The sequence below is a fragment of the Heterocephalus glaber genome, unplaced genomic scaffold (genome assembly GCF_053883595.1).
Source record: "Heterocephalus glaber isolate CG9 unplaced genomic scaffold, H.glaber_assembly_v1.0 deba00001457, whole genome shotgun sequence".
In the NCBI taxonomy this organism is placed as follows: domain Eukaryota; kingdom Metazoa; phylum Chordata; class Mammalia; order Rodentia; family Bathyergidae; genus Heterocephalus; species Heterocephalus glaber.
Genome location: NW_028258305.1, coordinates 29963947 through 30108125, shown reverse-complemented (window position 1 = coordinate 30108125; position 144179 = coordinate 29963947). Strand labels below are relative to the sequence as shown.

Sequence of the window (144179 nt, the reverse complement as noted above, 5' to 3'; positions counted from 1 at the left end):
GTGACTCTGTCTCTCACTGAGCCATGGAGCAAGTACTTGAGGACTGAGGAGAGTATATAGTATCAGGGAGCTGGTGGAAAGACTAGAATTCAAAGCATCACCAGACTGGAGGTGAATTTGCTATTATTTGTTTCCCTGATATCTCCTTGCCTAAAGTCGGTATATAGGCACAGACTGAGAGAGCTCCAGGGAAAATTTCCAGTTCTGACCCCAAGAGTAGAAAAGGCGACTCCTAGCACTCAGGCTAATGTTCTAACATAAGGGACACCTTCCATTGTACTTTTGTTCTGTTTATTCCCCCTGAATTTTCTCATGCTGCTGGCCCCTAGTAACCCCACAACTACACTGCCTGGTATACATACCAAGCACTGTGAGCACCAGCCATCCATACTGAAGAAGGAATGATATTTTTTGAGCACTTGGCTCAGGACAGGTAGTCTCAGGTAAAGGCGAATAGTGTGGGAGCTGGAAGAAGGAATTTGGAAAGGAAAGTTGGACTTCCTTTGAGAGTTTTGGTTTCTACCTCCCACTGGACAGCATACCACCTTAAATTTCTTCCTTCTTTCCTTTCTCTTCTTTTCCTCCCTCAATCAAAAGAAGAGACGAGAAGACTGTATCTGGAGGCACATTATGCAGCACAGAGAAAGAGAAGGGTTGAAGAAGAGCAGGACCCACTTCCTGCCTCAAACTCCCGCTGAGAACAGCAAATATGTCACAGGGGAACAATTTTTAAAAGCTAAGTTTTAATAGAAAGAGCGCTGGACCTGTGTGGGAAATGGTAGAATTCAGCTATCTAGTTGTAAGAATAGATCACAAGAAGTTTGTTAACTAAGAGAATGAAGTCGTTTCTGGGAAATTCCACAAGTCTGTTTGTTAAAAGAATGCCAGAAAACTTTGAGACCTTGTAAAAGTCTCACAGGAGAAAAACACGTTTTCCTAGTTTTCTTATTTACCATTTTCTGGGATCAGAGGACCGCAACCCAATGACTCTATGGGTGGTAAAAGAGATAGGACTCTCTATGCACATCTGTGATGTTTGTGGTGGCCTGGTGGGCTTGATTTTTGGCTAAAGTCATCCTGCTCTCTTGATACTATCTGATAAGAAGAGGGCTGCGGTGTGCTCCTTGATGCACAAGATTGGTGAATGGAAACAGGGGACTTGTGAATTCGCCTGTAGCTTTTGTGAGTCACTTAAAGTCACTGGTTATCATCAGAGGTGAAAATCAGAAAGACGATAGCCAGAATAACTAAGCTGCTTTCCCACATGTATAAAAGCCTTGCTTCTTCCCTTTGTGATGGTCGAATAGTGGCAGAGGAATTAAACTGCTGTTCGTCCCCCAAGCTGTCTCCTTTTCTTTCTTTAAAAGTCGGTGCTTTTCAGGGTCTCCGGTTTCCCTCTAGAGAAACCAACGACAGACCTGGAGTCTGAAGACCTGGATTCAAGACTGGGTTGCTTCCCCACTGGTGAACTGCAGTTGGCCTGTTTGGGGTGTGAGAGACTGGTGCTCCCATCTCAGCAGGAGGAAGGTCCCAGACTTACCTTCTAGAAGGAGACTTAGAGGTAGAAAAAACACTGAGAATTAAGTGTTGGAGGACGCAGAGCCTACTCCCAGTTTTGTACAAATGAGCTATCTTAGATAAATTATTGTATTCTCAGATCTCAGTCTTCTCTTCGCAGAAGCAGAAGGTCTAACCAACTCCAAGGCTGAAATCTATTTTTGATATTTTCTGAGTTCTCTTCATTAGTATCTAATGCAAAAGTTAAAGTACCTAGAAAATAAAAGTCAATGCCAAGACCCACCATATTTACCCCTGGTAAGCACCAGGTATCTGCACAGATGTCACCAAAGGAATTCACAGGCAGGTTTACAAGGAATCCCCAACTTAACCTTCACCTAAAGTTCTTATCTTAAAAACTTATCTTTGTAGACTGTAAGATATTTGCCCACAGTCATTCAATTGAATAATTGTGACTCTCATTAATTTGTGTGTTTATTTTTTACTTCATATTTTTGTTTATTTTAATTGACAAAAGTATCTATTTATCATGTGCAATATATTGCTTTGAGATATGTGTACCTGTGGAATGGCTCAGTTAAGCTAATTAATATATACATTGCCTCACATGTCATTTTGTGTGTGTGTGTGTGTGTGTTGTGATCACTTAAAATCTATTCTCTTAGCAATTTTCAAGAATACAATGCATTGCTATTAACAATGGTAATAACCAATGTTATAGGTGTTATTAACTATAGTCACCGTATTGTACGATAGATCTCTTGATTTTATTCCTCCTGATTAAATGAACCCTTGTATCCTTTGACCAATATCTCCTGTGCTTCTCACCCCCAACCCCAGGTAACCACCATTCTGTCTCTGTGCTTCTATGAAATCAGCTTTTTTAGATTTCCCTGTATAAAAGAGAATCATGTACTATTTGTCTTTCCATACCTGGCTTATTTTACTTAACATAATTCCTCCAAGTTCATCCATGGTGCTGCAGATGACAGGATCTCCTTCATTTTAAGGCTGAAAGATGTTCCATTTTATATATGCGCCGCATTTTCTATATCCATTCATCTTTTTTTTTTTTAAGTATATGTGCTTCCGAAGAGAGCATAATCTTTGTTTTTTTTAAGTTTACATAGCTGAGGCCAGGTGGAAACTCTTTGTCCTGATGAGACAAAAAGCTTGGCGTGCATCCTCAGCACCTTTACTTATAGTGTAGATAAGGAAACCGGAAGGGGATGCTGGATTGGAGCAGGGAGAAGGGCCAGGCTCTGCCTCCATTCACCTATTGGTGAACATTTGTATTGATTGTACATCTTGGCTATTGTGAATAGTAGTACAGACAGACATGTCTTCCACATACTGATTTAACTTTCTTAGGATATATGCCCAGTCATGGAATTATTGGATCAGAATAAATGTAATTTATGGGGCTTTTTTAGGAAAATCTAGAGTTCTATACCACTCATCTCCTCTTATGTTACCAATTGAAAAGGAATGAATCGATATGGATCATTTTAATTTGACTCAGCAGAAGTTCTGACAGCTCCCCAAGAAGACAGCTTTCTGTGACCGAAGATTTTGACCCTAACAGGGTGGAGATTCCAAAAAGTCTCTATCAAAACTCTGTTCCTGTCTTCTTGAGCACAAAAATCGAGGCACAAAAGACTGTGCCCACAAGGAGGCCGGGGGCTCTGATATGCCAATCTGTAAACCATCTGCTCAGTTTCTCTCAGCCACACCCTAGGTTTAAAGAATCCCAAAATTTTTTCTTTGTAAAAGAATAATACCCTAGATGCTCTTCTTCATTTACTTTTTTCAAGAAAGGATAAATTGGGTTGTAAGAATATCAAGGCACTTTTCACAATCTAAAGAAGAAAGGGAAGGAAAGAGGGAGAGAAGGAAAGAAATCTAAAATGTAACAGGGTATGGAGAATTTAGCATGATGAGAAAATGGACTTCATAAGAAGGCTAATAGGGCTTTGGAGTGCAGCTTGGAGATAGAGCTTGTGCTTAGAGCACTGCAGGCTCTGGGTTCAGTCTCCAGCACCAAAACAGAAACAAACAAACAAACAAACAAACAAGACCAACCTTAACTTGATGTGCAATAAAATGTCACATACTATCTCCTCAAACCTTTCTCAAGTCATCCAGCTTCATCTTTAATAAATAAACCTTTCATTTATTTCAAGTACACTTAAAATCCTCCCTAAGATCTAAAAGGCTGTTGTTAATAATTCATTTTATTTATATCATACTTCAGACTCTTCTACATGTTTGTTTCATTGCTTCCAGTTTTCACAGCCCCCTGTGGGGCAGGCAGGGCAGGCCTTCTCATGCTGGAAGGTAGCTAAGGCTCAGAAAAGTTAAGTGAATTATCCAAGGTCACACAGCCAGAACAGAGCCCAGACTAAATATCAGAAATTCTGATGCTCAGCTTAGCGTTCTTTCCCTTCCACTGTGCTGCTTACGTTGCTTCCCAATAATGTCAAAGACATGGCAAAGGGTATGAATTAGAGTGTAAAAGCAATAAAGTCACCACAGTGTGCTCAGGGTCAGTAGTGGGGGACAGTAGAAGACAGAATGACTGCTTTGGACATCTTGGGCATTGTACTGCCGGCAGAGCTTCACATGGCAATGTCAGGCCATGCTTTCCACTGTGGATCATTAAATCAACTAGCAGGCTGAATGATATTCCTAACCAGAAAATATCACACTGCATTGTACGGCAAAGTTAAGGATTATTTCCCAAAATCTTTGTTACCATGTGCATATGTGTGTGATGCAAAAAGCTCACTTTTTAAAAACTAAGAATCATTGTTAATACTGTTTTGGAGGTTTCTTTGTTTTGTTTTGTTTTGGGGCAGGGTGCGGGTTGGTACCAGGAATCAAACTCAGGGCCTCGAGCTTCCCAGGTAGGTGCTGTGCCACTGAGCTACATCCTCGACCCTGTTTTGGAATTTCTATTTTAAGGAACATCTTTTAGCCAGACTTCTACCTGTTGCAGTTAAATACTTTTATACTCCCTATAGATGTATATTAATGCAAAAAAACCACCCTTTTAATGTAGTAAACAAAATTTGAGGGGCTATTTTAGGGAGGATCCAATTATCCAGAACACTCAGGGAATTTAATGTCCTAGATAATTGAATCTCTTCACTAGGAGGACGAAGTGAAACCCCTCATCTGGACACATGGTCACAGGACAACAGGGGTGGATGAGACCTTGGAAATCAATTTCACCACCTCCCTCACTGTTCTGTGGGCAGAAGCCAAGGCCACGAGGAAGAGGTTTGCCCTGGGCTCTGGGGTCAGCTGTGGGTTCATGCCAAGTCCCAGGCCCACAAATTGCCTGCTTGAATCTCCTGTGCCACTGGGCTGAATCTCAGGAAATCATTTATAACCCTTGGGGTTGCTTCTTAAAATAAATGTCCAATTTTCAGCTTGTCTCTAGCCATTTGCTTTTTCTCATAGCTCAGTGCAGTTGGTTTTTGAATTTAGAGCAAACATCAAAGGTAGGGTAGCACCAAAAAGGTTGGAATGAATAATTGTGCCTCTCTCTCTTTCTCTGTCTCTGTCTCTCTCTCTCTCTCTGATTTATTAGAGTTCATTTTTCTTGTTTGCTCTGATCTTGTTTCTTCACATATAGGATTGAAATTTCAGGCACAGGCTGAGAAACTTTGTTGATACATTTTTCATATTGCTTGAGGCCGGGAGAGGCTGTTTTCATGCTTAGAACTCTAAACCATCCCTGTTGCCTCAGTGTGCTACAGTTCCTGCCTCTAAGCTATTACAAGTTCTATCATGTTGAGAGCAAACACTGGGAAAGCAAAAGACACAGTAGTGGCCTACAGGAGCACGTGCTGTACATTCACTCATTCACTCATTCAGCACACGCACGACACAAGCACCCACTATGTCCCCTGCTCTGTACCAGGCATTAGGGTACTAGAGTACTAGGGATGCAGAGAGAACAGAACAGAAAAATCCCTGACCTCACATAGCTTGCAATGTAATAGTAACAAACAAGCACACAGCATACAGATAGACAAGCGAGTTTCTGGAATGTCAGATGGCAGTAAAGCCAAAGGAGGGGGAATCAGGTTAGAGGAGAGCAGGGGACGCTGAATTAGGTGGCTACTGTTTCAATGCAGTGGTCAGGGAAGGCTTTGCTGGCCACAAGAGAAACTTGAAGAAAGTGAAAGAGTGAGGATGACAGTGGGAGAAGAGGTGAGCGCATTTTTTCGGGTTACATATACCTCCCATCGGGTTCCAATGACTTCCAGCCCATTAAACCCTCCTCACCAGTGGTGCAGTCTTAGAGGTTATTAGATGCTGATTTACAGATAAGACAAACTGCTTTGATCCATCCCATCAGCAAGTATGTGTGCCAATGCCCGGGGTTCTGTGACAAAAGACACAGATGATTCCCGCCCTCCGGAACATGGCTGTCCACGCTGGTCAGGGCTGTGGGTGAGACACATGCTGCAAAGGAGGGAAGTAGCAACATGCAAATCTTCCTGGAATAAGAAGAGGGGGATTTCAGGCTAGGGATGTAGCTCAGTGGTTCCGGCGCCTGCCTCGTAAGCACAAGGTCCCGAGTTTGATCCCTGGTACCAAAAAAAAGAAGAGGGGGATTTCAAGCACAGAAAAGAACAAGCAGGAAAGCACAGATCCAGGAGAGAGAAGGTACATCCATGGCCCTCAAGTTTATGATCTGGTTGGAAAGTGACTGTCTAGAAGTGAGGATAGGATTGGGCAGAAATGTGGGCCCTGCTGCATTGTCCACAACACTACTAAAATGCTTCCTTGCTGCAACAAACAACAGTGGGGTGAGGTGGGGCCTGCTATGTGGGGAGAGGCTCTGCAGAGCTGGACAAGAGTACATCATAAAGTCACACATTTTCATATTTGCAGCAGAGAAATGATAGAATCAGGTTTGCCTTTCATAAAGTGTCCACTGATGAAAAGAGAGTTGCAGATTTCGCCATCTGGAAATGTACTTTTGCCTTTGCTTAGCTCATCCGGATGAAGGGCTGGATAAGAGCAAGCATCACCGCTTCCACTGACTGAAGCATGGGTTTCAGAGGCCCAGAGCCAGTTGCACAGGGCTGCAATCCCACAAAGGTTTCTTTCCCCTCCCTCTCCCCCTCCAAAAATATTGTCCCGTGACCAGTTTGCAAATGTCTGGCAGTCTAGCATAAGAGGATTCCTTCCTCCTTCCTTTTGGGTTAAACATTCCTTTCTCCCAGAATCCCCTCTAAGAATAGGAACTTGGAGGGCAGGCCTAGGTGGGGTGCCAAAGGAGAGAGACTGGAGGTGCCCAGGAGGCAACGTGAGGACCCTGATGTCAAAGGGTCAGGATCTCATCGAAAGGAAGAGAGCACAGGGTGGGGAGACAGAGGGCCACACAGGCCTAAACTACAGCTCTTTCCCCATTTTTATCCATTTGTTTACCCAATCAAAAAACATTGATTCAATCAAAAAGCATCAAAATGCACATCGTAATTCTAATCCTGGGCTTAGCATACCCATACGAAACAGGGAGTTTGGCAGAGTTCATCAGCAAGCCACAAGGGCACTCAAAGTATATCAACACCAAGAGGGTTGCTGCGAGTCAGCATTTGGTCCCACAGCCATTCAGAGGACGGGTGACACATCCACATCACACCTTGAACAGCAGCTCAGAGTTAAAGGAAACAGAATATTGATAAATGGCATGTTTGGAGGAGCATTAAAATACAAATGCAAAGTGGGTGGGTATACTATTAAAATAGTTCATCTAAAAATAGTGTAATTCCACCTCCTGCCCAAACCCTATTAGGTTTCGCATTCATTTGAGTTCACAGTGTGAGTGTAGCCTCCTTTGACTTTGTGGGGACAACATTGTGAGGGAAGAGGATTTCCTCTACCGTCTTTATAGTGGACCCTGCACTGGCCCCTCCTCCCAGCTGAGCCAAAGAACTTTAGAGTATCAAGGATCAGGAGGAAAATGTTGACCCTGGAACTACTGAGAGCTGAAAAGGCTTTGGGAGTGATTTAGAAGGGAAGTTGGTAAGTCTTTTAAATCCCACTTTTGATTTATCTCCCTTCAAACAAAGTTAGAACCACAGTGGGTCATGCATAGAATTTCCAGCATTTCCTTAGCATCTCCTGTGGGCCAGGTTTTTGGATAGCCAGGGACAAGGGACATGGTCCCAGATGTGGACAAGCTCACGTCACACTCTGCTGTAACCCAGGCCAATGGACCTGAGGAGCCAACTCTACTTCCAAGCTCATCCTTGAGCCTGGCAAAGACACAGCTGCCATGGGGAGAGATGGGAATCAGGGCCCAGGCAGCAGATTGTGCTGGACCGGTTTTGTGGCTGCGCCCACTTCAGCCCTTTCTACAGTCCTGGGCCCAGGATCCCCTGTGACCCTGCACTCTTGCCTTCCCATCCATCTCTACAACGGAGGAGTGGCGACATCAGCCTGGCCAGTGACACAGGCCCTCGGGTCCTGTGTGACACAGAGGACAACCTCTCTTCCAAGGCAATGAGGACAGTTTGTGAATCTTCTCACAGTATCGTGTTTCACCCGGCCAGGCCCGGTGCCACCACAGCCCGGGGAGGAGCCTGGAAGGAAGGTTGCTGAGACCTCCCCAGGTCCCCAAAGCCAGACAGGCCCCCTCCTCTGTGAGACCAGATTCCACCTGGCTCCTGTCATGTGGACCTGTGAGATGTTCCACATTGCTCCACAGGGAATCTTTCCAGACTTAGGGAAAAAAAATCCCCTTTTAAAAAAATTTAAAAGGGCCCAGGGATTTAGCTCAGTGGTTCCACCACCTGCCTCAAAAGCGCAAGGTCCCGAGTTTGATCTCCAGAACCAAAAAATAAATAAATAAATTTGAAAGAGTCAAAGGGCAGCTTTGGGAGGGCCTCTGCTGAGCACAGACTGCCCCAGGCACAGCTGAGTCCCAAGGAGGCCAGTGAGCTCTCCCTGTGGGGACCTGACTTCCCAGGGAGGGAGCTCCTAACTCCGTTTCCCTGCAAAGCTCTTAGTCTTTGTCTTTGCTTGCTTGCTTGCTTGCTTGCTTTCTTAACAAATCAATTTTCCAAACTTAAGAGCCAACAATGTGGTACAGAAGAAATTAAACTAGAGCAGGGTCACACAACTTGAACCTCCTTAATTAGCTGTGCAAGATTAGCCAAGTAATTGAAGTCTGTGGCCTAGTTTTCTCATCAGAAATACAGGACAAATGATCGTCACCCTATCCACCTCGAAGACTGTGTGCGAGGACCAGATGGGGAAGTGGGCACAAGAAGCCTGGGAAAGGCTAGAGCCATACACTCTACTGAACGGTGAATGAGAGTGGGAGATGAGAGGACGCCATCGTCCCTGTTGACCAGCAGAAACATCCTGTCATCCCTCTGCCAGGCTCGATGCCCTCAGTCCTAAAGAAGCCAACAGATAAATCTCTGAATCTCCCCCTAGTCATCAAAAAAAAAAAAAAGCATGTGGATTTTTGTGGAATCCTGGCCACACTAAATTTGCTATTAATTCTTTGTTTTGGTTTGGTTTGGTTTTTTTGTTTTTTTGTTTTTGAGACAGGGTCTCACCTTGTAGTTCAGGCTGGCCCTGAACTCATTATGTAGCTCAGGCTGGCCTCGAACTCGAGGTAATCCTCCTGCCTCTGCCTCACGAATGCTGGGACTACAGGTGTGAGCCACTACGCCTGGCCCTAATTTGGTGTTAATTCTGCATGAGACATTAGCAAGAATTGCAGTTTGTCCACTCTTTTCCCCCCTGCCCCCACCCCAGCTCCACTCTCTAGAGATAAGAGAGATAAATAGGTAGAGATATAAATATAGATATAGACATCAGGACACTTCCAGCTGCAGGTAGCCACATAAACCACCTGAAAGAGCCTTAAACAATAGAAAAACTCTAGTACAGGCTCCTGTTAAAAAGTTTGCCTGGGCCGGGGATTTAGCTCGGTGGTTTCGCCACCTGCTCTGCAAGGGCAAGGACCCAAGTTCAATCCCCGGTACCAAAAACAACAACAACAACAAAAAGTTTGCCAATGTAGTGACCCATCAGTGTCCTGAAGGACTCAGGACTTCAGGTTCCTGCTCTGCCATCTTCCTGGGCCAGCTGAGTCCTCCGGCCCACGCCACACAGGAGCTGCTTCGGTACCACACAGCACCTTCTCCCCCAGTCCATGCAGCAGCAGGAGGGAAGCTTTTCCTCCACTGCCTCTTTTTTAAGTGCAGCAAATGTCTAATGCCACACACATGCGCTCCACACAGATCCAGGAGGGTGAGAGACTCGGAAAGAGTTTGTGCCTCTCTGGGGACCGTGACTGCCAGCAAGGAAGAGGGACAGGAAAGGGGCTGGTCTGGAAGAGACACAGTGGGGCTGGAGACAGCGTTTGGGTGCTGAGAGTGATTAGGAGGCAAGGATAGAATTCATGCTTGGAAAATAAAGAAAGGATTTGTTTCAGAGCATTAATTGGCCTCCAAGATCACTGTGGGGCTAAGGAAAGTCTAAAGTCACCCTGCAGAACTGGGTCACCAAATAAGCGACTGTTTGGTCGGTGCTCTGAAAGCCAAAGGGCCCAGAACCACATGCCTTGGCCTCAAGCAGGACAAACGGTTCCGTGACTCCACGGGGTCTCCTGCAGTCCACACTAGCTCAACAGGTGGCCCGCCCTGGCACCCAGCAGGGCCTGGACCCAGGCTGCCCCTCCTGTTCCTGCAGAAAAGTCAAAAATCTCCTCCACCAAATTCAGCAGGACAGTCTTGATCCCACCTCAGTTCAGTGGTCTGAGCCCACAGATGGGCATTTAATGGGCAGAACCAAAACACAGCAGTAATCATGGCTGCAAGGAAGTCTGGGAAATTCAGCCATTCCTGAAGACCTCTGAGATTTTTACGTACTTGAGCTAGAATCTTTATGTTCAAGGCAATTTGAAAGACCCATTTTGGTCATTTCCCTGAACGTGCAAGAGATGATGAGATCAGTCTCCCAGGTCTCAGAGTTAACTACTCACAATGAAGTGACAAAGTCCAGAGAGCATGGGAAAACGTGTGCTGCTGGAGCTCAGACATCTGCAGACTTTACTTTTCTCTGTTGATAAATAATTTTTTAAAGTTGGGTGTGGTGGTGCCTGCCTATAATCCCAGCACTTGGGAGGCTGAGGCAGGAGGATCACTGCAAGTTCAAGGCCAACCTGGGCTACACAGTGTGTTCAAGTCCAGTCCAAACTACATAGTGAGACCTTGTCTCAAAAAAAATTTTTTTTTATTTAAAACCACTCCTGGGCTGGGGATTTAGCTCAGTGGTTCCGGCACCTGCCTTGCAAGCACAAGGTCTCAAGTTCGATCCCCGGTACCAAAAAAAAAAAAAAAGAAAGAAACAGGAAGTAAAAGACACAGGGTAGAAATATGCATGTGTCCACTGCTCAGCACTAAAACCACTCCTGTCTCTAAATTGCTGGTAGGCTGTGGATTTGTTAAACTTGCTCTGAACGTTACAGGGATCTTAATATTTCCTTTGGGGGATCCCACTGAAAAGTAATAATAATATCAGAATTTATTTTTTCAGATGTATTTGAAAGCGTGTATTTAAAATTTTGCATTTTGGATTAATAAACATAGTTATGGGGCGGGGCATGGAACCCAGGGCCTCATGCATGCTAGGCAAGTGCACTACCATGAGCTATGTCTCCAGCCCAAACATTCTTTTTGGTACCAGTGATCGTACTCTTCCTGTCTAATATGAAAGGTATTAACATAAATTACTCAACACACTGAAGTGGATTTTTTTAAGCCGTAGTCTGGGTAAGGGGAGACAAGCGTCCCAAGGAGTCAGATGTGCTCGGCCTGGAGGGCACAGCAGCTCAGTGACCCTGATGAGTTGTGCTCAGTGAATCCTGCAACCCACTGCTCAGATTCGCCTTTGGAATTGGAGAGCTGATCACTCCAGATGCGGAGGAGGTTGTCAGATGCTAATGCTCAGCTGTTACCCTCTTTGGGGATTATTGCAGCTGAACTTAACCACCTGCCCCGTGATGATGACTCTTGCCACTGGCACCCCATACCCAGGGACTGACCAGTGCAGGGAGAAGGCCAGCCCTCACCCCAGTGGGACAAGTGAAGGGTTCACACAGAACCAGGGCTTCCCATGGGCAGGTCAAGGCCTTTGTGAGGTGAACACTGCATCCCTTCCGCTTCCATCCACACACCTTGATCCTGAAGGTAGTCCCTAGTGACACCCTGCTTTCCAGTCTCCATTGGAGTGCCTATTTCCCAGGAATCTTCACACCAGTGGCATACAAGATAGCAGTTCCTGGGCTTCAGGATCTAACCAGGTATAACAGATAAGGATGCCAAAGCAATTTACAGATTGTTAATTCTGTCTGTTCCTGCTGCCTTACACATATGCCACCTTGTTGAAAAAATAAAATTATTCTATATGATTAGTGCAGAAGTTAGGGTGAAATGTTAACTTGATTGGCACTGGGATCCACTGAGGGGATTGGTGAAGCGCACTTCCGGGTATGTCTGAGTGGGTCATGCAGGCATGGCCTTGGTTCCTATATCTGGCCCCTCAACTGTACCTCTTTGGGCTAAGAGACAGTCTACAATATGGGAAGAAATCTTTAGCAGCTGTACCTCAGACAAAGGTCCACTATCTAGAATATATAAAGAATTGAAAAAAATCAGACCCCCCAAATTCAAAGACCCAATTCAAAAATGGGCATCTGAAATGAACAGACATTTCTCAGACAAAGAAGTAAAAAGAAGCAACTAAATATATGAAAAAATGTTCAACATCACTGGTCATTCGAGAGATGCAGATGAAAACAACACTGAGATTCCACCTCACCCCACAAAGAATGGCTGCTATCAAGAAATCAACCAATAACAATGCTGGCTGGGGTGTGGGGAGAAAGGAACCCTTCTCCATTGTTGGTGGGAGTGCAGACTGGTGCAACCACTGTGGAAATCAGTATGAAGATACCTCAAAGAACCAGGACTAGAGGTCCCATTTGACCCAGCTCTTCCCCTGCTGGGTATCTTCCCCAAAGAATTAAAAGAATCTTACCAGAGCGATATATGTGCACCTATGTTTATAGCAGCACAGTTTGTAATAGCTAAAGCTTGGAAACAGCCCAAGTGCCCATCAACTGGAAACTGGATAAAGAAGATGTGGGTTTTTTACAAAATACAGTACTACTCAGCCATAAAGAATGAGAAACTAGAGTCATTTATAGCTAAATGGATGCATATTGAGGCCATCCTCTTAAGTGAAATAAATAGGACACACATGTGTAAATACCGAATAGTTTCTGCAGTGTGAGAAACTAAAAGTGTAAATAAGGATAAAAATGATTAAAATGAATAATTAATAATTTGAAATAGGAAAAGGTCCAAAGGTGTAGGGGTGGTGGGAGGGGAAGGGGAAAGGGAAGCAGGGAAAGGAAAAATTATGAGAAAGAAAAAAAAATGGAATCAAAGTCTATGTAAATAGGGAAGGGTGGAGGGGGTGAAGGGCGCACAGGTAATGGGGAAAAAATACGAACTAAGATACATCATGTTCAGGTACAAGCACCCAATGATAAATGTAAATGTATTGTGTACCTAAAATGTACCAATTAATATATAAACTTTAAAAATCTTTTTTAAAAACAACTGTGCCTCTTTGGCACTGTTTCCTCGCTCTTCTTCCTGGCCACCACAAATTGAGCAGCTTTGCTCCACTGCATCCTTCCATCCTGGAACCATCTGACCATGGACTAAAGACCCTGAAATCATGAGCTCAATTAAACCTCTTCTTTAAGCTGTGTCTGTCAGGTATGATGTCCAAGCAGGAGGAGAGAAACTAACACAACCAACTACATGGTCCACTTTTCCCAAACAAAACCTCTCCTTACTCCTCAAGGAGTGGGGGTTTCTTCTTTTTCTGAACGCCCACATTTTGGGTGCCCTTTTTTCAGCAGGCATCACGCACTGGTGTTTTCTCATTTTTGCATTTTCAGTTTCTGCCATTGAGCCCTTAAGTCAATGAGGTACCTGCTCAGAGCTGGTTCCCTGAGCTACGCAGTGGGAATGATGATACTCCTATTTGTTAAAAGAGCAAACAGATAGAGAATCCACCCCAGGAAAAGCTGCCTCTCTCCAGCCTCCCCAAGCATCATTCTGCTCAAGAACAATGGGATGAGTGCCCTTTCTCTGCTCTTTTGGGGAGGAGGGCAATAGCAAGAGCTAGAGGTGGACATCTGTGCCTTTTGGTGTCTGACTTCACACACTGCCCTCTGTGGGCCTTGGCTGTTTGCAAAGAGGAGCCACATTGTTTGTGGCTTTGAAGAGAGGAAAGACTCACACAGGTACGCCTTAGTGGGCGCACTGCAGTCAGCTTGCCCTAGAACATTGAAATCTCTGCCTATTTTTAGGATCAGAGTTAATTTTCTGGCTTGATGTGAGCAGTCAGCAGGGGGGAGGTAGTTAAAAGTAGATAGTGTTTCGCTCTAAGTAGAAACCCAAAAGAATTGAAAAGAGGGAGTAGAACAGGTATCTCCACACCCATGTTGGTTGCAGCACTATTCACCATAGAGGAAAGGTGGAAGCAACGCATGTCCAACAGCAGATGAATAGGTAAACAAAAGGTCACCTGTACTTGTGACAGAATATCATCCAGCCCTTCAAGAAAGGAAGTTCTGACACAGGCTACACAACATGGCTGAATCTCACAGGTGTTATGCTAAGTGAAATAAGATACGAAATGACAAATGTTGTACGGTTTCACTTATGCGAAATATCTAAAATAGTCACATTCGTGGAGACAAACAGTGGGTTAGAGATAACTGGAGCTGGAGGAGAGTGGAAATGAGGGATTACTCCTTAATGGTTACAGAGTTTCCCTTTGGGGAGATGAAAAACCTGCAGGATTAGATAGTGGTGACGGTCGTACAGCATGGTTCCTATAACTGGTGCCACTAAATTGTACACTTAAAAATCATTATAATGACAATTTTGTTATATGTATGTTCCCACAATTTTTTAAAGTTACTGTTTCAGTATATCAAAAATTGTTTTACTCTAATCTGAGTGAGTTGTTTGATGTGTGAATTATATCTCAATAAAGCTCTTTTTTAAAAATAGATATTCACCGTAATTATTTATTCTGGGTCAACTTCAAAAGAGCTGTATAAGGTTGAAACATAAAAGAAGCAATCGTATTTGGACAGGAGATGTGACAAGGTCAGCCACGGTTTCCCTGCGGACTCTCTTCTCCTGGGACCTGAGCCAGCTGTCAGGGCTGCACAGGCACAAGGAAAGTCCCCAGCAAAGCTTGCAGGGGAAATCCAGGTTGGTTTGAGACAAATACAATCTCCCAGGACTGTGGTCACTTCACATGGCAGCTAAAGATCCCGGCTAGGGCAAGCCTTGAGCAGACCCCTTTGGAGCAGAGAGGAGTGAGCCCCGGAAAGGTTGGGGATGGGGAAGGGGATGGGTTGGTGGAGAAGGGACCTCAGGAAGCCACGAAGAGCCCCCTTCTGACAGAACTCAGAGCCCACTGGGCTGGCTGCAGAGCACGAGGATGCAAGAACCTGCCGTTGTGTGCGTCCACAGCCTCTCTTCGCTCGTAGGTCAGTGTCCCTTCTGGCACCACACACGCGGCCTCAGAGTCCAGGTCCTGGGGGGGCACTTCTCCAGTGACACAGTGTTCATAGCTCTAACTCAGTTTAACACGAGTCCATAATTCGAATCACATAGGTGGCAGGCACTCAGAGCCCCAGGAGGGCAGGTGGGGCACCTGGGCAATGAAGCCAGCCCGGGAGAGTTGGCAGGTCACCGCAGCTGCCACAAGGATCCAGCCACTTGCTGCCATCTGGGAAAGGGGCCTTGGGTTGTCAGAACTTCTGAATTTGACAGAGAACCCAGAATAAGATTTCTTAGGTAAATATTTTAATATTTAGTTTATCATTGGCAAGTCTCTCAATTTAAAAATAAAGAAAAAATTAAAGCCACTTTTCAGGCCTAGAAACACAGGCCTGCAGGTTGGCTTCAGCCTGTGACCTGCTGGGTTCTGACATGTGTTTAAAGGTAATCATTGATATCAGAAACTGGCAAAGTGCTAATAGTGAGGAGACCGAAACCCAAACGTGGGCCCAACAGCACCAGGCTCGCTCAAGGGCTGCCTGCTTTAATACACTCCTGCTCAATAGAAATTGTGCTGCCATTTATTTTGATTTAATGAAGATTTTTTTTTAACCCATCTTATTTCAACCTCATATTGATTATCTCAGCCATGACTCTACTGAGGGTGGTCCAAGAGCTCACTGGTTCGGGTGCAAAAGCACAAAGGCAAGTCACCCCCTTTGAATCACACCAGGACCACTTCCTAAGTCCCTGGGCATCCCAGGAATGCAGCTTAGGGGCAGGCTAAGGGCTTCAGTGTGAGACAGAAAGTCACTAACCTCAGAGCTGCAGTTTCCTGGATTGCAAAATGGGAACACTAATGCCTCACGGGATCCTGGAGAGTTATGGATGTCCCTACGTGTACACAAGATCTCTTCCCAGCAACTCCGAACCTGTTCCTGCCTGCCCTGTACATCTTCTCCTTGCTTCCTACTCACTTAGCAGGTCCGGCTTTTTAAAAAGTCATCTCCATTAGAGGCAGATTTGTGAGAGAAAAAACTCGGGTCCATATTCAACTCAGTTGATTCTCTTCTTCTTAAGAACAGACTCTTCTTTAGATTTATGTTATCAGGCTCCCAAATAATAATGGTTATTGGTATTCTTTCTCTTTTAACAAGGAGGCCAGGGGTGTATGTAGGAACTCAGTAGGTTCAGGTATGGGGAGGTGGGGTGGGTTCTCACGCCAGGGAAGGGGTTCAAGAGTAGCATCCACCACCAAGGAGGGAGGCCTCCATCTTGCTTTCTCAAAAGCACTCAGCCTTTTCCCCCAGGGGCCTCTCTGACCCATGGGGACCTCAGTTCCCTGAAGGGGAAGAAAGCAAAAGAAGTGATGTCTAACTGAGCACGCTTTGTTTTTACGCTTTCCACTTCTTCCTCAAATGCCACCCTCCCCACCGGGTTGTGACCCCAGAATCCTGTTGGTTCTTCTCTGAGAGACCCTTACCTTCATCTTTACCTTCAGGGCTCCACTGGGGCCCTCATCAGTTCGCCTTCACTCCTGATAGCCATTCCCACTCCCCAGCCCATCTCCACGCTCCCCACCAGAACTGTTTTCCAGGCAGACAGAGGTGGACTGGAGGATGACTAAAGTCAAGACGCCTCGCCTCACCTATAGTCCCAGCCGCTCAGGAGAATGAGGCAAGAGGACTGCAAGCTTGGGCAACTTAGCAAGATCCTCTCGAAGAATAAAATTAAGAAGGGCCAGGCCGGGGATTTAGCTCAGTGGTTCCGACGGCTGCCTCGCAAGCACAAGGACCGAGTTCAATCCCTGGTACCAAAAAAACAAAATAAAACTCCCCTAAGAAGGGCTGGGGAGATAGCTCAGTGCCTCTGAATTTGATCCCCCAGTACAGAAAAGAAGAAGAAGGAAGTGAAGGAAAAAAGGGGGGAGGAGAAGGAAGAGGAAGAGAAGGAGGAGGAAGAGGCTACTTCCTTGAGATGACCAATAATACAAGTTCATTTTTTATCGTCTTATTGCCTAAGATCTCTAGATGGCAGGGTGACTTTTTCTTTTTAACTTTGATTTCTCACTTTCAAATGTCAGAGGCAAATCTTGAGGAAAAATATATACTTACTAAAGTATGTACAGGTGTTGTAACTACCTGTTCTCTTTTTTTCTAGGACAGCAGAAACATTGGCTCAACACAGGCAATAGTAAAGTGCTGTGGTAGAGTGTGTGTGTGTGTGTGTGTGTGTGTGTGTGTGTGTGTGTGTGTAGAGAGAGGAAGAGAGAGCAAGAGAGATCCTTATGCGAAAGAGTTCTAGGTTGAAAAATTAAATAAATATTGTCCTAACCTTTCATGGGGCTCTGTGCAGTTTGGTTATAGCCAACCCACATGGGTCAAACACTACCATATCTGTATACCTGTAATAGAAGGCAAATGAAATAGAGCAGTTTATACCCCAGCTTGCTCTGTATTCCACTGGTGTCATTTCAAAGTCTCAGGTAACTTAATGTATTAAATAAAAAAGTAGTTTACACACACACACACCCCAGGATATGGGGTGAAATCTGTCTTCTCCGGGCCTGGCTGAAGATGTTTCAGATGTGTTTATACCCTTCACCTTTTCTTCTCCCCTGTCCTTGGCAGCCTTTTACTGACCCATCTGGCCATAGTTCCGGCCTTGTCCCTTCTCAGAGACCTCTGAGCCTTGTCCCTAAGGATTTGCAGGTCCTGCTGACCTCCAGAAAGGAAGCACTCTGGGTTCTGTCCTTTGCTGGAATCGTTTTCCCGTGCCTGAGGAGCTGTTGAACTGACAGCTCTGTGTGTCTGCCCGCTCTCTCTCCTCAGCACAGCCTTGGCGATGTGGGCACCTAACATAGACGCAGAGAATGTGATGGCAGATATTGCTGGTTGGGGACAAGAGGCTGTGAGGTGAGGATGACATCCCAAATAGCACAGAAGGGGTTTGGAGATTCAGCCCCAGAGATTCTGGAGGATGTGCAGATTGCTGCCAGCTACTGCACCTAAGGGGCGACGTGGACAGATGGCCTGAGAGGGGGCAGATGGCTTTGGAGTCAAACGTGAGCCCTGCCCCACCCAGGAAGAAGTGAGCCCAAGGAGGGTCCCATGGGATCCAAGAGGGTTCTGTGGTCCTCAATGTTATTGCCTTGATAATGAGTGGAAAAGTCAAACCATTTATAAAAGCGATTCTTCTCCAGCATGTTTGTCTTACTCAATTTTGGAGTCCAGCGACAAGGCCCTGGAATGTCGGAGAGCTGAGATTTCATTCTTTAATCATCCTTATTTTTAGTTGTGGGAACAAGGGAGTTGAATTACTATGCTATCATCCCCTTGGGCTGAAATCCATTTGCTCCTAAGAATCTTCATGGAAAAGTTAGACCTGCTTTTTGCTTCCCTAACCTCTGTCTCTGAGGAATAGGTATGCTCCCAGAACTACTTCTAAATAATCCGGGTTTGCTAACCCGGTAATGACCTTGTGATTTTTCCCTCTTTAGCTTCGTCTTCTCCGTCATTAGCATTGCTCCCCAGATCACTTCAGCTCCCCCCACCTGCACACCGACTACCTAGGGAATGTTGTTTTTAAAAGTCATCTTTCCTTTAATAGAAAACTGTGCAGAACGGCAGTGAGGCAGTGGGGGGAGGGGAGTATTATGCTCGTCATGGGATTTGGAGAGCAAGTTTGTGTTTGGGAATTCAGCAGTCAGCAAAGGTGCCGGGCCTTTTTTTGGAGACATGTCACCCTTCAGCCGAATGTCACAGTACGCTCCTGATCTGCCCGCAGGTTCGCGTGGCGGTTTTGACCTTTCCAGCAGGGCGTGTCAGGGTGGCAGGCTTCCCATTGGCTCGCTGAGTCTCATTGGAATCAGATGAGTAATTACGGCTTTTCTGGCTTCCCACCCCAATCTGATTAACCTACTTACCTAACCAGAGCCAGCAGGAGCTGCCTGAAACCCTCCGCAGCCCTTGTTACTCAGTCTAAGAAGCTTGTTGGCTTAGGCAGTAGATATTAATTGCTAAAAGTAGCTCTCAAAATGTTTACGGACTCAGAGTTCTTCCTGCCCTTTGAGTCCTCCCCTCTTGTCCTACCTTTGTTCTTCCTTGTCAATGTATGTAATAATAACGACTTGATCTCTAACCGTTCGTTTTTCTTGACCCCCAGCATCACACACTGCGATGGACTCACGTGAGAAAGGACTTCCAGGGTGGGGGTGTAGAGCTGGGTGGGGTTCATGGGGAACAAGCTGCAGCGCAGCCTGAGAGCCATGTAGATGAGGATGTTGCCCAGGAAAGGTGGCCTGCCGGTGTGGCTGCCCTGATGCCCTGACAGCGAGGAAAGAGAGGTCAGAGCCCAGGCGAAGCTGGGCTGAAACTGGGAACAGCGGACAGGACCCAGGCCAGCTCTCAGGAGAGGCAGCCCTCGTGAATGAAGGTCACCCAGACGCCAGTTGCAGGTGTTAGCTGAACACCTTGCTCACTGCTGTCTTATGTCTGCTCTCTAGATCAGGGCTTCTCAAAAAGTTTTAGCCACAGAGTCTGCACCTGAAATGAAACGTAGGTAGAAGTCCATGTTCTGCAGCCAATAACGACTGATAAGCTGGGGCAAGGGGATGTGGAGGTGTAGAAAACAGGTTTCCTCCTTAGTCTCCCTGCCTCCCTCTCTGTCCCTGCAGTGTCTGCCCCAAACATCCTGATAACCTCTGCTCCTCTAGAGCACATCCCCTCCTTTGAGCAGAAGGATGCTGTAATCTTAGCTTTCCCCAACCCAACCCCCTTCCCCAGGCCAGAGAACAGGACAGATGCTCCCAAGTAAGTGAGCTGAAATTCAAATCCAACATTCCTTGGGGCTGTTTACTTGGTGTCCCATGCTTAACAGGTTCTGGTGAGCCCTCTGGCTGAATCCTGCCTCTGATGGGCCAGAAAGGGGGGCTGGCATCGATGGCAGAGGACACATGGTATCTGATGCCCATCCATCTGCCCAGTGCTTCTCCTGGCTCCATCTTACAGACAGATTCCTGGCTTTGTCATCTGGGATTTCCTCATGCATCTCATCCTTTCCATTCTGAGTCTGCATCAGAGAAGCTTCTCAAATTTCACAGGAGGGATTTGGGGGAGCGGGGGAAAGATGTGGAAATGTTGGCGGCCAAGAAAATCCTGCTTTTTTGTAAAAAAAAAAAATACTGGGCAGCACTTAGCAAGTATCCAGCTGAGCTGGTAGTAGCTGCTGTATCTCTTTCAGTTAATCCAAGAAGCTTGTTTGATTGTGGAGCGGACTCCTTATCATCCTGGAATCTGGACGGCTGCTGGGTCAGTGGAAGTCCAGAACCTGGTTCTGCTTCCAGCTTGCCTGCAAGTGGTTCCAGTGACCTGACTTGACTCTCTAAAGTTGGCTCATATTTTCAATAAAATAAAAAGGTGGTCTCTAAGTTCTCCCCTGGCTCTACCTCTGTATTTAACAGGTTACTGCCTGGCAAGCCCTCAGCCCCCATCTTGAGGCCCAAGAGACCCTTGAGGTGAAGTCACCCCAGCTAATGTTGTGTGTGTTAAATTAAATCCATCTGAAACCCTGAACAGAACCTCCTGGAATGGAGAAGTCCCTTAGGTCAAAAGCAACCCATATGCAGAACCAAAGGAAGCTGGGCCCTGGAAGTGACTGGTAGCCAGGCTGTCCAAAGGGTGCCTTCCATAGTGATGGCTGCCAGATCCCAAGATCCTCTTACGCTGGGAGGATGAATATGAGATTTTCAGAGAGAAACTGCCAGAGCAATCCGGGAAAACAGGGAACCCTGAGCAAAGACTGCTTCTGTTCCATTTCTTCAGGGCACTGTCACAGGCCAGTACCAGGTGCACTGGCGTCCAGCCCAGCTGTGACACTGTTGTCCTCATTCTTTCGTGTGTCTTTAAGTCAATACCCATCACCTGAGGAGAGCTAGGCCTGTCTTGTGCTTGGCACCCAAATGTCTGTTATTATGACAAGCACCACACTCCTGTGGGCAAAGCTCTTGTGGTGAGCTCCCAGAGCCCTCCTCAAACATGAGTGAGCACTTGCCCTGTGCCCTGTGGTATTTTTGGAGTGCAGCAAGGTGGGTCCGCATCCCTTCTCCATTCAGCCAAGCCCCCCATTCATCCCCAGTTAGTTGCAAAACCTCATGCAAGTCCCTGATCCTTCCCCTGAACACCCAGAATAAAGACGATCATAGTGATGTGCCCCACAATCACTTGGGGTGCTTCTGTTGTGATATCCAGGAAGCAGCCCTTCCTCCATCATTTCCTTCAGGTACACCCTACTCCAGAGGGAGCATCCGCACATGCGTACACACACACACACACACACACACACACACACACACACCACAATATCCAAAAGAGAAGTCCCGGAAACAACTCAGGGTCTGAAGGGAGCTCACTTGAAAAGGGAGATGCCAGATATTGCCTCAAATAACTTTAAAGAACTTGGCCTTTGCCTTTAATTTCCTTGGTTGGGAACCCAGAAACCCCCCTCCTTGAGTCTGGGATGAAGTGGGCACTTTTAAAGGACTTTGATTTCCAGGATACAGCCTGTTTTGTTTAGCAAAGCCCTCAGCCAGGAGCAGTTGTCATTGACCCCATTGGTTGGCCCCGGGGGAGGGCATGCACCCAGCCTGCAGTGACCTGGCTCTGCCACTGCCTCGGGAGCCACCTGAGCAGATGAGCTCAAGAGGCCGAGGGCCGCCCTGGGCTGAGCTGTCTGCTCGGCAAGGGGCTGGGGCAGAGAGGTGACCTGTTTCAACCATGCATTCACTCAGCTGCTTCTGCAGTGGCTCCAATTCAAACTGACCTGAGATGACCCTCTGAATGTCCCTGAGAGAGGTCCTCTCCAGAGCAGGAGGACCAGATAAGGTGGCCTCGGATTCTTAGTGCCTTGCCTGACCAGCTGTGGCATCTCGCCCGGGATGTGTTCGTGTCCAGCCAGAATGCCACCCTCAGCGCCAAGTCTGCATTTCCTAACACCAGATGTGGGCCGTACGTGGCGTGCAGTGGGGACCAGTCCCCACTGCTCCGATAGTTCAGAGGCCTTTATCCTTGAATCCCATCCAAGCCAAATCTTGGCCTCCAACACCCAGTTTCCATGGTTGCTCCACCAGTAAGTTCTAAAGTGAGCACTAGCAAAGTCCAACCTTAAGTCTGACCAAGGACATTAGTGGCCAATGGGCCTCTTGTGTGGAGTTACCTGGATCACACAGGCCTCGTCATATGATTTATGTATCATTCCCTCAAGAAGAGAATTACTGTTTTCATATTCACCTGAAGGGAGCAGGCACTGAAGTTTTCTCCATGGAGATCAAAAATGTTCTGTAGGGCCGGGGATTTAGCTCAGTGGTTCTGGTGCCTGCCTTGCAAGTGCAAGGTCTCAAGTTCAATCCCTGGTACCAAAATAAAAAAGTTTTGTAGGTGAGCATAATGGTGCATGCTTATAACCCTAGTACTCTGGGAGGCTGAAGCAAGAGGATTGCGAGTTGGAGTCCAGCCTGGGCAATTTAGCAACTTATTTAGACCCTGTCTCAAAATAAAAAATAAAAATGAAAGGCTAGCCAGGTGTGGTGCCACACGCTTATAATCCCAGCACTCAGGAGTTCAAGGCCAGCCTGGGCTACCTAGTGAGTTCAAAGCCAGCCTGAACTCCAAAGCAAGACCCTGTCTCAAAAAATCAAAAAAAAACAAAAAACAAGAAAAACGAAGGGCTGGTGATGTTGCTCAGTGGGAAGGCCCTGGGTTCAATCCTCAGTATCATAAATAAATAAGGAAGGAAGGAAGGAAGGAAGGAAGGGAGGAAGAAGGATTTTTCTAGATTTTACTTTTTCTAACCTCAAAAGATTTTTGTTTTTTGTTTTTTAATTTAAGATGTTTTCTGAGGTGAAATCTGCCTGAAGTAAGATACTGTTACACTGAATCCCATCACACAGCTAGGCTAAGGCCCACAGAGTCACATGAGCCAATTCACTCTTTCTCCAATAAATATTTGAACAGCATAAAACTAAAACAGCCTGCCAAGCAAAGCACAAGGCCCACCATTAAACACAGCTGCAGTCACAACACTTGATCCCCGGTGTCTGGGCTATGGGGAGCAGAGCATGGTTCAGACCCTCAGAGACAGAATACAGAACTGGTTGTAGAACTCACCCCAGATGAAAACAATGCCAAACTGCATTTTTTTTTTAAAAAAAAGCATAGGGAAAGGAAATGAAGGATCCAACTTTTCCCATGACAAATATTTCGATGATCTCCATGCCTCCCACCGTCCATCCCCTGTTCTCTCCCCTCTGCTCTCGGTCCATCAAATAGCCCATCTGCCCTGGAGGAGTCAGCAGCACTTGAGAGACAGCTGTGAGGTTATCATCAAGAAGTGAGAACCATCGGGGGAGGGAGGCCTCCTTCCCCCACTGCAGAGTGGTCTGAGGTCGCCCCTGGCAGCTGGGGCAGCTGGGGAGAGGCAGGGAGAATTCTCTAGAGAGGAGCTGAGCCAGATGATAGCATCCCAGAGTGGGCAGAAGGCCCTGTCCTACTGGGGCTGTTGAGTAAGTAAAGCTGGAGTGAAATCCAAGGGAAGACCCGGAGCCTGTAGAGAACATTGTTTGATCCATTCGGGAAATTAAGGGCAAAAACAGTAACTCCATTTCCACAGAGAAAGGTGTGTTCTTAGGGGAGAGAGGGGAATAATTTTGTTCAAGAAGAAATATTGGTTTTAATATTGGATTTTATAGTCTGCTTTAAAGGACAGTGGACTCAAAGTAGGGGGTGGGCTATGGAGAAGGGAGCAGGAAGCTAGAAACTCTTAGAAATAACTCAGGAATTTTAAAAAAGCAAAACTCAGGAATAGTTGACGCTGATACAGGATGAGCCTTCTGCATTCTGAACCTGAGTCGCAAGTGGACTGCACACTGAGATTGCCCTTCACTTCGCTGAGAATCAAGTGGTGGTGTGGTACATACCACGCACAAGGGACCGGGGCGGGCGCGGTGAGCTCCCTTGGCAACAGGGCCAAAGGCATTCTCCTCACCTTGGATGGCTCAGGAAGAGGGTGAACTACCATACAAGGGGCAAGAAAAGTGTTTGGAGTTCTGTTTGTGACAGTCCTGTGGCCAGGTTTTCACTCTGTACCTTTTTGTGTTTGATTGACTGATTGATTTTCTGTTTCTCTAGCTGTAGAAGAAAAGAGAGAAAAAGAGAGGGAGAGAAGAGAGGAAGGAAGGGAGGGAGGGAGGGAGGGAAGGAAGGAAGGAAGGAAGGAAGGAAGGAAGGAAGGAAGGAAGGAAGGATGGAAGAAAAAGATTTTCAAAGCAGGCTCCTGACCCAGCAGCAGCACCTGGAAACTTATCCAAAAAACAAATGCTCTCTCAGTCTGACCCCAAACGTACAAAAGCAGAAACTAGAGGTGGGGCCCCCAATTTGTGTTTTATCAAGTCCCAGGGAGATGGTGATTTGAGTTTGTTTGAGAACCACTGCTTTAGCAAAATGGCAGGCCACTGAGCTATGAAGGTCTTAAATATGTCACCCTTTTGCTCTTTATTGGTCTATTTTTGGCTTTTATATTTAAACTTCCTTTGCAGAAATAGACAAGGTTTCTGTGCGGTGTATCTTAATGCCTCCAGTGTTACAATGCATATTATCAAATCAACACTTTTAACCTTGGGGCAGGGAAGAGGAGGCACAGCAGGGGACAGAGTGTAACTTGATCAACTCAATCTGCTCTTTTTCTAGGTTGGGGGAAGTGCAAAAACAAAAGTAAACAGACGGGGAGAAGTGGAATTCTTCCCGCTCCCCAGCAGCATTTTGCTGCCTCTGAGAGAAAGGCTGGGATGGAGCAGCAACGGAGCGGAGCGGAGCGTCCCTAACACCTGCAGAAGCAGTTTCTTGCTGCTGGAACGAGCCCAGAGGATTACACGTGACAGGCCAGCACAGCTAAGGGGCTCACCTGCTTCCTTCTTTCTTTTGCATCTTCAAATTCAGTTCTTCCAACACTTTCCAGAGGCTCAGTTACACCCTCGCTCTTTAGCCCCTTTGCCACCCTCTCCCCAGCCACGCATTCCAACCGGCTCGTGCTGGCTGGGATCCAAGATATTCCGGGACAGACGTGATTCCTTCCTGAAGCCGCCTGGCTCAAATTGTCAAACAAAATATGTGCGCCCAGACAGGTATCTGTTAGGGAAGCCAACAGATGTGTGATCCTGACAACTGCTGGCACATGGAGGGGAGGAAGGAGACAGCTCCTCCAGCAGGAAGAGGACGGGTTATGTAAGGGAAGCACGTGGGTTTGTTCACAGCCTTGCTCCGGTTGCCGATTAGTCACTGCCTGTCAGGAACCCACCCAGGAAAAAAACCTCCCTGCTCTCGCAAGCTCACCTAGCAATGGGAGTGAAGACGCCGATGCAGCCCAGAAGGGTTCAGTGCAACAAAAAAGTGTACTGGACCACGTGGTGTTAGGACCTGGGGATACTGAATGAGCAGACCAGGGTCCCTGCTTACCAGGAGCTCATGGTCAAGGAGAAGGACACCAACGAGTGCCTACAGTGAAGGACACATACAACGAAACTGCCTCCAGTGTGCAGAAGTCCTGCAGAAGCCAGCACAGTGATGCACACCTGTAATCCCAGCTGCTCAGGGGAGGTGGAGGCAGGAGAATCACAAGTTTGAGGCCAACCCAGGCAACTTGCTGAGACCCCATCTCAAAAAGAAATGCTCTGCAGGAATGCTTTGCAAGTTAGTCAGAGAGACCCAGTGGCTCCTTCCAAGCAGAGAACAATAAGTACAAAAGCCAGAGAGTGAGGCTGGGGTTCTTGAATCCTGACACAGTGAAATTAAACCAGGATTTCACTGGCAGGTGCAGTCGGAAGGCAGCCTCGTGGGACGGGGCAGGCACCACGGCTCCAAATCTGAAAAATGGGGGGCCAGGAGGGGAGAAGGGGGCTCCCGGAGACTGTGCAGCCCCCAGATGTGCCTCTGTGAGCCAGGGGCCACTCAGCTCAGGCGGCAGTGCGGGCCGCAGGCTGTGTGCATCAAGAGCAGGTCTGCCTTGCTTGAAGACCACATGGCCTCCTGCGTCTTGATCTCCGCCCACCCTTCTTCCCAGCAGCCAAGTGCCGACTGACACCTTCCCCTTGAACCCCCATAGACACTTCAACCCACCACTGCAAAACCGGGTCTGGTGCCCAGGCCCCTCCACTGTGCTGAGCTCCGGATGCGTCCTCAGCTCACCTTGGGGCCTGACTCAATGCCTAAATTCCAGCGAAGCCTTTCTCTAATCACCTCCTCCTTCTAATCAAATTATTTTCTAACTCACTCTTGAACCTATTCACTTTGTACTCATTTATTATAGCTGTTATAACAAATTGCCACAGACTCAGTGACTAGAAGCAACACGAATTTATTACTTTACAGTTCTGAAGATCGGAAAGCCTAAAATCAAAGTGTTCCTCCTGGCAGCCCCTGTCATTTCCAGCTCCTAGAGGCTACCTGCATTCTCTGGCCTTCTCCTCTGTCTTCAAGGTCAGCAGCCCACCGTCATAAATCTCTCCTTGACTCTGAATTTCTGCCTTCTTGGGGCCACCCAGATAAACTAGGAAAATGTCCCCACCTCCAGATCCTTAACTGAATCACATTTGCTAAGCCTCTTCTGCCTTCTAAGGCACCATATCCGAAGGTCCTAGGACTTAGGAAATTGACCCGATGGAGGCCGCTGTTCTCCCTAGCACACACATCATCGAAGCAGTACTGTCACCGAGATTTCTCATCTGCAGTCAGTAGCACCTTCCCAACTGCATAGGAGAATCGAGGTGCACAAAGAGGGAGGATAAGAAAAGAGAGAGAAGGGGAGCGAAGGAGGGAGACTCTTCCAGTAGATCCCGCAGGGAAAGGACACTTCATTCCCTGTCTCTCACTAAGCTTTCTGTCCCAGTCGCTCCCCCAAACCACTCTCTGCCTTGCTATTTCCTTCTTTCCTTATTCTCAGCCTCCAAGCCTTTGGTCTTGCCGGCCCTCTGTCTGGAAGATTCTCTCTGCTTCCTAACAGTGGCCTCCACTCTTCCCCAAGCCCTATGTGGAGGCGGCCCTTGGTCTTCAGGCTCAGTTCAGACGGCACCTGTACAGGAAGCCTTCTTGGGCTTCCAGGTTTAGGTCTCCGGTGGCCTCAGAGGGGACCATCACACCCTGCCTGCTCTCACCTGGCTGAGCCCTTGTCTGATCCTTCTGTGACTGCCTCTCCCCTGACTGTCTTCTCAGAGCTGTCAGCACCTGGAGAATAAGATCCAAATCTTCCTCGTCCCCAAGAACATTGTAAAGCTCAACAGTTCCTGAGGAGGATATTAAAGAATAAAATAACACTCCTTCTTATTGAAAACTTAAGAGTCCCAAACCTGAACATGTTGCCTTTTTCCAGCCCTAGCCCCAGATCCTACTTTTTTTTTTTCCTTTGCTTCATACCTATCGTTGGCTTAACTGGAGGATATGGTGACAAAGTCAGTGGATGCCTTCCTATGGGAAGGAAGGGGACAGTACACAGTTTGGTGTTTGTCAGCTGGTGCCAGATCAGGAAGGCAACTGGGGACAAAGCCCTGGCAGAGAGGGCTGGGAGGTTTTCCAAAGCAGGGATCCAGAAGAGAGGTTTCCCCCACTCAGGTCACGTGGGCGAGGCTGCACCTGCCGTCCATGATGTCATCGGTGGCCAGGGCCAGACTCCTGAGGTGCAGTGGGAATTTCAGGACTGCCACGTGTGGCAGCCGCTGGACATCAATCATCCTAATGACCCATGAGGACAGGGACCCAGGTGGCCAATCCCAGCCGGGGAGTGCACCCCTCCCACACACCCCCAGACCCCTCCTCCTCGCTCACCCTCAATGAGTCTTTCCAAATGCCAGGCCCAGGAGGGAGAGGACTTAAGAGAGCACCACCCTTCAATGCGTGTCAGGGTTGATGAGGAGAAATCGCTAACAAATGACTCGTTGCCATCTGGGTTTGGGCAGGGAGGGGTTGTGGGGTTTTTTGGTACCAGGGATCGAACTCAGCTCCTTGCGCTTGTGCAGCAGGCAGCAAAACCACTGAGTTAAATCCCCGGCCCTGCTATCTGTTTTTAATAGATGAAAGAGTTCCAGAATCACAGTCTGTCTCCAGGAGTTAGTGTGGCCAAAACAAATCTTGTCAAAAGCACTTATCAACTTAGCTCCTGTAGCCTAGAAGGTAAACAAGCGTCTCTTTCTTCTTCCCTCTCACTTTTTACTTTTTTTTTTTTGGTACCGGGGATCGAACTCCGGTCCTTGTGCTTTCGAGGCAGGTGGCAGAACCAGTGAGCTAAATCCCCGGCCCTTTACTTTTTTTTTTTTTAAGCAAAAATATTGCCATAGCCAGAAGTCAGTTGGTCACTTCCCTTCTATGTGGAAATTTTTGCTTTGATTTGTTTATTTTCACAGCTTATGCTATTCTGTCACATGTCTATTCCACAATGCATCCAATTTTTCTCTTGGTAGACAGGTTGTTTGGGATTCTTTTCTTCTTTCGAACAATTCCCCCATATATTCTTCAACATACCCTTAGGCACACATAAGAGAATCTGTTAAGTGGAATTGATGGGTAAGTACTTCCACATCTTTGCTAAGTAATTACTACATTATGCAAAACATCTGCACCAATTTGCACTTTTACTGACAGCATGTGTGTTCCCATTATTCTAGATCTTCCCCAATTCTTTGGCAAATGTTTCTGGTTTTATTACTCTTACAGCTCTGTAATGGTATCTCACTTGGCTTTAATTTACATTTCTCTGGCTACTAGTAAAATTGTACACCATTTTGTGTATTTGTTGATCTTTTAGGTTTTTCCGTCTACAAGTTGCCTGTTCATATCTTTTACCTAATTGCATTGGTTGTTTGTCTTTCTTATCAATCTTTGGTTAGTTTTTGTATATATTTAATCAGATTTGTTTCCGGTGCCTTATAGCTTTTCCTTGTAGACATTAGCTTTAATTTTGTTGTTGTTTTCTAACTGTGGTTGGTACATAAAAATGCAAAACAATTTTTGTATAAGGGTCTTCTATTAATAACTTTGCTGCATTCTCCTATAAATTATATGAGGCTTTTTTCACACATATCTAGAAAATTCTGATACTTCTATGCCCAAGGAAAATCAACCAGCAAGCATTCGTCCTTGGTTACCCAAGCAGGCAAGCAGGGGTGATGCTACTTGCTAACTCCCTGGGTAAAAGCATCTGCTTCTTCCTAGACCTCTTACTGCCAAGATGACGCACACAGCAGCAACGCCCCCTTCTGGAGACCTGTCACCAAGACAGAACTCTCCTGGGAGATCACTATTGTGCAGATCAAAGATCCGGAATGAGTGGCCTCGCTTGAGGTCAGCTGTACTGTTACAAAACAGAAAGGTCCCCAGGCAAAAGCTCAGAGCCACCTAGGTTAGCCTGGGTGACCTGATTAGAGGATGGCATTTCTTGATTGGCCACAGACACCCTGTCCTTCCACTCCCCCTACCTGAAAAGGCCTTAGGGACATTAGAAAGCAGGCCAAAAGGAGGAGGCAGCAGTGCATGGAGAGAGTTAGAAAGGAAGTTAGAGTGCAGCCTGCCCCTCGACCACTTAACGCAAGCTATCCCACAGCTAGGTGTCCCTGGAAGTGTCCATCTGGCCTGACTGCCAGAGGGCAGTTGGACAGCTTCAAGAGCCCCTCGAGAGGCTGTGGACTTTTGGATGTGGAGTCATCCTAAGTGGTACAGGAGAAAGAAACAGGAAGAATGAGGAGCTAATACCCATTTATTGGGCATAGGCCTCTCTTGGACCCCAGATATTTCCACAGAAGAGCCCTGAGGAAGGGCTTCACCTCTTCTCTCATTTCTCCAAGGGCATGTGGGGCCCTGATGGCTTGACGTGACAGCGTAGGCCCTAGGGTTTGTTTCCACATCCATCTAGCTGAACACCAAATAGGGCAAAGTGAACAAGTGGACAAATGAACGGACCTTGCCTCAGACAGATCTCAGCTGAACTCAGTCAGGTGCAGTGCTGTCACCAAACTTTGGTCTCTTCCTCTGTCTAAGGGAGATGAAAATCTCTTCATTGTGAAGTTGTTGAGATGATTGAATTAGCATTCTATTATGTACCTCACACCAGAGTGATTCCCTGATAAAGCCATTTTGAGTCCTTGGAAGGATAGTGAGGAAATTGCTGAGTCACTTCTGTAGCTCATCAGGCCATTGGATACTTTCCAACCTCACTTCTCCAATGATCCAAGAAATGTGGGTTCCCTGAAAGGAGAGGCAGCCACTAAGAACTAGGCTGTGTGGTTGGGGGTGAGGGGATAGAATTTACGTGAGTGCCTTAACCCATTTTATGCTTAGGAAAACCGTGTGAGTTGGATAGAATGGATAGTAAAGCCATGCTTCAGATGAAGAAACTGAGGTTCAGGGAAGCACTGTGGTTTCCTAAAGTCGGGTGCTGGATTTGGAAGCACACGTAAGAAGCTGTGGGTATCCTGTCTGCACCTCAGGTCAGTTTTCCTTGTCCCATCCTGACAGCCTTGCCCCAGACCTTAGTCACCCCAGTTACTAAGTTTTCACAGTTTTTCAGCCAGCTCCTTGCAACCCTGATATCTCTGGGCTCTCTCTCTCTCTCTCTCTCTCTCTCTCTCATGCCCAGGGCACACAACCACTGAGCTATAACTCCAGTCCTTTTTGATTTTTCTCTCTTGAGACAGGATCTTACTGTGTTGCCCAGGCTGGCCTCAAACATGCAATCCTCCTGCCTCAGTTCCCAAGTAGCTAGAATTACAGGTGTGTGCCACTGTGACTGGCCTGACTTCCTTTTTTTTTTTTTTTTGAAGATAAATTAATTTTTTAATTGTCAGGAGCAAACAGTCCTCTGACTCACATGACCCTTCCAGTCTCTAGTGTTTTCCTGCTAACAAGGCCCTAGTGGAAAGCTATTGCTTTTATTGTTCTTGCTTTTCACAGGAGCTGTCATTCTGTGTAAAGCCTGTGAGCTGGAGAGTGTAGTCAGCTAATGGTAGAGAGGAAACAAAGGTTAATGGACAGAAAGGGGCAAAGGAAGTGTTTTAGAGGAATCCACAGATCAGTGTTTAAACAGGAACTCATTGTTCTTATTACACACTGGCTTTATTATAGTGACCTATGGATTTGTATTACTCCCTCCATTGGTTTGTAAGGTTCTGGAGGGGAAAGTGTCTCTGTCTCTGTCTCTGTGATCTGTCGCCTACACCACCTGGCCTGGCACGTGGCACATAAACAACTGACCCACACAAGGAGGGAACTAATGGCCCATCTTCCCACAAATGCCATCTCCTCTGGGGTTTCGCCGTGTCTGCCACGAAAATCTCCATCCCTTGGAGGCTGGGACTTTCCACCAGGCTAACCAAGTCCTGCCCACTGCCTCCCAGCAACGGCATACCATGGGAAGAGGCCTCTGAAGAAGAAAATCAAGGGAGGAGCTGACACATGGATAATTACCAGACCTGTTATTATAGACAGCTAGGTTAGGTAGAAATATTATAGGCAGTCAGGGCTGGGCCCTTGAGAGGGTCAGTGCAGAAGATGAGTTGAATTTTTTTTTTTTTTTTTTTTTTTGGTACCAGGGATCGAATTTGGGACCTTGTGCTTGCAAGGCAGGCGGTGGAACCACTGAGCTAAATCCCCGGCCCAAAGATGAGAACACATCACAACCGCGGCTGGAGGCACCTCTGAAAAAGATTAAAGCCACAATGGCCAGATTTACATACTTCCCTAAGGAAGTTTGGGATTATCGGTACCACCCTTTTGAGATTTCCTTTATAAATAAACCATCATCTCATTAGGGGATGGCCATCTTCTCCCACCCACTAAGACTAAGACTAAAGTTTATCGACCAAGGTTACTGATGCCATCCATATGCCCTTGCTACTTACTATTGGATCAATATTAGCCAAATGGCTATACTTGTACTCTTATTGGTTGGTTGATTATAGTTTTTTGTTTGGGGGTTGTTTTTTTTTGGTACCGGGGATTGAACTCGGGACCTTATGCTTGCAAGGCAGGCAGCAGAACCACTGAGCTAAATCCCCGGGCCGGTTGATTACAGTTTTGATCCATGTTGTACCCACCTCATGATTTTGCTCTCTATAAGACTTTCTCAGAGAAGTGGGCTCACTGACACCCACTTTTGTGTTCCACCCTGTCTCTCAGGGGCTCTCTCTCTATATATAAATTTTCCTACTCGTAACCTCCATTGTTCCTTAGAATTCATTCTTCGATTTTAAGGAACATGAACTTGGCGTATCTGACATCTAGCAGGTTGGGAGTTACGTTTATTTCCCCTGTATCACTGTGAAGAGTACAAATGAGACAGGAAGCATAGCTGTGGCCCTTCCTCATACAAAGGGAGGCAGGATAGATGAAATAAAGATAGGTAGACAGGAAACAAGGACAATCAGAATTTTAAAATTCTACTTTAAAGAAAAACTGCAGCTTCAGGACACAGAAGTAACTGAAGCCTTTTTCCCTTCCAGAAAACTCATTCAAAATAATTCCCAAGGGTCTTAAACAAGCCATAAGCCCGGTCAGCTGGAAGGTCAATTCCCAGCACTCCCCAAAAATAAGAAAAGATAGGGCCAGGGATTTAGCTCAGTGGTACCGCACTGCCTCGCTGGCACAAGGTCCTGAGTTGGATCCCCAATACCAAAAAAAGAAAGAAGAAGAAAAGATGAGAATGAGTATTAAGTCAATCCACAGACATTTTTAATGCAATTTGCTAGCTATAAGCAAGCATGAACAAGCAGCAAAATTTGTAGAGATTTCACTCCAGTCTAGTTCTCTTTAGCTTATATCACCCAGCTTACTTCAGAACTCAATTTAACAGACTTGTACTGAGGACTGACTAGGAGCCAGGAGGTCTGTGCGCCTCAGAACCTCTGTGGCACTAGGCCTTCCCTTGGCCAGGACCTTCTGTGCCTGGCTCCAGGGGAGCCCCTTGTCCCACCTGGCCCCACCCTGAGTGAAAGTTGGGGTTTCCCCCTTCACTGAGGAGATGCTAGTCCTTCTCTCAGGTTACAAAGATTGAGACCTGGTTGTCTTGACCTTCCCAGCTGCATAAAAGAGCAAGGGACTCACACATAACCGTCCTGCCCAGAGGACTATGGGAAATTCTTGTGAGCATTCAGAGCCAGAGTTTCCTTCCTGGGGAAACAGGGATTCTACTAGCAGCCCTGCCTCACTCTCCAGCAGCTCTGGGTAAGACAGGGAGGGATTCCAATTCATTCATCTTCTGCTGAGATGCCTGGTTCCCTTCGCCCTGTGTTCACCTACGTCCCTGCCGCAAACGGCATGATTCCAACGAGATGACACACTGGAAAAGACAAAACTATGGAGACAGCAAAATACAGCGTGGTTATCAGGGGCTGGGAGAGAGGGAGGGATGCACAGGCAGAGTAGGGGATTTTTAGGACAGTGAAAATATTCCGTATAACGTTGTAACAGTAGATACATGCCGTTTTAAGTTTGTCCAAACCAAAAGAATGTGAACACCAAGAGTGAGCCTAGTGTAAACTATGGACTTTGAATGATGGTGATATGTCCAAGGAAGTTCATCAAACCTGGCATCAACTTACACCTTGGTGGGGTGTTGATGATGGGAGAAGTTATGCATGTGTGGAGGCAAGAAGCAGCCGAGAAATCTTGGCACCTTCTACTCAGTTTGGCTGTGGACTTAAAACTGCTCTAAGAAATATGAAGTGAAAAAAGTGAAGTAATTTTTTTTTGAATATGCAAAGGAGAAAGCACCACCACCTGGAGCAGTGATCTCCAAACTACAGTACTGCAGCCACACAGCCCATTAGTAACATAAGTGTGCACACAAAGCTCTAAAGAATGTATATCTATACAGTTTTTGAAATAGTGGTACGATTCTGGGTCAACCATTTTTTTCAACCATTTTATATACAGAATACTTCTCGTACTGAGCAGGTTGGCTCTCCCCACCCCCCTTGGTCCTGGGGATTGAATTTAGGACCTTTTGCTTACAAGGCAGGCGCAATACCACTGAGCTAAATACCCAAAGGCTTTCTTTTCCCAGATAAAACTGACCTGAGTTGGGCCAAGTAAGCAATTTTGTTTAGTTTTATCTTTGTTTTCTGAGACAGGGACTCAAGAAGTAGTTCAGACTGGCCTTGAGCTCACTACAAAGCCCAGGCTGGTCTTCAACTCACAGGAACCTCCTTCCACAGCCTTCCAAGAGCTAAGATTACAGGGGTGGGCCACCACTCCCAGCAGCAATTTGATCTTTTCCCCTGTTACAGAATGATTTTGCACAGGCACAGTGATCTCTTCTCTGAAAGGCTTCAGAGAGCACATTCCTAAGCAAGAGTGATCCGTAGCTCATGCTCTGCTTTTTGTTTCTATTTGGCCTTGTTTTGTGCTAAATGACCCTCACACTTTTCCTCCCCATTTGTTCCAAGCAACGTAAGTATGTTAAATGAAATATCAGAGCCCCAAACCTAGATTATAATCTGAAGAGTTGAAACGGACATAAACTGATGTAAGAATGAAGCCAATCTGGGGCCTGGGAATTTAGCTCAGTGGCACCTCGACTGCCTGGAAAGCACAAGGTCTTGAGTTTGATCCCCTGTACCCCAAAACAGAATGAAGCCAACCTCAGGTACCCTGGTTGGGACAGAGATCCACACTCTTCCAAGATAAGTGACATTCGTGACCACCCGGGCCAAAACCTGTGTTTTATAGATGGGCCGGGAACCACATTCCTCGTCGCCCTGGAGACTAAGAGTGATCGCAGGCATCAGAACCTGGGACTCTAAACTTGCTCAGAATGTGTCTCCATTTATTCTCTTTCTCCTCAAGATGTCACATTAGGCAAATGAGGGGGAAAGCAGGCCGAGGAGGAAATGACTTTCCTGTGGTTGTTCACAAAGTTAGCTTCTCAGCTGTAGCCAAATCCCAGGACCTAAGTTTCCCCGCACCTAGTTTTAACAGTAAATAGAACACTTCCCATACTTTGTAAAATCGGCCCTGTACTAATTAAGGAGGCTGGTGATTTATGTAGAAGTGTGCCGGGTGTTACTGTTGTGCACCTCATAGCTGGAAGAGCAGAAGGGTCTCTAGTCCGAGCCAAGAACCAATCTACTCTTTTTTTTTTTTTCAATCCCTGGTACAAAACAAAAAACAAACCAGACCATATTCCATCAGAAGAATGAGGAGAGAGAAGGCAACAGCAGGGCCCAGCAGCCCTCAGGGGCACAGTGGGTACGCACACTTTCTGTTTGGCACACTTTAAAGGCGCCAAGGTTTAATCCCTGGTGCCCTCTGCTTGCAGCTGGCCAGCAGGGGTTCTGCCAACTCACTACTCCAGGAAAAAAACAAACACCATCAGTTACTTATTTACTTATTTTTCTAATCATTGAGGCTCAGTATTCAGCCCATTGCTTCAGAGCATGGTGGTCATCAAATACTGTTTTTAACTTATGGAGAACTTTGATGTCCACTATAATATGAGACACTTGAATGACCCATTGGACCAGAACCATCTCCCCCTATGAGAAATTTCCAACATCAGAATCCAAAGTCAAAGATAACGTGCCTAGAGCGACATCCGGAGTTCAACAGGAAAGGGGGCTGGTACATTTCTGGTCTTCTCTCATTTAGTCTGAAAATAACTTAATTAGTTCATTAACATTTTGTTGCTGAGATATCAAGATGCAAGGAAGCACTACAGGTAGGTCCACAGCTAAGATCAGCCCCAGGTGAACACAAGATGAGGTGGGAACCTCAAGATTTGGGTCAAGGAGTAGCTTCCTAAGGACAAAGGAGGGAGAGTGACCCTAGAATAAGGTCATAGGTGGTATCGGGATGCCTGCTTATATGTACCACCACCTTGATTGTCAAAAGTTGCACATGGGAGGACTAAAGGTGAGTGAAAAATAGTTCCTGGCTGTGCCAAGGGAGAGATCAGCACAGACACTAACAACCTGGCTGCTGAGCAGCCTGTGTGTCCTGTTTAATTCGCAGGAGCTTCCTCTCTCCCTCATGTGCTGCCCCAGGCCCAGGAAGGTGGGTGTCCTGTGTAGGTCATTCCACAAGGAGCCAGATCACTTGTTTCTGAGAGGATGTGGTGCAGATCCGTGGAGGGAAAAGATAGCTCAGTCTCAGGCAGAAACACTTCACCTGAAACCTGAGATGCCTCCTGCTAATTTCCATGGAGACTGGTGTCAGGTAGCTGAGGATAGGATTGTAAACAGGGTCGCATCTCTCCAGGCCTTTCCGAGATACATCCCTAGGGCAGCCTCCTTGGGCCCAGAAGCCAGTTTCTGGTATAGAAACCTTGCTGGAGAGGGCTGTTCCCACTTTGAAGGCTCAGGAGAGGCTTCTAAGTGAGCTCAGGCCTTGGTGGACAAGGATGCACTCAGAAAGGGGAACGGATTAAAATGGTGGGTCATGCAAGGAGGCTCAAAACACAGACAGTGATGTAACAAACAGCGGAGGAATGAGAGCGGGCTGGTGAAAGGAAAGAGATACAGATTTTATTCACCTGGGCAGAGGTGGACTGACGGCAAGCAAGAGGCCATCAGCCCTGAACAAAGAAAAGGCAGGAAGCTTTAGAGGGCACTGGAAGCTTTACAGGGCACTGGATGCGAGGTCTGTCTCGCACATCCATCACGTGTACGGGGCTCAGCAAATACGTGTGGTCAGGGTCCGTGCAGCAATCAAGGCAGATGTGTGGATATTTTCAGGTGACTTGGCATTGAAAAGATGCTCCACTTTGTAGTTGTTATCTCTATGTTGGGAACATCCATCCTGTGTTCTGTGTTCTATCTACTCTGAGATAGCACAGCTTTTGTGGGATGGAGAGAGCACCTGCATCAGCTACCCGTTTTGTTGTGGGTTTTTGTATTTTGTCAAACTGTAGCTTGGAATTAAAGGGCACATTCATTAACTGTCTCATGATCACGTCAAGTCTGACAGGTGACACCTACAGCAACAGAGGCTCGAGGAAACTAACTTTTGTAGCGTTCTGCCCACAAGCCCAGCACCTGTTTCAGCCTCACTAGGATCAGCTGAAGGTGCAATCACTTACCCCAGCCACGATGCAGTGGTGACACAGCCAGGGCTCCCCCTGACTCAAGAGCCCCTGTGCCCACTAAGGGAGAACACAGAGTCTGTAGTTAGGAGGGGAAAGGTGACATTCAGCCATGCTCTTTCTGCAGCAGGAAAGCTTTGGGTTAGACACAAGTGGAAGTTGTTAAAAACAGAAATTAGTTATCCTAGAGAGTGAAAGAAATCCCTCTGGGGGATGAATGGGCAGCATTAACTGCCCTGAAGGGAAAGAACGCAAAGTGAAGAGGGACCCTATGCAGTCCCTGGGTGCCCTGAGGAAGAGGGGAGGGTTGACGGGAGTCACAGAGAGGGGGCTCCACAAAGCTGCCCATGCTCACCAGACACAACACACAGAATAACTGAAGGAGGCAGTGTGTGTGAAGCACTGGATTCCTTCCCCAGCAACACACACACACACACACACACACACACACACACACACACACACAACTGAACTGAAGGTTGGGGGTCCTTTTTTTAAACTTTAACACCTCCCCCCCCAAAAATTGAGGCTGTAATCATCAGATTAAGCAAGATAAACCAGAGGCAGAAAGAAGTATCACGTTTTCTTTCATATGTGGAATAAATTTTTAAAAACCCAGGGAAAGAGAAACATAAAAGTAGAAGGGGGGACTATTAAAAAAGAGGAAAAGGGAGTGGGGGAAAGGGAAAGCGGGTAATGGAGGGAAAGATCAAAATATGCCATGTGCAGGTACGAATCTGCCAGAGTTAAACCCATTAACTTGTATAACTGATGTGCACTAATAATTTCTTTTAAAGAAACAATTCTCTATTCTTGATGCTTTTAAATGAGGCTCTCATGTGCCTCAGGGGCTGGTTTGGGCCACTGCTTGGCCTGTCCCTGCCATGTCCCCCATGGACTCCGAGCTCGTTCAGCCCGCTTGCGGGGGAGGGAGGAGGTTTGAACCCCGCAGACGTCAGAGCCAAGCCCCTCAAGCCTCCTGCCCAGGGCCTGCTAGGCGGGGCAGGAGGCAGCTTTTGAGTGGCCAGCTGTGAGGGGCTGCTGCTGTGTCCCATCGCAGACTCTTGGGCCTCAGACCAGGGCACCAGCCACACACGAGATGATGAAGAGCAACAGCAATCCCAACTTTCACATTCTCTCTGTCTCCAGACCTCAGAACCCACCAGCTTCGGCAGCCCCGCAGGCTTCACCCGCAGGAATGCGCTCCTCTGAGAGGCTCCTGCCTCGAGCCGCTGAACACAGCCTCTCCACTCCGGAGCAGATGGCTTCACTCCGAGGGCTCCGCGAACCGGGTCTCTGCTCCGGTGGATCCTCCTCGACCGACCGACAGACCGCAGGCCCCACACGCGTTCGGGGCACCCACTCAGCTCTGCTCGAAGCCCTGTGCTGCCTGAATGTGCTCCGCTTCCTCTGCCCTTCAAATCCCGTTCACTCCTCTAGGACTGACCGGAAGACCCTTCCGGAAACCACCTGGGTTACCACTCACAAAACGCCCTCCTGTGGATCCTTCACCGCTCTGTATGCACCCTTCCGCTGCCTTGCTCTGTGACCTCCAGGCCCCTCGCAGTTGGCAACTTTCAAGATAGATCATGCTTTTCTTTTTTTTAAATGCCCCCTGCACATAGCACAGTTCAGCGAGCACAGCTTGTACTCAAACAAATTTGACGTCCAGTATAAGTTATGGACAAAGTTCTTTTAAAAAATGTTAGTGTGGGCCGGGGATTTAGCTCAGTGGTTCCGGCGCCTGCCTCGAAAGCACAAGGTCCTGAGTTCGTTTCCTGGTACCAAAAAAACCACAAAAAAACCCAAAATGAAACAACTCCAAAAAAAAGAAGGAACTCAAAAAAAGAAGAAAAAAAAAATCCAAAACAAAAAAAAGGAAAAACCTCCCAATAATCTGATAGAAAAAAATATATAAACTGGGCTGGAAAAAATATATATGAACAAAAAAATAGAAACAGAAAAAGTAAAGCAAATGAAGATACATTTCTCCTAAAAAAAAAAAAAATGTAAAGTATACTGCAAATTTAAGGGATATTGATAAACAATTTCTTTCAGATAGGCAAAACCAAAAGTCTGATCATGTTGGTAAGGCTCTGGGAAACAGTCATTCTCTCAAGCTGCTGATGAAAATACACAAGTTAGCCAGTCATGGTGGCTTCACATCTATAATCCCAGCACTCAAGAGGCTGATGCAGGAGACTCACAGCCAGTTCCAGGCCAGCCTGGGATACATAGCGAGCTCAATGCCAGACTGAACTACATAGTGAGACCTTGTCTCAAAAAGAAAAAAACAAAAATAAATCAAAACGTTGCAACCTCTGTGGAGGAGAATTTTATAATGTCTAGCAGAATTACTTGTGCCTTTTCCCTTTGACCCAGCAGCCACAGTCATAGGAGTCTACCCCAAATATCGCTGCCAGAATTGTGGAATAACATGTCCAAGGTTATCATTGCACCACTCTTTGTAGTAGCAAAGGTTGTGGGGCCAGGGATTTAGCCCAGTGGCACTCAACCTGTCTGGCAAGCACAAGGCCCTGAGTTCGATTCCTGGTACTAGAAAAAAAATAGCGAAGGCTGAAACAACTCAATGTCCATCAGTAGGGGACTGGTTAAATAAATGATGGAGAATGCACACAATGAATTGCAGTGCAGCTGTTAAAAGGAGTAAGCGTGGCTCCTCAGTGAGAAATCTATTTAGAGATTAAATATAGTACATTATTTTTTTTTTTAAGAGTAGGAAAATGTATTAAAGAAAGATAGCTTCTGTCTAAGAGAGACAGAAGGGGGACCAGAAAGTGGGTTGCTCGCTCACCCAACTTCTCAAAGGTGTTTTATGGGACAAAGCCACGAGGTGAGGCGGGTTCAAGGTGGAACAAGACTATAGTCAACTAGTGAAATTGCAAGTACAGCCACTTACGTAATAGCGATTAAATGGAGATCCAATGGGGAAACAAGTCACGTAGCAACTGTACAAGGAATGAGCAAGGATTTTTGGTGGTAAGAAGGGCTGGGTCAGGGATCTTTCTTGGAAGATCTTGGTCCCCCACCCAGGAGACTGATACCTATTTAGAATATCAATCACTGCTTTTTATCCTACACATGTGTGTGTGTTGGGGGGGGGTGGTTTCTCTCCTTTTACAATGCTGGCCTTCAGTGAATGTGCCTTGACTGTCCTCCAAGTTGGCTCCTTGTGAGCTGGCCCTGTCTAACTGCCTACAAGACATCTAATTAACTTACCTATCTGCAATATTCCCCCTTCTGAAGAAGTACCCCTAAGTGCTGTGAGTGGGCAAAGGGCAAAGACCATTCTGGCTACTTCTGACTGAAAAGGGTCGTAGTTGTGATCAGCAGTCAGTTACTCTACAGAGTCTATTTAAAGGCCCTCAATAGGTGCCAGGTATTGTCATCTCGGGTAGATGTATATCTTTGAGTCTGAAGTAGACAAAGCCAAAGAAACAGTTAAGAATACATTGGGCTGGGGATTTAGCTCAGTGGTTTTGCCGCTTGCTCTGCAAGCGCAAGGACCCGAGTTTGATCTCCAGCACCAAAAAAAAAAAAAAAAAAAGAATACATGGGCCAGGGCCGAGGATTTAGCTCAGTGGTTTCGCCGCCTGCTGTGCAAGCTCAAGGACCCAAGTTTGATCCCCGGTACCAAAAAAATAAAAAAGAATACATGGGCCAAATAATGTCAGCAGGATTGCTATGAATATAGCCAACAAGTGTTTCCACCAGGAGGGTTAGAGAACATCCAAGAGACTTCAGAAGCTGACATAGAAGTTGTATTGAAGTTCAGCAGTTATGAGCTGTTCACAAGGTCGATGTGGTGGATCCCGATAGAAGAAGTCTAGCATATTTGTCATTGGTTCCATTTGTATGACTGAAATGGCAAGGTTTTTGTTTTGTTGATAAAGCTCACTACCACTAGTCCTAGAGGATTGAAGGCACACCAGAAGCCTTGGAGACAAAGTAAAGCTTTATTTACACCAGCAGGCCAGCCTGTGTTTACACTCTGGAGACTGGCTCCGTCCAATAAGTAGATGTATTCTTTGGCAGGGGCGTTACATGTGAGGTACTCTCAGGTACATTCATTGGTTACAGAATTTGATTATGCATTAACAGGCAGAATCAAACCTGGCATTGGCTCACATATAATACTGGCAGCAAGTTTATTGGGTAATTTAAAATATGGGGGTTAATACCTCATTTCCATCTAGGCAGAAAGACAAAACTACTTTAGAGACAAAGACATTCCTGAGATGCGGAAGTTGGCTCGGGCATGCCCAGGCATGTGAGGTGGGACAGGCCTGGACATTTTGAACAAAGAAAATTCTAAGTAGGGAATTTCCTGTTATAAGTCCTGCTTAAACTATGAAGGCAAAATTCCCCTTTCATGACCAGTAATCTAGGTGGAAGACCTCCAAAATGATATAGGAAGAAGAGATATAACTCTCAAACCTGCTAGGTATCCAAAACGCGAGTTCATGTTCTCTAAAATCAAAGAATGAATTCTAGGAACAACAGAGACTAAGAGTTGGAAATTTATTGAGAGAAAGATAGCTTCTGTCTAAGAGACAGAAGAGGGACCAGAGAGTGGGTTGCCCCTAGTATGTTACCTTTTTATTACAAAGGGAGGAGAAACATGAGTATATGTACATATAAACAACAAGAAAATAGAAAGAAAACTAATTTTTTTTTTACTTTAGCAATTGTATATTCACCAATATTTCTTTTTGGGGGGGGATAATTTTATTTTAAATTATTGAGCCAGGGATTTAGCTCAGTGGTGCTGTGCCTGCCTCACAAGCACAAGGTCCTGAGTTCAATCCCAAGTACCAAAAAAAATTATTATCTCCAAAATGAGGAAGAGGATGACAATTGAATGGGGAGACTTGGAAATTAAACTTCTATTTATGTATCTTTTTTATAATTTTTTACTTCGGCCATGTAAATATTTTAGAATATCAAAAAACAAGTCATTTAGAAAAGGCAGCTCTCCAATTAAAATCAAGCAGAGACAGATGAAGCCAACAGTGTACAGAGTTGATCTGATGATCACTTAGAGATGAGCTATTTCGAATGACTTTAAAATGCAACCTTCTGACTGAACAGCCCTCATGGCCTAGGGCCTAGGGACAAGGAAAACTGCATAGAAATCTTAAACCATTCCTTTCACTCTTCTGGTTATTCTGGAGGACAAATGACCCAGTTTCTTCAACAGATAAAATGTAAAAAATTAAAAGGAAGACTTTTTATGGCTTAGAAGAGACTTAAGGAACCTAAAGCCAAACACAACTATAAAAACAGTGAAACAATCAGAAAATTGGACTTTAGTATTAGGTGATATTAAGGAATCATTATTAATCTTGAGTATGATTTTTTTTTTTCTTTTTGCAGTTCTGGAGATTGAACCTAGGGACTAAACTACATCCCCAGCCATTGTGTATGAGTTTTTTGAGTCATATGGCTCAGTAATATATTCGTATTAACACATAATATTTTATCATTTATTTTGTATTATGATTATGGTATATTATTTTGGTTTATTTTATTGAGTATTGTAGTTACATTTTGTTTTGTTTTAATCCTTTCTCAGAAGAGGGTTTTCCTCCTTATGTCTATTGTTTCCTGATTGATTTTAGAATTTCCTGTGAGTTTTTTAAGCCTGTCTTTACATGAGGCTTCCAGGCATCCCGCAACAGCAGCTAAGCGTTCACTCTGAGAGCCCTGCAGAAGTTCCTGAGGCCCCAGAACTAAGCCTGCGCCACACAGTTAAGTGAACAGTGAATTTCTCAGGAAATGAGAGTGGGGAACTGAAGCCTAAAGGACATGACCCTGCAACAAATATATTTGACCATACTGATGGACATGGAACAACTCTCTTGGCATGGAAAAAACCATCAGAGGTCAGGGGCGCGGGCTGTGGAGACAAGCAAGTGCTTTAATTCCAGCTCTGTTGCTTCCCACTCTGGCCCTGGGCCAGCTACTTAGTCTCCCTGGGCCTAGGTTTCTCTCTCTGTGAAAGAGGCTGAGGAGAACCTCCCCGAAAGGCTATTAAGAGGATGCGTTAATGGGCCAGGGATCTAGCTCAGTGGTTCTTCAGCCTGCCTTGCAAGCACAAGGTCCCAAGGTCGATCCCCATACCAAAAAAAAAAAAAAAAAGAGGATGGGTTAAAGATGAGGAAAGTGCTGAGAACAGTGACTGGCATCTATGAACCACAACAGGTTATTAAATACAATTCATCTGGGGGGTTTTTTAAGCAGTGACCAAGTTTTGTTTTTGTTTTTTTTTGAAAGCAAAGGTGAAGAGTGGAAGAGAAACTAGCTCTGCAGAGTGAGCTTGGGCAGAGTAAAGAGAGAAAGAGGGAGCAAGCAAAGATAAAGTACATGCTGTGTCCGGGACACACAGCCTGGCTATCGTGGAAAGTTAGGATGCAAATTCTTCCTATGTCCTTTAAACTGTCCAAATCTCAAGGACTAATCTGAGTTTTTAGCAATTAGTTTTAGAATAAATTGATGAACCATGTATATTGTTTCTTTTAGTTTTCCAAAAGAAATTAAGTTTTTTGGGAGTTTCTGATAAGCCATCTACAATTACCTGTGTACCTTCTTATGGTCAATATTGCCTTCAAGAACACAAAGCAATAGATGGTCACATGTCCCCTCTGCTTCTGCTTCTGCAAGGCCGGGCCCTGCTGGGGAAAGTAGGCTGCCCTGAAGGGTGACAAATGACCTCAGGATACCTCCAGGAAGCCCTCCAACCTCCCTTGTCCAAGCTAGGTGCCCTTGTGTGCCTTGTGGGTATCCCACTGCGGGTAACCATTGCTGGAGGGTGCCCATCAAGCTGAGATCCACCACTGCTAGGTCCCCCTGCAGGATGGCACATGTCAAGGCAGGGACTTGGCTTTGCTCCCTTTCTCAAGCCCAGCACAGCACCTGGCCCTCAGCAGTGTTGGATAACTGATCACCCAGTGGAAGGCCTTATGAGAACCACGAAGGGGATCCAGAGCTGAACAGAGAGGCACAGATGGAAGGAGGGGGCGGGAAGGGAGAAGCAAGTCACAGGCAAGCTCCAAGTCCGCATTCCTACCTGTGGTCTGCCCTGCCCATCCAAATTTAAATCTCACCTCATCTTGAATGTGCTTGTAGGCAGAATATATAGCTCAGTGGTACTGCACCTGCCAGTATGTGAGAGGCCCTGGGTTTGATCTCCAGCACCATACATATGGTATCTGAAATATATGATTAATGTTTACTTTTTTTTGGTACTGGGGATCGAACTCAGGACCTTGCACCTACAAGGAAGGCAGCAGCACCACTGAGCTAAATCCCTGGCCCTAATGTTTACATTTTTAAAATTTATTACTGTAAAAGATACATTGCCATTAATCCCCCTCAAGTACTTCCCCTCACTTCAAATACATAGCCCATCATTCTTGCCATTTTCTGAAGCAGTTCTGCAAGTCCTCTTTTGTTTTTGGTACCGGGGATCGAACTTGGGTCCTTGTGCCTGCGCAGCAGGCGGTGAAACCACTGAGCTGAATGCCTGGCCTGCAAGTCCTCTTTCATAAATGAGTGTCTTTCCAAGGTGTGATCAGAAACACAGTAAATGTTGCTGCTGAGTGCCATCCAGCAGAAAGGCAGGCTCACACACACACACACACAAAATCACACTGTGTCCTCTTCCATCTTATTCACTGAATCTGGTACTGTGCAGTTCCGGCTCTTCCCCAAAGTCAAAATGGTTTTTAGGGGGTTTGGGGCGGTTTTTTTATGCTAAGAGAATTTTATTTTTGATAAAAATGTCTTTTTATGTAGGCCCCTCCTCCCACCACTAAAGAGCATCTTCAGAGGTTAAAAGTAATGCATTTATTTAAATGTACTCTTCTTAGGCAACTTTAACTTCTTCCACCTTCGTAGCACCACTCAGTAATTGTCACTTTGCGTCTTCTCTTCAAACATCTTTTTCAGACAAATCCACATTACTGCCTCTGTTTCTGCCTCTCTGTCCTCTCCAATGACAAGGTCCAGTGTATCTCCTACTTTTACCATTCTGCCTTTCTTCCATAATTTTTCCCCATTCAGTCTGAGATCACCTTTGTAGAATGCATCTTCCACTTGGTTCCTCCCAATATCGAGGCCTGACTTCAGGATAACATCGAACTGAAAAGACTGAATAAAATGTTTTGAATCAATTCCAGACATCAAGGCAGGCGTGCGAGCTCAACCAAAGACACTCAGGAAAGAGGACTCCAGAACTGCCTCAGAAAGTGACAAGAACAATGGGATCAGCGTGAAGTGGGGGGAGGATTTCAAGGGGCATTCACAACAATGAATCTTTTACCATAATAACTTTTTAAAAATGTAAACATTCACCATATTTTTGTTTTGTTTTGTTTTGTTTTGTTTTGTTGGTACCGGGATCAAACTCGGCCCTTGTGCTTGCGCAGCAGGCAGCAGAACAACTGAGCGAACTCCCTGGCCCTTCACCATGTTTTTTGATCACTCCTCACACTTGGCTGATCATCCTCAGCATGTTTCTGGCTTCAGTCTGTAATCACTTACTGAGAATCCCCCTCAAATATAATCCTGCCCCCTAAAACACTCCAGACTGGTAAAAGAGATGAATCTCATCACAGGACACAATCCATAAAGTGAAAAGGCAACCTATGGAATAGAAAATATTTGGAAATTATGTATCTTATATAGATTAATAGCCATAATATATAAAGAATTGGGCCGGGGTTTAGCTCAGTGGTTCTGCCTCCTGCCTCGCAAGTGCAAGGTCCTGAGTTCAATCCCTGGTACCAAAAAAAAAAAAAAAACCAACACATAATATATAAAGAATTTCTATAATTCAACAATAAAAGAAAAAAACAAATAATTTTTAAAATGGGCGAGGGGCCAGGAATTTAGCTCAATGGTGCCACTGCCTGCCTTGCAAGCAAAAGGTCCCAAGTTAGATCCTTGGTACCAAAAAATAATAATAACGGGCAAAGGACTTGAATAGATCTTTCTCCAAGAGGATATACAGATGGCCACAAATGTGCAAAAAGATGCTCAACATCGCAAGCATAGAGAAACATAAACAAAACCACACCGAAATATCACCTTATACCCATCAAGGTGGCTACTACAAGACAATGGAAAAGAATTCGTGTTGGCAAAAGTGTGGAGGAATATGAATGCTTGTGCACTTTTGGTGCAAATGTAAAATGGTGAACCTGCTATAGGAAACAATATGGAAGGTTCTCAAATTGCTACATGATCCAGCAATTGAACTTAGGGTTATATATCTAAAAGAAGTGAAAGCAGAATTTTGAAGAGATTTGCACACTCCTATTCAGAGCAGCACTAGGCACAATAACCAAGAGATAGAAAAACCCAATCGTCCATTGACAGGCGAATGGATAAACAAGATGTGATATATTCATATAGTGGAATATCATACAGCCATAAAAAATAAGGAAATTCTGGCACATGCTACTATATGGCTGAACCTTGAGGACATTTTGCCAAGTGATATAAGCCAGTCACAAAAGGACAAATACTATGTGATTCCACTTATATGAAGTATCTTACGCTAGTTAAATTTATAAAAACTGAAAGTAGAATGGCGGTTGCTGGGGGCTGGAAGGAGGAGAAATGAGGACTTGTTGCATGGATCCATCTTCCACACCCCTCAGGAGCCCAGGTCTCAGGCAGCAATCTGGCAGTGTAACCCTTCTCCACTATTTCCCTCCCATCACCTTGTACCTGTCTCACACCTCAAGGGCAGATCAGCATATCCCTGGGCCAAGCAAACAACCTTTTGGGAATACAATCTGCCTTGTTACAAACACCTATGGTTTCTTCCCGTGGTTCCCTGGGACTGCCACTCCCTTCCTGGGCTTAAAGGGGGAGAGTACATTACCCCTCTCCCCAAATCCAGTCCACCCTTCTTTGTCAGTCCTCTCGAATTGCCGATGGGGTGGGAGGTGGCTTACATTGGTGGTCATGGGCCAGTTCCAATTCCCTCCATACGGGGCGGCAAGTCCGGCTGATCCCAACTTCTGGGAACGTAGTGATGGCTCTGAGTGTAGGGACCTGTAGACCCTCACTCAAACTATGGTGTCACAGGCATCAGAAGAGGAAGCTATCACTTTCAATAACAGGAAATTGGGGAAAGTTTGGGAGGGAAACATTTGAAAGTTTGGGAAGGATGGGTCAACTTTGGTGGGGGAAAGATAAACGGGAGTTGGAAAAGTGGTGCAGGTGAGAGAGGAGACTGCAGGACCTATAGGTTGGCCTCTCACTACACCCTGACAGGTATGAGGGGTCCTAGCAGTGAGCGGGTGTGGGACTGCATAACTCTGTAATCATAAAACTCCCCTAGCCCCAACTGTGAATGTGAGTAAATAGATAAAGATGCTTCTTAGTTCCGGGACACTAGATAAGATCTGTATCAGCCATAAGGTCCCAAAGTAAATTACTCAACTCTTTGTTCGAAACTGATGTTCCGGACACCGCCATCTATAGAACAATCTACAAACATCTGCTGACCATCAGTACGTGTCAGCTGACCACTAACCTTTGTTCCTCTTCTGTAAATTTCACCTGTTAACTTCCCCTGCAACCCCCTATAAAAGAGCCTCAGACTCTGGGCTAGTCGCCTCTCTAAACTACTTTGCTTTGGGAGTGCCGTCTGGCCAGATTAAGGTCTGTTTTATTTTCCAACTTGTCTGGTGTGTTCCTTCCCGGGTTTTCTGGGTTTTCTTCGCTGCAGTCAGCTCCTCGGAGCATTTGGTAAGGCCCTCGGTCTTACACTGGGAACGCGATGGAATCCTCCAGGTTCTACTTCCTGTTGCCTTCGCTCCATTTGAGCTCAGTCTGGCCCGGGATGCTTTGCGAGGATGAAGACAGCAGCCCAGCCATTCTCAGGACTGGTGTCTGTGTGCGCACAGGCAGACAGAGCCAGGCCCTAAAGTTCACCGGAATGGCTGTCATCCGAGGAAGTGGAGTGCATTTATGGCTTGTGTTTTCCTTCGTCCTGACATAAAATTTGTAAAATTCTTCTGCAACAGACCTCATTTTCCTGCAGGCTCCCTGCAGACATGCCGGTTTCTCCAGGCTGTCACAGCTCGCCCTGACCTGAAAGGCACTGCCCCACATGTCATGTGAATGTGTCCGGCGGGATTCCCATTACTGTACAGCCTGGTCACAGCGCACTGAGGCCTTGCACTCAAGGAGCAGAAGCAGCAGTTTAGCTGCAGCCATGCACTGGCCGTGGGATTTTAGACAAGGCCCTTCGTCTCTGAATCTCAGATTCGTCAACTGGAGACATTTCTAGCTAAATGGATGCGCCTTGAGACCATACCGTTAAGTGAAATGAATCAGACACACGTGTAAACACCGGATTGTTTCTCTGGTGTGAGAAACTGAAAGTGTAAATAAGGAGCAAAAGGTATAATAGATTTTGGGAAATGGGAAGAGAGTGTTCAAATGGGAAGGGGAACAGAAGAGGGGAGAGGAGCAAAGAAAGAAGGTACAAGAAGAAAAAGAGAATAGAAGGAAAAAATGGAAACAAAGCTTTTGTAAATAAGGAGGGGAAGAGGGGCTGAGGAAAGGGAGGGGTATGGGGAAAAAAAGAAGCAGCAAGATGCATCATGTCCAGGTCCAAATTCCCTATGATGAGTGTCATCATTGTGTATATGTAAAATGTACAGATAAAATAAAAAAGAACACCACCAGTTTAAATAAACATTGCTGTAAAAAAAAAAAATTGCTGCTTCCAGATCCCAGGGTTGTTTTTCGGTTTTGTTTTGTTTAAAATAGGGTCTCACTAAGTTGCTCAGGCTGGGTTCGAACCTGTGAGCCCCTCCCCTCCCATAGTGCTGGGATCACAGGTGTGTGTCACCATGCCCAGCCGATCCTAGATGTTTTGGGTCCACCTTTTCTCTTTTCCACTTCACCACTCTTTATACCTATGGCTTCACCATGGCATCTAGGTGCTCAAACGCTTCCAACTCATTAGGTTTCCAATAGCCCTGTGGGAATACAGTTTCCTCCCGGAAGCCTTAGCTCTGAAGGCTCCCTGGAGGATGGAATCTTCAGATGTATCCGGAAGAAGAGAAGCAAGCACCAAATCTGTATCAAATGCCCACAAGTAAAATACCTTATTATCTGTCTGGAGATTCAGCTAATCCTTTCCCCCAAGGACTTGGAGCCTCAAAGGCAGCAATGGCAAACCTTTTAGAGCTTTCAATGATAACAAACAGCCTGCCATGGCACACGTGCCGTAGGTTCACCATCGTTACTCTAAGGCAACAGCAGTCTACACCTACATGACTGGCACTGGGACATTTGATGGTACCAGACAAGATCTGTCCTCCCCAATGGCGACAGCTCTGTCCAGAAAAATACTAGATCACCCCAGGAGTGAACCCAGACTCATTTCATACTGTCCCAGGGGCAAACCAGAGGCATAGATGGAAGTTAGTGCTATGGAGATGTGTTAAAGGAAGGAAGCAGGAATCTTATTCTAAACCAAGAGACAAGTCTTATGTCTCACAGCACCCAGCCCAGTGGGTCAGGACTCACAAAAGAATCAAGGGACATCCCGAGAGCTCAGATACTCAGTTCTACTTCCCGTTCTGCCACCACTCTGATAGGCAATATAAAATAACTACTTAATCTCATCTGAAAACAGCGTTGATCTTCAGAGTTGGCTTTGTGAGCCGCAAATCTGATATGATTAGACAAAATATCTTAATGCGGGCCAGGGATGTAGCTCAGTGGCACAGCACTTGCCAGGCAAGCTTGAGGCCCTGAGTTCAATTTCCAGTACCCCCCCAAAATTTTTAATGCTATTTACAGAAACAAAGGGCCTTCTAGGAAGTGTGGAGTGGCCATTGGCCTACTGGAGCTTCGTGTAATTGTTTACAGACACAGTCACTGGTAAAATATTCCAAACAGGAATGTTCCCAAAGGCCTGTGGCAGGGACTGCAGGAACAGGCAGCCTTGTATCCGAAACCTTCCTTCTCGAGCCACATGGTCAGAGCTCCTTCTTAAACATCTCCAGGGAGCTAGTTTTGTTGTTGTTGCTGTTGTTTTTGGTTTTTTGTTTTGTTTGGGGGTTTTTTGTTTTGGTTTGGTTTGGTTTTTTGAGACAGGGTCTCACTATGTAGTTCAGACTAGCATTGAACTCACTATGTAGCCTGGGCTGCCCTCGAACTTGCAGCAATTCTCCTGCCTCTACCTCCTGAGGGCTGGGATTACAGACATGCCCCACCATGCCCGGCAGGGAGCTAGTTTTAACACTGTGGAAATGACCTGCTTCCCAAAAATTTTTTTCTTAGTGTCAATTTCACTCCTTAATCCCACATAAAACACGTATCTTCTCTATCACTAAAATTCTAAATATTTAAGAAGAGATTGGTCCTTAAAAATCTTATTCTAAGCCAGATAACCGTGGCTCCTTCCAACATTTCTTTGGTCCCAGGCCAGCAAGCGGGGTGCCCTTTAGTATGCTGAGAGGACAGGTCTTTATGGACAGCTGGTCCCTCTAGTGTCATAGCATGCATCAGCCACTAGGGGAGGCTCAAGGATCCCTTAACCCACCCTCTCCTAGGAGGCAGCTGGAGATCATTAACACCGGAGCTGGGCCGGGCATGGTGGTGCACCATGGGATCCCCGAACTCAGGAGGCATTAGCCAGAGGATCACTGTGACTCCGAGCCCAGCCCGGACTACACAGTGAGTTCAAGGCAGGCCTGAACTATATGCCCTGTCCCCCAAAAAACAAAAGACTGGAGTTATGCAGCTGGGCACATGTTTTCTTGGCCCCTTCCATTCTCCCTCTTGTTCAGCCCTTGGAAGCACCTGTCTCTGGTTTTGTCAAAAAAGCTGAAGCTGCCTCCTGAGTGGGCAGGACCAAGGTGAGACTGGGCAGGAAATACTGAGTGGTTGGTTGGCCTAGGGCTCTTCTCCAGGCCTAGAAAGAATATCCAGACCTTTTCATCAATCAAATAAACAGGCACACAAGGGAGGCCTAAAGGCCCCTTTATCTGCCTTTGACTTTTTTTTTTTTTTTTTGGTAGCAGGGATCGAACTTGGGTCCTTGCGCTTGCAAGGCAGGTGGCAGAACCACTGAGCTAAATCCCCGGCCCTGCCTTTGACTTTTGACTTGAACTTAAATTTAAAGGGAAAAAAATGCATGAAGTTCACCCAGACCCAAGGGCTGGCCAACACCCAGTCACCACCATTTCCTTCCAACAAGCTGACAGCCAACAGCCAACAAAGGGTAAACACAGTACAAGGAGATCACAGCGTTATGCCCATTGGCTTGGGTGCTATGCTGCTACTAATGTACGTACAACATTGCATTTACCTTTTCAACTAGTTTTTCTATTGGTTCATGTCAAAACTATGAATCATGGCGGGGGGGTATTTTCTAAATAAAAATAAACCTAGATCCGGCAAGGTTTAGCAATAAGAAGTCAAAAGGGAATGGATGATTATTCAAGGAACCCTTGGTTCAAAGCTTTGGATTCTCTCACTTTGGTTACCACATCCACACCATACCAGTATGCAGAGCCTACAGTAACTGTATCGTTACAGTAGCACTCAATCTTTTTTTTTTTTTTGGTACCAGGGATCAAACTCAGGTCCTTGCACTTGCGCAGCAGGCGGCGAAAACACTGAGCTAAATCCCTGGCCCAGTAGTACTCAATCTTAGTCCATGAGGCTGCTATAACAAAATACTATAGACTGGGAGGCTTATAAACAACAGAAGGTGATCCTGTGCTCACAGTTCCGGGGGATGAGGAGTACTGTACAAGACCAAGGCACTAGCAGTTGCTAGCTCTGAGGCAGGCCTCACAGACGACTTCTCACTATAACCACATATGGTAGAAGGAGGTAAGCGAGCTCTTGCAGGTCTCTTTTATAATGATCCATCAGTGAAGGTTCTATCCTCGTGACCAATCAGTTCTCCTAGGTTCCCTCTCCCACTGCTATGACCTTAGGAGTTAGAATTTCAAAATATGATTTGGGGCAGGGAGGCACAGACAGCCAGACCCTAGGACAGCCTAGGTGTGGACATCACCCTTTTCCACATCCATTGGCTTGACGCCAACAGAACTAATTTAGGCCCAGAATTCACAGCCCTCACCCAGCTCACTCACCAGCTGAAAAACCTACCCTAAACTTACCCAAGGACGTGGCACACTGTTCAGTGCCCTCCTCAGGTTCCTCATTTCTACCTGGAGGGTAAGACCTTCCACCCCAACCCTCCACAGGCCCCTCACTAGCACTCTTGACAGCCCCAGCATCCAAACAAAGTGAGGCCGCCCAGTCTGTGGCCACCTGAGTTTTCCCACTCAGATCTCAGATGTAAATTTGAGGAATGTTCATCCTCCTTCACAGAGTGCTGCCCATCGCGCGAGACTTTAGTGCTCAGACACGACCTGGCTTCACCTCCGTGTGCCCTTCAGCACAGTAAGGCAGGGTTCACAGAGTAAATTAAACAGCCATTCTAGCGCGAACTCGAGCCTTCATTACCATATCTTCCTCCGTCAGGTCTGGATGGAGGATGAGGCCTTGGCCTCTGAAGTGCTGCCCTCCCTGTGCGACATTCAGAGCCTGCCACACGTGACAGGAAGCACCAAGCAGCACGCGCCCTGTGACTGCGTGCTGAGAGGCCCCACAAAGAACTTCCGTCGGGATCTGCTCTGCCCCGCAGCAAAGCTGAGGTGGGAAGGCAGAATGTGCCACGGAGAGCCAGGTAAGGCCCGCGCCTGGCCTTGCACAGGTTCAATTGCACGGGCCCTACTAGTGTTCTTGGCACGTTTGGGGGAGACCCGGACCTTCCTAGTCCCTGGCTCTGGTGGAGCTGCCTCTCCCAGAGCACCGTGAACAGGGCACCCCAATACCCCGTGTCCTCTTCCTCCAGCACTGGCGAGGAAGGCTCGTCTGGCGGCTTCAGGTACCTCAGGCCTTGTGGAGCGGGGCCCCGCAGGCTCAGAGGGAGGCGCCCTTGGTGTCTGGGCCTGAGCCTCGTCCACTCCTGAGCCAGGCCGTACTCCGACCGTTTTGCCAGAGGCCGGTGCGGCTGTGCAGGCTCCGGCTGGGGCTGGGGCTGGGCTTGGGCTCTGGCCGCTGGGTGGCGCTCAAGGCCGCCAGTTGGGTCGTAGGCGGTCGGGGCTCCGTGGGTCCCAGCACCCGGTCCCGGGACCGGCCACAAACCCGCGCTCTGTAGGGAGCCGGGGCTCGGAGGCACGGTGCCAAGGTGCCCGGCAGCTGCAGCCAAGTTGCTGGACAAAATAAATACCTACATAAATAATCCACCCCACTCGCACTCCTGGATTAATTAAAAAACTAAAAATAAATTGACAGGGCCGGGGATTTAGCTCAGTGGTGCCCCCACCTGCCTCGCAAGCGCAAGGTTCCGAGTACGATCCCCGGTACCCAAAATAAATAAATAAACAAATAAATAAATAAATAAATAGGGAAATTTGTTGGCGACCATAGCCCAGAACCACAGGGACACAGGAGGCAATAGAGGGAGCTGAATTCAAATCCTGCTTAATCTGTGTCTTTGTTTAACCTCTGTATAACCTCATTGCCTCATCTCCAAACCCAGTGAGTGTACTTAGTTTATATTTGCTCCATAGGGTGGTAGATGGAAATAAAGTGAGTTGATACCCTTATTATACTTAGTGTGTGTTAAACACATATTTAATATATGTACATATGAAATTATAAATTGCCTATAAATATGTATATAAATCTTTAGTTATATGTATTTATTTAATAAAATATTTGTGTGAATGCTTAACACATAGTAAATGCAATGTTACCTCTTTTTTTTTTTTTTTTTTGGTACCAGGGATTGAACTTGGGTCCTCGTGCTTGTGAGGCAGGCGGAGGAACCACTGAGCTAAATCCCCGGCCCATGTTACCTCTTTTTTTTGAGACAGGGTCTCTCTATGTAACCCAGAGTGGCCTCGAACTCAGGGAGATCATCCTGCCTCTGCCTCCCATGTGCTGAGATTACAGGTATGCACCACCATGCCTTGCTTATATTTTATATTTTATTATACAATGTCCATGAGTTATTAATTTTTTAAAAACATTTTATTCATACAAAAATACACACTGTTTTGGGGGTTAACTTTTTATATGGAAATTTTTAAGCATTTATAAAAATGGAGGAACTAGTACAACAAACTCTCCAGGTCCATCATCCAGATTCAATAATTATAAACACCTGGCCAATTCTGCTTCAGCTGTACCCCATAGCCCTCCTTCAATCAACAGTTATTTTTTTAACTGAGTTTTTTTAACGCAAATCCCAAATCTCATATAATTTCACTCGTGAATATTTGACTATTATAACAGTATTTTTTCTTTTTTTAATAAATTTTATTGTATCCTATTGCCCCCAAGCCCTCTCCCCACCCTATGTACAAAAGCTTTGTTTCCATTTTTTCTTCTTTATTTTCACTTTTTTTTCTTGTCCTTCTTTCCTTTCTCCCTCAAGAACCAACTTTTTTGGGGGGGGGGGGACCGGGAATCGAACTCGGGACCTTCAGCTTGCAAGCCAGGCGGCAGAACCACTGAGCTAAATCCCCGGGCCTAAGAACCAACTTTTTGGCTCACTGATCCTTTGGGGGGTTTTTGAAACAGGGTCTCGCTATGTAGTTCAGGCTGGCCTTGAACTCACTGTGTAGTCCAGGCTGGCCTTGAACTGGAAGCAATCTATTAGAGTATTTTTTACCTCAGGGTTTATATATATATAATATTGCCTCCATACACAATCTGTTCTATTTATCAGTCCATAAATTCCCCATGGAATTGAAAATCTTGTCCACACAAGCATTTGATACAGAAATTGAAACTGAATATTGGATAGGTTATGAAATATTTGGAGCAGAGTTTCCTTGCTGGAAAAGTATTTCCACCTCTCAAGGAATGTGTTCTCTCCAAGGAAAGGGAATGTTACACTCGGCCACTGGCTCCCTCACAGTGAGAATCTAGACGGGCCTCTGGTCCATGGTGACATTGGAGGCTGAAGGCCTGCACTCCAGGAAGAGATTTCCCTCATTACTCATGCGCCTGTGCTCCAAAGCCACATCTGCAGACACTTGAGTATTCAGGGACAATCAACTGTCTGGTAAAGCATTACTTACATGGTGCCAATGTTGCCTACGCACTGAAAATTCAATCAAATGTTTTTCCTCAAGGAATTATGGAACCATGTTATCATCTTACATTACTGCTTTAAGATTCCCCCCCCCCAAATTTTCTAATATTCGGGCCTTGAGACAAGGACCCTTCTGCTCTCCTGCACACCACCTGACTGACACACAGGGCCAATACAATGAGAGGCAGGATCAGCCTTGGGATATTTTTTAGTTTCTTCTTTTTTTTTTGTATAATCAAAACTGTAACAGATAATATTCATATTGCTGTTCATAGCACACGTTCACAAAAAAAGACTTACATTGCCGGGTGTGGTGGTGCACACCTGTGATCCCAACACTCGGGAGGCTGAGGCAGGAGGATCACTCCAAGTTTGAGGCCAGCCTGGGCTACATAGTGAGTTCAAGGACAGTCTGAACTACATATTGAGACCTTGCCTCAAAATACAAAAACAAACAAACAAGACATACAGTATTTAATCCTCACAACCCTGTGAAGGTGGCATTTTACCCATTTTACAAAGGAGGACATGAAAACTAAAATGCAAGGGAGTCCAGAAATACACACACACACAAACACATTTTAGCTTAATTTGTAGTTTTGTAGACTTGTTCAGCAGCTTAATGAGTTATCCAGCATAAGTATAGGTGTGACACCAGGGACCCCTTCTTCTGGCCTCAGCCTGCCACATCTGGGCGGGGTCCCGACAGGTCTCCAGTTCTTGTGGCCTTGGTCCTTGGAGATGAGAATCCTTGGGACCAACAGAGTGAGCACTTGATGTATGTCCAGAGCTCTCCCTTCAGTCAGGCCACAGGCACGCAAGCCAGGGACGTGAAGGCCCAGGAAAAGGTGAGTCTTTCAGAGACCGGGCCCTGGCTCCGCTCCACGAGAAGGCAAGCGAGTGCCTCTTGTCTGTGGCTGCTGGCCACTGCTCTGGAACCTGGGTCAAGAATGCCTCCAAATCCCTTTCTTCCTTGCAAACCTCAATCCGTCCAGGAAGATAAAATCACCCTCTTCTGCACTTTGCTGTGACACTTGGGACACATTTCCTATGTTCTTGCATCAGAGTTGTTTACATACTCAGCAGCCTGCCCGGACCTTCCGGGCGGAGTATCACCCTGCCTACTAGAAATAGCCCTCCTCTGTATGACAGCAAAGTCTGGCAACAATTCACCACTGGAAGACATGGCAGCCCACAGAGCCGCTGGTTGGAAATGTCTTTCAGGACCTCTGTTTCTCTCGCTGCCCAAACCAGCCCAGACTCTTTGGCTCCCTTTCTAGAAGTTTCCCGAACACTAGCATTTCTTTATGCATTGTCCCACTAGGGCTTACAGTCTAGGACATGCTGGGGGCTCGTCTCCAGCATCTGTTGTTGCCCATATCCAGGCGGGCTCCACACAAGCTGTAGTGTCCCAGCACTGCCAGGTCTGCCCGTCTTCCTCTCACTTAGGTCCTCTTGCACACCACCACCCAATCTTGGCTAAAGGCCCCCGTCCCTGTGCTGCTTCTCACTCAGGGCTGCCCATTGCTTATGTTAGATGGCTGACTGCACATAACTTGTTGGTGTCAACTCCCTGTGTACCGGGCAGTGCTGGGTGGTTTTTTGTTTGTTTTTTTTTGGTACCGGGGATTGAACTCGGGTCCTTGCGCTTGCACAGCAGGCAACGAAACCACTGAGCTAAATCCCCGACCCAATGCTGGGTGGTTTTACATACACTGTTCAAGCCTGTGATGTATGTGATAAAAGTTTTTTATTCCTTGGATGCAGGTCCTGCAGCTCTGAGCTTAAGAAAATTGCTACAGGTCATACACATGGTAAGCAGAAGAGCAAGGACTGATCCTTAAGGTCCACATTGTGTGCAGGGCCGAAGATGATTGGTAAGGCATCCTGGAATGCAGCATTTCCTTTTCCGCCTCCACCTCCCTAACTTGGCATTGCCTTCCAATACTTTCCGAAGACAAACTCTGCCACAACAGATCATTTTCTGAAAGGTCCTTGTATACCTTGCTCATTCAGGCAACAAAATAATCCTTGTTTACCATCAAGTTCAAAAGATGCCAATATGTAAAAGACTTTCTCACACAACTGGGAAGCAAGTGGCAAGGTGAAGACTCCTCCACCCTCAGCCCCACTCCCTCCATCCACCTCAGTGCCTGCCTTTTGTCGGTACCCTCAGACGAAACCCACCAGGAGCTCACCTGCAGGCCAGCAAAGCTGGGGTCAGTGACCTGCTGCCATGAGGAAGCTTCAGCTCTTGGTAGAGGGTGTTGAAAGGGCTTAATGTATAGTTTATTTTAGATCCTGATCCCATGGAAGGTTTGAGGAAGTGGGGCTTTGCTCTGGATTGGAAGTTTTCAGAAAGCAAAGATGATTCTATGATTTGTACCTTACCTCTTCTTTTTTTTTTTGTACCGGGGATCAAACTCAGGACCTTGTGCTTACAAGGGAATTCCCTGGCCCTGGAAACTTACCTCTTATCTAGAAAGCAAGAGGACAGAAGCAAGCCTCCAGCTCTAACTGCAAAAAGGGCAGGAATCACTCCTATTCCCCATGATAGGGAATTCTGGGTGGTCACTCTTGTGCTTAGGACAATTCTTTACTTTTGACTGTGGTCTTACATGATTGCAAGGAAGTCTTGTGTCTCAATCCATCAGTCACTGGTATTGATGTGCTGTGAAACTATGTTTAACAAGAGAATACCAAAACCATGACCACACTCTTCAGATTTTTGTTTATTTCCACTTAGCAATATGTCTTCTATAACTTTCCAAGTTAATAAATATAAATGTGGGGCCGGGGATTTAGCTCAGTGGTTCTGCCGCCTGCCTCGCAAGCACAAGGACCCGGGTTCGATACCTGGTACCAAAAATAAATAAATAAATAAACAAACAAATAAATAAATAAAAATGTGGTTCATTCTATTTGGTTACAAAGTATTCTATAAAATAGATTTACTTTAATAAATCAGCCCAGCCTCAGTCATGAGTTATGGTTCTGTCTTACCGGCTTTGTTTTGCCCATTGTTTCAACTAGGCTACTGTTTGAGTCATAATCTTCGCAATAACAAAAACCATGTCTCACATACAATTTCCCTTCCTAGAAGCTAACACATCACTGCCTACTCTTGTCACAAATTTGACATGACATGAATATTCTTTTAATTTTGGAACTGTTCATAATGTCTTCTCATTTGCTAAAAGGAAGACACTTGTTAGGGTGAGAGGCTCAGACTTGGCACATGTACTGAACTGAAGAAGATAATTTTTAAAATTTCCTAATCCCATATGGTCCAATTTTTCTCCATATGTCAATCCCCCACCCAAAATGGGCCTCATATTTTCCCAGTGTTCCCTTATATGCTACAGAAATCATGTAAATTCTAACTCTGTACCATAAAATTATTTGTAATCCAAGAACCTCATTTTAAAGATGAAAAACATGAGATTCAGAGGGGTTAATAACGTGGCCAAAGTCACATGGCTACTTAGCTAAGGCGCCTGAATTAGCACCTCGTCACGACGAAGCTACTCTGAGGACTGAGTGGCTGGGGCACAGCAAACCGGAAATGGCACTTTCATTTGAGAATTGATTGATTTGATTGATTGGAAGTGCTGGAGTCAAACCAAGGCCTTGAACACACTAAGCAAGTGCTCTGCCACTGAGCTACATCCCAGCCCAGGGCTTAATTTTTCTCAAAATCTGAGCCAGATGTGGTTGTGTGTGCCTATATCCTACCTTCCTGGGAGGCAGGAATTTGAGACCAATGGGGCAACAGAGCGAGATCCTGTAGCCCCCAAAAAGGGGAAAGATTTTGAAGTGGGCAACTGATTAGTAGCACTTGCTACTCACCTCTCTGAAGAAGGAACCCTGCCAAAAGCCGAGTCCAGAGCCTTTTCTCCTCAGAGGCCTGCTCTCGCCCCAGCTTGCAGTTCTCTGTGCACCTGCACTACCTGAGCTGCGGGCTGTCTCAGTTAACTTTTCTTGTTGCAGAGACAAAATACCTGACACCCAACGTTAAAAGAGGAGAGGCTTATTTGCTGAGTTTGTAGAGGTTTCAGTCCATAGTCAGCTGGCTCCAAGGCAGAGAGCCATGGCAGAGGAGAAGCACTCCATGGCAAGCAGACAAGCAAAAGCAAGCAAGGTGCCTTCCGGAATTAGGGTGGGTGTCAAACCAATCAGTGGACTGATTTAGTAATCGCCCACACTTAATTCTAGCACCCTTAATCCTAGCATTGCACCATGATTGTCACACACTCTAGATCCAGCCCCCTCTGAAAAAGCCCCACCTATGGCTGCATGAGGCTTTGCGGGGGGGACACCCAAACACAAGCAGTAACACAGGTGCTCCCTGTGCACACGCAGTTCTTGGCATTCCAGCGTGTTCTGGAGTGGAGCTGGGACTGCCGTGTTATAAAGCGACATTCATCAGGCATGGCCAGATGGAAGCCCTTGTCAGAAGAGGGCTCAGATCTTAGGGCCCAAAACCTACAAAATTTCTGAGACCATTCTTTAATGGGAAATAATACAAAAACATCTTAGTTTTGTCATTTATACAAAAGGATACACACACATTGCTCAGTCCCCTCCCCATGTTTTAGCAAGAGCCAGGCACTGACAAGTGAAGGGGCCGAAGCATAACTCCTTAGCTTCAGAGTACAATTGCCATGGCCTCATGAGGAGTAAAGTAGAACATGCTTGGCCCACACTTCCTAACTCCTCCGTGAGACAGCTGCTCAGATTCCCCCAAAAGTCCCTGAGTTTTCAGGACAGTTGTTGTTTGGGTATTTTATCCTGTATTTAATCATGCTTCTTGACTTTTCAGACAATTAGCTAATAGTGTTAAAATACTGAGACAGTTAAGTTAGCTAGAAATATTATAGGCACTCAGCCAGGGCTGGACCCTCCAACAAGTAAAGGCAGAAGACAACTGTGCCTGGAGGCCCATTCACTGAAGGCCAGGCTTCAAAACAGAGAACTGATAACACCTACACACTTCCTCTAGGGAGGAACAACAGTGATTGATATTCTAAATAGGCATCAATCACTTTGGGTGAGGGACCAAGACCTCCTTAGCCCATTCCTTCCCAGAAAAGTCCTGGTTCGCTCCATGGGCCCTTGCTACATGACTCGCCTCCCCATTGGAGCGCCATTTAATCAATATTATCTAAGTGACTATACTTGTAATCTTATTGGTTGACCATAGTTTTGTCCCGCCTCACCTTATACTTGCCCCACCTTGTGGTTTTGCTCTATAAAACTCCCTTGAGAAGTGGGGTGGGAGGGGCAACCCACTTTCCAGTCCCCTCTGTCTCTCTTACATAGAAGCTATCTTTCTCTCCATGAATTCTTCCTACTCTTAACCTCCATTGTTCCCAGAATTCATTTTTTAACTTTTATTTTAAAGACCAGGAACTCGCCATATTGGACATCTAGCAGGTTGAGAGTTATAATATTTCTCTTTTATTACTTATATTATTTGGAGGTCCATATATCATCCCTGTATCCTACACCCTATATCACATATATCATCCATATATCATACGCCCTATATCAAAAAGACTTGAAGTATAAACAAAGAAAGAAAATAAAACAGGGTTGGGGATTTAGCTCAGTGGTTCTGGCGCCTGCCTTGCAAGCGCAAGGTCCCAAGTTCGATCCCCAGTACCAAAAAAAACAAAACAAAACAAAACAAAAAATAATATGAAACCAGTCCTTCAAAATTAGTACAACTATCTAGAATCTATAAAGAATTGAAAAAAATGAAACTCCCCAAATTCAAAGACCCAATTCAAAAATGGGCATCTGAAATGAACAGACATTTCTCAGACAAAGAAGTAAAAGCACCAAATAAATATATGAAAAAATGTTCAACATCACTGGTCATTTGAGAGATGCAGATGAAAACAACACTGCGATTCCACCTCATCCCAGAAAGAATGGCTGCTATCAAGAAATCAACCAATAACAATGCTGGCTGGGGTGTGGGGAGAAAGGAACCCTTCTCCATTGTTGGTGGGAGTGCAGACTGGTGCAACCACTGGGGAAATCAGTATGGAGATACCTCAAAGAACCAGGACTAGAGGTCCCATTTGACCCAGCTCTTGCCCTGCTGGGTATCTTCCCAAAAGAATTAAAAGAATCACACCACAGTGATATATGTCCACCCATGTTTACAGCAGCACAGTTTGTAATAGCTAAAGCTTGGAAACAGCCCAAGTGCCCATCAACTGGAGACTGGATAAAGAAGATGTGGTTTTTCTATAAAATGGAGTACTACTCAACCATAAAGAACGAGAAACTAGAGACATTTATAGCTAAATGGATGCATATTGAGGCCATCCTCTTAAGTGAAATAAATAGGACACACATGTGTAAATACCGAAGTTTCTCTAGTGTGAGAAACTGAAAGTGTAAATAAGGATGAAAATGATTAAAATGAATAATTGATAATTTGAAATAGGAAAAGGTCCAAAGGTGTAGGGGTGGTGGGAGGGGAAGGGGAAGAGGAAGAAGGGAAAGGAAAAATTATGAGAAAAGAAAAAAAAAGGAAACAAAGTCTATGTAAATAGGGAAGGGTGGAGGGGGTGAAGGGCGCACAGGTAATGGTGAAAAAATAAGAACAAAGATACATCATGTACAGGTATGAGCGCCCAATGATAAATGTAAACGTATTGTGTACCTAAAATGTACCAATAGAAGAATTTAAGGGAAAAAATTAGTACAAATAGGGATGGAACTAATTGTTCCCTCTGGAAGTTTTTTGTTGTTGTTTTGTTTTTCTCAATACCGGGGATCGAACTCCGGACCTTGCGCTTTTGAGGCAGGCAGCGGCCCCACCGACCTAAATTCCTGGCCCTTGGATGTTTTGTTTTCTATCTCAGAATGAAAAGGACAATAACAGCACCCAGCAGCTGAAGAGCGCAAAAGTTTCTACCTGCTAACAAAACAGCAGAAATCTTCAGAAGGAAATTATCTTCCTTAACTGGGTAGCAATAATTATGCTGCCAAGCAAATCTTAGCTTCTAAGGCTTTACATTGGATAAGAAATAAAATTAAGTTGGCAATTCTGTCAAAATCTGAAATGTGAATTTTTTTTCAGACAGGGTCTCACTATGTAGTTCAGGCTGTGTCCTTGTGATACAGGGCACCAAGTAATCTAAATAAGGGAAATATTATAACTCCCAACCTGCTAGATACCCAAAATGCGAGTTCATGTTCTCTAAAATCAAAGATTGAATTCTAGCAACAACAGAGGTTAAAAGTAGGAAGAATTTATTGAGAGAAAGATAGCTTCTGTCTAAGAGACAGAAGGGGGACCAGAAAGTGGGTTGCCCACCCACCCCACTTCTCAAAGGTGCTTTATGGAGCTAAGCCATGAGATGAGGCAGGTATAAAGTGGGACAAAACTATAAGATCCAGTGGAAGATCATGAAGTGGGACAAAATCATGATTAACCGATAAGATTCTAAGTATAGCCCAGGTAATATTGATTAAATGGAGATCAAATGGGGAAGCTAGTCACGTACTGAGTGTACATGGATTTCCCAGAAGGAATGGGTTAGCTAGGGATGGTATGGTCCCTAATTAAGGTGATTAAGGTCTATTTAGACTATCAATCACTGCTATTCATCCCCAGGGGAAGTAGGTGAGTGTAGTAGTTTCTCTCTTTTTATAATGTTAGCCTTCAGTGAAAGTGCCTCAGTTGTTTTTCTATGCTAAAAGCCCAGCCTTGACCAACTGCCTTATAATAATTTCTAACTAACTTAGCTATCTTGAATTTAGCAATACTTGAACTCACTATGTAGCCCAGACTGGCCTCGAACTCACAGGGATCCTCCTGCCTCAGCTTCCTGGGTGCTGAGATTACAGGCGTGCACCACTATGCTCAGCAAATGTGAGTACTTTTTGATTGAGAAACTCCAGTTCAGGAATATTGTGAACATAACAGAGACGTGAGAAGCTATGTGCAAAAGCCCACCAGCATGGGATTAAGTTACCATTCCATCTCGATGGGACACTCTAGATCCATGAAGAATGACAGTGAGGATGGTTTTCCTTTTATTTTACCTATTTACTTTGAATGGATCTTTTGTAATGAGCATGTCTTTTACAATCAGAAAAATCAAGGAAGCCATTTCTATTTTATTCCTTTAGAAACAATTTAGAATCATAGTTGAAAGCATGACCTTGGGAATCCAACTGCCTAGGTTCAAGTCCCAGCACTGCTCCGTGGTTTGACCTTCAGTAAACTGCTTGATGTCTTTTCTCGTTTCCTCATCATTAAAAAGAATATAAAAACTATACCTGCCTCATGAGGCTCATGTAAGGATTAAGTAAAGTAATATTTGTCAAGTGTTTAGAATCAAGATAACAATAATAGCAGTTGATAGGTATTAGCTATTAGTACTTCATTTTGGAAACAAAGATTTCTTAGTGTTTTGTGTGTAGGCTGTGTCAAAATGTTTGATGTCAAAATGTCTCTGATGTCAAAACAGCTGCTTCAACTGTCAATAGTCCATGGGAAAAGACGAAAACAGAGTGATAGGTTTAAATACAGGAAAGCAAGAGACAGCATGCAGTTATCTGCAGTAATGTAACTGCCTATCTAAGAAAACCCCAAACAATCAACTGTTGAGTTAGTCCTGAAAAATTATTGGAACTAATAAAATTCAGTAGAATGGAAGAATAAAGGGTAAATATTTTCAATTCAATAATCTCATACAAAACTAGCTATACCAAGTTAGAAAGTATGAAAAAATTCAATTTATAATAACAAAAAAACCCCATAAAATATTCAGGAATAAGTTTTACAAGAAATATATAAACTCTACATGAAGAAAATCATAAAAATATGCTGCAAGACTTAAAAGGAGATCTGACTCTCCTGTATAAGATAATTAAAACTGTAAAATACATATTAATTTCCTGTAATCCTAGAGCTCTGGGAGGCTGAGACAGGAGGATCACAAGTTTGAGCCCAGCCTGGGCAATTTAGCAACACCTTATGTCAAAATAAAAAAAATTTTTAAAGGTTGGGGATGTAGCTCAGTGCAAAAGCCCTGACTTCAATACCCAGTACCAGAAAAAATAATATATAAAATCTCATATTAACCTAATATAATTGTAATGAAAATTCTAATAGGGCTTCTTTTTACATACAGTTGATAAGCTGATCCTAATTAGAAGAATAAGCACTTGAGAATAGGCCAAAAAAATGTGAAAAAATGGCCAGGGATTTAGCTCAGTGGTTCTGGCACCTGCCTTGCAAGCACAACGTCCCAAGTTCGATCCCCGGTACCAAAAAAAAAAAGTGAAAAAATAAGATGAATGAGAGTGGCTTACTCTGCCAGATATCAAATTAAAGGTGTAGAATTTGCTCACAAATTGATGATCAGGGGCACAGATTAGAGAACACAAATCTGGACCCAAGCATTATGACGATGTAGTACAAAGTACTGGGTAGGGTTATTCAGGAAACTGTTTTAAGACAGTTAAACATATATACAAAATTTAATTGAGATCTTTATGTTACACAGTAAATAAAAATAAATTCCTGGGCCAGGGATTTAGCTCAGTGGCACTGTGCTTGCCTTGTAAGCACAAGGTCCTGAGTTCAATCCCTAGTACCAAATAAATAAAGAAATAAATAAATCCCCACTGAGCCAGTATAAGAAAATATTTATAAAATCTTGGAATAAGTTTTATCTTTCAAGATTCATTATAAGCCTTATGATTTGTTTTTTATTCAAAAACACGTATATACCCACATAAATAAATGTATATACAAACAAATACTTTGGAGGAGGATCCTGCAGACCATGTTAGTAGTTAGGGTTAGGATTACAGTGGACTTTCATCATTTATTTTGTATTTTGGAGATTTAAAATTTTTGTCTGATTAGTTTTTGGTTTTTTGGGGGGGCTTGGTACCGGAGATCGAACTCAGGACCTTGTGCTTGTGAGGCAGGCAGCACCACTGAGCTAAATCCCGGGCTCTGGCTGATTAATTTTGAAATAGTTTGGATCTGAACTGTCCACCCATATGTTAAAGGCTTAATCCCAGGGCAGTGCTACCGGGAGAGGAGGGAAACTTTAAGAGGTGGAACTTAGTGGGCAATTTGCTGCCTACTGGGGGGTGTGCCTTCAAAGGGGACACTGGGACCCCCGCGCCTTTTCCTTCCCCCCTTTTGCTTACCAGCCCTGAGGCAGGCTCTCTGCTCTGCCACACACACCCCACCATGATGTGCTGCCTCCCCATGGCCCAACAACATGGGCCAAAACCTCCATAAATGTGAACCACAGTAAACTTTTCTCTTTACAAGATAATACTCCAGATATCGCTGATAGTGGCATAAAGCTGACTAATGCAAATAGCAAGCAAAGCATCTGTATCATATAGCCTGATGGACCATATCAATATTCGCAGAAGACACTGGGATAGGGCAGGCTAAGTACACACAAAATGGATCAATTTCTGAAGTGTTAACATTTTGTGAGTCTTGAGGCTGTGAGGAAAAAGGAACCCTTCTCCACTGTTGGTGGGAGTGTAGACTGCTGCAATCACTGTAGAAATCAGTGTGGAGGTTTCTCAAAAAACTAGGATTAGGGCCGAGGATTTAACTCAGTGGTTTCACCGCCTGCCTCAAAAGCGCAAGGACCTGAGTTCGATCCCCAGTACCAAAAAAAAAAAAAACAACAACAACCAACCTAGGATTAGAGGTCCCATTTGATCCAGCTATTCCCCTTCTGGGTATCTTCCCAAAAGAATTAAAAGCATCATACCACAGTGATATATGTGCCCCCATGTTTATAGCAGCACGGTTTGTAATAGCTAAAGCTTGGAAACAGCCCAATTGTCCATCAGCTGGTGACTGGATGAAGAAGAGGTGGGGTTTTTTATAAAATGGAGTACTACTCAGTCATAAAGAAAGATAGAGACATTTATGGCTAAATGGATGCACATTGAGGCCATCTCTTAAATGAAATAATTAGGACACACATGTGTGAATACCACAGTTTCTCTAGTGTGACAAACTGAGAGTGTAAATGAGGATCAAAATGGATGCAATGGATAATGTGAAATAGGAAGAAAAGGTCCAAAGGGGAAGGGGAAGTGAGAAGGTTAGGGGAAAGGAAAGAAGGGAAAGGGAAAAATATGAGAAAAGAAAAAAAATGGAACCAAATAAGGAGGGGTAGAGGGGTTGAAGGGAGGGAAGGGGAATGGGAGAAAATAAGAACCAACATATATCATGCACAGGTACAAATTTCCAATGATGAATGTGATCATAATGGCCAAAGTAATTTTGTTTTGGTTTTTTCCCCTGGTACGGGGGATCGAGCTCAGGACCTTGTGCTTGCAAGGCAGGCATGGCGCCACTGAGCTAAATCCTGGGCCCAGAATTAGATCATAATGTATACCTAAAATGTACCAATTAACTTGGTGAATTGTTTGTTTGTTGCCGGGGATCGAACTTGGGTCCTTGTGCTTGCTAGGCAGGCAGCGGAACCACTGAGCTAAATCCCTGGCCCAACTTGGTGAATTTTTTAAAAAAGAAAAAACATTGTGTGAATCTTCAACTTGTTACTACATTGATCTAATATTTGATGTACTAATTGCTGGTCTCAAAAACAGCATTCAGAATTGACCCAAAAAAGTCTGACTACTGTACAGGAAGTTATGATCTGTAAGTAATGTTTCCCTGTCCTTATTTTGATTCGTTTCAGCCTCATTACAATGTGGTTTACATATTTGGGCTGTGGTCAATAAAAGCCATCAACTAACTGCCCAATGAGGAAAATGAAGCTATTGTATTAGTTTTCTATTTCTGTCATAACAAATTACCAGAAATGTAATAGCTTAACATAAATTTATGACCATTTATGACCATATTTCAATAGATCAGAAGTCTAATCTTGGTCTCATTTGGCTAAAATCAAGGTGTATCGGCTCCTCTGGGAGAGAATCCATTTCCTTGCTCCTCCAGGTTGACAGAATCTAGTTCCTTGCAGTTGCAGGACTGTGATCCCTTTTTCTAGCTGAGGCTGTTGCTGGCTTCTACAAGTTCTCCATATCCTCTGGCTTATGAACCTCTTCCTCTATCTCCAAAGTGAGCAGCTAGGGGTCAAGTTCTCACACTTCAAGATCTTTCCATCTGCTTTCTTCTGTCCACTTTCTTCTCTCACCAAAGATAGAAACAAATCTCACATCTAGGACTCCTGTGATTAGACTGGGCCCTCCTACATAATCCAGGATACTCTCATCTAAAGCCTTACATCTGCAAAGTCCCTTTTGCCACAGGAGGTAACATATTCACAGGTTCCAAGTATTGAGATAAGCTCATCTTTGGGGTTTGAGGAGACCTTATTCTTGGGGTCATAGTAGAGTGTGTGCTTTGGAACCCAACCTCAGGAGTTGGAATGCTGCTCCTATCACTTAATGGCAGAGTAATCTTGAATAAGTTTAATTTCCCAGTCTTTATAATAATGTACTCTATCTCATCTGTCAGCGTTCCATTGGTATGACAAAAATAACCAAGACAATCAATTTATCAGGAGGGAAGGTTTCTTCTGGCTCATGGTTCCAGGTTTCAGTCCAGAGTCAGTTGGCTTGTTGCTTTTGATCTTGTGATGAGGCAGGACACCATGGCAGGCAGCACATGTTGAAGCAAAGTCACTCACTTCATGGTAGCCAGGAAGCATAGAGAGGAATTCAGGGAGGGCCTGGGGTCCCAGTATCTCCTTCAAGGACACAACCCCAATAATCTGACTTCTTTTCCCACATTTAAAAAGTTCCACCACCTTCCAAATCTCCTGAATGCTCTCTTCTCTCACCAAACATCAGAATGAATCTGACTTCTAAGGATTTATATGATTTGAATGGTCCTGCCTACCACAGACTGGGGACCAGGCCTTCTACAGGCTTTAAGATGGCCCTTTGGGGTATATTCAAGATCCCTGCTAGAGCTGGTGTTGTAGTTCAGGGATAAGAGTGCTTGCCTATGCCCAACGTGGTGGCACACACCTGTAGTCTCAGCACTCAGAGATGGAGGCCAGAGGATTGTTGTGAGTCCAAGGCCCCTCTGGGCTACATAGTGAGTACAAAGCTAACCTGGACTATATAGTGAAATCCTGTCTCAAAACAACAACAAAAGAGTGCTTGCCTAACATGCAAGAAGCCCTGTTTTATTTTGGTCCCAGGGATTGAATTCTGGACCTTGCACTTTTGAGGCAGGAGCGGTACCACTGAGCTAAATCCCTGGCCCTTCCCTGGGTTTAATCCTCAATGCTGCAAAAGGAAATAAAAAAAAGATCCAAACTATAGCATCATCCAACTAGCTAAGAATTATATATAACATGTATGTTTATCAGGATGACCAACATATATAATTACTCAATAAATTAGTAATCCGTATTAATATTAAATTTAAATGAGGAACTTTTTGTTATCTCAGATTTCATCTATTTTCTACCCAGGGCTGCAGCCTATCAAGATAGTTTTTAATCTTGATTCTGTGGTCTTCAGTCTTACAACTTCCTTTAGATTTGTGCTATCTTCCCCTTGATAAGCCTGTTTGCTCTTTCCTCTCACAATTAGCCAAAGTCAACCTGTGGCTTGGGACATCAATGGAGATAGTTCTCATCTGTGAAAACAACAGCCTCAGGCAACCCTGACATATATGCATAAGTACTATGAGGAGGGAAAAAGAAAAGAAATACAAAATTCCCTGCCATTATGGAGTTCACAATCTAAAGGCCATTTTCACAACCGAAGGGGAAAAAAAAAAAGACCTGTTGCAACAATCCCCAAGGCCTACAGTAGGCCACTAAATTTGGGTTTAAATAGATAAAACAGAGGTGGGCGTGGTGGTGCATGTCTGTAATCCCTGCATGTGGGAGCCTCAGGCAGAAGGACTGTTATGAATTCAAGGCAGCCTGAGCTACATAGCAAGACCCTGCCTCCATAAAAAGGATAATCTAGATAAATAAGGGAGACATTGGGCCAGAGATGTAGCTCAGTGGCACCATGCCTGCCTGAGTGCAAGTGTAAGGTCCTGAGTTCAATTCCTGTCACTTAAAAAAAACAAAGAGAGATTAACAAACAACTGATGCTCAGACCATTTTAAAGGGCTTGCTGAGGGTCATACAGTTAATAAGGAGCAGAGCAAGTACACACTTGAATTCAGGATTTCTGACTCCAAGTCCTATATTCCTCCCCCCTTAGCACTCTTTCTTCTGAGAATATGGAAACCAGCTTCCTGTACTTATCTAAAACTGGGGTGGGATTTTCCAGTGGCTTACAGTTCTTGACACATCTCAGAACCTGAAAAGGCCCAGAAAGCAGGCAATTAAATGGAACTTTGATGATAAAGGAGCTAGTACTTAATTAGAATAAGCAAAGGGTCCAGGAGAGAGAGGAGGGAGGGAGAAAGGGAGTGAATATAGAATTGGGACTCTTCAGCCTAGAAAGATTACAGCTGGGGTGGAAAAATCAAATTCAGACTGACAGATTAACAGGGACCATTTTTTGTTTGGAGATAGTGTCTCACTATTGTAGATAGCTAATTTAGGACTGGGGATTTAGCTTAGTGGTTCTGCTGCCTGCCTCACAACCGCAAGGTCCAGAGTTCAATCCCTGGTACCAAAAAAAAAAAATTAGATAACTTAGTTAGAAATTATTATAAGGCAGTTAGACAAAGCTTGGCCCTCAGCATGGAAAAATATTGGGGACTCATTCACTGGTTAGCATTATAAAAAGAGGTTCTACTTCCCCTAGAGAGGAACAGCAGGGATTGATATTCTACATAGACATCAATCTCCCTAGCCCATTTCCTTTCCAGAAATTCCTTGTATGTGACTTGTTTTCCCATTTGATCCCCATTTAATCAATATTACCTGGGTGACTGTACTTATAATCTTATTGATCATGGTTTTGTCCCACCTAGTAATTTTACATTGGGTCTTATAGTTTTGTTTCACCTTGAACCGACCTCAGCTTGTGGCTTTGCTCAATAAAATCCCTTTAAAAAGCCTGGTGGGTGGGCAACCCACTTTCCGGTCCCCCTTCTGTCTCTCTTAGAAAGAAGCTATCTTTCTCTCAATAAATTTTTCCTACTCATTTTGTTTGTTTTGAGACAAGGTCTGGCTGTATAGTTCAGACTGGCCTTGAATTCACTATGTAGCCTAGGCTGGCCTTGAACCCATGGTGATCCTCCTGCCTCAGCCTCCCAAGTGCTGGGATCACAACCCTGTGCCACCACTCCTGGCTTATCAAGAACTATTTACCAAAATCTTGTTGGCACCTTTTAAACTCCTGTTAAAGTACTTCTTCACAGAGCAAGAAGCACATTTATCAGATTATACTCCCACAAAATAGTGTTGGCCAGAAATATTTAGCTGGGCAGTCTTATGCCTGTTAGTTCTTAGAAAAAAAATCATAAACTGAGTCATCAGGAGCAGCAGTATGACAAACGATTTGAACAAGTATCATGTCAAACAAGATGTGGCCCACATAATAGAATCTCCATTTACTATAAGCTGTGTATACAAATAATTTATACATTTATAGTAAAGTTCTACCATAAATGTCCCTTAAAACCTAAGTTGAAATGAATATTAACTTTTCCTGCCTTTATAATTTAGAACATGTATTATGTAAATGAGGCTTAAAAAATTGTCCAGGTAGGTTGGAATAATTTGAATTGGTAACTTATTTTCTAGTCCCTGAGCTATGCTTCTTTCACCTGTAAAACCAATTTGTATTGCTGAAAAAAAAAAAATCTCAAAGGAGCCAGCTGATCACGGATTCACAATGGCAATAACTGTGTTGTCTCAGCTGGGATTCTCTTTCCAAATGCCAGTCCCATGGAAGTGCGGAGGCTCTCTGGAAGTTCCCTTCTCTCACCTGCACATTTGTATTGAGTATCACCAAAAATACTTTTCAGTATACTTTCTTAAGTGTGATAGCCAACCTGACTCCATTTGTGTAGTGGAGTGACTCCGTGTGGTCGCCTCCCCCTTACCCACTTGGGAGTCCCCTCAGTTAATGCATGATAGACTGCTCTGCAACTGTTATCTTTATACCTTCCCATTTGGTAGAGCAGTCTTAAAACTATATATTGTCTTTACAACCTTGTAAACAGCATACTCCATACCCGTGTGATATTTTTTCAACTAAACTGTGTGAAACTTCCCCTGACCCCCACTGACTTAGCAAAGTTCTGCTCCTGTGAAATTCCCTTCCACTTCCCCTCTCCCTGAGCCTTCCCCAATTGAAGAGCCCCTTAAAAGAAACCTGCAAGACGCTTTTGCTTTTCCTGCTCCAGAGTTTTCCAAGCTCTACCTTGCTCTGGACCACCAGCTGACAATAAAAAGGACTCAAAATTTGGCTGTGTGGTCATTCTCTATAATCTCTAGCGATTAAGTATAACAGTAAGTAGGTCAGGTATTACTTTTGCTCCATTTCACATAGAAAGGACCTAAGGCTTAAAGTAACTTTCAGGTCCAGGGATTTAGCTCAGTGGTGCCACTGCCTGCCCCACAAGAGAAGGGACCCAAGTTTGATCCCTGGTATCAACCCCCCACCCCCAGCCCCACCCCATCCCCCGCCAAAAAAAAAGTAACTTTCAATGACTTGCTTCAAGTCCCACAGCGCATTAGTGGCAGGGCTTGGATAAGAAGCCAGTCCTACAGAGTCCTAACCAGTTCATTACACAGTGCTATCTCAAAGTCATTAGGAATTATTTTAGACTCATCCAAAACAACCACAGTGAGTTGTTTCTGTCCCTTCCTCAGATATATTATCTTGGTACTTCCTGTAGTACATCCAGTGACCTGTCTGCCAACACAAATACGTTTCTCCCAAGAATCTTTGGGAGCTGGCAAGATGTACACATGATCAAAGTAGTTTTGGTTGACACAGCATCACTGTTGTCCAGACAGACTATACTCCAGCTCTTCCTGGCAAGATTTTTCTTGTTTAAAGAAGCCATTTTCTAAATTCCCAATAGTCACTCGCTCTCACCACTAGATGGCTAATGTCAGTAAACTTTTTCTGGTAACAAGTGTCCAGTTTTCTCAAAACTTATGGGGGGTGGGGGCAGCAGAGTGAGAGTATTACTGGGTTTTGGGATGCTGAAGTCTCCTTCTTGTGGTGATTTCTAAGTTCTTCTGTCCTGAGAAAGAATTGGTCAAGACAAACACACACAGTAGCAAAGTTTTATTAAAGGTAAAAATGCTCTGCAGAGCAAGTTCGGGCCATGTAAAAGTAGGAAAAGTACACTGACAGTGTGAGGATGGGCCATCATGGAAGAGAACGCAGTGGCAAATCTCAGTGTGACCTGTCCTTTTTGCACCACCCATTCCTCAGGCTGACATCAGGTCTAAGCCATCCTATGGAAAACCTGCTTGTAAAGTCCATGTGCAGGGCTTTGAGAACTGTTCTATACATGTGACCTAGGATTTTGTAATTAACAGGTCACACTTACTTCCCCATCCAGCTTTGCCACACCCTAGTCTCCTGTCTCAAGTAGGGGGATCAAAATTCTAACTATAGTACTAAGATTTTTTTCCCAAGTCTGTCAGGATCTCGTACACCCCAAGACATTTCTTCAAGTTCAGAAAAGCTAATCCTCAAAAAACAGTTTTCAAGATATCCAAATCCAATGTCTAGGTGTGCCAACACTATTATTTCTCTTCCCTTTCACAGCAACCTAACTCATGTCCTTTCCCCGTGCACCTTACCCTTATAAAATTCTCCTCCACAGAAATCGTAATGTTTAAATTTTCCCCCCCCAGTACTGGGGATCAAACTCAGGACCTTGAGCTTGAGAGGCAGGCACAGTGCTACTGAGTTACATCCTCTGGCTTTTTTTTTTTTTTTTTGAGACAAAGTCTTGCTATGCAGTTCAGGCTGGCCTTCAACTCACTATGTAGCCCAGGCTGGCCTTGAACTGGCTGGCAGTCCTCCCGCACCAGTCTGTCAATGCTGGGATTACAGGCACATACCACCATGCCCAGGAAAAAACAACAGGTATAACTAATCCTGAGACTAGCACTGAAGTAGAAACGGTAGAGGGCCAAGAGTTATTTACACATCAGAAGGAACGATGCACTGTGGAACAATTTTAGTCTTTTTGGTCAAGTTGTAGAAATTTTGGCTGAAATCAATTAGCGCTTCACAGGAAAAGCTGAGTTAGGACTTGTAATGACAAAGGTACTGTAAATGTTACTTATCCACCCAACAGTCTAGCAACAAAAGCTGTACCATGCTTGAGACTTGACATGGTCACCGGTCCTCTCAATTTCCTATTAGGCAGAAAAATCTCTGGTTTTATCACGTTATACAGCTGCACAGAACAAAATGTATCAGATATCTCATTTTCAATTTTAAAAAGGCTTTTAAGGGCCGGGGATTTAGCTCAGTGGTTCTGGTGCCTGCCTTGCAAGCGCAAGGTCCTGAGTTCAATCGCCAGTACCAAAAACAAAACAAAAGGCTCTTAAAGCCTTCTGAAGGATTTATAAATACTATACACATAAACTTTTGTTTTTCTGCATTGGTGTCACCAGTCTCTTATTTCAAGACCTTGAAGTACCTATGTATGTAACTTATGGGTTAAAGTCCAAATGAAACTACATTGACTGGATAAAATAGCCACTTAATTTTTCAAAAAAAATTTGAGTACATTCATGAATACATTCTCCTGCAGGCCGAGGCTCAGTCAGTATAGCCCAATACCAGTCAGGGTACAGTCCCAGCAAAACCTAAACTGAGCAACCAGGGCATTACTGTGGTTTAAGAATGCAGAGGGCTGGGGATTTAGCTCAGTGGTTTGACCGCCTGCCTCACAAGTGCAAGGACCCAAGTTCAATCCCCAGAACCAAAAAAAAAAAAAAAAAGAATGCAGAGAAATTCCGGTTTGTACTCTAGAATCATCCCTCCCTCCCCCCTCAAATCCTCCTTCATTATTCATTGTGCACAAGTTTCGACTTGGCTCTCTCCCTGCCTTCAATTCTGTTGTCCCATAGCCCAGAGTGACAGAAAGTAAAAGCCTGCCAGCCATTACAGTAATACAACCACTATGACCTGGAATCATGTCTACTGCTGGAATGTAGGCATACTTTCCTTGACATTGTAAATCAACCATGAAAAGTCCTGAATCACTGTGCTGGCCCTTGTTTAAACTGAAAGATTGCTGGGCTACAGTTACTTTTTTAAAAAATTATTATTATTGTTTTCTTTTGGAGACAGTTTCCCTACGAAGTTCAGGCTAGCCTTGAACTCACTGTGTAACCCAGGCTGGCCTTTAACTCATGGTGATCCTCCGGCCTCAGTCTGAATGCTGGGATTACAGGTATCACCACCATGCCAAGTTCCAAATTATCAAGTTAAAGTGCACAATTCAGTACCAATGTGTACCAAACACCATCATCACTATCTAGTTCCTGAACCTTTTCCTTATCCCAAAAAAGCTTGTACTCCCATTAGTAGACATACCTCATTTTCCCTATCCTCTCTACCCTGGCAACCACGATTATGCTTTATTTAACCATTTACCAAAGCAATTGAAATAGTTTGAATACATCTGTTTGATACTTTCAGATACTGAGAAAAGCCAATTATTCCAATAAATCACAAGGGCTCTTTGTATAAGAATTTATTTTCTTGGTACTGGGGATTGAACTCGGGATCTTGCACTTGCAAGGCAGGTGCTGGAACCACTGGGCTAAATCCCCAGCCCTGTATAAGAATTTTAAGGGTGAAGGGAGGACAGGGAACGGAGAAGAAAAAAAAAAAACCCGAAACAAAACCAAGAAACATCATGTAAAGGTACAAGGACTGAATGATAAATGTAAATGTGTTATATACCGAAAATGTACCAATAAAATAATTTAAGGAAAAAAAAAATTTAAGAACTGGTCTGGTGATGTAGCTGAGTGGTAGGGCTATGGGTTCCATTCTCACTACTGAAAAAAAAAAAAAGATTAATATCTGAATTTTAAGTTAAATTTAACTTTATTATATCCTGTAGATGTGTTAAACTTGAGGTCACACAGCTGGGGATTTAGCTCAGAGGTTCCGCCACCTGCCTCATAAGTGCAAGGACCTGAATTCGATCCCCGGTATAAAAAAACAAAAAAGCAAACTTGGTCACAAAATCTGGATCTCTTGTCCCTAATTTGTGAAATACGTTTACTGTACTCACTCCCCCAATTTCACATTGTGATCACTTCCAGAATGCATTTTTCCATTTTACAGTGGATTTGTGAAAAGCAAAACAGATTTAGGTTATATTATTATTATTTTTGGTACCGAGAATCAAACTCAGGTCCTTGTACTTGTGCAGCAGGCGGCAAAACCACTGAGCTAAATCCCTGGCCCCTAGGTTATATTATTAAGACTAAAGATTCACTAATTTTTAGTTCTTCCCAAATAGGAAATAAGAGTTTTGTCTCTCATCTTTCTTCTGCTTTCCTTCTAGCTCATATTAACCTATTGGCTTTTTATTTAAAGCTGTCAACCTAAATTTATAATGTCTGGTACACTGTGTGCACTTGATTTTCAGTAAGTTAAGTGTCCAAGAAGCCAAATGGTTGTAACACTTCTAGGATGACTATTGTAGAAACCAAGACTTTTTGGTTCAAATTGCCATTTTTGTCTTTGTATCTCTTAAGTTATTACAAAAATAATCTTTCATTCATACTTCCTGTTATGGCTTGTACATGTGCCCTTAAAAGCCTCATGCAGTCATAGGTGGGGCTTTTTCAGAGGTGGCTGGATCTACAGTGTGTGATGCTGGGATCAAGGGTATGTGATTACTATTATTTGTCCACTGATTGGTTCAGCAATTCTGGGTAGGATAAAGGGTCCTCTACCCTGTGAGTGCTACTCACCCAGCAGGTATCCTGGATAACACATAAGGGGTAGAAAGAGTTGCTGTGTGGCTTATAGTTTGCTGCCCTTTGCCTTCTACCTGCCATGGACTGGTTCTCCTCTGCAATGCCACTCTGCCATGCTGCCCTGCCTGGAGCCAGCCAACCATGAACTGAAACCTCTACAAACTGTGAGCCAAACAAACCTTTCCTCCTTTAACTTTGGATGTTGGGTATTTTGTCTCAGCAACAAGAAAAGTTAAGATACTTGCTGACATCATAAAATCAAAAGGATAAACTTTATATGGACATTAATGGATAATACAATTTGGTTTGAACACACACATGGTCTAACTCAGAATCTGCAGGATCTCAGTATTTTTAAAAAGTTTTCCATGATTTTAGTTTCTACTCATGAAATATTTCCCCCACCCAAAAAATCTGTTTCTAAACCGAGAACCATTGGTATAAAACATTATTGTAATGCAATATAGGCATTATCTTTATTCTTCCCCTACTATCCTAACAAAAAGGTGTTTCAAATAAACAAAATCATATCCTAAAGTAATTTTAATAAGTTTCACAATCATATATTGTAATCAATTTTCACAGCCCCAAAACAAACTCACTAATATTGTTATCTAATAAGCTCCAATAAAATTATGGCTCTTGCAAGCCTTTTACTGGCTTATTTTCAGGCTCTCAGTAAACCCAGACTACTCCCACAAAGTATTAATATTGCCTCTAATTTTTCTTTGTATTACTGAGAAAAAACAAAAAACCAGAAATAAGTGGATTATCACACTGACTCAAAGCAGCCATTTCAAGAATGTTCAACAGCTTAACTGTTGCATTGTCATGACATAAAAGAGCAATATAAATTTTTGACTCAGAGGGGCCAGGGATTTAGCTCAGTGATTCCGTGGCCTGCCTCATGAGTACAAGTTCGATCCCTGGTACTCCCCCTCAAAAAATTTTTTTGACTCAGAAATTTCCATTAATTCAGTGCTTTTACGTAATAGTTCTGTATGACTTACAGAAAAAGGATTTAAGGTACACAGAATTTCTAAGTTGCATGTATATATGGTTTTTGAAAATATTAGTACATGTTTGCAGTACACATAGTTTAAAATCATCTTGGAGAATGGGTACAGGTACTACAGCTTGCTTTTGTTTTTGGTACCAGGGATCAAACTCAGGACCTTGCGCTTGGGAGGCAGGTAGCGGAACCACTGAGCTAAATCCCCAGCCTGGTTTTTTGCTTTTTTAAAAATAGAACAACTTTACAGATTTTAAATGTTCAGGCCAGGGATTTAGCTCAGTGGTTCCGGTGCCTGCCTCGCAAGCACAAGGTCTCAAGTTCGATCCCCAGTACCAAAAAAACAAAAAAACAGATTTTAAATGTTCACATCACAAAAGAAAAAAGTATAAAAAGAGATAGTGAATGTGTTGATTTGGCCACTCCACAATATGTAAAATACCCTTTAAAATGTCCATTAACAAATCTACAGAAAATACTTTCAGAAAGTATGTTTTAAACGTTGTGATTGTATTTATGACAAAAAATTAAAAAAATTACTAGCAAAAAGACAAGATTTCAAGTTCAAAATAGCGCAAAAAATTGAGTGCTTTCATTTGATTGTTACTTAGATAAAGGTGAGATTTAGACAACTGAAGTTCCTTAAAATATAGATTAAATTAGCCTTTGCTCAAGATAGTTTCTACATCCTTAAACTTCATTTAAGGTCCCTTTAATTCTCCCCTGTACAGATAGATAGCAAAAAGGCTCTAGCAGTCTATGATCTTACCTTACTACTGATCACATCCCTTCCAAGAGCATAGCATTTCATCTTTTTTCTTCTTCTGGTGATGCTGGGGATTTAACCCAAGGGTGTTACAAATGTTAGGTAAGTACTCTACTGTGATAGCCAACCCAACTCCATCTTGAGCTTTAACACCATTTTGTACCTGTGCTTGAACAAAGTGCTTGTGTTTGGACAAAGCTCCCCTAACCCCTGCATCCTGTTTGGCAGTAAACTTGCTGCAGTTGCAGGATGTTTTGTAGCTCACCTAAGTACGTGAAACTTCCTTGTGGCACCCTACTAACTTGGGATGGCTCTGCTTCTGTAAGATTTTGCTTGCTCTCAACTGAAAGTATGATTTAAAAGGAGAAATCGAACCACTTCCTGTTGCTGAGAGAACTTTCCAAGCACTACCCCCCCCCCACCTCGGCCGCCAGCTTTAATAAACAGACCCAAATCTGGCAGAGTGTATGGTGCATCTCCATTGTTCTAACTCGCTTGTCCATAACACTACCACTAAGCTACTCTCCAGCCCCTCCATCACTCTAACAAATCTTCAGTACTATTCTCCTTCATCAGCCTAGGTTACCTGTTCAGCACAGAGACAGATCACTTTGTTTTAAGGGATGTTTCAAAATCTGATACTTTTCTATTATGCTTAAGAAAAAATCCTAGATAACTACTTACACAATTTGAAGAAAACATATCTTAATTGTAATATAAAGAAATAAAGGGGGCTGGGGATTTAGCTCAGTGGTTCCAGTGCCTGCCTTGCAAGAGCAAGGTCCCAAGTTCGATCCCTGGTTCCAAAAAAAAAAAAAAAGAAAGAAAATTTACAATAAAATGTATGCTATGATATACAGCATGGCTATAATAGCAAATATAAAGACGAATGCATAGTAATTACAAATGAAAACTGACCCTGGTGTGTTTTAAGGGTATCCCACTTTGATGACATAGGTTTCCAAAATGGTGAACTCTTGGAAATGTTCCAAACAAAAGTTCTTTTTCCTTGATTTATACAGTAGTTATGTTGCTAGAAAACTCAGTATGCTGCATATTAAAACCATAAAAAGGAGTGGGGATATAGCTCAGTGGCAGAAAGCTTGCCTAGCATGCTTGAGGCCCTGGGTTCAATTCCTAATACTACACACAAAAATATTTTATTTATATTTACAAAAGTGCTAGTTTCTAGAACAGATCATTCTGGATAAGTTCTTTACCTGTATGAATTATCTGATGGGATACTAGAAGGTCATGTAGGATACAGGATAGCTCTTCCTGGTCTCTGCTCATCAAATATTAGTAGTATCGGGCTGGCAATTTAGTTCAGTGGTTCCAGCGCCTGCCTTGCAAGCACAAGGTCCCGAGTTCAATCCCCAGTACCAAAAAAAAAAAAAAATTAGTAGTATCCTCCTAACATTAAAAAACTACCCCTACCAGGCTGGGTATTTAGCTCAGTGGTTCTGCCGCCTGCCTCGCAAGCACAAGGTCCCAAGTTCAATGCCTGGTACCAAAAAAAAAAAACTAGCCCTACCTACTATTAAAATGCCTCCCCTATGAGTAGTACCTCCCTTAAGAGCCACTGGTTGCTGGACTTGGTGGCACAACTGTAATCGCAAATAATTTGGAGGTCTGAGGTAGGAAGATCACAAGTTCAAGGCCAGCCTGGACAACTTACCAAGACTGTCTCAAAAGGAAAACTTAAAAGGGCTGAGGGTGTAACTATGTGATAGAATACAAGCATAGGCCCTAGGATGCATGCATAGGTCCTGGGACCAATCTTCAGCACCCCTCCCCAAAACAAAACACCACTGGGCTAGAGGCAATAGGACTAAGCCCATTGGGCTCACTCAAACCTTGTTTCTGTCACAAAACCAGGGGTGGGTGTGGGTGGATGGACTACAGATAGAAAGCTAACAGTATCTATCAACACTAATTTCCTCACTCATAAATTAAGAGAACTTCAAGTTTGCTACAGATAAAGGGCTTTGTATTAAGGCAATTCCTCTGTATTTACTCAAGTTCAACTCATGTTCACACGTTCAAATTCACATAATTTACACCTTTCAAGGTGATTTACAAAATATATTAGGTTTCAGACAACATTCAAATCCATTTAGTTGAAATGTTAAGTTTCAGGAGAAAACAATGATATCATCAACTCAATATCCACTAAAGTTTAAGTCCCAAATACTTCTTGGCTTTAATAGAAATGTTTGTACATTCACTTACTTCATGGTTGATATTGGAAATCACTGCAGAAAAAAAGTCTATGAATCTTAAATTTTTGTTTCATCTAACATCATACTTGGTTATTATTATTATTATTTTTTTGGTACCAAGGATTGAACTCAGGACCTTGTGCTTTCAAGGCAGGCGGCGGCACTACTGAGCTAAATCCCTGGCCCGCATCCTTGCTTATTAAGGCTTATCCACAGTACTATGAATTAAAAAGCTTGCTATCATTCTTGTGGCCCCTCAATGGACTAAAAGCCTCTTGAGCCAAACACCCGTATGGAAATAGGAAAGGTTATCTTTCTCACAAGGAACTTTGTCATCTAAGAAAGTTTAAATAAAGCAAAGGTCCTTGGCTTTTTAGATTATCATGGAAGAATGTTCTACACTCAAAATTTCTTTATTCCAGCTACTAAAAAGCAGTTATCCAGCAACTTAACCTGTCCCTGCAGTTAGCAACATAAAGAAAACATGAGAGAAAATTGACCTTGTTTAGTCACTTTTTCCTGTCCTCTAGCAATGTTCTGGAAAATATGTAGTTCACATGACCAAATTATACTAGGATGCTGCAGAGTCCCATGGCAGCTGTAGTTGTACTTTCTTTTTTTTTTTTTGGTGGAATAATACCCATCAGCAAGAGAGTGGAACTTTTAAAAGGCAGCTGCAGCTGGTATTCCTAATTCAGTTTCCCAGATTTATCAAATATGTCATGGCACTGGGATATGGAATTTCAGTATTTAAAAAAATTCAAAGCCAGGTTTTTAAAAAACTCTGAAATCTGCTCTTTCATGTTCTCCTAAAAAGCAGAAAGAGTGCTGTTGTCAAGGCCAAGAAAAAAGGGAGAATTTATAAGCAAACTTAATACACAGCAAGGATGCCCAAGTAAACTGTCAAAGACATTAGTGACAGTAGTAGTACAGGGCTTACACACCAATGCATCAGAGCAAGGCCCAGCCTTCTAATTTACTTCTAAAGAATTCATCTTGGTAGGGAGAGAGTCATAAAGATAGAGATTACATCTAAAAATCAATACCATTTAAAGCAAATCTATTTTTTCTTTTGGTATCAAGGATCGAACTCGGGTCCTTGCGCTTGCGCAGCAGGTGGTGAAACCACTGAGCTAAATTCCCGGCCCAGGGAGGGGATTGGGTTTTTTTGAGACTATGTAGTCCAGGCTGGACTACCTCCTGCCTGGGATTACAGGTGTGTACCACCATGCCTAGCTTCCCTTCTTTCAAAGATGAAAACAAAATGGATACATCAGGTTTCTATTATTAAAAAGCAGGCTGGGTGTGTAGGTGCATGCCTGTAATCCCCGCACTTGGGAGACTGAGGCAGGAGGATTGCTGTGAGTTTGAGGCCAGCCTGAACTACGTAGTGAGACCCTGTCTCAAAAAACAAAGCAAAACAAAAAAGCTGTAAACTTAAGAACCATGCCAATAGTCTCTTACTATATTTAGTCCTTAAACCTTGCCAATATATAAAATTATCTAAAATAAGAAAAAAAAAAGAGAAACATCCAATGAGAGAATGTTTAATAAATGGTATTGAGACAAACAGGTATCTGTTTCAATCAAAAATAAAATTAGATCCTTAAATATTGCACCATATAGAAAAATACATATATGATGAAGAGTAAAAAATTTTAAAAAAGCAAATAACCAAACTTCTACATATAATTTTAGGGGGCTCATAGGCTCTCTAAAACCCATCCACAGATTCCAGATTATTACACAGAAAATTGTTAATTATAACTTCTACCAAAACCTCAATGCCAAAGAAACCCTCCATGCCAAATACTAGATATATTTTCAAGATCAAGTCACACGAAACAAATGAAGATGAACACATTAACTCATTGTTATAACTTTATAAAACCTCCAAACTGGAACTAGAAACAAAAGCATGTCAATACAAATGGACAACATCTTAAAAAAAAATACACCGGTTTAAATAAGTTTGAGTGCATACTATACAAGTGTACCCATGTCTCTTAACTTTTCCAAAATATAAAATCAGCTAAATCTGTAGTACTTAAAAGTCAACATGTACAATGTTATTCTCAAACTTCATTAAATAAATACAAGTTATGTTTGAGTAACCGCAACATACTTAAACATCTAAACTTATAGGAATTCTATTTTAAAATGTAATACTTTCACCTGCATTAATTTCGTACACATGGAAAAATACTTAGATAATAATTAGCATTAAGAATGTAAATATATTTTTACTGTGGAAGAAAAATTATAGTAATAAGTTTAGAAATCATATATTTGCATAATCTACAACAAAGCTGTAGACAGTCTACATTATGATATTCTATCTGAAAATGAAAATAATACTTACGTTTACAATAAATTTATTCAAGGCAAAATATGTTTATTACAGAACAAGATCTTAAAGTAAGCAAAGCAACATTAGATGAACCATTTTAGATGATTTTTTTAATGAACTGTGGCTTTAAAACTGTAATAAAGATGAACATAAATTCTAACATGCTCTTATAAATGGGAGGATGTAGAAAAGCAAAGCTTCAAAGTGTAGGGATTGGAACCATCTGTAAAAAAAAAAAAGTTTTAGAAACCAAGTTAATAAATAGTTCACCTCATCAAACTTTCCCCTAGACTTAACAGTAAATTTTTTCATCTGCTTATATTATCAGCATCAGGAATATACAGGAAAACTTGTTAAGGGGAAGATTACTTTGCTCCTATTTTACTGGATGGTAAGCTCCATAAAGGGCAGTCACTTTTGTTCACTGCTAGATTCCTATTCTTTTTTTTTTTTTTTTTTTCGGTACCTGGGATCAAACTCAGGTCCTTGCGCTTGGAAGGCAGGCTGCAGAACCACTGCACTAAATCCCTGGCCCATAGATTCCTATTCTTTTGTGGAATCACTTGGTGTTCAAGAAATCTAGTATTAAATCTCTGATTATCAATGGTGCACTAAGTTCTGACTAAAACATTTTGGGGAATAACTGACAAAAATATTCCCATTTAAAAATTTTCTTTGATTGTTTATGTATTAAATCATAGCAAAGCAATAATTCTGGTACCTTAATGTACCAGAATTTTAGTACTAAAGGCTACAGTTCCTGCAGAGCAAGGTGGCACATGCTTATAATCCCAGCACTCAGGAGGCAGGAGGATCACTCAAGAACAGCCTGAACTACATAGCGAGACTTGGTCTCAAAAAAAGAGAAAACACACAAGCATAAGGTCCTGAGTTCAATCCCATATACCAAAACAAACAAACAAACAAAAAATTAAAATAAAAGGTACACCTCCTTAAGGAGAAAAAAATCCTTTAAAGTTAAAAACAAGGGGCCGGGGATGTAGCTCAGTGGCACCATGCCTACCAGGCAAGTGCAAGGTCCTGAGTTCAATTCCTGATACTAGGAAAAAAAACGCTAAAAACAAGTATTTACAAGACATTGCAAAGGATAAAAAGATAAATAACTGTCACTGTCTCCAGAGAGTTGACAATCCATAAAATATATTGAATGTATTTCAAATAAGGTCAAAATATTTTCAAACGTTTTATTCAAAATAAGTTAAGGAAATTTTCAAAGACATGCAAAACTTTTTCTCATATATATATATATATATATATATATTTTTTTTTTTGGTACCAGGGATCGAACTCGGGTCCTCGCACTTGCGAGGCAGGCGGCGGAATCACTGAGCTAAATCCCCAGCCCTTTCCCCTATATTTTTAAAAAATGAAAATTTAAAGCTGGGCATAGTGGCACATGACTGTAATTCTGGTACTCGGGAGGGAAAGGCAGTAGGATCACTGTGAGGTCAAGGCCAGCCTGAACTGCAGAGTGAGACCTTGTCTCAAAAAAATAGTAATACCCTTAACATTTGGGATCTAAGTAAATTACCCAGCACAGTTTCTTAAACTTGAATGTTCTTTGCATAGTTAAAAAAAAAAGAGGTCTTTTACCATTTTAGAGACAACAAAGACGAAGACAGTTTCACTTAGTATAAAACAATGGAATATCATTTTTGTTCTCACTGGTATACCAAAACTGAAGTTCTGACTGTTGGTAAAAGTGGGCCATTTTCATATATGGCAGAGGGAAATATACACTAGTGCAACTTTTCAAAACGGCAATCCAGCAACATTCTACCAAAATGTAAACCTTAGTGCCTTCCACTATTAGAAAGCTGACCTATAAATACACACTATAAAGTGCCAGCTAACGGGCCGGGGATTTAGCTCAGTGGTTTCGCTGCCTGCTGCACAAGCGCAAGGACCCAAGTTTGATCTCCGGTACCAAAAAAAAAAAACAACAACAAAAAAATAAAGTGCCAGCTATAAACACACTTACTGCAACGGAAATAACAAATGGAAACAACCGTAGTGTCCAAATAAACTGTGGCACATTTCTACTATGAATAGTTACCCTGAAGATGCACTAAAAATTTTTAAAAAGCAGCTCTGCATGTGTCAATATAGAAATAGTTTCAAGATATATTAAGTACAAAGAGCAAAGAATAGAAGAATATGTATGAAGTGTTTTGTGTACATTTCGGGGGGGGTTACTGGGGATCGAACTCAGGTCCGTTAGCTTGTGCAGCAGGCGGCGAAACCACTGAGCTAAATCCCTGGCCCGTTTTGTGTACATTTTAAAAATGTAGATGTATTATATGGGGAGGAAGAAAAGGATGGAGAGGTTGTAGAAAGCTTTAACTTTTTATACTGTTCCTTTATACGCTGTCTTAACTATATCATGTATTGCTTTCCTTTGAAATGGTCAACAGATGTGGAAGCCAGCCCAAATGATCCCTTCTCTCCTGATATTCACAAAACTATACCATGTCCTGTATGACCAAAAGAATACAATGTTAAGTGATGGTAGGTTGCTTCCAATATTAAATTATGAAAAACACTTAGATCACTCATTCTGCAGGAAAGCCAGCTACGACGAAAAGGCCAATGTGGCTTCACTGGGCCTGATGACAATCACAGGAGTGAGCTTAGAAGCAGATTTTCAGCCCCACTCAAACCTTTAACTGCAAATTCACCATACAACTATGCAGTGGAACTGCACCCAGATTAATGACCCTCAGGAACAGTGAAATAATAAATGTTTGTTGTTTTAAGCTGCTAAATGTTAGGACAATTTGTTATATAGCAATAGGTAATTAATACAGGGATTACTTGGGTGTGGGATTCTATGCCCTTTTTTCCCTGTACTTCTCTAAAAACCAACAAAAAAGCTGGGGAGGGGACTTAGCTTAGTGGGAGAAAGAGAGGGATAGAGAGAAAGAAAGAAATTCTGCTAAGCATTTTTAAAAATCATTGTCAATGGTTCTGAAGGTTAATTCCTATTGAATAATTGACACACAAAAACACATTTTACTTACTTGGGACTCTGATCTGGTAGTGATTAAGTGCAGTAAGAGCTTCCACTGCATCAGTTTTGCATTCCCATTCTAACAGCCCAGAAAGCGTTTTGGCGGAAGCTAAAACAAAACAAAGACATAAAAACAAACAAACACACATAAATCCAGTTGTTACTTGCTTATTGTCAGTTTTGTCCAGAATAGTTTAGAAGAGGGAATGTTACTTACGTTTCGCATCAAACACTTTATATTTGATGAATGTAAGAACTTCATGGTCATTACACAACTGCCAAAAAAAGGTGAAACTTAATAAAAAATATTGCCAAAATAATATTGTCACTTTTTGGGGGTTGAAAATAAGTTTTATAGAGCAGTATTTAAGGCTTGAGTGTAATATGAATTAAAACAAATATATTTTCAGGTTAATATCAAGTTCTATGAGAAAAATATTTTAAAATAGTGAAATCCGATATAGTAACTTTTGCTATTAGTATCAAAAGCAGAACAAAAGACATTTAAAGTGAGGCTAAGACACTATATAAATCTGCTCCATCTTTTTTTTTTTGGTACCGGGGATCAAACTCGGGACCTTGCACTTGCGAGGCAGGCGGCAGCACCACTGAGCTAAATCCCCAGCCCAATATTAATAAATCTTAAAACAGGACATATGTCAACATTCTACACACATTTGTATTTTAGTGCCTACCTTTGTGAAGGTCTCTTCAGTAACACACAATGGAACATTATAATAATGCAGCACACACGAGGGTGGTTGGATTATATTCTTAGATGCTTGGCCAGCACTTGTAAAACGATTATTTTTGCTCATTGCAAAATCTTTGTAGCTACTTGTACCATCTTCCAGCTCAAATATTTGACTTGGAACAACTGAATGTTGTTTAGACACACTGAAGACAGGAAAAGAAAAACACACACCAACAGGTAGTCAGTCTCAAAATGTTTCCATGAATTTCAACAAGAGAGGTTACGTGTGGCTATTTAAACATAGTGTAGTCATCCCTTGGTATCCACAGAGATTGGTTCCAGGACTCTATAGATAACAAAACCCAAGGATACTCAAGTCTCTTATATAAAATGGTGCAGTGTTTGCATATATCCTATGTATATCCTCCCATATACTTTAAGCCATCTCTAAATTATTTATAATATTTAATACCAGGGAAAAAAATCTGTACAATTTCAGTATAGATAGAATTTTTCCCCCTAAGTATTTCTGGTCCATGGTTGGTTGAATCCATATGTACCGAATCTGCAGACACAGAAGACCAACTGTATTTAGTATGGGCTAAAATCAATCCTTTACTGTTTAAGAATTGGAAAGAAAACCTATTAAATATATTCTCATATTGAAAACCTTTAACATAAGCCAGGCATGGTGGCACAAGCCTGTAATCCCAGGACTTGGGAGGCTGAAACAGGAGGACTGAAGCAAGTTCAAAGACAGCCTGGGTTACACAGTTAGTTGAAGGCCAGCCTGAACCACACAGTGAAACCCAAACCATTAACATAAAAAAGTTGCCCATTTTAACATGCTGTTTCATGATCCTAAAACTATTAACTAGGTATGGCTAAATAAAATATAAATTATATAACCCTAAAACTTGTCTAAAATGACAATACTACTGCCTGCTAGTTTTGGATGCGCTCAGTTATAAGTATTCTATTCTATTCTTATCTATTTATCTATCTAACTATTTTTTTTTTTTTCCACCGGGGATCGAACTCGGGACCTTGTACTTGCAAGGCAGGTGCCAGAACCACTGAGCTAAATCCCCGGCCCCTACTGTAAGTATTCTAAAGTTGAAATCAATGTTTCTAATAAAAAAGAACAAGAATTTTAAAAAATATCACTTAAGATAAGTAATTACCAAACATTAAGTCTTTTCCCAAACAATTTGACATTGTTAAGGTGTGTAACAGCTCTTTCTACAGCGTACTCATCACCCATTTCTACCAGTGCTGTGCCAGGAATAGTCTTCATAAATTTTACCTGTAAATAAAAAAATACCCAAAAAAGTGACTATATAATTACTTTTTACAATAACAGAATTTTTTAAAGTGTGATTTGAATGGTTAAAGTCAAATACGGAATATCACTTAGAATCTTAAATATATTCTGCCATGTATGAGACATCTTAGCAAAATCCAATCATGTTAAAAAAGAATGTAATTGTAATTCTATTGTATAGCACACAGAAGAGCACAGGCTTATCTTGGCTGTTCTTTAACTGTGTGATATGGAGGGAATTTACCTAATTTCTCCAAGTCTCAGACTGTTTCTGCAAAAAACAGAGATACTGCTAAATATCTAGGATTCATCCTTGACTCATCAATATTCCTTCATTCAACAAGTTTTGATAAGCAGTGTACCAGGTACAAAGGATGACTATGATCTTCAACCTTATATTCTAGTAGGCTGCTCAAAATTTTAAAGTAAGCCAAGTGTGGCTTACTTAGGTGGTACATGCCCATAATCCCAGCACTTGGGAAGCTGGGCAGGAGGATCACTGTGAGTTCAATGCCAGCCTGGGGTACATAGTGAGTTCAAGGCAGCCTGAACTACACAGCAAAGAACTTGTCCTTAAAAAAAATTTTTTTTAAGTAAATAATAAAACTATGCAGTTCTGTTAAGGCAATAAATAAAATGCTATATAATAAATAATACAAGCTGGGTGTGGTGGTGCACCCCTGTAATCCCAGCACTGGAGAGGCTGAGGCAGGAAGATCACTGCAAGTTTGAGGCCAGCCTCAGCTACATAGTGAATTCAAAATCAGCCTGAATGGGCCAGGGATTTAGCTCAGTGGTTTTGCCGCCTGCTGTGCAAGCGCAAGGACCAGAGTTCGATCCCTGGTACCAAAAACAAACAAACAAACAAACAAACAAATAAATAAATAAATGTGCATTACATACCTAACAATTCGGGCCGGGGATTTAGCTCAGTGGTTCCGCCACCTGCCTTGCAAGTGCAAGGACCCGAGTTCAATCCCCGGTACAAAAAAAAAAAAAAAAAAATTCAGCCTGAACTGCATAGTGAGACCCTATCTCAAAAAAAAAAGCATTGAGATAACATAGTAAATGTAATACAGGGCAGTTTTCAAATGAACCAGTAACTCGTAACTTTTCATGACATCTTGGGCAGAGACCATATTTATCCTCTTATACTATTTCAATTTTAGTACATAATGCTTTAAGATCTGCATGGGATAAAGTGTGATTAAATCATTCAGGGGCCGGGGATTTAGCTTAGTGGTTCCACCGCCTGCCTCAAAAGCACAAGGACATGAGTTCAATCCCCAGTACCATAAAAAAAAAAAAAAAAAAAAAAAAATTATTCGGCATAGGCCCTAGGTAACAAAGTTCCTAAGTAACTACTATTAAGTACCACTAACATACATGATACCTTGAACACACTTCATTCTTACCTGTCAACCTCAAGGGAGGATATTTACATGACAAATTCAACAAATTCAACATGGTATTTATTCTCATCACTTCAGTTACTAATTTTTTTTTTTTTGGTACTGGGGATGGAACTCAGGACCTTGCACTTACAAGGCAGGCATGGTGCCACTAAGGTAAATACCCGGCCCCCTTCAGTTACTAATTTTAAATGGATATCTTAGCATTTTTACACTATATTGATATTTGAACAAAACTTAGTAGTAGCAGGACTTTGGAGCTTTATTTGAAATCATTTGTTTTCTTGTGGGGAAATTCTTATTCCTTGATTTAATCTAGTAATATCCTACAAATTGAATAGTAACTAAATATATGTTATATAGTGGGGTTTTTTTGGTACCAGGGACCCAACTCAGGACCTTGTGCTTGCGAGGCAGGTGGAGGCACCACTGAGCTAAATCCCTGGCCCTGTATGCAGTTTTTTGTTTTTTTTTTAAATTTTTTTTATTTTTCAATTTTATTGATTTATGCAATAATTTTTATTGTTTTTTTTCTTTTGTTTGCATTAATTTTATTTATTTATTTATTTTGGTACCGGGGATCGAACTTGGGACCTTGCACTTGTGAGGCAGGTGGCGGAACCACTGAGCTAAATCCCCGGCCCTCCTGTATGCAGTTTTTATATTGTTAAATCTCCCTCCCCAAATTGGGAAAAATTAACTATGTATACATCTTTAAAGGATTATGATGATTTAATTTTATTAGAAAAAGTTACTTGGGTTTCTAAATCATATGAGATGATTTGTAACACAAAAGACAGAGATGTACTGTAGCCAGGAATTATGATGCATGGCTGTAATCCCAGCACTTGGGAAGCTGAGGCAGGAGGACTGCTACAATTGTGAGGCCAGTCTGGCCTCACAGTGACTTTAAGGACAAAATGAACTACATACCAAGACTCTTGTCTCAAAAAAAAAAAAAAGATGTACTGTATATTGAACTGCCTGAGGTTGGTTGTCTATATATGTAAAACGCACAAACAGCAAAGTAATACTATGTAACGCAATGAATGAAATGAATACACATGAAAATCTATTCAGCTAAAATGAAGTTCATACATTTTAAAGTCCTAGGCTTAAGATAAATCAGGATTTAGCTCAGTGGTCCCATCCCCGGTACCAAAAAAAAAAAGAGAGAAATCTGCATGAAAAAATCTAGTCTTTCACCAATGTTGCTAAAACTACCCTATATTTTATTGGCCAATTATATAAGTAGAAATCCCACTGGGGTTGTAGTTCAGTGGCATTGTGCCTGCCTGCCAAGAACAAGTTCCTGAGTTCAATCCTCAGTACTGGAAAAAAAAAAAAAAAAGAATGAGGCCCTAAGAAATATCTCATGTCATCCCTCACATCAAATATGGAGATTTCTTTCTTCTTTCTTTCAGTATAACTAAATAGAGAAAATTCTTATTTCTGAATCCAGAAAAGCTGCTTCCAGATGAGAAACTTTAAAATTAATGGGCCAAGACTGCAAGCACAAGGACCCGAGTTCAATCCTCGGTACCAAAAAATAAAAATTAAAAATAAATAAATACATAAATAAATAAATACATAAAATTAATGGGCCAAGAACTAAGAGCACCAACTTTTCAAGCCATGCTTTCTCATATACTTGTGACTCAATGCTTGTATCTTCTCATCATTGTGAAAAAAATTAAAACCACTTAAAATGGGAAAATAGCATTTCTATGGGATTTAAACGTTGTCAGTTTCAAATATAAATGCTAAAATAAAAGCATTGCTCCTCAGAAGATACTCATACCATAGCATTTAGGAGGCAAGTGTAGAGCTCTCCCAAAATTTAACACTTCTGGCCAAGCTTACACATGTTTACATCTATCTAGCTCCACTACAGTAACTGCTCTTAACATACCCTGCGTCACAGCCTAGCAACAGAGTACACTGTAGAGTATCAGTTGTTGACCCTTGTTATCGCTGAGAACTGTGATTTACTGTAGCTTCCCAGTATTATAGGAAGAGTACTTTAGTGCTTATGGCTAGCATAGGAAAAGATTAAAATTCAAAATCTGAAGCACAATTTCTACTGAATGCGTATTACTTTCACATCATCTTAAAGTTGAAAAATAAGTCAAATCCCCTAATTTGATGACTGTCTATACAGGATATAGGTTGTATGCCTTTTAGTTGATTAGACTACTGCTTTGGACTTTTATAGTAGTTATTTTAAAAATATTTTAGTACCAACAACTTATATTGATCATTTAACAAAAAGTAAAAAAATTTCTGGAGTTCATATACAATGGATTTTTAGTTCACGGGCGTGACTACTGAAAGAACTTGGATACTTCTGATACAAGTTAAAGACATCTTTTTTTTTTTTTTTGAGACAGAGTCTCACTCTGTAGTGCCGACTGGCCTTGAACTCACTATGTAGTTTATGTTGGCCTCAAACCCACAGGGATCCTCCTGCTTCAGCCTCCTAAGTGCTGGGATTACATGTGTGAGCCGTTATGCCCAGCTTGTTATCTGAAGCCTTTTCAGAACTACCATTAGATACTCTAGTAAAAGAAACTAATATAAAAGAAAGCTCACCTTTTCAATATTTCCATATAAGCAAAACAGGTTGAAGACTCTTGAACAATTCATTTTTAGTTGATGTAATCCACTAACCATTACAACTGAACCAGAGGGATTTCCTCCATGCATGTAAGATGAGGAAGCCTGTGGCAGTGGATATGCAACAAGCTCAGGCGTATCTCGAGAGCCCATTCTGTAACGACTTGGTAAAGGCAATAATGGACCATGGGATCCTATAAAAATGACCAAAATAAAAGATACACACAGTTATATTCACAAATACTTAAGTAGATGGCACTTCACATACAAAAAATAATTCTTTTTTAGTGTTAAGGATAGAACCTAGCACCTCACATATGCCAGGTAAGTGCTCCACCACCAAGCTATATATATCTCTACCTGCATCCCCCCACAGTAAATGTTAAAGACTCTTAATGTTACCAAATTTGATGTATATACAAAAAAACCCCTTCAAGTATGACTATTTAAACCTAACTGTAGAAAACTAACAAAATTTGTATTTGTTCTGACAAGATTCAATATTCTGACCTTGACTTGCATACAGGCTAAAGTTATGGTGAATTCTTTTTTTTTTTTGGTACTGGGAATCGAACTTGGGACCTTGAGCTTGCGAGGCAGGTGGCAGCACCACTGAGCTAAATCCCCAGCCCGAATTCTAGTTTTTAATATTCTAAATACCACTGCCATGTATAATTACACAACAACACTACAGTGCATAGAAACACGGTGTGAATTTCTGCAACTTTAAGGAGAAATGTTCATCAACATATAGGTTACTGTTCATGGTTTTTAAATGCCCCTTTTATGATGATTGGTATTTTATCAAAACAATATAGCTTATGGTGAGTGAACTGTTAGCAACTGTACATATTTGGGTCTCTTAATTTAAACTAAGGTTCAAATAGCAAATATTTTTAGCCCTACTGCAGAAGCACATATTGACATTACACTGACTCTGCCACTACCATTTGCCTGTACAGTAACAATATTTCATTATAATCTATTTCTTTTTCATGGGAAATGGAAAGTCCTGAAGTAAATGAGCAGTAGAAATTTTCACTCTGCTTAGGTCCAAACTCAGCTAAGGTCCAAAAGCATTAAGATCCACTCACAACCCTAGGTAACAACCATAATCAGTGCATGAGAGTAAATAATGTTTATAATTATGACCTTCAGCCACCAGAATTAAATTGTTATCTTCACTATTTGTTACCTATATTATTTAGGATAAGAAAGATGAGAAGTCTTTTTCCTACTTCATCTTGCTTCTCTTCTCCACCTCTTTTTATTTATGCAAGCTCTCTCTAACCCATTCTGCTTGCATCTCCAGGAAAACAGAACAAATTAACCTCAAAGTTCATTATCTTAAAGGACACAGCTCAGAATGGATGCCCCATCATGAGCCCCAACACAACTATTCCCTCAGCAGGACTCTTCAGAACCTCAATAATCCCTATTTAGTAACTGTTACTCCAAAGAATTTGGCCCTTTTTCTTTACATGAGTTTACATTATTCTTTCAGTTTTGTCTATCCCACTTTGGCAAGACATTTAACCAGTTTGCAGCCCTCACCTGACTGCCACTGACATATTAAACTCCACAATTATACTACAAACTAGTAATTAGCAATTTTTAAACAACCCTCTATTATCAAGTACAATAGACTCCCTATAAGTGTTTCTTTACAAGACCAAAACTAACCATACAACTACATTTAATATTTATTATAGAAACAACTAAGAAAAATGATCAAGAAAGACACTCATTAAAACTGTAATAGGACTCATTCTGTGCCACACTTACTGATGTGACATAGATGATTTCAAAAACCTTTGCCAGAGGCCGGGGATTTAGCTCAGTGGTTTCACAGCCTGCTGTGCAAGCGAAAGGACCCAAGTTTGATCCCCAGTACCAAAAAAACCCACCTTTGCCATACAGATTACTAGAGATCCTTAAATATACACATATACAAGAAATAAATCTCTGTGGTGTCCAGACAAAAGGACACTAAGTAGTAAGCTAAAACAGCTAAGAATGGTCCTAATAAGCAATTTGACAATGTTCAGGATAAAAGGCAACATCAGGGGTTTTCTGATGATAAATTCCAAAAGTATAATACAGCAATTTCTTTTTTTTTTTTTTTGGTACCGGGGATTGAACTCAGGACCTTGTGCTTGGCAAGACAGGCAGCAGCACCACTGAGCTAAATCCTCAGCCCGGCAATTTCTATTTCCTACCATGTCTAAACAGTACTATATTTCAACTTTAAAGCATAAGAGGGATCAATAATGGCTGTTAAAAACTAAAACTACTTAAAGTCAATTTATAGCCAGTTAAAAGTCTTATCAATAGCAAGTCTCAACATCTACTTAGAAGAATAATCTGAAGCTTAACTTTTTTCCCAGGAAAGATTCTAATTCTATATTTCATAATCTTAAAATTTATCAACACACCAAACAACAAATGCTGAGAAATTTTAAAAGGGGAATTAAATGCAAACAAATTTAACCAAAACCAAGATACTAACTATAAAACCAAAAGAAAAGTCTAAACAAGAAGCATGTTTCCTTTTTGGCAGATTTTCCACTTTTTCTGCCTTTATTACTCAAAATTCCTCTTTGCTCATAATTGCTGAATGAAAATAAACTTACTGAGCTTTAATACCCCTTTTATGATCCTCTTACAGTTGAGAACCCACTATAAACCAGAACAAACCAAATATGATGGCAAAAAAGTTTTTCAATCCCCAACCAATAGCTCTCAATTTATCTCAAGGATTATTTGGTATATCAATATCCTTTAAAAAGGGATTTGGGGCAACTTCCTGGGAACACATTAGAAGGGACTACTCCCATGTAAGCCACATCAAGTAGGTAGGAAGAAAACGGAGGCAAGAATGAGCCATTCTTCATCAGAAATGCAAAAATTCTAACAATTTGCCTATACTTCCTTCCTTCTGCCTTGACAAACTTACCATAGCCATCATGTCTAAATGAAGATGGGTGTTCTCCCAAAATGGCTTGTCTCTGGCGACCCTTTCCTCTATCTGACACAAAAGTAGAAACATGGTTTTAACAATTTTGACTCAAGTACTTGACAGAGTTCTCACATGGGAAACACCATTCAAAACATCCATTATACTACATAAAAGAAATATGACTCCTGGTTAACTTTAAACATCCATTCATATCCAATTTAAATACAAACACCAAAAGTTTAAGAAAATAATTCTACCTAACAAATTCCACTTGACTTGAAAATAACTTTTTGGTAAATGCCAAATACAATCACACTTTCAAATTTAAAAAGAGATACTTTGCAAAAAGTGAATGTACACAATGCTAGAGTTTTGACACTGTACAGAAGTTTTTACCAATACATGTCTTTAAAACAAGCTTTAAGTTCAGTACTTTTGAAAGACAGTACCTGAATCATACTATTAGCTTCAACAGCAACACATTTTCAAAGTGGGCTTCTTTCAAGAAGTTTCAGCATAAGCCAACAACAACCTGTATTACACGGTTTCACAATCAGTAAACACAGAGTATTTTTAATGGATATACACATATTTACAATCACCTGACTTGAAAGCTGAAAATTTGCACATCACTGGCTCATATTATATCATTTATATCAGCCATCGTCTATAGACCTTAACATCAGGCAGAATATGAGCAACTCACAAAGTTTAAATATGCCAAGATAAAGCTAACCAAGGGGGCCACATTATTGGATGAGAATACTACAATACTCTAAAGGATAATTTTATATTCTATTTTATTATTTTTTCAGGAAAAGCGTGCCAATTTTCCCAAATCTTATTTGAGAAGTCAATTAAAAAATTATTTGTAGTTTCTAAAACAGAACTTATGCTGATGAATAAATTTCAAAAATCATTGTACAATACTTTTAGAAAGTTTCCTGATTAAATTACAGTGCCCAATAAGACTTTTTGTATATGTAACTTAAAGCTTTGGTCATTCTGATCTTTGAAAATTCAGAGGGAGGCTCCCTATATATTCTTGGTCACCTAAACAAATAGCATTTTATGGGAGATGAGAAATATTTTCACTTCAGTCTAGAGAAATACAATTTAACTACCTATTCCAAGTATCATAGCATTGAAAGATACTATGGAGGTCATCTACTTCAACTTTCATTCAATAGGAAAACTCTCTTATCATCCCTATTAATTGGGACCATCTAGTCTCTGCTTACCCGATACTAGTACAAACAAGTACTTACTACCTTCCCTTATGTTTTCAGATATACTAAATTGTAAGAAAATTAATTTTGGTATTATATAGAAATTAATCCTCTATCCATATTCTAAGGCTCTCTCATTTGGAACCTTACAGACTCAGTCGTAACTGAAACCTCTTTCACATGCTTAAAAAACTATTGTGACCCTTCCCTTATATCCTCCAAAGTTATTGCTTCTCCATTGTAAATACTCACAGTTCCTTTTTATTAATTACATGTCTTCCAGTATCTCTCTCATCATTTAAGTCTCACTGCTCTTCAATCAATCCAGTCTGCTAATCTGTTACTATTTCTGTTTAAGAAATCTTAAACCAAAACCACCATAATATCTTCATGGCTTAACTGCCTTGATATACGCACTTATCAGTGTGCTAAAGGAAAGAGAACTAGATTGGGAATCAGAAGATTCCAACTGAACTACTAATTTGCTAAACAGTCACAGAAACTCACAATCTTCATTCACATAATGCAAGAATGAAGAGTAGATGATTTCCAAGGTATCTTTCAGCCATACGTTCTCATTATTAATAATTCTTGCTGGGGATTTAGCTCAGTGGTTTCGCCGCCTGCTTTGCAAGCGCAAGGACCTGAGTTCGATCCTTGGTGCCAAAAAAAAAAAAATTCTTTATTTGAAACATTCACTGCCTAATATGAAGTCACACAAACAGAACTGCACACAGAAGTCAAACACTGAATAGATTTATAGTCTATTAATAGTGTTTTATAAGTTTTTATGAATCCAACTGAAATCTAATGAAAGCTATGAATTTTCTTCCCCCAAAAATGCACATATATACGAGTTTTGCTTCACATTTCTGAAGGGATTCTCTGGCCTTCAGGCTAAGGATTCTTTTCACTAAAATGTTAACAGGGGTGAAAAGAACTCTCTAAAATGAAATTTTTTTTTTTTTTGGTACCAGAGATCGAACTCAGGACCTTGTGCTTGTGAGGCAGGCACCAGAACCGCTGAGCTAAATCCCCGGCCCCAGATGAAATATTTTTTAAATAAAGGTTTGTGGGGGGTTTTTTTGGTGGAAAAAGATATGAAGGCCTCTATTTAGGCAGAACACAGAAGGTCTCAAAATCATCTATACTAAAATCATTATAGAAACGAAAGCACAGGGCTGGGGATGTAGCTCAGGAGCACAGCATCTGCCTGGCAACCATGAGATCCTGAGTTCAATCCCCAGTACCAAAAAGACCCCCAAAACCAAAAAACAGAAAACAAAAGCATAAAAACTGTTTTACTTCCTTTAATTATATTTCACTAATTATCTACCTTACACATTTCTAAATAAACATCTGACTAGAATCATGTGAAAAACTAATATAAGTTGGCTTTGTGTGAGCTTCTCTGATCTTTTTTTTTTCTGATCTTTTTAAAGAATACACATGAACATGGTTTAAATCTAAATCTTTTGTTTGTTTGTTTAGTTTTTGGTTTTTTTGGTACCGGGGATCGGAACTCGGGACCTTGTGCTTGTGCTTTCGAGGCAGGCGCCAGAGCCACTGAGCTAAATCCCCCACTAAATCTTTTAAGAGACATTTTAAAAAATGCAACTCAAACTATTTCAAATAAGTAAATAAAACCAGCACTGAGTGTTCAATAACTGACTATAAGTTGACAGAAGTGAGAGATTTCTCATCAACCACTTAGCCTGTTGTTCTGAGTGCTAAGGCTTTGTTTTCAAATATTGAATGCAACTACACTACATAAGGTCAAGCAGATTCCCATCAAGTAGTGAAAAATTTGGGGTCTGCTGCAAGTTGCATACAAACAAATTACAACCCCATAAATATATAAACTGAGATGATTTCCCAAAAATCAAGTTAAGTCAATCATCTAAAAGCCTTAAATATTTGAAAGTGCAAAAGATAATCACATTGTCTTAAAAAAAAAATCTTTTGCTAGAGTACATGCACTGTGAAGTATCCAATGTCCAAGGTATTCTGGATGTCAAACAATTTTCTTCTAGTTGACTTTTGGGTTTTTTTGTTGTTGTTTTTGAGACAGGGTCTTGCTATGTAGTTCAGGCTATCTTTGAACTCACTATGTAGCCCAGGGCCTTGAACTTGCCACAATCCTTCTATCTCAGCCTCCAGAGTGCTGAGATTACAGGCGTGTGCCAGCATACCCGGCTCTAGTTGACTTTTACAACTACACTCATCTTGAGTTTTTCCAATATGTGGTTCAAACACTGATATTGTAGTTGAGATATAGCCAATACTGCAGCCCCGTTGTTTTTACAAGATCCACATTTTAATTTGCATATTCCAGAATTGCCACAACAGTTGAACAATTTTATCAAATCTATGCTCATGAAATTTAGATCTTATGGGCTATAGGTGATACTGCATTTCAAATGAAATGCTCTTTTTTTTCAGATTTACCAAGTTTAAATATGTATTTTTTCTTTTTGTTTGAGGTACTGGGGATAGAACTCAGGACCTTGTGCTTGCCAGGCAGGCGCAGCGCCACTGAGCTACATCCCTAGCCCAAGTTTAAATATATTCTAACTTGAACAGACATGTTACCTTCACCTATACTTGAAATATCAATTTCTAGTTATACAAATTAACATAAATGATAACCTTAAATCATTACAAAAAGTGACAAATTATAAACAGCCACTTTACAAAAATCAAACCACACAAAGAAAAACACCTTTTACATATAAAGCACCTTGTTATTTTGTTAGAATTTCTGTTCAATGTCCATAATTGAGAAAAAAACAAAAACAAAGTAAATGAAGTGCAGCATATATGCATCTTTTTTTTGGTACTGGGGATCAAACACAGGGCCTTGCGCATGCTAAGCACACACTCTACCACTGAGCTATAGCCCCAGCCAAGTATGCCCTTTTCTCATCCACATATCTTTTAATATGTAGTGGCTGAGCATAGTATCAAATCCCAAGACCTACAGTTAAGCTGACTCTGGTTATCTGCCATTAACAATTTGAATCTAAGCTGCAAACAGTTACAGTAATGGGTATTAAGATTTACAACATTGTAAATAAAGTCTAGTTTCCGTTAGTGAAAAATCTTAAATTCTACAACTGAAACCTTAAAGGAAATCAGACCAATATACACATCCAACTTGAATAAATGGGCACAGTCTATCATGGTGTTCTCATCCCATGCAAGTCTGAAGTACTGTTAAGTGTCCTCCTTTAAAAACTTGGGGTGATGGTGCATGCAGTATGCAGTCAGGTGAATTGCAAGTCTGAGTTTTTCAGAGGGCTTTTTGCTGATGCCGATGTTGTGCATGATGAAGTGTAGAGTCAGCCTGCTGGAGTCCTCTATCCTTCTTAATGCCTTGTCCAGCTTGGGGGGAAAAGTCCTTTCCATAGAGAAGCAGTGTGCAAGTTTGCAGTTTGTAAGGAATATTCTGAATCAGTTTCCTCTCCTCCAAAGAGAGAGAGCTGCTTGGAGAAATGCAAGTCCTTGAACTGCGGGCGTGCCTGTATGTATGGGCTCCTTGTTGCACTAAATTTAAGTAGCTCAGTACATACCAGTAGGGGGCACTAATGTTCAAGGTTATTTTCCAGCATTACATGGCCTTTTCCAAGAGCATTCACCAACAAGGCTTTCGTCTGATTTAACTAGCTCATCTCAGAACAAAAGAATCTTAACTGCATGTAAAAATTTGTCAGCAGGTAAGTACATTCTAAAATGCATAAAATACCTACCTCGTCTTCCCAAATATGGTTTAGTGTAGTCCCAACTGTCATTGTCATTCCTAATAACATTTAGACGTGTAGGCTGTTAAGATTGAAAATAAAATAAGTTCAAATCATTTACTCAAAGCATAAATATTTCTTTGGTGAAGTGTGGAAAAAAATACTTACTCTTGCATATTCAATTTTTAGTGTGCAACATCCAGCATATATATCTGCTCCATTAAGTGCTGCCTTGGCTTTCTGGGCACAAAGGACTGATTCAAACATAAACTCTATTAAGGAAATCTGTTTTAAGGTACCCAGTATTTAATCATTCTTCACTCACAAAGAAAAGGACTAAAAATAATTGGAATAACTTTTTTACTTTGGAAATGTTTGCCAAAAACAAGTTCTAGATAAATTTTGGTATAAGATTTTTAAGCCCAAGAGTGCCAAAGAAAACAATACAATCAGGGGGCCAGGGATTTAGCTCAGTGGTTTCGCTGCCTGCTGCACAAGCGCAAGGACTCAAGCTCCCCAGTACCAAAACAAACAAACACAAACAAAAAAACAATACAATCAGGGCCGGGGATTTAGATTTAGCTCAGCCTCACAAGCCCAAGGTCCTGAGTTCAATCCCTGGTACCAAAAAAAAAACGCCCCAAAAACAATACAATGAAACTACACTAATCCTTCTGAGTCATCAGAAGTACAGTATTTTATAAACTGGGGAATAAAAAGAATAGAGCATGGTCCTATTTCCTAATAAAGGACAATCTGCAACCCTGAAACAGGAAATATTTTACTCTTTAAAGTAGAAAGAGGGAGGGGAAGGGGAAAGGAAAGAAGGGAAAAGAAAAAATATGAGAAAAGGAAAATCACGGAAACAAAATCTTTGTAAACAGGGAAGGGTGGAGGGGGTGAAGGGAAGGCAGGGGAATAGGGCAAAAATAAGAACCAAGGTACATCATGTAAAGGTACAAGATCCCAATGAGGAATGTAAATGTATAAACCTAAAATGTACCAATAAACTAAATGGGGGAAAAAAAGGTAGAAAGAACATTATACATAGAGCCAAAATAATACAAATACTTGATTCTTATGTATTTCTGAAAAGGTAAGGTTTTTACAATCATTTAACTATCTTAATTTTATTTTGTAAAAATTACCTAGGTCTGTATTTAAAAAAACAAAAACAAATCAATGAAGTATATAAAATTTAAAAAATCAAAAGTAGAAATGCTTTCCTAGGAGCAGGTACTGTTAAAGAGTTTGCTGTACATCTCATTCCTACTTTTTTCTATGCATGCCCATGCACATATACGTTGGGGTCTTTGACCACTATATTTAAAAATGATCTTGGGACTGGGAATGCAACTCAGTGACAGACTGCTTGCTTGGCATGTGTGAGGCCCTGGGTTCAATCTTTCACACTGACAAAAAATAGTACTATATAGAGTATATGTAGTATTATATACACTATCTTGCAACTTGCTCTATGTGCTCAGCGTATTAACAAACTTAACATAGAAAAGATCTTATATAAACCATGACCATTTAAAAGGTTCAAGAAAGAAGGGTAAGAAAAATTCTAGTTATTAAAGTTTTGCTACTTCTATATTATATTAAGAGGACAGCGGGAGAAGCTCATTTGGAATAAACTTCAGAAAGGTAGAAATGTTCATATTATCTAATAGTATTATTTTACAATGTAAGATGAAGTATTGGACTGTTTTATGGTAGCAAGTTATTCTTATCAAAATAGTAAAATTCTCTATGAGTACTACACTTTTCTCTTTTTTTGGTACCGGGGATCAAACTCGGGTCTTTGCGCTTGCGAGGCAGGGGGTGGAACTACTGAGCTAAATCCCCGGCCCATACACTTTTCATTTTTAAAATCTAAGCCAAATAGATTCTTATGGGAAAAAAAAATACCACTTGTCTAGAAATGCTTAATTAGAAAAAAGTTCCATATGACTTACACAACATTCACAGACATCAATTAAAAATTTACAAATAAAGGATATTCAACCATTGCTTGTATCCCATTTCTCTTGAATATAACAATGCGTTGCACTTTTCCAACAGGGTTGCATACAGTATATAACACATCCTGTAAAGGTAAAAGACATTTCTCACATTTTATATTTAGAAAAACATTGTAAGTATGCTCCATTTTATCAAAAACCCAACAACTTTCATTTCTATTAATTACTAATTTAAGGTAAAAAAAATTTTTTTTGCAGTACTTGGGGGATCATACTCAGGGCCTCATATAGGCTAGGGAGACACCACTGATTCCATCCCCAAGTTTTAAAAAATTAGTCTTTAAAACTTTAAGCTAGTTATTTCCTCACATAATAAACCAACACTGGAGACTCTTTTAATAAAATGTTTGAGGAGCACTGTTAACTATTTTATCTCCTAAATGAATCCTTGGTATTTCTTTGGTGGTGGGGTACCAGGGATCGAACTCAGGACTTTGCAATTTCGAGACAGGCGGCAGAACCACTGCGCCAAATCCCCAGTCCCCTCCTTGGTATTTCTTAAAGGTAATTAAAACAGCCTCCAGCAACACAGAAACCAAAACTGTAACCAAGTAATTTTTTTTTCCAAAATGTGACTCTGAAATGTTTAAAATTATAGTATTTGAATTACAGCAACAAATACTTATCATGTTAACACTGTTCATTTTTCAAGGGACAATGACTATAAAGAAAAGACCCAAAGATCATTTATACTGTGGTATGTGTCACCAAACAAGATGACTGAGTCACTGTGACTCAGAATCTAAATACTCACTGAGGAGTAATGATTCAATTTTCAAGCAATTTATTGAACAGCTATAATCACACAGCTGTACTATCAGGTACTAAGGATATAACAAAAATTAAGTATCTGTACTATATTAGTTGTATTGTTTTTCTAAAACATCAAATATTTTAGATATATTAATACTGTCTTTTTTATATTAGAAAAGTAAACAGATGACTAATTAAATTTAAAGAGTACCTTATATTTAGCTGTTAAGTTTATGAACTCTATCATATGCCCATACTAGAAATCATACCAACTGAAGCTTCCCTTACTGTGCTATTCTAGTCATTAAATAAAAACATCAGGCACCAGCCAGGCATGGTGGTGCACAGCTGTAATCCCAGCACTCTGAAGACTGAGGCAGGAGGATCACTGTGAGTTCAAGGCCAGCCCGAACTACACAGGGAAACCTTGTTTTGAAAAAACATAAGGTGTCTCTGTCACTAGCTTTATGAAACATGTCATATCAGGCAGAAAATTAACCTTGTTCAGAACATGAATCTTTTTTAAAAATTCGGACTTTTTAAAAGGGTAAAGGAACAGGAAATTTTACATATCCCACTGTTCTTGCCACTCTGTGGCAGTTCTGTAAGTTCTCTTTCATATCTTTAGTTGTGCTGTCGTGGCTGCCTTGATTTCCTGAATTGATTCAATTCAAAACGTTTACCAGTGGTGCCCTGTTTGCCTGGCAAGCGAAAGGTCCTAAGTGCAATCCCCGGTACAAAACAAACAACAACAACAAAAACAAAACATTTATTTTTCATGGTCATTTTGACTTTGGAGAGGAACCAGAAATTGCACAGTGCCAGATCCTAAAGATCCAGTGTGTAAGGTGGATGGGGACACATTCTAATGTCTTATGAGCCTGCATTTCTGTTGGCTAGCACTCCGCAGCAGCATTCCCCAAATTTTTAATCACACCTTATAAAGAGACTTCCAAAACTGCTTCACAAAGTGTCAAGAATGATGAGCTAAGTACTTGAAGCAAGGGGAAGTATTTTGAAGATTAACAGCAATGAGTCTTGCACTATAATAATTTTTTTATTTAAACATCTTGTGTATGTGCATCTTACTGTAAAACAATATTCACTAATGGTAAATAATAAAAAATTTAAAGTGACTAATTATGATAACCTTCTCATCTTTCTGGCCTCAGTACTATTTTTTCTTTGCTCATTAAACTTGATAGACAAGACTAATTTAATAATTAAAACTATTCTAAAATATCTAGTTGGGAGATAAAACTATATATTAGTCCTTGTAGAAGCAGTTTGTCAAACCAAAATACATACTACTGTAATTGGATAAAGAGGATTCTGAATCGATAGCAAAAGGACTTTGTTGCCTCCTGATGGATCATCAGTGTTTCCTGGACGAGTAATCCTTTTACTTGTAGAATAGTTGAAAAAGGCCTGTTGACCAGCAATGTACACAGGTTCATCTGCAGCAAAGGTCACACATTCTTTGGCACTATCTATATTTTCAAATTCCACTAGAGCCTGTCGTTTAAATGGCATCATCATCACATAGCTGAAAAGAAAGAAAGGGAATATCAAAATATCACAAGTTCAATTAACATTATACTGTAATAAAATCATGTCAAATCATAATCACAATCATACTAACTCCATTGAATTTCCCAAATAAGTGCCCACAATAGTAATTAAAAATTCACTAGACTTTTAAAAGTAGAGAACCAAAAGATAAATAGAAGCAACCACAGAGTAATCAAAGTTTACAAATACTGTTTCTCCAAAATACTTTAAATATCAGAGAATCCATGAGAAGACATTTATTTGAATACGGTGTCACAGGTGCCTATGGACAAGAGGGTGAGGTATTTCCCTTTTTTTGAGTTAGTTTGTTTTCTGAAACATGGTCTTGCTATGTAGTTCAGGCTGGTTTGAACTCACTATGTAGCCTGGGTTGGCCTTGAACTCACTGGCTATCCTCCTGCCTCAGCCTCCCAAGTGCTGAGATTACAGGCCTACACCACCACACCCAGTTTGGTATTTACCCTTCATAATATATTCCTTTGAGGGGAATATTCAAAACAAAAAGTGAAGGGAGAAAGAGAAATTACAGCACATTGCCTGTATTACTGAAAACATGTCCTCTATTCACAGAAACAAGAACTTTAAAAATATTTTAAATACAATCAACATTTTTTTTTTCCAGTACTGGGGATTGAACTCAGGACCTTGCGCTTGCAAGGCAGGCGCAGTGCCAGTAAGCTAAATCCCCAGCCCTCAACATGGTTTTTGTAACAGCAGAAGGCCAGAGAAATCAAATCAGGTCAGATGCTCAGTGACATCACTACTTCTAATCCAAGCTCTAGGACTACCACTTCACTTTAGTACAGTAAAAAAAAGACCATTTTACAGCCCAGAAAATCACTATTCTTATGAGTTTGAGTTAGCAGAGTGCCTGTCATACTATGAGTCCTTAATAAAAGCAGGTACTATTATATTTTCTATAAATCTGGCCACATACATCTTTATGTCCTCAGAATCAAGAAATAGAGCCTGGCACATAGTACATACTCAACATTTGTTGGTCTAAGAGGCTTGTTAGCTATCTTCACCCATACCATTCAAAAATAAAAAAGTAAATACTGGGCCAGGGATTTAGCTCAGTGGTTCCAGCGCCTGCCTCGAAAGCGCAAGGTCCTGAGTCCTATCCCCGGTACCAAAAAAAAAAAAAGTAAATACTGAAACAATAAAGGCCCTGGGTTTAACAACTATAAGTGTAAGAGATAAACTCCACGACAGAAAACATGTCTTTTTCTTTTTTTGGTACTCGGGATCAAACTCAGGATCTGGCGCTTGCACGGCAGGGGCCGGAACACTGAGCTAAACCCCTGGCAGAAAACATGTCTTTAAGAACCGAAGTTCTTGCACATGAAAAACAGAAAACCCAATGCTAAGGTAGTCAGGAAGAAATAATGTTCTCTCACAAAAAAAAAGATTTGATATAGCATAAATCATATTACCAAGTAAATAGGTTAATAATATCCTTTGGAAATACAGAAATATTACAAAGAAAAAAATCTTCCCTGGTACTGGGGATTAAACCTGGGCCCTTCGCACTAAGCTATATGCCCAGCCCTTTTTATTTTCTATTTTGAGACAAGGTCTGGGTAAGTTGCCCAGGCAGCACTTAAAACCAATTCAGGACTCAGAATTCCAAGTTCGAGCCCAGCTACTTGGTAGGATCAGTCAAGAGGATTGCAAAACCTAGCCTGGGCAACTCAGCAAGACCCTGTCTCAAAATAAAAAATAAAAGGGGCTACGGATATAGCTTACAGGTAGAGTGCCCCTACATTCAATCCTCAGTACAGCGAAAAAACCAACACCATACATAAAAAACAAAAACAGAAGGCAACAGATTCAGTGTATAAAAGTTTAAAAGTTTTGTTTTAAAACTAGTATAGCTAATCACTATCCAAAATCTTCTGTAATAAGAAAGAAGAGAGGAAAAGAGACTTTCTAAAATTTTTTGGGGGGGAGTTATTTTTGGTTTTTTGAGACAGGGTCCCCCTATTAGTCCAGGCTGGAGTCAAACTCACAGCAATCTTCCTGCCTCCCAAGTGCTGGGATCACAGGTGTATGCCACCACATCCAGCTGAGACATTTTAAAATACTCCTCTGATTTTAATACATAAAAATAATGAATAAATATAAGATAAAAAGGTAAAATACAGTAACCTGACACAACCATTCATAACAACTTGTTATTCTGTTGCTATTTCTTGTTAGTTTCTATTATTTCTCAACTTTACATCAATTTTTAGGTATAAATTTACTATAACTGAAGTTGATGATTTATCTTCAATATGAGCAGTTTCTATACTTTTTATCTCACATATATCACTAAATAGACAAATAGATACAGGTTCTATAAATGTACTTTACATTTTAAATCACATCTTGAAGCAAAACTGTCAATTGGAGGTTGTTCAAGGTTTTTTCAGTTTAACAGCAACCACCTTCTACTATTTCATTCCACTGAAACTTCTATTATACTTATTTATGCCAATTAAGCTCTTAATTACACACTAATTTGTTCTAATTATTCACAATTTTACTATCCACATAATACCACCTGAGGGCAGATGGATGTACTTTCAAATTAAATGACATTCATATATGAAAGACTTTACCACAGATTAAGTATCAGACAGTATACAGTCTAAAAATGGACAGGACATCTAGGAATAACTGAAATTATTAACTTTGGGGGTTTTTTCCCATTTTATTGGGGCCTTTCTAGCTGGGTTTTTTTTTTTTTTTGAACTGGGGATCGAACTCAGGCCCTTACACTTTTGAGGCACCTTTTGAAGCAGGTGCCGGCACCACAGAGCTGAATCCCTGGCCTTGGGACCTTTGTATATCCTCAGCAAATGCTCTACCACTGAGCTACATCCTCAGTCCTTCTTTGAAATTTTTTTTTTGGTACCAGGGATCAAACTCAGGACCTTGCGCTTGTGAGGCAGCCACAGCACTGCTGAGCTAAAGCCCTGGCCCCCTTCTTTAAATTTTATTTTGAGGCAGAGACTCACTAAGGCTGGCCTTGAGCTTACAATCCTCCTGCCTCAGCCTCCTGAGTAGCTGAGTAGCTGAGCTTACTGTACAGGCATGTGCCACCACACCTTGCACTCAACAATCCTCATCCCCAACACTCCTGTCATACCCAATTGACATCAAAATATTAAAATACAACTTGCTTTCCAACATTTGTCTCTGTATTTCCTAGCTTTAAGAAATTAATTTTAGCCAGGTATGGTACCACACACTTGTAATCCTATCACTTGTGAGGCTGAGGCAGGAGGATCACTGAGTTCCAAGCCAACACAGGCTACACAGTGAGCTCAAGGCCAGCCAGAGCTACATAGGAAGACCCTGTCTCAAAAAACAAACAAATTTGGCTGGGGACTTAGCTCAGTGGTTCCGCCGCCTGCCCAGCAAGCACAAGGTCCTGAGTTCAATCTCCAGTACCAAAAACAAACAAACAAACAAACAACAACAACAAAAAAAACAAATTAAATTTAAAAGCCTCAAACATAAAATAATTTACTTCTTTGTAATTCGATAGGACAATGTACCACTTGTATGATCGTTAGTAGGTCCTTAAAGACTAGGGTGAGCCTAGTGCATAAGTCAGCTTCAATATGTTACTCTTCAAACAGATCTAACTGCCAACATCCAGTCCACATGACCGAGAACTGATACAGTCCTCTTAGTGGCATTTCAACATAAGGGCTTTATGATGGCCGTATAGATTCTCAATTTACACCTCCTAAGGACAAACAATCTGTAACTGTGGTTTCTGAAGTATAAAGTGACCATAGTTAACCATACAAGTTTGTCAAGTGACCAACTATTCAATGAGGTCACCAAAGAAATTCATAAAATACTATAATGGAAAATGTCACCTAATACTATTCCTAGTCTCCAACTGAAGACATGACCCAATTTCTTTTAGATATCTCTGATCACTATTTGTTCATTACTTTTTCAATACACAAACTTTTATGAAATATTTAAAATTTTTTTATAAAATTGGAGCAATCAGGCTATCTCTGGAACTATATAAAAACTTCATATATTTCAACTTGGTCTGTGCCTTGGATGCCTATAATAAAACCCCTAAACATGCATATCAAGAAAAAAATAACTAAATCAACTCTAGATCATCCATACTTAGAAGATAATAATAGCCAGGCATACTCTAAAAATAAGTTAGAATTTTTGAATGTCTACTTTTGGCAGGAAATTCACTTTTCTAATTATGGGGTTTTTTTTTCAGTTTTTATTTTTTCTTAGTACATTTGTAGTATATAATGATCACATTTCTCGTGGGAAGTGGATACATGTACATAACACATCTTAATTTTTTTATTCCCTTCCCCTCACCACCCCCATCTCTATGTTTTCACTTAGATTTTTACACACAACCTGTCAGAGAGTGAGAGGTGATCACATATTCACAAAAATAAACCTATGCATCACCCTAGGAAGGTTAAAAATAACAAGCTTTAGGGAGGAGAGGGGCCTTCAGGGGCAGAATGGGATAAAATTAAAATAAAATTTATTAAAAAAAAAAAAAAGTAACAGGGCCGGGGATTCGGCTCAAGTGGTTCCCGCTGCCTGCCTCACAAGCGTTAAGGTCCCGAGTTCGATCCCTGGTACCAAAAAAAAGGTAACAACATAAAGGCTGAGAAGAAGCTCAGTGGTATAGTTTGTCTAGCCATGTATAATGCCCCAGTGTGATTTCCCGCACTTGAAAACAGTAACTAACAAGCTAAAAGGTTTCAAAGACACAGTTATAGACAATCTTAACACACACAATGCTAAATATGTAGCAAGCCAAGCACAAGCGTAATCTCAGCTACTCAGGAGGCGGAGAAAGGAGGATAACAAGTTGGAGCCCAGCTACAAAACTTAGTAAGACCCTGTCTCAAAATTTAAAAATAAAAAGAACTGGCAATGCAGCTTGGTACTACCTAGCTTCACTGAGGAAAAAAACATGTAGCAAGCAAGCAAGGCTCGTTCTACCACACTATTTTCAATTCACATAAAGTCCCTATTGTCCTTACCATATTGTCCCAAATTTTTCCAGAGCGTCCACAAGGTCTGCTTCCACCACAGATTCACACAGTCCTCGAACATGGACAACAGGTGAAACAGAAACCTTATGATGACTTCCACCTGCCTCCTAGCAAAAGAAAATAATTTCTATTTAATAACTTTAAATATCTAAATGCCACTTTTAAGTAAATTTCTCTGCATTAAAAAGTAAACATTTAAAAAATAATCCCAAAACCAAAATGCAAAAGAACAAGTTAGCAAAAGAACCTGAGAATAAGGTTATGAACTGAATGGCTGAAAATTTTTTTTAAAAAGAATTCTATCTCAATAAAAAACACAAAAGAAATTTAATAACTTTTTTCAATTTCAAGAAACTCAGAAAACTTTCAACAATACACAAGGCATGCTACAATTAGAAATACTCAATTTTACAGTTTTAACTATAAAAGTTAGTCAAGATCTCATGAAGTTTAAATGAAAACTATCACAAATTTTCCCCTTATATAAAGGTTATATTCTTTGATAGTAGATTTATATCATCTTCTGTTCTTGTTCAACTAATTATATAGTCCCACTATAAATTAACTTACAGTTATTTACTTAGGAGTACATGTGACAAATTTATACAAGGTACCACCTTTGTTGACAAACAAGGATTACTCAAAACTGAAAGCCTTCCTGGGCTTCTATGGAGTAGAAGTCTTTGAGTATGTCAAGAAGGATGTCTCAAAATATGGGTATACAAACTTTAAATTTATCTTAAAATGTAATGTCTGTAAGAATTATTTGAAAATGCACATAGCTCTCATTTACTTATTCAAGTTCTATTAAGACAAAGATCTATATTTAAAAATATCACTTGCGAGCCAGGTGTGGTAGCACATGCCTGTAGTCCCAGCACTCAGGAGGATGAGGCAGGAGGAGGATCACCATGAGTTCCAGGCCAGCCTGGGCTACACAGTGAGTTCAGGGTCAGCCTGAACTACAAAGGAAGACCCTGCCTCAAAAAAACAAAACAAAACAAAACAACAACAAAAAACTCGGCATTTCTCTTGCATTACAACTTCCAAAACAACTTGTGTGCAGTACATGTATATACAAAAGATAAACTATTAGTTATTTTCCTCTAATCTGAAAACACTAATGTTTTACCATTAAACATTAACCGTTTTAAGAAAATTAACTTTTGGGGCTGGGGATTTAGCTCAGTGGTTCTGCCACCTGCCTTGCAACAACAAGGTCCCAAGTTAGATCCCCGGTAAAGAACGAAAGACAGAAAGACAGAAAGAGAGAAAGAAAATTAACTGTTAAGGCTATTTTAAAGACATCAATCTTACTTTACTACGGACTTCAAAGACAATATAACAAGTGGAGTACTCTGCCAATAAAAAAAGTATGTTAGGAGTTTAAAGAAACTGTATAATCATAGGACTGCTCTTATGCTACTGTCAAATCTAACAAATAAATGCAGTCCTTTGCAAACACTAATTTAATCTTTAAAATTTCATTTGACTTGCTATACTCAGAATTTTCTGTGGTTAAAGAGATACTCATTAACCAGGTATGGGGGCGCATGCCTGTAATCCCAGCACTGAGGCTGAGGCAGGAGGACTGCTGTGAGTTCACAAGTTCAAGGCCAGGCTGAACTACATGAGACCCTGTCTCAAAAAAACATTAAAAAAAAAAAGACAGTCATAAATGTGACCATACCCTATGTATACAATATTCATAAGCAATATTAACAAAGAAGGTATCACCTAGGTGAAGCTCAACATCAAGTGTGTTTTATCATCAAATTCTTTTTTTTAAACTAAATTTTATTTTTTATTCCCTTTCCTCCCTCAAAATCATCGAATTCTCAAACAAAGCCACAGGACAATAAAGCAAGAAAAGATCACTAAATAATATCTAAATACTTAATTTAGAGCATACATTTGAAGCACAAACTTTTATTCTCAAAATAGATAGGTTAAATATATAAAGACAATAATTTGAAGCAATTCTTTGAAATAAGCTGGAAAAGTTCAAAGAGCAATAGAAAGCTGGCCCAGACTCTTCAAAAAGTACCAAAATATAATGAAAGGAATATACTAGATTGAGACTAAAGAGCTGCAACAACCAAATGCACAGCCTTCATTTTATAACTGATAATAATTTTTTAATATATTTATTGGTACATTTTAGGTATAAAATACATTTACATTTATCATTGAGTGTTTGTACCTGAACATGATGTATCTTAGTTCTTTTTTCTCCCAGTACCTGCTGTGCACCCTTCACCCCCTCCACCCTTCCCTATTTACACAGACTTTGATTCCATTTTTTTTCTTTCTCATAATTTTTTATAATCGATAATAATTACTGTAGAAGACATATTAGGGACACTTAAAAAATGTGAATATAGAGAGAATGTCAGATTTATTTAACAGAATTACTGTTGTCTTATGTATGAAAATGGTAATGGTTACATGAAAAAATATCCTTATTCTTAGGAATGCTGAGATAGAGATGAAGTACCATGATAGCCAAAACTTACTTTCAAATGGTGTAGGGGAGAAATGGGTAGGGAAATGAGTGGGAGGACTTGTAGCACTGATAGAGCAGTGGGGGCCCAGAAGTTCACTTCCCTCAGCGCAGTGGAGCCTGGGAGGCACCCAGGGCCTCTTCCCTAGTCTCTCTCCTTCCCACTGAGCTGGGAAGCCTCCCTGGGACCATTCGGCATAACCTCAGACCAAGGTACCTTCTGCCCTTCTTATTCTCTCGCCTGAAGCCTGACAGTTCTGCACAGCTTGCAGTGTTCCTTTTCTGTCGCCCCATCACCATTTCTCTGTACCTTCAGTAAGTCCAGCTCAGGGGAGGCCGAGGCAGGAGGTTCACCATGAGTTCAAGGTAGGCCTGAATTATGAAGTGAGACCCTGACTCAAAAAATAAAATAAACCTAAAAGCCTTTCCCTCAAAAAAAAAAAAAAAAAGGTGTAGGGGAAAAATATGTATATAAATATACAGATGCAGGGGTAAAACCCTGTATAGCAAAATGTTAAAAAAAACCCTGCTAAGTATATGTAATTTAACATTCTATATAATAGAACTACAAAATTATCGCATACATGAAAAGGTATGACGAACAATATAAAAACACCCAAGAGCCCACCATCTACTTCAGTAAATAAAACACTACCAATCGATTAATCACAACCCCTCCTCCTCCTCCATTCCCATTATGAGTAATCATTATCCTCAATACAGTACTAAAAATATGACTATTTTTCAAATTGCTCTTTCTCACAAAGAAATGGATCACTGGACCAATTGTTAAATTCCTCCAAAGAACTCATTTTAATATACCAAAGTAATTCCCTGAAAGCTAGAGAACATGGAAATGTAAATTACCTGATATGATCAATACACTGTATACACGTATCAAATTACACTGCGCCCTATAAATATGTACAATTATGTGTCAATATAACTTTTAAAAACTTTACAGAAGGACCGAAGATTAGCTCAGTGGTTCCACCGCCTGCCTTGATGTGCAAGGTCCCGAGTTCGATCAACCGGTACCAAAAAAAAAAAAAAAAAATTGGAGTATGTTAAATATGACCAATATGGTACTGGAGGAAGATGTGATTTTCTTTTGGAGGGAGATATCCCCTTTTCTTTGACATATTTCCAAATATAAAAGTGATACATCAAAAATACCTTTTCAAACTGTATTTTTTACCGGCCCCTCCAGAGCTTAAATCACTATTTTCTTTTCTCTACTTATACTATATATAGCTGTGACTGGTAATCTGCAGTCATTTGTAGAGCCTCTTTTTCCTAGTCTAAAACTACCCCCCAGCCCTTTTTTTCTTTATTATAGTGCTGGGGATCCAATTTGGGGCCTTTCACCCACAAAGCAAGCACTCTACCACTGAATTACACCCTCAGCCCGAAATTCACCTCTTTTAAGCATTGGTATACGCATCTGATTCCTAAACTGACGGATCAATCAGTATTGTTTATTCTTATGTGTATACCTATTAATATTTTTGCCACGTCATTTCCAGTTTAACGAGTCACTTTTAAATTCTTTCACATAGAGAAGACTTTCCATTTCCAATGTTTTGTTTTTTTTGTTTTTTTGTTTTTTGTTTTGGTACTGGGGATCAAACTCGGGACCTTGCACTTGCGAGGCAGGCGTCAGAACCACTGAGCTAAATCCCTGGCCCCATTTCCAATGTTTTAGACAGCTAGGCTCTAGTATAGTATATCCATTACCTACCAGACTAGAACCAATATTCCAGGTGTACACCCAGTTTATCAAAGTATGTTTGCAATGCATGCATACTTTAAAAAAAAATTGTGTAATCCCTTCTTTAAATAAATTGGGCCATTTATAATGGTGGCATTATTTGGTCCTCACCACCAGCTTCAGACCAATCTAGTCATAACCAAACACCCAGCCCCTCAATGGCCATCTCAAGGAAAACTGCAGTAATACCAATCACAAGTGTCAATCTCTTGATTACTGCAAATTGAAAACCAGAATCTACTGCAGAGAAAAGAAACTCAATACAGTACAAATGCAACTTCCATGAGACAAATGAGAAAAGCCCATTAACACCTCTTCCCAAACAGGACTAAATTCTAAATTCACAAAAGGTAGGCACAATGTCTTTAAAGCTTTTTTTTTTTTTTTTTGGTACCAGGGATCGAACTAAGGTCCTTGTGCTTGTGAGGCAGGCGCAGTGCCACTGACCTAAATCCCTGGCCTAAAGCTTTTTTTTTCCCCTGCATCTCTATACACAACACATATTCAACACACTGACCTTCTATAATTACAGGATTTTCTGCCTTCTGTAATTACAGGATTTTAAAAGACCAATATCAAATTCAATACTTCATTCCTTGATACCAAACATCCACAGACCTACTACACAGTTATAATCTAGCCTCTCTTTAAACACCTCCAAATGACAGAAAATAACACTAATTCTTAAAACCATATGTTATGGTTTATATCTAGCTGCCCCCCCCCCAAGTACTATACTCTCATAGAAGGGACTTTGAGGAGGTGACTGGATCATGGGGACATGATACTCATCTGGGGATTAGTTCATAGCTAAATGTGATTTTAGGAGGTTAAGTCTGGTCAGAGGAGGTGGATCACTGGGTGGGTCTAGAAGTGGGGGGCTTCCCTCCTTCGTTAATTGTTGGCTTCTCCTCGATGAGCTTTCTTCTCTGCAATGCCCCTCTGTCATGTAGTCTTGTCTTGGAGCCAGCACACTATGGACTGAAACCTCTACAAAACTTGAGCCAAACAAACCTTTCCTCTTTAGAGTTGTGGTTGTTGGATATTGTGTCTCAGCAGCAAGAAAGTAACAAGAAAGTCAAAGACACCATCCATAACCAAAACTATCTTCTGTTGATTATCATCCAAAAGGGCTTTTGGAGTCAGAAAAGCGTTTAAATCTTTGGACAATTACTGGCTCAATGATCTTAGTCTAGTTACTTTACCTTTCTATGCCTGTTTCTAGGTTAAAAAAAACTCCTGGGCTAGAGATTTAGCTCAGTGGCACTGTGCCTGCCTTGCAAGTGCAAGGTCCTGAGTTCGATCCCCGGTACCAAAAAACAAACAAACAAACAAACAAACAACTCTTGGGCCGGGGATTTAGCTCAGTGGTTCCACAGCCTGCCTCAAAAGTGGAAGGTCCTGAGTTCAATACCCAGCCCCCCCCACCAAAAAAAACCCCTCTTTACCACATGCTTTATCATGCAAAACTACAATGAAGAATTAAAACAACATGCATAAAATATCAAGCACAGTACTATATATGTTTACTGAATAGAGTCACAATAAATTTTACTTGGTACCCCTTCATCTACATTTCCTTCTTCTACATGATCTTCTAATTATTTGTAATAACAACCAAACTTGCCCTTCAGGTCAAATATCCTCCAGATTCTTCTTTCACCCTCTTAAGAGATACATTTCAAGTGCCTTTTCCAGCCCTATAATCTTTCTCTGGATACACTAGTATTTGTCAATGTAGAACCAAGAAATGGATTTCCAAATATGTAAAATAGAATTCTAGATATGTAAGATTACCCTCTTCCTTACTTTGGACACTTCATGTAGTTAATGACGAAGTTTATAGGGGCAGCTGTAACTAATATTTTATTTCGTACTACATTTAAAAGTTAACCTACAGGGCCAGGGATTTAGCTCAGTGGTGCTGCTGCCTGCCTCGAAAGTGCAAGGTCCTCAGTTCGATCCCTGGTACCAAAAAAAAAAAAGTTAACCTACATACTTTTTCTTACTAAACAATTACATCTCTACTTGGTCTTCTATTTTAAAAGAATATAGCAGAGCCAAAATAGAGTAGGTACATTTATACAACAGAAAAGACTGAAAACAATAACCAATGAAATTACTTAAATAACCTTTGGAAGGTGGTGCTGGGGATGGAACCAAGAATACTGCACAATGCCAGGCAAGTCCTCTACCACTGAGCTATAAACCCTACGTATCAAAAAAAAAAAATTTTAATTATCTTTACCTTTTGGCTCATATAGTAGAAATCACTTGGTTTTATTTACCCATAACTCCTGTTCCCTTGTTCTAAAAGGGGCTGAGGGGGCCCTGCAGATTTGGCACAGTGGCAGAGTTTCCTGGTATGTACAAGGCCATTTGTCTGAGCCCCAGCCCCCTCTCTTACACTCACACACACAAACTTTCCCTTACTCCATATTATTCCACCAGTATTTTAAATCACACAATCATACCTCTCTAATCTGAGATGGCCCAGAATTGGAATAGGGGATCCAAAATGGCTGACCTGTCTGCCTTGGTGGTATAGTGGTGAGCATAGCTGCCTTCCAAAATGGCTGACCAGGGAGATTTTTGGAGAAAAGATACTTTGTTTGCTAATTCTAAGAATCTGAACCTAGCTTTACCACCTCAAGGAGGAAAGCACAACAGAGATAAAATCAAGTCTCTACAATATCATCTAAATCCCTGGATCAACCCATGCCTGAAATGAATACAATTTGGCTTTCCCGGCTGCATGGACCAATAAACTCCCCACTCCCACCTCCTTTCTGTTTTGTTTAAGCACACAGACAGGGTCTTGCTGCATATTTCAGGCTGGCCTTGAACTCACAGGTTTACAGATGTGTGCAACCACACTGGGCTGTTACTGGGACTCTATAACTGCAAGCCCTGAAAGCTGTGTTCAGTTTCCTGGAGGAAAAGGCAATAGATGACATAGGATCACTGATCTTAAAATATGGGCTATCTTCTACTTATTACAACAACATCAAGCACACAGCTCAATTATTTTTTAAGGAATTAAAGGATCATAGGATCATAGAGATCACCGAGTCTCTGAGAAGTTGAGTCAAAAAGCATGTTGGTAGTAGGGCCAAAATACCTGCCTTGATCATCCTACTGGGTCCATTAAAAGATTTTTTTCCTTTTGGTGCTGGGAATTGAACTTGGACCTCACACATACTAAGCACATACTCTACCACAGAGTGATACCTCCAGCCTGTTCTTTTCACTATTTGATAACGTGAACAGTCACTTGCTAAAATCAAACCTAATTCTTTTCAATTCTTTCCGAAAACTAGGCCTACACATTCCTCACTTTTCTGCAGCAGCTCAGCTATGGGACACTACTGCTATAACAAACCTAAAAACTCTAACATTTATCTCTGGGGGCACACATTTTTAAACTTTTGTATTTCCATAACTGCTACGCTCACTATCTTCTCTATGAAAACTAAACTAACCAAAGTTATCTCATCCTATCTCACATTCCATATTCATTCAATAAGCCATCATAATACTCCTATCATTTCTATCATACAAGTATAATTGTATTAGAATTCAAACTGGCATAATCTTTTATTTGGAAATACTAGGAGCTACAATTTTATCTTGGTGTAAAAGTTTTACCATCCTGCAAGTCTGTTAAAAGTTGAGAAACTTGCATTTTGTTTACATTTTAAACAAATCACTCAATTTTTTACCTATTTGCCATTTACTAGCATAATTCAGTAATTGAAAAAACAATCTCAAAAACAAACTGGCACTCCATCTCAATTTACTTAATTGGTTTTGCTAAGTAAAGCCATACTATTTGGAGGTCAAGCTGCTTTCTTAAAATTAATAAAATACACAAGTTTACTATTAATATGATCTTAAAGATCATGCCTGCTGAATTTAAGAACACAGCTTATAGGAACAAAGTAAACTGTAACCTCCATAATCAAGCTTAGTTCAGTGAATTTAAAACTCTAGAAGGTTTTACTCTATAAAAAGTAAGTACCAGAACACAACTATTTGAAAGGTATCTTATTATCTCACATCTCTCATTTCTCTTGATACTTTCAAAATCAAGATCACTCACAATGAACAATTCATTTTTAACTGTTTCCCTTAAACTTGGCTATTATTAAAGCAGTCACAGAAAATTATAAACAGTCTAACAATAAAAATCTCTGAAGTTTTACTTTGCACTTTATAAACTTCCAACCAGAGTTGAAAAGACTGCCCATCACTGTACCTAACCTGTATTTACTCTTTTTTGAGGGGGGTACCAGAGATCGAACTCAGGACCTTGCGGAACCACTGAGCTAAATCACCGGCACCGTATTTACTCTTGAAAGTTTGGTTACAAAGGTATTTTTCTTCTCAGGGTTAAAGAACCACTGAGATTCGGCTAAACTCTCTTTTAGTCAGATAAATTACCATAGTTTTGCATGATGAAGCACTAGATAGTAAACTTCTATCCAAGGAATGCGTACCTTAATTATATAAGTTTATTATGTGCAAGTTTCCATAGTTGGAGTGATTTCAAAATTGAGTTACAAATTACAGGGAGAAGAAAAATGTTTAGAAATAGGAAGATTAGATTTAGATTAATTTCACAGTCCAGGTTCAGTTTTGTTAAATGAAGGCAACTCACCCTTTCCTAAGAAATGTAACTACAGTAAAATTAAAAAATGTATAACTCTTATCTGCACATGTTTAGTTTGTGCCTAGGTAATTTAAAAGCTTCAGTATGTTAATTTCTTAACTACAGCTTCAAGTAAGGAAGACTTGTAGCTCAACTTTCATATTTTACAGACCAAGATAACACAGTAGAGTTAACTGACTTTCTCAAGGTTACATGAATACTATTATGCTATGTGGACCCCTGACCCTCTTTCAAGCCTGTGGTTAAGTGCTATTTCCACTGCTACATACAATTCACTTTGCTATTATTAATTACATATTACTTTCCTAACATCCAAAATATTGTTTCAATAACCACCTTTCCTAAACTGTTTTAAGTATCTTTCCAAGACTCTTTAAAGCCATTTCATGGTGTCATGCAAAAAACTCAACCAAGACTTTTGGCAAAAGAAGTATATTGATCAAATACACCTAAATACTAGTTATAATATTACTATTTCCAACTTTCACAATAGAGTTGGTTTTGAACTGTAACTTCCCAAGAAGAAAAAGCATTTTCTTTATTCACACTTCATATAACTAGCCGCAAAAATCAAAAGGAATAGCTAACTACAAGGAAAACTATTTTAGAGGAAGAAAATCTTTTTAAAATGTGGTCCAACCACACATCACCTTTTCATATTTGAAAACTAACAGTGCAGACTAATAACCAGAATTTTTTACACAAAAATTCAAACGGAATCTTTTTAAAAGGCTTCTAATTTGTCTCGTATAACGGGAAGAAAGAGAAATTTTGGTAAAAGTTTGCTGAATCCCAATTCAAACGTATTGAATGTTTAAAAAAAAAAACACCTAAGTCATTAAGACAGTACACCAAGAAAAGGCGAAAATATTTATGTCGCTTTGTTTCCTGAAAGTCTCTCCATCCAACCAAAGCCGAGTACTTCATGTGGATAATCAAATGTTTTCCACATTCCTTCTGCCTCCAGCTAACACTGCTGATGAAGGACTCCAGGAACGTGTTTAATAGTGATGAGGTCAGTTCCTCCTTTCGCGGGGTGAATCTGAAGTACGCTGCCATCGAAGAACTGAAGTAATTTTAAGATATGTTTTTACTTGGAAGTACGGGTGCACTAACACCTGCTAACACATTTTTGTAACGGAAGAGGTAAAAGCTGTATTGAGCCAGTATCCCGAAACTCAGTCGCTAAGTGTGCTAGCCAGGCCTGCAAAGGTGTTTTTTTAAAACTTGAACCTTGAAGGGACCTCCGGTGTGAGCGCCAGGGCGTTAAGGTGTCACTTAGCCGGGGCGGTCCCCAGGACCCTGGCGACCAGAGCCCTGCGGCGACGGAGCCCGGCGCGAGGATGCTTCGCTCCGGGCCGAGGGGCTGCAGCAGGCGTCGGTCCGCGCCGGCCCCGCGCCCCGGGAATTAAGTAACAAAGAGCCTCGCGCCCGCCGCCCCCCGCCCCCCGGAGCGGAAGCGCCGCCGCCTGCCCGCCGCCCGCGACCCTCCCCACGTTCAGGGCCCGCGGCGGGGCCGGGAAGCGGGAAGCAGGGAGAGCTGCCAGGAGCGGCACCAGGAGCAGCACCAGAGGAGAGCCGGCGCATCCCGGCCGCGTCAGCAGGAAAGAGGAAAGAGCGGGGTGCGCGGGAGGCCCGGCCCGAGCCCCGCCGCCGGCCCTGCTACCCGGAGCCGCCGCGCTTTGTTACCGGCTGTGCGAAGCTCCGGCCGCCGCCACTCTCGCCCCCGCCCCGCGGAGTCGCTTCGCGGCGGTTCTCGCCCTCCTCGGCCGAGTAGTCGATCTCGCCCTCCTCGGTCTTGAGGCGCTTGGCCTGGCTCTCGTACTCCCGGTCCTCCTCATACGTCTCCCTGGGGGAGGAGGAAGAGGAGGACATGGCGGCAGCCCGGAGACCGGCGGGCCAGCGGAGGGGGTGGCGGAGGGGTGCGGGCCTCGGACTCCGCCGGCCAGTGCCCGCCGCGGGCAGCGCCTCTCCGGCCGAGGTCTGCGCGGCCGGGCCGTTCGCGGGGCGCGCGCGCCCGGGAGCCGATGGCTGAGTAGAGCCGGCGGGCTGAGAGCAGCGCCCCGGGAGGAGGGTCCGGAGCGGCCGCTCCCCTTTACCGGCCAGACAACACTGAGCTCTGCTCCCAGCCCGGGGGAGCAAATCTAAGGATGGAGACGCGACCGTGGCTTCCGGTCTTCCCTCCTCCTCTAATCCGCTCCCCACCGCCCGCCTTCGCGGCCACCGCGCAGGATCGAATCCAGCCGCAGCCCTCGGGAAGCGCCCCCTTCCCAGCCGGGGTCCCGCTCCCTATTGGTAGAGCGGGAAAGTCGAGCAGGCTGCCAATTGGCTAGAAGGGCTGTCCGTCAAAATCCGCCCGGGGCCTGGCCTGGGCTCGTTCCCTGTGCCTGGTGAACGCGCCACCAGCCCGCTAGTACCGGTGGCGTAACGGCCGACGCGCGCTGCCCGGGAGCCGTTGTGGCCCCGCGGCCGTTGGCGCTTTTAGGCTTTTACTGAGGCGAGGCGCGGAGGGAGCAGGGACAGGCAGCGAGGCGGATAGCGGATCCTGGCTTGCGGGTGTTAACCGCCCTCCCCCTAATTTGAATGCTTTGCTTCTCTTCTTCAAAAGGAGGGAAACCCTTGAAATCTCTACAGATGTGCCCCGCACAGCCCCAAAACTGCAGGAGATGAGGGGAGGAGAGGGCTTGGCAGCAGGCCTTCCCCGGGTGGAGAGCTGCCGGCTGACGAGAGGTTGGAGAGGAGCTGTGGACCTCACCGAAAGCGGGCGAGGTGCCAGACGAGACGCTGCAGGGCGCGGGCACCTGTCGGTTATCTGCAGCCGGGACCCTTGCTGTCGAGGTGACTTGTCCCAGTCGCTGCCTCACTGGAAGACGCCTTTAAACTTCCACGTAAAACCCACGTCCATCCCAGTTCGCTCATCTGGACGATCTATTTCGCCGTATCACTTGTCCTTTGGCCCACAACTTACTTCCTCTGGACCCCTAAAGACTCCTCAGCCTTTAGTTGCCTCTTTTTCTTTTTGCTACAGGGTCCTTTATGCCTACCTCTTAGGATGATCTGTTTCTGAAACTAGGAGCGACAATGAATGTAATCATTGTGTACTGCAAACATGTACTAATAAAAAATTTTTAATTGCCACTTTATGGCAGAGTAGTATTCCATTGTGTGTAAACATTCCATCTTCTTTATCCATTCATCTGTTGATGGACATATAAGCCGTTTCAGGATGCAACTTGAGACGGTAATGTTAAGTGAAATAAATCAGACACACAAACTTAAATATGACATGGTTTCTCTTGCATGAGAAGCTAAAATAAAGAGCAAAATAAAAGATAATAGGAATCAAATGGGAAAGAGATTGAGAAATGGAGGGAGGGGAAAGGAAGGGAATTATAGTTTTTACCATTTTCCCCTATAAGGACATTCAATTGATTTCCATTGGAAACTGAAACTATAATATACTAGTTTCATATTCTTAAATCTCTATTTAAAAGACCCAAAATTATGTAAAAAGTATCACCATTTTCTGTCGAATACATCATTTCAGCCAGCGATGCAAATTGTGAGGTTTTCATAGCCAAACTCAACTTCCAACGCTGCTGCTGTTCCGTTGAAACTGCAGCACTTGGGGCCGGGGATTTAGCTCAAAGGTTTGGCCGCCTGCTGTGCAAGCGGAAGGACGCGAGTTCAATCCCCGGTACCAAAAAAAAAAAAAAGCCTTAAATTCCCTGTATGTATATTGAATATTATCGCTGGGGATTTAGCTCAGTGGTTTGGGCGCCTGCCTTGCAAGCACAAGGTCCTGAGTTCGATCTCCGGTACGAAAAGTTAAAAAAAAAGAAAATGTAGCACTTTTGTTTCCCCTTAGCTCGTATAAAAATCAAAACCTTCATGCACCATACCGTGGGCCACATTCCCAAAGGATTGGAGCCAAAGAGGTGTGTTATGATTAAGAATCACGTGTTTCATGTGAAATCCAGCTATTCAGAGACAAATGGATTGATCCTGTATGCTATTTCAGATGATACCACTTTCGTTGTTTGGCAGAAATCACCAAGAAAGCACTGTGACTATGTTACCCCTTTTATTTAACCCACTTTTGGTTAGCTATGGTGAAAAGCCACAGTTCCAGGAGGATGCACTCTGCAGGAAGTGCCTCGAGTACTATTAGCTCACAGTGTAGTCAAGTGTAACCACAGTACTGTGCTCTTTCAAAACCTCTCGTGCACATCTGTTTTAGGGCTCAACCTTCCACAACGTCTGCCCTCTTTTTTAAAAAAGTGTCAAGTCTGCAAAAATAAAGTGTTTGCTCATACACCACGTAGTGACAGGTAAAGTTCAATGCTTGTTATAGAAATAATATTTGTTATTTTCATTTTTCTCTCTACTTCGTGAACAGTCATTAGTGTTTTAGATGTATAAAAATAATTTTATTAAAATCTATAAGGTATTAATTTAATAAAGAGTAAGATGGTATATTTCTCCCCACAGTTGGAAATGAATAGAATTTATGAAATTAAATTTGCATATGAAAATACAGCTCAAATTAACAAATTGCTCATACTTAACAAAAACATTGTATGCCATTATTTCGCACAATATTATTTTGTTTCCCCCTAAAGAAAAATAATTCAAAGTTTTAAGATTTTGATCTGTCTTTTTAAATTTGAGCAAAATTAAACTATCTTCTGCATAGAGGAAGTTACTTTGGTAAGCAAGGTACTAATTCGACTCAGCCTTCTTTCTTGGTCTTTTATGCTGAGACTACTACAAAAAGGACAAAGATTCTAAAGATAACACATAACCTAGGTTTTTTAGACCTCAATTTGTTTTACCCTTGCTGTCTTCAGCTTTCCTAGTAGGGCACTGTCTTTGCATTCAGAATATTTTAGGGGACATTTGAATCAAATAGAACAGGTTTCAAACAGAAGTGTATAGTTGTTTCCCTTGTTACTATTTACTTTCCCAAACCACTGCAGCACTTTCCTCATCTTCACCCCTGAAACTAGAAAGCTAATAGGCCACTTTTATATTAAAATAGAAGAAAAGTGCTTTAGCCATTTCTTTGATAACCACAAGTCAGTCAGCTATTATATTTGTCCTTAATCTGTACTGTCCAATATAGTGGTCACTGGTTATATGTAGCTATTTAAATTTAAACCAATGAAAATCAAATAAAATGAATCATGCTAGCCACACTTTAAGTGATCAAAAGTCACACATACAAATAGATGCCATGTTGGACATCACATCAGACAGGGATAGACTAGAATATAGCACAGAGAATGGCTATGTCTCATTCACCTTTTTCTCTTCAGCACCTACAGCATTGCCTGGTACTGCCCACTCCAAATTCTGAGCATTGAGTAGAAATGTAAGCAGCCTTATATAGAGATCTACAGGGTAGGGGGGTGGCCCACGTGCTGGGTGAGCATGCTCACAGAAGCAGGAAGGTAGAATCACAGAACATTTCTGAAACACACACCAGGTGAACATGCTCACAGAAGCACAGGGGTTGAGTTAACAACATTCTGGATTGTACAGCTCAGTTACAGAACATTTTGATACATTGGGCAGGAACACTGCTGAGCACAAACCATTACATTTCTGGAATGGAGCATTTTATGGAAAAAACATAGTGGAGGGCAAAGGCAAAGGCTTGCCTTATTGTGTATTATTGCTTTATCAATCTAAATTAAGCTTCTCTTATTTACAGAGTGTTTTTTATTTGACAACAATGGAATGCACATTTTTCTCAATAGTACAAGGCACTTTTTCCAAAATAGACCATATCTCAGGCTATAAACCATGCTTAAATAAATACAGCAAATTGAAATAATTTATTACATACTTTTGGATCATAGTCCAATGGAACTAGAAATCAACAGCAAAAGAAGCCACAGAGCCAGCCACTGTGGCACACAATGTCTGTAATCCCAGCATGCAGGAGGCTGAGGCAGGAAGATTGCCATAAGTTTGAGGGTAGACTGGGCTGCATAGTGAGTTCAAGGCCAGGATGAAGAGTGAGACCTTGTCTCACAAAATAAAATTGTTTTTAAAAAATTGTAACTCAACCAAAGTAGTAAATATACAAGAGGCATTTTAACAAAGAATTTCTTATTGTGAATATTTTAAAAATGAATCTTCTTTTATAAAGTAAGTTTTCTTTACTTTTAAGCACACTACTATATGAAAGTCAGAATTTAAAAAAATTAAAAAAAAAAAGAAAATCAGAATTTACACTGAAATGAAGAATTAGGCATAATCACAAGATCCTGAGTTCAATCCCTGATGCCAAAAAAAAAAAAAAAAAGAAAAAAGAATTCTTCTAGGAATTTAGCTCAGTGGTTTCGCCACCTGCTGCTCAAGAGCAAGGACCCGAGTTCAATCCCTGGTACCAAAAAATATAAAAGCATATCATTCCCTCCTTTAGGGCCGGGAATTTAGCTCAGTGGTTCCGGTGCCTGCCTCCAAAGCCCAAGGTCCTGAGTTCGATCCCCAGTACCAAAACAAACAAACAAAAAAAGAATTAGGCATAATCACTTAATGTTTGTAGGATGAAGTTACTATTTTCAGTAATTATATGATGCCTCTCTCACACTGCAGTATTGAGGATTGAACCAGTGCCTTGTGCATGCTAGGCAAGTGCCCTACCACTGCCTCGCTCTCTCTATTATTCTAATTATAAATAAATAATCAGCACTGTGCAGCACTTTGCTACTTACAAAGTAGTGTCGTATACACTGCCTTACTTGATTCTCACAGGAACCACAGAGCAGGTCCTTATTGTCTCTGTTTGGCAGATGAAGTTTTAAAAGACATCTTTTCCCTCCAAATTCTTACCTACTTTTCACTATACTAATAAGGACAGGAACTATCTATGTTAATTACATTGCAATTGGAACTCTTAACTTTCTGCCCTATCTGGGCAAAACTACTTCCCCCAAAAATATTTTCTTTAAGAATATAATTTTTTAAGCAACCTATAATTTGTGGGAAGTAAAACTATCGTTTTATACCTCTGGAAAAGCATATCTCAACACTTGCTCATACAACGTTCTCTATCAATAAATATTTGCTAAAATAGCAATGAATATGTGAGTAGTCTGGAAACTCCATACAGCAGGCTATATCATTCAAGTTCAGTTGCAGAAAACAGAATTCAGTTAGTCTAATCTAGAAGTATTAAAGCACTTAAAGAAGAATTGAGAATGCTGATGGAGTAACTCTCAAAACCACACCTAGGAAGTGGAAAACCAAGAGCTGAGCTCTTCCTCATTGAGAAGCCAACCACAGCAGCACTGTAACACAGTAACCACAGTCTGGAAGCTACCATGACCAGGAAGCTATCACTTCCGTGACCAGCTTCAGAATCACTCCACATCAACTCCACAGGCAAGATGGATGTCCCACTCATGCTTTCTGATACTCAGGAAGCTAGTAACTGAACCCCAGGACCTCTGGTACTACTACTGTTACAAAAGAAAAAAATCCTTCCACAATTCTTCCATGCTTGTCAGCACAATCTTCCAGGTCTTACACTGAGGCAATCATTGGTGGAAACTAAATATTTATATATTGTTAACTGCAAGAGTTTGGAGGATGCAATTTTTGGCTTATCAGTCAGTCCACAGTACAGGAAAGCATATTTGAAGGAAGATGAAATGGCGTTTGGGTGAGCCCTCCTTACCCCTCCACACCCACCTACAGACATTGAATGTTTGGTTTAAGTAGACCGCACACTTTGTGTGGCACATTTGCAGAATACTGTGCCTGTTTATATAGGTTAGAGAAACTCCATGATGATAGGAAAGTTACAGGATGGAACAAACCTCAGATCCCAGGCAGTATGATTACAGTACAACTTCTATCAGCAGAAAAGAACTTTTTAATGATTTCCTATTTGGTTAATGCCCAGTAAGTAGGCCATTTTTTTTCTTTCTTTTTCCTTTTTCTTTTTAATTGGGGTCTGTTTATGTTGCCCAGGCTAGTTTCAAATTCCTGGGCTCGAGCAATCCTCCTGCCTCAGCCTGAACTGCACTGCACCCACCCAGTCCACATTTTGAACAGCAGCATTTGAGGTAAGTCCTCTCCATCCAGGTTGCCCAATGAATGAACTATGTTGAGATAATGCTCTCCTTAATCTTGGAGCAGCTAAATGAGGTTCAATACAGGTAAAGCTTCCAGCTTGCATCAGTGTGTCATACAAATGTTAATATTTTCTACCTGCACCACGATGTGGGAAGCATTGTACAATTTAAATAAAATATGCCCATTACTGAGTCTTGGTCAAGTATTGGCCAGCAAGTTTTGTTTTGTTTCCTTTTGGCAATGAGGATTGAACCCAGGGCCTCATGCTTGGTAGGCAAGTGCTGTAGCACTGAGCTACATCCATACTTATCTCTTTTATTCTGAGATGGAGTCTCACTCAGTTGCCCGGGCTGCCTTGAACTTTTAATCCTCCTGTTCAAGTCTCCTGAGTGGCTGGAATTACATATGTGTGCCACCTCCCTCCTGGGCCTGTGTCCTCTACTTAGAATTGTTTATCAGTAGTAGAATTTTTTAAATTCTTGCAATAAATTAAGAGAACCAAAGATAGCTATAACTAATGTATCACCAAATCAACTTTTTTCTTTTTGGTACCGGGGATCGAACTCCGGTCCTTGTGCTTTCGAGGCAAGCATCAGAACCACTGAGCTAAATCCCCGGCCCACCAAATCAACTTTTATAATAAAGATTTACAATGAGAAAAAGAGAGTACTGATACTTCATTTTATTTCTTTTGTCCAACTCTGGTCCTTGAGCTTGGGAGGTAGGCGGCGGAACCACTGAGCTAAATCCCCAGCCCACATCATTTTATTTCAATCTGAAAGACCCAAAGTCTCTAAAATGGCTTCAGCTGTTCTACCAATGACATTAAACCAACCATAAGAAGGAGAAGAAAGTTAGTGTATTTGATTGTATTTATAGTGCAGTGTTTTTTGCAGAAGTGATAACTTACAAAAGTGATTCTTGTAAATGTTCCTGCATGAATACCCTGTATATTTGCAATTTAGATATAGAATTAAGTGGGAGACCTATGTATACAACCGTGTGAGGTTCTGAAAGGTTAAGACACTCTATCCTTAGGGAAAGAGGCCATGAGAAGAGGAAACAAAGGATAAAAAAGCCAAGATCATCAAATTGGAAGATTTTTGTGGAATAAAGTCACACTTTGCCTGATCACACAAACTGCTATTTTGCTTGCATACTTTATTTGGGCATCTTTTGGTTGTGACAGTTTTCAGCCAGTACCTGGCATATGTATGGTAAGCGTTCAGGGAGGGGAACTGGATTGCTGGAAACCACAGTTTGGAGCCTGTGTATTCCTTTATGCTTTCCAATTTTGTACCGTGTTCTCCGGGAATTGAAAAAACTATTGACCAATTAGTTAATTTGTTAATCTCTTTGTGTCTTTCCAAACAAAAACTAATGTTATCTTCCTCAAGAATGCTTTTTCAGGCTAGGGATTTAGCTCAGTGGTGGTACAAAAAAAAAAGAATGCTTTTTCATACTGGCTTGAGAGGAAGAGCCATATATTTGCTCCCCAGTCTCTGGATATTTTACAGATATTTCTAGCAGAATCTGAGAGCAAAGGCAACAATCTTTACATTGTTAAGTATAATAGTAATTATAAGATTCAAGTGCAGGGCCGGGGATTTAGCTTAGTGGTTCTGGCGCCTGCCTGGCGAGTGCAAGGTCCCAAGTTCGATCTCCAGTACCAAAAAAAAAAAAAAAAAGATTCAAGTGCAGCATAGTAAGTTTATGGCAACACAAGGCTTTCTACACTGTCTCCTGCTCTAGTAAAGTCAGTTACATTCAGTTAGTCACTTCATGTATTTGGACTCCTACCCTTCTCTGACCAGTCAACAAACAGTTATAATATGCATTTTCAACCTGACCTTGTGGTCAAAACTGACATAAGGATGAATAAGACACAGTCACAATCCTGAATGTGTCTGTGTCAACTACTCATATCCTAAAGAAAGGTAAGGCAATAGTTATACTTTTTTCCCCCTCAGATTTACATGAGATTTCAAACATAGTGGGCAAACAAATGAGAGTAAAGAGATAGTCTCCCTGTGACTGAAATTATACTATTAAAAAAGCTAGGGGCCTGGGATTTAGGACAGTGGCACCATGCCTGCCTTGTAAGTGCAAAAAAAAAGCTAAAGCTGTCAGCTATACTTCTCCCCCTGCACCATTATTTCCCACTTACAAAATGATACCATTAGAAACTGTAAAGTCAGATCTTGTTTTTCTTTTTTTTCGGTACCGGGGATCGAACTCAGGACCTTGCGCCCGTGAGGCAGGCAGAAGAACCACTGAGCTAAATCCCTGGCAAAGTCAGATCTTAATTCTGTTTGATAAACTACTTACAATCAGTTTGTTTTGCCAAAGTTAACCAGGTCTAAGCTATGCAAAGTATAAAAGCCATAAAATAATAATGCCCTTGGCCAAAGTAATTTTATTTAGCATTTAATTTTAATCTTGTTATACAATCCATAAGCATAGGCATAGTCATAACATTATTCATGACATCTAAGAGATGGAAGTAGATGAACTGTCAATGACCTGGATGAAGTGGTAATTATAAGAATCTGTAACAATGGAAGTTTCTAGAAGCCTCATACAAAATGTGTGCGTGTGTGTGTGTGTGTGTGTGTGTGTGTGTGTGTGCATGAATGTGTGCTTACCAAGACTTCTCAACCTTGGCACTATGTTTAGACTGGAAAATCCTTGCTGAGAGGGGAGCTGTACATTGTAGAAGGTGTACATTTAGCAGGGCCTTTAACCACTAGAAGCCCCAAGTAGTTTCAATCGAAAATGTCTCCAGACATCCCAACTCTCTCCTGGGGGGTAAAATCAACTCTGGTTGAGAACATAAAGCAGCTACATAAAATGTATGCATAGGTGGGCAAAGCTGGAAGGAAATTTGGTGACACTGAAAGTACTTCTTTTTTGTGTTCATTTAACTGTTTCAATCTGTCTCTGGGAATGAGATACTAAGCACATTTTTAGGAGTATTTTTTGACTTGTACTATTGTAAAATATTCCTAAGCAGAGGAAATTTAGAATTTCTAAAAGTATGTGAGGTGATGGATATGTTAATTGGCTTAATTGTAGTTATCATTTCATAACATATCAAAGCATTGCATTGTACACCTTAAATATGCATGATTTTATCAATTATACTCAGTTGAAAATGGAGGAAAGGACATTTTAATGAGACGATGAACATTCCTTTTAATATTTTTGCAATAAAAATATTAAGTTAAAAATTGAGAGCCAGGCATGGTGACTCTTGCCTGTAATCCTAGCACCCTGGGAAGCAGAGGCAAAAGGATTGCCACAAGTTCAAGGACAGCCTAAACTACATAGCAAGACTCTCATCTCCCTAAAAACCAAACTAAAACAAAAAAATCTAGGGCTAGGGATTTAGCTCAGTGGTGCCACCACCTGCCTCGAAAGCGCACAGTTCTGAGTTCAATCCCTGGTACCAAACAAAAAAAGAAAGAAAGAAAAGAAAAACAAACAAACAAAAACCCCCCCTAAAGGCAAAAGTGATACATAATTCAAGTGGAGGATAGGGTGACTCATTCATATTGGTCATGATTCTCATTCTGTAGAATTTTTCTTGTGGCTTGCCCAAATCCAGAATTTCCAATGATTTTGAAGGAAATTTTGTACAAGAAAGAAATGAATTCAAAATTATTTTCACTGACAACCAACAGCAGATTTGAGTAAGAACTTATTGTATGTTTGGCATCAACAGAAAAGTTACTGAAAACACTTTTACAATTTTATTCAAAACTACTGCTTGGAATGGTGTTGCACACCTCTAGTCCCAGCACTGTGGAAGGCCAAGTCAAGAGGATGACAGGTCCCAGCCCAGCATGGCCAATTTAGCAATTTAGGGAGACCCTGACTCAAAATTTAAAAAAGAGCTGGGGATGTAGCTCAGTGCAACAGTCCTAGGTTCCATCCCAATACTGTGAAAAGAAAAAAAAAATCGTTAAGGATTGCAGCATGTGATATTTGCAGAACAGAGCGTTCGCTTTCTCAATTAATGGATGTGAGCCCAAGAAACAGAACCTTGGTTATAAACATGTGCTGAGTAATATGACAAATATATAGTACAGAAAAGAAGAGAATGTAGGCTGCTCTAAGAGGCCAAGGATGGGAAAGTATAAAACCACTGTCAACATTCATATACCCATTGTGTTCCCTGCTCCATTCAACCAGATGATTAACAGCTTATTTGGAAAGTCTTGATAACATTCTTCTGAGAAGCAGGTGACCTAAAACTTGGCAGAGGCAGGTTTTAATGGTTGACACACACCCTATTCTGTTCTGGGACATGTAATTGGAATCAATAAACAAGCCGAGGGGCATTTGATGCTTGCCTTGAGTTATACCTGAAGGCTTGGAGAATTTGGAACCCAAGGAAGAAAGGGGAAAAGAGTAAGAAGTAAGGGGTAATGAGTAAGAGAGAGAGTGGAGAGGAAGATACGGTCTCTTACCATGCATGTTTACCCCAACCAGCTTGGTCCTGCGGATTCACTAAGTCGTTATGAAAAGCAGAATCAGAAGGTGAAGAAACTCTCAGGCTATGTTGTCAGGCCCATTGCAACAGCACTGTTTTAAGACATAGGTAGTAAAAGGACAGAGATGGGGGCCTTACCTTCCTTTCTCTATGAGTGGAGGAAAGCAAATATAGCCAGTGCTGTGTAGGATGGACCAGCAGAAACTACATGGGGGAAGGGAGGGCTCAGCAACAGAGTCAGTGCCTCCATCAAAAATAGCTTGAACAAAGGATTCCTACAGGGGACTACACCACCACAGCCACATGAGCAGACCTGCTCCAAAGAGCAAGCCAGAAACATCCTCACAGCTCCCAGATCACCTGGGGAAGATTTTGTGAAGAGATATTACTGAAGTATTTTAGGTAGACATTTATTGTTAATGTGACTTTTTTGGTTCCTATGAACTGACTAGGTATGGGAATATTCAGATTGCATCTGACTTATAAAAATATACCCTACCAATTCCTAGCTTTCCATAGATGCTCCTCGCTTGATAAATATTTCAGAAAAGTTAATAGTTATTATATATTCTCATAAATAACCATCACTTAGCTATAATATACCTAAACAGTCATCATAAATTCTTTTCTAGGGTACAAAAAATTCCAATAAACTGCAATAAAAACTTCTGATAATGAAGGGCTTTGAGACGAAGGCTAGTGCAGAGTAGTACGGACACCACAAGCCAACACATTCCCTATTGTAAAGTTATGCTTTCACCATTAGCCACTGGCATCTTCATAGCTACCAGATATTTTTACCTTTTGCAGTGCTGGGGAGCAAACCCAGGGCCTTACACATGCTGGGAAAGTGCTGTACCACAGAGAGACTGCCTTAGCCTCATAGCTACCAGACTCTGAAGCAAGTATTTATGAAGCCTAAAGAATAAGGCTATGATAGTACCACTTTTGCAAGATCATCCTTCCAAATTAGACTTTACCTAAACCCACTTAGAACAAATAGTTGTGCTCATTCTGAAAGTTGAGAATGTTTTGTATTGAATGATGCAATCTCTGCAATCTCCATTAGGGACCATGCTGGCCAGCCCACAAGGGCAAGATTCTAGTCCTTCTATGATAAATGAACCTAGAATAAATAGGTTTTTAACATTTTTTAACAGGTTAGTTCCTCCCTCTTGTAGCAGAACTCTTTTTCCCTGTAAGGGATCCATTCCTCTGTGTCTCAGGTGAGGCTGAACTCTTCCCCCAAGGCCACAAGACAATCACAAGAGTGGGAAAGTGACCCAACCCAATCAACCAAAGTTCCCCATTTCCCTAGCCTTGGTGATTGCTTCAGAGAGACACATGTGACCAAGCAGAATATATCAGTATCACGCCAAGAAGTTTCTTGTCAGAGCTAGTAGAAAGACTACACCTTTAATGAGGTTTGCTAAGCTGGGAACATAGGAATCTGGGGCTGGAAAAGTCCAGAATGAAGATGCAAGAAGTTATCTGAGCTGTGAGATATGAAAACAGGCCTGATGCTATCATTTGAACCCCTGGGTCCAGTTATGTCTGAACCTGGGTCTGTGTTGGCTCTGTTTTTCTTTTCCCTCCTACCATCCACTCAAGAGAAGTGGGCTTAATTGCTCCAATCTACACCAAGTGATCTAGCTTTTCAGGAGTAAAATTCTCCCACCATTTCCTGTTCTGAGTTCCTGGGGTTTCTTCTAGACAAATGATGCCATTAAAGCAACTGAGGAGACGATGGAAATATGCCAGCACAGAACTCAGCATCTTTGTTAGCTTGGACTGAAGTCAGGAAGCAAGATGGCAGGTTGGAAGTACCTACAATCCTCTCAGGATAGCAACAATCATTTTTACATCACAGAAATTCTTTTTCTCATGATATTATTTTTTTATCTATGGTACAAATCACTTCCAAAACTTTTCCTCCTAAGGGTTCAGGTAACTAGAGCACCTATTGTTTTGTTCTAGTTGTCGTTCCCTTTATTAGCTGGTGGTCTTTTCATTATCATGGCATTATCCTAAAGAGGGTATTCCTGGAAGGAGAGCAAACCAGCAAACTGCGACTTGAATGAAACATAAACCAATCCAGGCTAACTTTCCACTGGATTTTTGGCTTTTGTGCTCACATAAACATGGGCATTTTGCAGTTTCTGCTCATTTCTTTTTTTTTTGGTACCAGGGATTGAACTCGGGTCCTTGCACTTGCAAGGCAGGCAGGGGAACCCCTGAGCTAAATCCCCAGCCCTCCTTCCTGCTCATTTCTCTCCTTGTTTTGTCTCTCTAAACTTCTGGATAACATAATCAGTTTGCCCTGAATTTTCTAATTTAACTCATTTTATTTTACTAATTAATCTACATAGCCTTTCTTCCTCCTACATAATAGATTTCCTCCCTGAATTTCTCCTTTAGATCAAAATTTCCATTTAACCTACTGAACCTCCCACTCTCATGGGCCAATAAATTTCTCTTTGGTTAAGCTTGTTTTGGTAGGGTATCTTTCCCTAATAAATGACTTGAGTTTCTCCCACAATCTGCTGAGCTATTCAACCCTTCTCAAGGGTTTTCATTCCGACAGCCAATTATTGGGCTACTCACCACCATAAATCCTAGGATTCAAAATCAGATTAATTAGAAAAAGGAAGGAAAACATGGTAGAGTGACACACTCCTGTGCCCCCTCCAAACAGCAGTAAAATAACAGTAAAGGAGCATACAATAAAAACATGTTAACACCAAGCAACAGGTTGGAGAAGAAACAGGAACAAAGAATATTAAAATTCAACAAACACATGGAAGATGGAAAATAAATGGAGAAGTGATAACCGACTTAATAGAACAAAGGAAGTTGAACTCTAAGCATCTCAGAGGGAGATTTTAAAGAGTAATGAGCTAGAAACTGAAAGTCTAAGTGCTTGCAGGAAGCAAGAATCACAAAAGGTAAAAATGAAGAAGTGACTCTAAAATTAATGGGATTGGTGGACTGTGTGTGAAATGGGAAATGGCTCCACAATCAGGGCCAGGGCTCCTCGTCAGCTTTTAAGCAGCCAGACAAATATTCCCTTCTGGGCCGGGGTTTTAGCTCAGTGGTTCCACCGCCTGCCCCGAAAGCGCAAAGACCTGAGTTTGATCCCCGGTACCAAAAAAACAGAAAAGAAAAAACAGAATTTACTGTGCTGTAAAATAAAGAATTGTTCCTTCTTTCACGGGGGAGTGGGGTGGGGGTGTTCTACATGCTGAACAATGGAGGTTTCAAGCATGTCCCATTCTGTTTTCCCAGAAAGCCAGCAACCAACCATATATCTGCGTTTTCCTCTGGAGAAACTGGATAGTCCCAGAGAAAAGACCTCTAGATTCTGACATTACAGAAGCCCCCAATAATAAGACTGGTTCACCACCCAATCAATCTACTGAAAAGCCCTTTTAGCAACACTCCTTGCCAATTAACGTGGAACTTCCAAAGAGCTGTGTGAATCTTGAAAATGAATGACCAGTTAAGGACCCCAGACATTTAAAGAAATTCTGCAATAGGAAAGTCAGATCCCCAAAAAGGAAAAATGGAATTAAGGTCTCAGAATTCTTGACCCTGGAAAGAGCAAGGCCTAGTTATCATTATTGCTTGTGAAGCCATTTGATCAGCAGAGTTGGTTCTACCATGCTCATAGTCTTCTATCAGTTAGGACTATATTCAAATACAAGTAACAGAAAACCAGACTACAGTGGTTTAAATAGGTAGCAGTTTGTTTTTGTTCTACAACAAGAAGTTAGAAGAAGTAAGGTCAGCAGGAATTGATTCAATGTTTCCATCACACTAGAGACAGTGTCTCTGAGCTTCTCACTCTTTCTCTCAGGGCCCAATAGGCAGTTTAAGGAATCACATCCTGTTCAAGGCTGCAGAGAGAAAGAAGGGAACAAAGCTGATGGCAGCTCTATCTGTCCCCATTGTATCATCTTACTAACCAGAATCATGTCACATGATTCCTGCGATTTGGCCAGGAAATCTCTCCTACATTAAACTACTGCTGTCCTAACAGAATTATGATGATCTCTTCAGGAAAGAAGAAAGGAATGGTCACTATATAGGTAAGTACAGTGTCTACCACAGTCTTCAAACAAAATTATACTTCTCTGGAATGTATGCTTTATGAACTTGTTATGTAGCAGTTCATAAGATCATAAATGATTTTTCAGTGGCAATGTATCAGATGAAAGGCCTTGGAAACATTTATTAATCTGTTGGTGGAGATTATGGTGTCTTCATCTTCCAGACTATAAGAGTTTAGTCTTTCTAATTCTGACATCACTTAACTATTTTTCTTGTAAGAATGGCCAAGGAAGGGGGTTTGGGATTTAGCTCAATGGTTCTGCTGCCTGCCTCATAGGTAGAAGGTCCCAAGTTTGATCCCCGGTATCAAAAAAAAAAGCAAAAATAGAGATAAGCAAAACTATACCCACAGATGACATTTAATAGGATAGCTTTGCTTTTTTGTGGGTTTTTTGGTACTGGGGATTGAATTCAGGTCCTTGTGCTTACAAGGCAGGCAGCAGAACCACTGAGCTAAATCTCCGCCCCAGGATAGCTTTGTTTACCAAGATACATCATGTAAAGGTACAAGTTCCCGATGATAAATGTAAATGTATTATATACCTAAAATGTACCAACAAAAGAATTTAAGGAAAAAGAAAAGAATGCCCAAGAAGAATCCACAGTACCACAAAATATGAGGCTAAGGCAATACATTCGTACAACAATTTCAAGCCTTACGTCCCTCCTGTGATTTAAGTTTTACGTGTCTACACACCTTCATGTATGTACTGAACATTGGCTCACCAACAGTATCAAGAAGTCCACTACTCCGGGGATTTAGCTCAGTGGTGCCACTGCCTGCCTCGAATGCGAAAGGTCCTGAGTTCGATCCCCAGTACCAAAAAACAAAGAACAACAACAACACTGGGGATTTAGCTCAGTGGTTCCGTCACCTGCTAGCGGCCTTACAAGAGCAAGGACCCGAGTTCCATCCCCAGTACCAAAAGAAAAAAAGAAAAAAAGAAGCGCACTGCTATAATGGTTATAAGAACTTGCATTGGTAAGCCACGCATGGTGGTGCATGCCTGTGATCCCAGCACTCAGGAGGCTGAGGCAAGAGGATCATCATGAGTTTGAGGCCTGCCTGGGCTACACAGGGAGTTCAAGGCCATCCTGAGGTACGTAGTGAGACCTTTCTCAAAAAAACAAAAAATAAAAAAATAAAGAATTCTCATAGGTAAGCTCAAGAGTGGCTTGCATTTGAACTGAAGATTGTCATTTAAAGGGATATGTTAGTCACCACCAAAGTTAAACAGTTAAACATTTAAACAGCTAAATACTGTATGGAAAAATGAAAAGGTTTCGGTTTACATTGTCATTATATAATGGTGTCTGGGTTTGTTTTTTTTTTATGTTCAAAGGAAAAAGGTTAAAGTTATCATACACAACCTAGCTCCTGGGACTGATTCTGAAGTTAGCCTTGCTCATCTCTGAATTAATCTCCGGAGGCTCTGAGGGCTCATGGAGTCCCACAGAACTCTGTGAACTTCACATGGTCATAGCAATATATTTTTTAACTATTTGAGGATGTTTTATATATCATATATAGCATGAAAGACAATTGTTTTATATTGTTTATTTAAGTTGAGCATCTCACTGTATTGCCCAGGCTGGCCCTAAACTTTCAATTCTCCTGCCTCAGATTCTCAATGAACTGGGATTATAGATTTCAAGCCACTGCTCCTGGCTTGAAAAACAGTTTTAAGTGCTAAGTGTTAAATTTTTGAAAAATGATGCACTTACAGAATTGTCTTCTCAAGACTTATTCTGGAATTCTTTTGTCTCTGTCTTTTGATGTTGGTGATAATATTCCCACAAGGACCCACTGGAGGTTAACTAGATGTTAGCCGTAGCACAGTCTCCTGATTTGACAATGATCCTTACCTGATTACATGCACTTAACATTCACCAATCTGACCCAAGAGTCCTCCAATGGTTGAGCTCTATAAAGACCAGGGAATCTGCCTCTGAGCCACTCTTTTTAACAACCTCCCTTCAACTCTTACAGGATTCCCTAACCCAAAAAAAGGGCAAGGAGCCAGAAGCAGCCCCTCTGGAGACATTTCCACCACTTCTCATCAACATCCTGCCAGTGACCTGAGACTTTCAGAAAACCATTTAAGGGACGTGGATCTCTGCTTTATAGGATGATGTAGCCAAGAGTGTATCTGAATTTATGTGGCAAGTCATATTAAAGTGGAGACATCACAGGGTTTCCTATACTCAGTTTAGTGGAAGCCTAAATAGAAAAAAAACCCTCCGCTGATAATAACAGGGTTTAACATATTGGGAGCATACCACGTGGCAAGCACGTTATTAAACTTTTTATTTTCAATGCTGAGGATTAAACCCAGAGGCCTGTGCGTGCCAGGCAAGCACTCTACCACCGGGCTGCATCTCCAGCCCTTTTTACTTTTTATTTTGAGACAGGCTCTCACTAAGTTCCCCAGGCTACCTCAAGTCTGCAATCCTCCTGCCTCAGCCTCCCAAAGAGCTAAGATTCCATATGTGCCCCACTGCATCTGCTAAACTCTTTACTTGGATTAACTCATATAATTCTCACACCAAATCTGGTAAACAGATATTTTTACTATCTTGTTGTACCAATAAGGGAACAGTGAGGCTAAGAGGTTAAGTCACTGTCTAAGTTTTCACCCTAGTAAATGGTTAGAATCAGATTTTCTTATAGTGCAAGTATCAGACACCCACCTGAGCTAAATTATGCTCCACCTCCTAGACATAAGAGAATTTAAGAACACAGGGATGTTGCGAGGGACCCAAGCATCAGAAGTAATGAGACAGATACCACCGTGAGGAGTAAGAGTAAGTGCACTGGAGGGTCTTAACTGAGGACCTGCTACCCGTTAAAAGTATGGCAAGTATTCTTCCTTGCCTGTACCAATACCACCACCACTCCCACCACCCTGAACTCTCCCAGGACCTACTGATTATGGCCGACGTTAGCATGTTAAAGGCATTTGTGTTCCTCAGGTGTTTGGAGAATACCTTACCATATTGGAACCGTCCCAACAGAAAATTTGTAATGATAGACTTTTTCAGGCTTATGTTTATGCATTCCTAATTGTATTACAATAAGTAGATGACCCCGAAACCTGCATTCGAGACAGTTGCACTCTAATAACTAAAAGATTAGGCGCTGGTCCCCTAAAGAGCTCATCTGTAATATTTAATATTTAGTATTTCGATAAAGGTAAATAATTATTGCTGTTATTTATCATTAAAATGAAATGTAAGCCAGGCATGGTGGCACTTGCCTATAATCCCAGCACTTGGGAGACTGAGGCAGGATCACAGCAAGTTCGAGGCCAGCCTGGGCTACGCAATTAGTTCAAGGCCAGCCTGAACTATATAGTGAGGCCCTGAAAAAAGCAGAACAAACAAAAGATAAATAAATAAATGGAAATTTAAATGTTTTCAGTGAGATAATAAAGAGAGTCTAATGGTCCTGGGTAATAATGTCAATAAAAATGATTATTGTAGGGGCTGGGGATTTAGCTCAGTGGTTCTACCGCCTGCCTGGCAAGCACAAGGTCCTGAGTTCAATCCTGAGGACCAAACAAAAAGAAAAAAGGTTACTGTAAAGTGCTGCATACTATATAATGAAAGTAACTAGATTCCTATATTTTAACTCTTTCCTCACCAACGGTTTTGATTGTTTGACATCCTATATCTGGAACAAGAAATTTGTATGCATCTGAAGACTAACAAATACTATTGGATACAGCTTTCTGACCAAACTAGACTTATGTTTTTGGTTTAGGACTATTCTATTTGTTTTTCTCCTGTTATTTTTGTTTTGTATTTTCCTTGAAAAAAAAAACTTTGTAATTATTGTCTGTTAAACATTCTCCAGAAATACGGCTTCTAATAAGCAACCTACACCATACTTTGAGATGATATTCATAACCCATGGGACAGATAGAATATGACACTGACTCCCAATGTTGACACTAACCCCTATTAAACAAAAAGGGTAACTTCCTCTGGTCTCATTGATATTGCAAAATGCCCCCAGTACTCAGGAGAAATTACAGTAATTAGTATTAGGACTCGCTACTTACACTTTAAACTGGTAAAACTGACCTTCTGGATGTGCAGCAACCAAGACTTGGAGACCACAGCTAAAAAAGATAAAAGTGCTAAAAGAGGACAGCCAATATTTTGGCCCTTGCCCTCCAAAGTCAGCCGAGACCCAGGGGATGATAAGACCCCTCTGAAAGGGTCCCGCAACTCCAGTGAGTCACCCGGCCTCCCAAGCAGGGTGTTTGCATGGATCAGAGAACAGGTGCATTCTGCCAGGAAGAGGGTCCTTGGAGAGGGAAATGTCCCCCAAACTTCAGCAAGACCCTGACCCAGCCTGAGAGCTGACACAACTGGCAAAGGAAAAAACTAAAGGATCCTCACAAGGTCCCAAAAGTAACCCCCAAGGAGAGCCCTTGTATGACCTAAAGTAGTAGACAATATTACTTTTATTATTAATTTTAATCACCTCCTTGGTCTTGAACACCTAGCTGGAAGATATAACCAGACAGGGATGATTAGTGATAATATAAAAAGAAAGCCCTATACTTGTTCTAAAATGGGTTCTAAACATTGTTAGTTGATAGAAAAAAATTTTAAAAAGACAACAGGATTTTTTAAAAAGACCAACAAACAAGAAACGGACAACAGGATTTTAAAAAACAAGACAAACAAAAAAGGGAAAGCATCCAAGCAATCTCCAGGCACACCTGTATAAAGAGCACAGAGAACCTGCCAAAGAGGAGCTCAGGCACCCTTAGTTCAGGCCTTTCTGTGCCTTCAGTGTCCACTGAACACTCTGGGTCCGATGTGGATCCTTTAAAAAGAAGAGCAGCCGGGGATTTAGCTCAGTGGTTCCGGCACCTGCCTCGCAAGCGGAAGGTCCCGAATTCGATCCCCTGTACAAAAACAAGCAAACAAGTCTATTCCAAGCCCCAAACAAGACTAAAGATTAAGAGCAACTAAAGTACTTTTCAGGATTTATAGGGACATTTGATTAGAGCTCTTTTAATGCGCGCTTCCAGACCCCCCACCCCACCCCGGAAGCAACAGCTGGACGTCTCTAAACCTATTAATTAGCACCTTGGATTCCAGCAGAGCCTCACATGGCTGAGCCCCCTCTAAGTGGCGACAATATCTCATGGGAACCAGGTTGCCCATCAAGCCAAGAGGATTTCTCAGAAGGTAGAAACCAAGACTGAGATAGAGATCAACCAGACCCCAGCCCATCACTCCCGGTAGCAGCAAAAAAAAGAAAGAAAGAAATGGAAATCTGAGGGGCAATGTGAATGCCCTGAATTCATGTATAAGGGTTTTTATTTTTGTTTTATGTGGGTTTTGTGGGGTTTTTTGGTACCAGGGATCAAACTCAGGACCTTGCGCTCGAGAGGCAGGCAGCAGAACAACTGAGCTAAATCCCTGGCCCATATGAGAGTATTTTCTATGGTTAAAGGTTAATTTCTCTCGTTTCACTGCATAGCTTCTTCCTTCTGTTTTGTTCTATTCTATGCTCCATGCATACACAAGTGCTTCTTCATGTGTGCATGGGTGTCTTGGTTACTTTTTTCGTTGTTGAGACAAAATGCCTGATACCCAAAGTTAAAGGAGGAAAGGGTTATTTGGCTCACAAGGTGTAAAGGTTTCAGTCCATAGTTGGCTGGCTCAAGGCAGGGTGGCATGGCAAAGGGGCATCGCGGAGGAGAAATAGTCCACGGCAAACAGGGGAGAGCACATTAGACCCTTGCATTCCACCCAGGCTAACTGCCCTAGGGCAGGTGTAGCGCTCACACCCTTAATCCTGGCCAGAACTATGCCAAACCAATCAGTGGACTCACATATTCATGATCCCAGCACCCCACACTCTAGATCAAGCCTCCTCTGAAAAGCAACTCCCCCTCATGACTGCATAAGGCTTTGGGGGGACATCTAGACACAAGCCATAATAATGACCAAACATCTTTGCCCCCAAGCCTGCAAGTTTATTGCTCTAAATCTAAGTGTTCACAATTCCAAATATTAGGAGACAGAATTGATTAACAATATTGTTTCCTCTTCTAATCTAATCAACTGTGTCTAGTCAGGCAGCACATCATATCACCATGACTCCAGGACATGTTCCTGGAGGAAGTTTTCAGAGAAGACCTGCTGTCTGGGCAGATTGATAAATGGTGTATACCCCAGCACTTAAGATTGCACTGAAATCTGGTCTTTCTGTCTTGGGGCCAGAGTTCTGTGGAAAAAAGGAAATTTAACACATATTGGATTTTCACATTGTTAAAATTGTGGCAAGGAGGCAAGGAATGTATTTTTAATGCTTTATTAAGCTGGATGGAGATTTATTGTAATATTCTATACTTCATACATTTTGTATATGTTAAATATTTCATAAATTAAAAACAAAAGCATCATAAAACATTGGAATTTTAGGAGAAAACTCATATTTAACAATATGGGGCCCTAACTGTCCAGTATAACTCTCCCAATAAAGAACACTTTAAAATGCTGGATGACCATATTTTAAAAAATAAAGAGTTGTTTAATAGATTGCTAGCTTGCCTGGATTATGAAAGAAACCTCTGAGGGGAGGAGGACATAAACAACCAGAGAGGTAAGCGGTGAGTGTTTGCCCAAAGGGCGTCTACTGATCCCTGATGACCCAGCACTTGAGCTTTAATAAGCCGGCATCTTGAGAGTAGCAGGAGAAAAGCCTGAGTCCTTCCCAAGATGGGAAATCAAAGCAGAGACCAGGCTGGGAATTTAGCTTAGTGGTTTTGCTGCCTGCTGTGCAAGCACAAGGACCCGAGTTCAATCCCCAGTAACAAAAAGTAAAAAAAGAAATAAAGCAGAGACCCTCAGGGCTGTGGATGTGGCTCAGTGGTAAAGCCCATTCTTAGCATGCTTGGGTTCAATCCTTAGCACATACATACAATGCAGAGATTCTCACATAAAGCTAGAATGCTCTAAAGATGGCCCACTAAATGGATGGTATAAGGAAAAAAAAAAGTCACCCAACAGAGTGACATGCGGAGATCCATGCATATTTTCAGCACTGAAAAAATCCTAAACACAAATCATGTACTCACATATAAATTCTGTATATCCATACTGTTTATGTGGCCTGAAATCCCTCCATCTGAAAATTTAGCATAAATGGTCCTAGATTGGCAGCTCCCAAGCACCTGGCAAGCACAAATAACCTCTTTGATGGGACACAATCTAAACCCAGGCTTAAAAGAATTCCTACACTGCCCGCTGCGCAAGTGCAAGGACCCGAGTTTGATACCCAGTACCAAAAAAAAAAAAAAAAAGAATTCCTACAATGTTCCAAGGACCATGACCTCATATCCCAAGACAGTAAAACACATGAGGAAACAAACCACCATATGTGAGTGCCATCGGAAACAACAAAATCAGACTTGCAAAAACTCTTGTAAATTACACTTTAATAAATATGTACAATGCATTTAACATCGAAAGTATAAACAAGAGAATAGAAAAACTGGCAAGGCAGAGTGGAACAATTAGAATTACTTGGAAAATGTTCCACGTTCCTGGTGTCTCTGGCTTCCAGGGTCTCCCTGCACCTTTGGCTTCATTCTCACAGTTTCATGTACTGCCCTCCCAAAGGCACACTCCCTGGTCTCCCAGGCCTTCCTTTGAAATCTAGGCAGAAGCCTCCCTGATTCCACAACTCTTGCATTCTGCATTTTGGTAAAACCATCATCACAGGTATCAATGCTAACATCTGCTGTCAGTGAAAACAGTAACTAGGACCCCATAAACAATGGCTGCTGTGGCTTTTGATTTCTTGGATGGCTGGACGTGGTTAAATGAATAATGGAGAACCAATTCTCTAAGAGGCCCTTCTTGAGCAGGAGTCCCAGGGACTCTCTTCTCAAAAGAAAGGTTGACACTTTTGGACCCCTGATCCTGCAATGGATGGGGTCTTGGTGATTCCTGAGATGCCCTCGAGGAATCTTTCTTCTTGTTCTTGTACAAAATAATTGAAATTTTTTTTCTTGGCTTCTTTTTAATGCCATTCATTTCAGCAATCATGTTCTTTGTCCCATACTCTTCAAATCATTCAGCTCTGTTGTTGGCTCCTGATTCTCAAAGTAGATTTGACTAAAAGCACTCAGCAGTACACACCCTGTAAAACATGAATGTTGGGCTGCCTGGAAATTTCCTCCACTAGGTTAATTACTCTGCCACCCTTAATCTCAGTCTTTAGCAAACTTTCAGGACATGACAAAATGTAGACAATTTTTCTGTTACAGCATAACACACATGACCTCTAATCCAACTGCCAATGGCCCCTTGTTACCAGTTTAAACCTCCGAAGCCTGGCCATTACTGTCTGCATTCCTGTCAGCATTCTGGTTTTTGAGGCTTTTACCAGAATCACCCATCATGCTTGATTTACAGCATTCTAAGACTTCTTTAATCCATATCTTGAAATCTTTTCAAACTCCTTCTGCAACCCTATTCCCAAGGTTTCTAAAACACATTTGTCAGGTAGAGTCACAGCAATGACCCCACTTCTTCAGTACAAACTTTCTGTATTAGCTTTTTCATCACTGAGACACAATTCCCAACACCTACAATTTAAAGGAGAGGTTTAATTTGCTCAGTTTCAGTGGGTTAATTCCATGATTGCCTGGCTCCAAAGCAGAGACATCATGGCAGAATGGTGTAATAGAGCAAAGCTGCTTAGTCCATAGAAACTGAGTAACAGAACAGGGCGAGAGTGCCAGAGTGGTAAGGGGCAAGGGACCAAATAGAGATCTCAAAGTTATACCTCCATGAATGTAGGGAACAGGGAAAGGGGTCATTACTAGAATCTCTGCAGTAAGTCCTAGTCTTCTTCAAGCCACAACAGCACAAGGTGAATTAGTTTATTAGACAGAAAAGATAGAAAAAATGAGACTTAGAGAAGAAGCTGAGCTTTGGCCTGATCAATGCCACTCTGGGCAGCAAAGGCCCTTGAGCTTGCTATACACCTTTATTCAGTACATGAGGAGAAACAAATGTAACAAATGACTCAGGCCAGAGAGTTCAGTATACCCGGAGAAACAAATGTAACAGATACTCAGGGGGCAGCAGAAATCCTAGAACAATGAGGAACTATGCAGATGAAGATTTTGTTCCGCTCAGGATGTCTTCAGCTGGTATAATCTTGTCCTGGAGCATCACAGCTCACTGAACCATTGAGGTCTTAGCTGTGACCCGAGGCTAAAATGGAATTACGTCTTGAAATTCCATAGCTGGCCTGTAGGCAGGAGAACTAGGCCTAATCAAGTGATTTTTCCCCAAAATGATGTAGAATTGCTCCTGACACATGAACCACCCAGACACACCTAGAAATGTACTCCACTGGAACAGATCCCCAAATCAGTCAGTTTGAAACTCTACC

At 41.9% G+C, this 144179-nt stretch overlaps 1 protein-coding gene and 1 long non-coding RNA gene across 3 annotated transcripts; one reads left to right on the top strand and one right to left on the bottom strand.

Annotated features, from left to right (window-relative positions):
- The first annotated feature begins 52649 nt into the window (after positions 1 to 52649).
- On the top strand, positions 52650 to 61348 carry LOC147827015 (uncharacterized). The gene is made up of 3 exons (XR_015453194.1): positions 52650 to 53025; positions 54221 to 54299; positions 57214 to 61348. It is a non-coding gene; the product is annotated as an uncharacterized LOC147827015 (long non-coding RNA).
- A 20860-nt stretch (positions 61349 to 82208) lies between these two features.
- On the bottom strand, positions 82209 to 120299 carry Hnrnpll (heterogeneous nuclear ribonucleoprotein L like). 2 transcript variants are annotated; one of them, XM_004839317.4, is made up of 13 exons: positions 119737 to 120297; positions 109090 to 109208; positions 103784 to 104021; positions 101702 to 101787; positions 99864 to 99960; positions 99705 to 99777; positions 94724 to 94795; positions 91744 to 91961; positions 87600 to 87721; positions 86417 to 86618; positions 85939 to 85996; positions 85732 to 85830; positions 82209 to 82913 (listed from the first exon to the last, which is right to left on the bottom strand). In XM_004839317.4, exons 1-13 carry the CDS (start codon positions 119920 to 119922, stop codon positions 82858 to 82860), a joined length of 1626 nt encoding a protein of 541 aa, XP_004839374.2. In that variant the 5' UTR covers positions 119923 to 120297; the 3' UTR covers positions 82209 to 82857. The 2 variants fall into 2 exon arrangements, with proteins under 2 accessions (XP_004839374.2, XP_021109398.1); XM_021253739.2 differs by lacking the exon at positions 94724 to 94795 and having other exon boundaries at positions 119737 to 120299.
- Positions 120300 to 144179: the final 23880 nt, after the last annotated feature.

Bases quoted from the DNA above. Each gene is read 5' to 3' on its own strand.
- Hnrnpll (XM_004839317.4), bottom strand. From the start codon at position 119,922: ATGTCCTCCTCTTCCTCCTCCCCCAGGGAGACGTATGAGGAGGACCGG. The intron at 94,796-99,704 runs GTAGGTATTTTA...CTTTTGTGTCAG, and splicing joins ACCATATTTGGGAAGACGAG to ATAGAGGAAAGGGTCGCCAG. The intron at 91,962-94,723 runs GTAAGTTTGTCA...TCATTTTTATAG, and splicing joins ATTTAGACATGATGGCTATG to GATCCCATGGTCCATTATTG.